General features: G+C 52.9%; 1 protein-coding gene across 3 annotated transcripts; it reads left to right on the forward strand.

The window, feature by feature from the left end:
* The first annotated feature begins 43,792 nt into the window (after positions 1 to 43,792).
* Positions 43,793 to 85,924, forward strand: SLC35B2 (solute carrier family 35 member B2). 3 transcript variants are annotated; one of them, XM_075598822.1, is made up of 4 exons: positions 43,793 to 43,891; positions 77,923 to 78,167; positions 84,019 to 84,176; positions 84,522 to 85,924. In XM_075598822.1, exons 1-4 carry the CDS (start codon positions 43,860 to 43,862, stop codon positions 85,455 to 85,457), a joined length of 1,371 nt encoding a protein of 456 aa, XP_075454937.1. In that variant the 5' UTR covers positions 43,793 to 43,859; the 3' UTR covers positions 85,458 to 85,924. The 3 variants fall into 3 exon arrangements, with proteins under 3 accessions (XP_075454937.1, XP_075454938.1, XP_075454939.1); XM_075598823.1 differs by having other exon boundaries at positions 77,923 to 78,125; XM_075598824.1 differs by lacking the exon at positions 43,793 to 43,891 and having other exon boundaries at positions 77,923 to 78,163.
* Positions 85,925 to 140,000: the final 54,076 nt, after the last annotated feature.

Consider the following 140,000-nt stretch of genomic DNA (forward strand, 5'->3'; position numbering starts at 1 on the left):
GCTCCGCGGAGCAGCATCGTGCGTTGGATGGTCGGCAGCGTGAGTTTTGTGTTGGGGTGAGGGGGGGGGGGGGGGGGTTGAGGTGGAGCAGCGTTGTATGTTCAGCAGCGTGCGTTTGCTGTTCGTGTGAGGGGGGGGGGTGATGGAGCATCGTGCGTTGTATGTTTGGGTGAGGGGGGTTGGTGATGGGCTGCAGTAGCGGGAGAGCTGTGGCGTGCATTCGTAGTGTGCATGAGGTGGGGGGGTGGTGGTGGAGGGGGGTGCATGAGGTTGAGGGGGGTGGTGGTGGAGGGGGGTGCATGAGGTTGGGGGGGTGGTGGTGGAGGGGGGTGTTTGTAAGAGGCAGTGTTGCGCTGCTGGAGGTGAATGTTGATATAGAGATTCTGTAGCTGATCTGTGGTAGCAGGCGGTGAGGGTTTTGTGGGTTGAGAGGTCGCCCCAGAGCAGTGAGGTCAGTGAGGGGTGGGACAGTAGGGTGAGGGGTGGGACAGTGTGGCAGTGGTGTTGGCCGTGAGAGTCAGTGAGGGGTGGGACAGTGTGGTGAGGGGTGGGACAGTGTTGAGGTGGAGTGACAGGCCAAAGGTGCAATGCGATTGGCCCTAGGGACACAGGGCATGCAGACAAACATACAGACATTTCAGAAATATATAGTAGATCAGGGACACAAATCACTTCCATTTCATCCATTATTGTATTGGCTCTGACCACTGCCCTGGGGGGGGACTGCACCGTTATCAGATTGATTTGTCATCGGGAGACGTTGAATCGAAAGCCGTGGCATCAAGAGACGTGGCATTGGAATCTGTGACATCGGGAGCCGTGGCATCGGGAGACGTCGAATCGAAAGCTGTGGCATCAAGAGACGTGGCATTGGGAGACGTGGCATTGGGAGACGTCGAATCGAAAGCTGTGGCATCAAGAGACGTGGCATTGGAATCTGTGATATCGGGTGCCGTGGCATTGGGAGCCGTGGCATAGGGAGACGTCGAATCGAAAGCTGTGGCATCAAGAGACGTGGCATTGGAATCTGTGACATCAGGAGCCGTGGCATTGGAAGCCGTGGCACAGGAGATGTCGAATCGAAAGCTGTGGCATCGGGAGACGTGGCATTGGGAGACGTGGCATTGGAATCTGTGACATCAGGACAAGACGTGGTAACTTTCTTTTGAAGACCCTGCAGCAATATTTTATGTAACGCTGAGTATCTCCGGAACGGGCGCACTGAATCGTGGCTTTATTTGTTCCACGCTTTTTGCTCGCTGGCAAAACCAAAATAAGTAAAAGAGCATTAAAGAAAAATACCCCGCGTGGCGTGTTACCCCGTGCCGTGTAATACAGGCGTTACTGCGCCCCACGTAGCGCTCCCACGGGGGAAACAGAGAGATGTCTCCGCCCCCTTTATGCACGTGGCTGATTTAAACCAATAGCGGCTTCTCCTGTGCGTCTCACGGCAGCGCGGCACGGGTTGCGATAACGTGGGCTTTTCATATCGGTGAAAAATGCGGCGCGCTGGAAAAGTCGGTGAGGAGGTGCGTTATTTCTACGTTCTCAGATGGTCATTTTTTCTCAATTTCACTCCACGTTTGCACCAATTTGCACTATTTCATATTCTATTTCATAAGACAATTCTGGGGAGGGGTCTGGGGAGGGGTCTGGGGAAGGGTTTGGGGAGGGGTCTGGGGACGGGGCGGGGCGCCCTCCCAGCATTTTTTACGAAATAGAATATGAAATTGGTGCAAACGTGGAGTGAAATTTAGAAAAAATGACGTTATGGTCAGATCATTTATAAATAAGATACCTGCAGTAATACAGGGCGAGCAATACTGATGTTACTGCTCCTCTCACACTACTACCAAGTGTAGCCCTGCGTAAAATTGGTGTACAGATCTCTCTCATGCTGAGCAATAACTCCTGTTAAAAGGGCAGGGTTGCCAGTAGTCATCATGGAAGTTTGCCCTCAAGCCATAGTGATGTGTAAGATAGTAGCAAAGGAAGTGATAGCATGCTCTGTGTCCACTGTTAGTGACACAAGAGGTGGGTCTTTCTGGAAGCTGATATATTGCACAGCACTTCCTAAAGTAAGGCCCCGGCCAGGCTCCCTGCTGGCGTGCTGATGCGCGCTGAGGCTCAGGGAAAGCGGGTGCTTTCCCTGGCCTTGCGGTTGCTTACCGCATGCGCCGTCAGGGGGCGGGCACGTCACTGGCCGGGGGCGGGCCAGTGCCGTCACGGAGCTGGTTCGCCCTCATTGGGCGAACCGCTCACGTGACCGGCCTGTCGTGCCGGCAAGCGGGGGAATTTTAAATTTCCCTAAGACTTGCGCTTCCGTGCGCTTGCGGAAGCGCAGGTGAGCCCCTACTAAAGCTGCTCTAATTGCGGCTGTAGGAGCTCAGTGCTGAGCGGGAGCGCACGTCGGCGCGCTTCCGCCAGCAAGCGCTAAACATGGCCGAGGCCTTAGTCAGTTCAGTGAGAGTCATGTGAAGTGTCTGCAACAGTGTTGCAGTGTGGGAGATGAGATCCAGACAGTGCAGTGTCTGATGCAAGAGCTGTGAGGCTGTGCAGCTCAAGTGGCAGAGAGACAAGCTGCTTACACACGGTGTCCAGGGATCTGGCACAGCTGTGGTCTCCCTTAGGGGAGAGGTGGAATAACCAAGCTGATTAGACTGGAGGAGCAGAAGGAACCTTCCTCAAGATGGTCAGCCTGACAATGTGCGGCTAAGTGTCGGCCGCTGTGATGGGCAGTCTGCCAAGAGACATGTTAGGGCTAGGACATAGTAATATCAGCGTCGCTGAGGCGGGCTGAGCCGCGCTGAACAGATGCACAAAGCCCCTGCATCTGTAATCAGCGCGGCTATAGTTTCTCCCTCCGCATGCGCACTGATGCGTGCGGAGGCTGAGAAAATCTGAAGAGACAGGCAGGTTTGAAATGTTGCCGCTTGGGGGAGCGGAGGTCACGTGACCGCTCCCATCCAATGGGGCTGCAGCTGGCATTTATACTACTGTCGGTGTTCTGAGATAGCAGAGCCGCCAGACAGAGTAGAGGCAGCACAGAGGTGTGTGTGTGTGTGTATGTGTGTATATATATGTGTGTGTATATATATATATGTGTATGTGTGTGTATGTGTGTGTATATGTGTGTATATATTTATGTGTATATATATATATATATATATATATATATATATATATATATATATATATATATACACATATATACAGTGTTCGACAAACCTATACATTTGCTCGCCCCGGGCGAGTGGATTTAACCCCCGGGCGAGTAAATATTGGCCCAAGCAGCACACGTTTGGTACTAGGTGGCGAGTAGATTTTTTTTGTGTGGCGAGTAGATTTTTTGGTGATTTGTCAACCACTGTGTGTGTGTGTATATATATATATATATATATATATATATATATATATATATATATATATATATATATATATATATATATATATATATAATATGTGTGTGTGTGTGTGTGTGTGTATAATTTTTAAAATATTATATAATATACACACACACACACACACACACACACACACACGTTCCCCAGTGACACACAAACACACAGACCACTTCAAAGTGACACACACAGTTACCCAATGACACACATGTGACGATGGGGAGGATTTGGCCCGGGATTAAAGGGGTTACACCCCAATTGGCCACCCTCTAACCTCACCTGGGAAGCAAGGGGTTAACTGGACTGAGGTCCAGTAATGTGTTTTTACCTCGCTTCAATATCCAAATGCTTATTCCCCTGTAAAAAATGTATTGTTTCTGGGCCAGTGTCTGCACCACACACACTGGGGCTTAAGGGGTTAATAAGCTACAGTTTAAGAAAATACAACTGTGGGGTGTCTTTTCAGAAAATCTGGACTTCAAAAGGCTTGATTGAAGTTGGGTGTGAAAAGCAGAAGGGGTTTTTGGTGCACAGTATGTTAATACCTAATTTGCAGGCCAAGGGAATATTGCTAGAGACAGCTAGACCCAGGCTGGGACATTGGGTGTGACATTTAGCACCAGGTGACAAATGTCCACCACCCAGGGGTCCCTGCTTCAAAGGATTTTTTGATGGGGGCCAGGGGTGCGGCTACCCAAGGAGAAAATCAGAATGGGTGACCTTAGTAAATATAAGAATCTTATGAGATGTCCTCGGTGGAACATGCTAAACATTACATATGTGTATTCGTGGGGCCGAGCCCCAACTAATGATTCTAAACACTTGATATCTAACAGATACTGAGAGCCAGATATTAATATCTCTCTTAATTTTAATATTACACGGTAATATGTAGTCTCATTGGGAGCGTCATGCGTGCCGGAATGCATTAATATTTCTCGCGTGCCAGTAAGTACTATTGAACTGAAGTTATGAAGTTATTAAGATAGGAAAAGCAGTTTGTAAACGTCCTTGGGTGGGAGGAGTTTTACTCTGAGGAAAACTGTCAACCTCACCGCTGATTTATGAGAGGGGCTGGGTTTAGGTTGTGTTCAATGGGAAATAATTGTATAAGAACCAGGCTCAGCCTATGGTTATTGTCTTCATGTATGGTCTTCATGTCTGTGTCTTCATTCATGGGCTGCATGTATTGCTGTGATGCCAACTGAATTATGGAAGAAATGGCCCATCCTGTATCCTGATGGCCTTCTTGTCCTAATCTTTAAGTAAGTGTCTATATTTAGCCTGTTATTTGTATAATCTGTGTGTTCAACTTTATCAAGGAATAAATTATATTTTATCATATCTAAGTCTCGTCCCAGTTCAACCCAGTTATATATATATATTTTTTGTGTATTATTAATAGCCTATCACAAAGCTCCCGTCACAACACACACACACTGACAGCTACCAAGTGACACACACACACAGTGATACCCGCCTCCCAAGCGCGCTTGCTGTCTGTGACAGGGCGGCTTGCACTTTTGTAGAAGTTAAATGCATGTTTGCTTTCTGGCATCAAGTGCACCACTTTATCTTTCTTTCTTTCTGTTTCTGTCTTTTTTTTGCTGGGCCCAGCAATCTTTTGTTGTTTCCTTTATCTGAAACTTTACTAACCTTTAATGTGGTGTCCTGAGGTCAGCCAGTATAATACAGGTCTGGTTGGAGTTAAACACAGTTTGATGTTACACAGCCATGGGCAGTCCCTGTTAAAAAGGAAAAGGGCGTTTCCTTCCTGCATATCATCCAGGGTGGATTATACCATTGTATGGAGGGGGGGGGGGGATTAAAATAAGTGATACTGAATGTCATTTATTTTGCAGAGTAAAGACATGCATGGGATGTTTGTAAAATGTACTGTTTTTTTGGGGCTTGCTATAGAAAATTGTATGTTGTGTGAAGTGTATTATGTTTGCTAATTGTGTAAGTTTTGTGAGACAACTCCCCTGTGTGGTTTACTTTATTTGGTTTTGTCCTAATTAACCAGTAATAAAACGGAGGGGGTTTCTTTTTCCTGGGGTCTCTTTCTGCACTCCTTGTTGCTGCTATGTGATAGGAGGTTGTTCTTTTTCTGCACTCCTGGTTGCTTCTATGTGATATGAGGTTGTCCCTTCTGCACTCCTTGTTGGTGCTATGTGATATGAGGTTGTCCCCTTCTGCACTCCTTGTTGGTGCTATGTGATATGATGTTGTCCCCTTCTACACTCCTTATTGCTGCTATGTGATATGAGGTTGTCTTTTTCTGCACTCCTTGTTGCTGCTATGTGATATGAGGTTGTCCCCTTCTGCACTCCTTGTTGGTGCTATGTGATATGATGTTGTCCCCTTCTGCACTCCTTATTGCTGCTATGTGATATGAGGTTGTTTCTTTCTGCACTCCTTATTGCTGCTATGTGATATGAGGATGTCTGTGGAACTTCAGTGAAAGGATGCAAACTTTCTAATGCAGATATTGCTGGCTACTCTGTGGCTGGAGACATCACGCTGGGGGAACTGGTTGTTGTACACCTGAATGTGGAATCCCTAATAAAAAGAAGGTTCAGAGAACAGCAAAAGCCTCTTTCATTCTTCCCAGGGTCTGATGCTGCTGCTTCTTTAAATATAGCCTGGGACTCAACCTTTCACACTGTCTCCTCTGCCAGTACAGCAAAAAGCTCCTGGTAGAGCGAGCGGCAGCAAGCAAGAGCGAGCAGCAGCACCAAATTCTTTACTATGTCCTAGGCCTAAATAAAGATGCCCATGAAAAGACCCTTCTCGTCTGTGAGTGGAGTTACTCAGGGAGAAGGTGCACCCAGGAGTTCCCCGTCAGAGACTCCTCCCTGCTGCCGTAGGGATCCTGATGAGGTGGAGGCGCTGTACCAAATGTGAGTAGGACTCAGAACACTACCTCAGACATCTGTCATGGTGATATCCCCACTAACACCCAGCGGGAGACTCAGGAGTCCTGTTGCCAGCAGGTGCACCACACCACTACACTGACATGTAACTGGGATATTTTCTCACATAGGGGTCGGGATCAGAGGGGCCCAGGGAAACACCGTTACACAAGATTGTTGCAACCCTCCCACTCCCCCTCCCCCTTTCCCCCGGCAGTGAAGGAGTTAGGATTGGTGTAGGCCCGGGCACACACCTCTCCCCGGCAGTGAAGGGGTTAGGATTGGTGTAGGCCCGGGCACACACCGCTCCCCGGCAGTGAAGGGGTTAGGATTTGTGTGGGCCCGGGCACACACGGCTCCCCGGCAATGAAGGGGTTAGGATTGGTGTAGGCCTGGGCACACACGGCTCCCCGGCAGTGAAGGGGTTAGGATTGGTGTAGGCCCGGGCACACACCTCTCCCCGGCAGTGAAGGGGTTAGGATTGGTGTAGGCCCGGGCACACACCGCTCCCCAGCAGTGAAGGGGTTAGGATTGATGTAGGCCCGGGCACACACCGCTCCCCGGCAGTGAAGGGGTTAGGATTGGTGTAGGCCCGGGCACAAACCGCTCCTCGGCAGGGAAGGGGTTAGGATTGGTGTAGGCCCGGGTACACACCGCTCTCCGGCAGTGAAGGCGTATGGATTGGTGTAGGCCCGGGCACACACCCCTCTCCGGCAGTGAAGGGGTTAGGATTGGTGTAGGCCCGGGTACACACCGCTCCACCGGCAGTGAAGGGGTTAGGATTGGTGTAGGCCTGGGCACACCCCCCTCCCCCGGCAGTGAAGGGGTTAGGATTGGTGTAGGCCCGGGCACACACCGCTCCCCGGCAGTGAAGGGGTTAGGATTGGTGTAGGCCCAGGCACACACCGCTCCCCGGCAGTGAAGGGGTTAGGATTGGTGTAGGCCCGGGTACACACCTCCCCGGCAGTGAAGGGGTTAGGATTGGTGTAGGCCCGGGCACACACCCCTCCCCGGCAGTGAAGGGGTTAGGATTGATGTAGGCCCGGGCACACACCGCTCCCCGGCAGTGAAGGGGTTAGGATTGGTGTAGGCCCGGGCACACACCGCTCTCCGGCAGTGAAGGGGTTAGGATTGATGTAGGCCCGGGCACACACCTCTCCCCGGCAGTGAAGGGGTTAGGATTGGTGTAGGCCCGGGCACACACCGCTCCCCGGCAGTGAAGGGGTTAGGATTGGTGTAGGCCCAGGCACACACCGCTCCCCGGCAGTGAAGGGGATACGATTGGTGTAGGCCCAGGTACACACCGCTCCCCGGCAGTGAAGGGGTTAGGATTGGTGTAGGCCCGGGCACATACCGCTCCCCGGCAGTGAAGGGGTTAGGATTGGTGTAGGCCCGGGCACACACCTCTCCCCGGCAGTGAAGGAGTTAGGATTGGTGTAGGCCCGTGCACACACCGCTCCCCGGCAGTGAAGGGGTTAGGATTGGTGTAGGCCCGGGCACACACCGCTCCCCGGCAGTGAAGGAGTTAGGATTGGTGTAGGCCCGGGCACACACCGCTCCCCGGCAGTGAAAGGGTTAGGATTGGTGTAGCCCCGGGCACACACCGCTCCCCGGCAGTGAAGGGGTTAGGATTGGTGTAGGCCCGGGCACACACCGCTCCCCGGCAGTGAAGGGGTTAGGATTGGTGTAGGCCCGGGCACACATCTCTCCCCGGCAGTGAAGGAGTTAGGATTGGTGTAGGCCCGGGCACACACCTCTCCCCGGCAGTGAAGGAGTTAGGATTGGTGTAGGCCCGGGCACACATCGCTCCCCGGCAGTGAAGGGGTTAGGATTGGTGTAGGCCCGGGTACACACCTCTCCCCGGCAGTGAAGGGGTTAGGATTGGTGTAGGCCCGGGCACACACCGCTCCCCGGCAGTGAAGGGGTTAGGATTGGTGTAGGCCTGGGCACACACCGCTCCCGGCAGTGAAGGGGTTAGGATTTGTGTGGGCCCGGGCACACACGGCTCCCCGGCAATGAAGGGGTTAGGATTGGTGTAGGCCCGGGCACACACCTCTCCCCGGCAGTGAAGGGGTTAGGATTGGTGTAGGCCCGGGCACACACCGCTCCCCAGCAGTGAAGGGGTTAGGATTGATGTAGGCCCGGGCACACACCGCTCCCCGGCAGTGAAGGGGTTAGGATTGGTGTAGGCCCGGGCACAAACCGCTCCTCGGCAGGGAAGGGGTTAGGATTGGTGTAGGCCCGGGTACACACCGCTCCACCGGCAGTGAAGGGGTTAGGATTGGTGTAGGCCTGGGCACACCCCCCTCCCCCGGCAGTGAAGGGGTTAGGATTGGTGTAGGCCCGGGCACACACCGCTCCCCGGCAGTGAAGGGGTTAGGATTGGTGTAGGCCCAGGCACACACCGCTCCCCGGCAGTGAAGGGGTTAGGATTGGTGTAGGCCCGGGTACACACCTCCCCGGCAGTGAAGGGGTTAGGATTGGTGTAGGCCCGGGCACACACCCCTCCCCGGCAGTGAAGGGGTTAGGATTGATGTAGGCCCGGGTACACACCGCTCTCCGGCAGTGAAGGGGTTAGGATTGATGTAGGCCCGGGCACACACCTCTCCCCGGCAGTGAAGGGGTTAGGATTGGTGTAGGCCCAGGCACACACCGCTCCCCGGCAGTGAAGGGGTTAGGATTGGTGTAGGCCCGGGTACACACCTCCCCGGCAGTGAAGGGGTTAGGATTGGTGTAGGCCCGGGCACACACCCCTCCCCGGCAGTGAAGGGGTTAGGATTGATGTAGGCCCGGGTACACACCGCTCTCCGGCAGTGAAGGGGTTAGGATTGATGTAGGCCCGGGCACACACCTCTCCCCGGCAGTGAAGGGGTTAAGATTGGTGTAGGCCCGGGCACACACCGCTCCCCGGCAGTGAAGGGGTTAGGATTGGTGTAGGCCCGGGCACACACCGCTCCCCGGCAGTGAAGGGGATACGATTGGTGTAGGCCCGGGTACACACCGCTCCCCGGCAGTGAAGGGGTTAGGATTGGTGTAGGCCCGGGCACATACCGCTCCCCGGCAGTGAAGGGGTTAGGATTGGTGTAGGCCCGGGCACACACCTCTCCCCGGCAGTGAAGGAGTTAGGATTGGTGTAGGCCCGTGCACACACCGCTCCCCGGCAGTGAAGGGGTTAGGATTGGTGTAGGCCCGGGCACACACCGCTCCCCGGCAGTGAAGGAGTTAGGATTGGTGTAGGCCCAGGCACACACCGCTCCCCGGCAGTGAAAGGGTTAGGATTGGTGTAGGCCCGGGCACACACCGCTCCCCGGCAGTGAAGGGGTTAGGATTGGTGTAGGCCCGGGCACACACCGCTCCCCGGCAGTGAAGGGGTTAGGATTGGTGTAGGCCCGGGCACACATCTCTCCCCGGCAGTGAAGGAGTTAGGATTGGTGTAGGCCCGGGCACACACCTCTCCCCGGCAGTGAAGGAGTTAGGATTGGTGTAGGCCCGGGCACACATCGCTCCCCGGCAGTGAAGGGGTTAGGATTGGTGTAGGCCCGGGCACACACCGCTCCCCGGCAGTGAAGGGGTTAGGATTGGTGTAGGCCCGGGCACACACCGCTCCCCGGCAGTGAAGGAGTTAGGATTGGTGTAGGCCCGGGCACAAACCGCTCCCCGGCAGTGAAGGGGTTACGATTGGTGTAGGCCCGGGCACACATCGCTCCCCGGCAGTGAAGGGGTTAGGATTGGCGTAGGCCCGGGTACACACCGCTCCCCGGCAGTGAAGGGGTTAGGATTGGCGTAGGCCCGGGCACACACCGCTCCCCGGCAGTGAAGGGGTTAGGATTGGCGTAGGCCCGGGCACACACCGCTCCCCGGCAGTGAAGGGGTTAGGATTGGCGTAGGCCCGGGCACACACCGCTCCCCGGCAGTGAAGGGGTTAGGATTGGCGTAGGCCCGGGCACACACCGCTCCCCGGCAGTGAAGGGGTTAGGATTGGTGTAGGCCCGGGCACACACCGCTCCCCGGCAGTGAAGGGGTTAGGATTGGTGTAGGCCCGGGCACACACCGCTCCCCGGCAGTGAAGGGGTTAGGATTGGTGTAGGCCCGGGCACACACCGCTCCCCGGCAGTGAAGGGGTTAGGATTGGTGTAGGCCCGGGCACACACCGCTCCCCGGCAGTGAAGGGGTTAGGATTGGTGTAGGCCCGGGCACACACCGCTCCCCGGCAGTGAAGGGGTTAGGATTGGTGTAGGCCCGGGCACACACCGCTCCCCGGCAGTGAAGGGGTTAGGATTGGTGTAGGCCCGGGCACACACCGCTCCCCGGCAGTGAAGGGGTTAGGATTGGTGTAGGCCCGGGCACACACCGCTCCCCGGCAGTGAAGGGGTTAGGATTGGTGTAGGCCCGGGCACACACCGCTCCCCGGCAGTGAAGGGGTTAGGATTGGTGTAGGCCCGGGCACACACCGCTCCCCGGCAGTGAAGGGGTTAGGATTGGTGTAGGCCCGGGCACACACCGCTCCCCGGCAGTGAAGGGGTTAGGATTGGTGTAGGCCCGGGCACACACCGCTCCCCGGGAGCCATAATTAATGTGTCCGTAAGAGAATGAGGAGAAAGCATTGTGCTGAAGCGCCGCGTGCGGCTGAGCAAACAAACCCAGCGGGGCAGGACGGTCTGGGGTCTCCGTGTACCCCGGGGAGGTCTCATTCTCTAAACTCAAACAGGTTTAACCCCTCTGATGCTGGAAAGGGGGCTGTGCATCAAAGGCACGTTTTTCTGTTTCATTACATGGACCTGACTAGTTACGTTACCTGTTATCGCACACAGACGGCGACATTGGGAGATTCGCGCCAACGCGAAAACCGCGGATTTACTGACGTGGGAAACAGGGCGATGTAATAGCGAACGCCGAGGCAGACCCCGCGGATTTACTGACGTGAGAAACACGCGGACGCAGACTTCCCGACGCTGGGTAACTCCTACGCCCCAGGTCCGGCAGGGCAGTAATAATGGGTTATACGTAGGCAGAAGGTCAGCGAAACGCGCCGCCCTGCTCCAGGCACCGGGACGTGATGTAACGGGCCGTATCACCCAAGCTGTGCTGGAAGATGTCTTGTGGAGTCGCACAGCTTAGTAAATCGGGCCCACTGGGCTCTCTGTCTCGAGGAGCGTGGCATAAATGCTCCGTGCAGGAATGAGAGCGTGGCTCGGAATTAACGTGGTATTGGTGTTTCTGTAGGTGCGCTGCCTTTATTACAGCTCGTGGCAGGACAGGGACAGAGGTGTCGGGGGGGGAGAGAAAGGAATGGGAACCCAAATATAGCACTGCCATCATAAATACGGTGACCAGAGGTCCCGGTTTAGCCGGGACAGTCCCGGTTTTTAATGAGCTGTCCCGGTGCTCCAATAATTGTCAAAATTTCCTAGTTTTGCAAGGACAGCCCCTGTTATTAATGAGCCAGTGTCCTCCCGGTTTGAGCGGGGAGGAGAGAGGATGGTGGTAAGAGGGAGGAGAGAGGATGGGGGTAAGAGGGAGGAGAGAGGATAGGGGTAAGAGGGAGGAGCGGGTAGGAGGAGAGGTTGGAAGAGATCAGAGGAGGATGCCGCCGGCTGCTGAGCACTTATTCCCCTCCCCCCATTCCCTTATTCCCCTCCCACCATTCCCCTCCCCATATTCCCCATCCCCTTATTCCCCTCCTCCCATTACCATCCCTTTATTCCCCTCCTCCCATTACCATCCCCTTATTCCCCTCCCTCATTCCCATCCCCTTATTCCCCTCCCTCATTCCCCATCCCTTATTCCCCTCCCCTCATTCCCCATCCCCTTATTCCCCTCCTCCCATTACCATCCCCTTATTCCCCTCCTCCCATTACCATCCCCTTATTCCCCTCCTCCCATTATCATCCCCTTATTCCCCTCCTCCCATTACCATCCCCTTATTCCCCTCCTCCCATTACCATCCCCTTATTCCCCTCCTCCTATTACCATCCCCTTATTCCCCATTCCCCAACCAACCATTCCCCCTCCCCTTATTCCCCTCCCCCCCATTCCCCTCCCCTTATTCCCCTCCCCTTATTCCCCTCCCCCCCATTCCCCTCCCCCCATTCCCCTCCCCTTATTCCCCTCCCCCCCATTCCCCTCCCCTTATTCCCCTCCCCCCCATTCCCCTCCCCTTATTCCCCATTCCCCAACCCCCCATTCCCCATCCCCTTATTCCCTTATTCCCCCTCCCCCCATTCCCCATTCCCCCATTCCCCATCCCCTTATTCCCCTCCTCCCATTACCATCCCCTTATTCCCCTCCTCCCATTACCATCCCCTTATTCCCCTCCTCCCATTACCATCCCCTCATTCCCCCTCCCCTCATTCCGCTCCCCCCCATTCCCCATCCCCTTATTCCCCTCCTCCCATTACCATCCCCTTATTCCCCTCCCCTCGTTCCGCTCCCCCCCATTCCCCATCCCCTTATTCCCCTCCCATTACCATCCCCTTATTCCCCTCCTCCCATTACCATCCCCTTATTCCCCTCCTCCCATTACCATCCCCTTATTCCCCTCTCCTCATTCCCCATTCCCTTATTCCCCATTCCCCAACCAACCATTCCCCATCCCCTTATTCCCCATTCCCCAACCCCCCATTCCCCTCCCCTTATTTCCTCCCCCCATTCCCCTCCCCCTTATTCCCCTCCCCCCCATTCCCCTCCCCTTATTCCCCTCCCCTTATTCCCCTCCCCTTATTCCCCTCCCCTTATTCCCCTCCCCTTATTCCCCTCCCCTTATTCCCCTCCCCTTATTCCCCTCCCCTTATTCCCCTCCCCCTCCCCTTATTCCCCTCCCCTTATTCCCCATTCCCCAACCCCCCATTCCCCATTCCCCAACCCCCCATTCCCCATTCCCCAACCCCCCATTCCCCATTCCCCAACCCCCCATTCCCCATTCCCCAACCCCCCATTCCCCATTCCCCAACCCCCCATTCCCCATCCCCTTATTCCCCTCCCCCCCATTCCCATCCCCTTATTCCCCTCCCCCGCTCTAACTTCCTGGCACCCTGGCACAGATTGTCCTGGGAGAAGCCTCCTTGCACCTTGCTGCACCCTCACAGTGCAAACATTGCTACATTGTTACACTAAAGGGAACACGGAAATCCCCCGCCCTGAATTCTGTGTCATTCTTCTGCCGGGCCCCCGCTCTCCTCAGTAATGTTCTCCCTGCTCTCTCTGGCAGGGAAGAGGTTAAATTCCTCAGAACATCCTCAATACCTGTGTGTTATTAAAACTTTCATCAGGGTGTCGAGGGTATGGAATACAAGTACTTTTTTATTTTCACACCCGAGTACCAGTACTGTACTTCTATTTTTTTACACTCAGGAGTGACAGTATATATTTCCATCTTGGAGGACACACACACACACACACACACACACACACACACACACACACACACACACACACACACACACACACACACACACACACACACACACACACACACACACACACACACACACACACACATACACATACACATACACATACACATACACATACACATACACATATATACACACACACACACACATATACATACACACACACACACACACACATACACACACACACACACACACATACACACACACACACACACATACACACACACATATACACACACACACACACATACACACACACACACACACATACACACACACACACACACATACACACACATACACACACACACACACTGTATATGTAGCAGAGTCCCCCTCCTGACCTCATGCGCAGAGTAGGGAGTGTGGTGGCCATCTTAGTCTAGCTCCACACAGACCATCTCGGGACTACATGTTCCAGAATCCCAAGACGGAGGAACTGCCCACGTGGGGTGTGACAACCAATGGGATGTGCGCTGGAGGGAGAGACCGGATATCCTTCGCATGCAAGGAGCGCGCGAGACAGTCTTGACAGACGCAGCAAGGGAAGAGGTTGTGTCCAGGGAGCCAGTAGCCAATGGACTAGGCCAGACCTCCCCGCAGGCCCGTTAGCTTCCCCTTCACAGAGGGGAGGGATGTAGCGTGGGCCCTAGTTCAGCGTTACCCAAGTAGTGTTAGACGCCAGACAGCGTGGTGTTTCTCCGGAGACTCCACCACTTGTACCAGTCAAGCAGGAGCAACAGAGGATGGATGCGTCCAGGGTGCCATTAGCCCCTGGACTAGGCCAGAACTCTGCCCCTAGGCCCCAGTTAGGCCCTGAGCCACATCAGAGACAGTGCTGTAGGGAAGGCCCCAGATAGGGACGCTCTCCTTAGTAGTATAGTAGTACTGTTGTTCCAGTGACCGGATGGCCACGCTGTGCCTGGGACCAGGCCACCAGACCTAGAGACATTGAGGTGAGACACTACAACTGGAGTTCACCCCACGAGGCGGATCCGGAATCCCTTAGGAGAAAGGGGATTTGTGTTGGAGGCCCCGCCATGTGGGACCCGCTCCAACCCATCGTGACATTGAGTACCCAGGCAGGTACCCAACGTGCCCCTACATCCACAGGGTGTAGCGCTACCTCACATTTGGGTGGGACTTGCTGGGAAGGACACCAGGGATATTGGTGCCACCACACCCTCAGTACTTTGGGGGAACCACCAAGTTGTTGGGTGAATGAGATTATACTGTGGGTACAGTTGTGTTAATATTATATGTTAGTATATGTATGTTCAGTAAACATCTGTTATATACCTGGTGTGGTGTATTACTCATTACGGTGTATTGGTTCCTGTGAGGGATTATCCCGCTAATGCTGGGATCCTTCATAGGTGGAGGCGCTGCACGTAAGGAGAAAGAGCTCACGCCAGGCTCCCAGCGGCAGAGGCTTAGGCCTCCTGTGAGCAAACAGGTATAGCATCCAAAACATCCCGCCTCATCCTATACGGTTTGACGTCGGTCAAGCTCTCGGTCAGATATACCCGGTTACTCAAATAGAATCCCTGACTCATGTAAACGCGGCCACTGTGCGTGAAGCCCCTACCGGATTGCAGTTGGACTTCGGGGAATCGTCCTTGCCAGCGGAGTGGAAGAAACGGCTAAGCGACAAGCTGGCAGAACGCCAGGAGGTGCTCTCCACCAGTGAGATGGATGTGGGCTGCAGCAAGAGTGCTCAACGCACGATCCGATGGAATGACACCACTCCATTTCGGGAGTATTCCAGACGTATAGCTCTCAGAGACGTGGAGGATGTGAGGGACTTCCTAAAGGAGATGAAAACGGCGGCTTTCGTAACAGAGTCCTGTATCCCATATGCCTCTCCTATTGTGGTAGTGTGACAGGGAAGGAAGGGGTTAAACTTATTTGCTATGCATTACTGTGTTTGCCCTGTCCCAGCCATTTTTATTCCCCATTTGCAGGCCATTCCCTGCCTGCGAGGGTAAAAGACGAGATGCATTGCTTGCCATACCCTCTAACGGACACATGATGGCAGTATAGAAGCCGGCATTTCAATGAGAAATACTAATTCTAGAATGAAAGCACCCAGAAACCTGATTTTTTGAGGTGAAAATACTGTGAACAACTACATGAGACGACTGACATCCAGAGCCAGAGAGGAGGCGGTGAGATCGGCGGAGTACCCCCTAGAATCACTGTGATTGTGATAAATGCGTTTTTTAATTTTGGCACATTGTAAGTGCAAATTTTATATGCTTATACATTTTTTATAAAGTTTATTAGAAGACAGATCGCGCTATGTAGCTTTGTTTCTTCCCTTATGTATATCGTGGTCACTCTGAGGAAATAAGCCTGGAGGGAATCCCACAGCACACAGCCACAACCTGGGGTGGCAGCCCTATCTGCCAACTGCTTACTTACCACTTAAATCTTGTGAGTAGAAAGACCGGCAGAGCCAAGATATTGACATTTTAATTCATCATAGTCTCAACGTCTGCACTTAAATCTGCACTGTTTTTTTGTTTCTTATTTCCCTATAAATTGTTCCTCCTGGACTGTTTGAAAAACAACTACATGCACATAAATATCATTTTTACAGTTATAACACAAACGTAACATGTTGTTTAATAAAGTGTGTAAAAACTCCAGATCTTAAATGTAAGGCAGGAGGTATTTTTTGTAAGTCCAAGCAGGAATTCCGTGGACATACAGCTGTGAGATGGGTGAATGAGCTTCGGTATTTTTATGATGGAGCCTCAAAGGGATCTAGTTGATTAGCATCTCCCTGTCTAAAAGAGTGTCAGTTCTGAAAAGACCTAGCAGACCCATAATGTATACAAAACTGACATACTGATGCACAGCAGATGTCAGGCTAGTGACCCCTCCGGGTCAAAAATCAGACTTAGTGGTGCCAAGATATGGGTGTAGCCCAGGTATGCTAAGTGGCATGGGCATCAACCTGACCCATGCTCCCTGCCCACCGGACAGCCCTTTTGACCGGTCTTATGAACTATGGGTAACTTGGCTATTCATGGGTTTTTTGGTTCCCACGAGGGGGATTGGATCCACATGTTAAAGATAGCTTTGGGCAGTCTATAACTGTGGCTCCCCAGGTATCCCCAGTATGATTCCTGAATTTTAATCCATGATGTAAAGATGCAAGACTTTGTTCCAGCACAGCAGCACTTGGTCCAGGAGTGATGGGGTTAATAACATTAACCACGGGCCTTTTAAAACTAAGGTTGTATTTCTGGCGCTTGCAAGCAAAGGAAAATTTATTTCGTTCCAAGGACAATTTATTTCGTTCCCTTATCCCAGTAAGTGTTGTTTTAAGTGTATTCTGCAGATGTCGTGTGTTTGTCTATTAAGGAAATAAATCACAATTTATTTTGCAACTTGTTCTGTTGAAGCAAGTACCCAGAAATATAAATGTGTTGATAAAGTTGGTGTCATCGTGACAGGTAGTGCGGAAGAAGAACGGATCCGTGCGCCTATGCGTGGACGGTCCCGGACCAATAGACCTTGCCGCGGATCGAAGAGATCCTCAGCACCTTACCCGGCAGTCAGTGGTTCAGCGTGCTGGACCTGAGGTCTGGATACTACCAGGTAACCATGAGCCCCAAAACCAGGAGAGGACAGAGTTTGTCTGCCCCCTCAGGTTTTACCAGTTCACCCGGATGCCCCAAGGCATTTGCAGTGCACCTGCAACATTCCAGAGGTTAATGGAAAAGATATGAATCCCTGGGAATGTCTGGTCTATCTGGACGATATCATCGTGTTCGGAAGAATGTTAGAAGAGCATGAAGAACGCCTTCCAAAGGATCTAGATCGACTGGGAAAAGGCCTGAAGTTGTCCCTGTAAAAATGTTGCTTCTGCCGCAATTCGGTCACCTATGTGGACCATAGAGTATCCACAGAAGGAGTGGCTACCGACAACGCTAGGGTCGAAGCCATAGTGAAATGGCCCATACCAGATAATGTGATGGAGCTGCGATCCTTTCTGGGGTTTTGCGGATACTACCAAAGATTTGTAGATGGGTACTCAAGTAAGGCCAAAGTCCTCAACAATCTGTTGAAGATCTACCCAGAAGAGCCTCGGCAAAAAGTTGCAACCCCGCAAACACCGTTCGGGGACAAATGGACTTCCGCCTGCGAGAAGGCCTTCACAGGGCTGAAGAAGAGTCTCACTGAAGCTACTTTTTGGCCTATGCAGACCCGGAGCAACCATACATCCTGCATGTGGATGCCAGCTTCAATGGGCTGGGAGCGGTATTACCAAAAATACCCTGCTGGCCTCCGGCCGGTAGCATATATGAGTCGCAGCATAACGGCAAGTGAGCAGAACTACCCCGTCCATAAACTGGAATTCCTAGCGCTTAAGTGGACTATTGTAGATAAGCTTCACAATTATCTTTACAGGTTCTCCTTTGTAGTTGGAACCGACAATAATCTTTTGACATATATCCTGACATCCGCCAAGTTAGATGTCACTAGCGACAGGTGGTTGGCTGCCCTGTCTAAATATCAGTTCACGCAGAAGTACAAACCAGGGCCCTTGAACATCGGAGCCGATGCTCTGTTCAGAAGGCCTGGACTGAGTGCAACGCCAGACGATGGCCAGTGGGAAGAAATTCCTGGCCCTGGGATTCGGGCAATGTGCTCCACAGCAGCTATCAGGGAGGACAAAGCAGCCTTTCCGAACTCAGAGTGGTGGACTCATTGGGATGTCAGTCAAAGGCTCTTCCTGCAGCATACTGCCATCCAGAAGGCATGTCCATCACGCAAGATACCATAATGAGGTGGAAGGAATTAGTGATACACCAGATGCAAGACCCGGTGGCCAAAGCCATACGTCTGGTCACCGTACGTCTGGGAGAGTACCGCTCCTGCTCTAACATCAGAGGCGTCTACTTTGAGGGTGAAGGGCAGTGCTGGGTTCAGATGTACCAGTATAGGTACGGAGATGAAGGCTTTCTTTAGTTTCTCAAAGGCTTTGATGGCTCCGATAGACCAGTGAGCCGGAACGGCTCCCTTTTGGGTTAGAGCGGTGATGGGAGCGACTACCACGGAGAAACACTGGATGAACTTCCGGTAGTAGTTTGAAAAACCAAGAAATCTATGAACTGCTTTGAGAGACAGTTGTCGTGGCCATTCTATGATCGCCTTGACCTTGTCCGGATCCATAGTCGGTCCAGTACTGGATATGATGTATCCCAGGAACGTGGTAGAGGACTGATGGAACTGGCATTTCTCCAGTTTGGCGAAGAGGTGATTTGTGCGTAATCTTTGGAGGACCTGTCTCACGTGTTCGGAGTGCTCAGCAGTGTTCTTTGAGAAAATCAGGATGTTGTCCAAGTATACGACTATGTACTGGTCGAGTAGATCCCTGAAGATCTCGTTCACAAATTCTTGGAACACTGCGGGTGCTTTGGAAAGACCGATGGGCATAAACAAATATTCATAGTGTCCGTCGCGAGTGTTAAGCGCCGTCTTCCACTCGTCCCCGTGACGGATCCTCACCAGGTTGAATGCCCCTCTCAAGTCCAGTTTAGTGAAGATTGTGGCTCCTTGGAGTCTGTTGAATAATTCTGAAATCAAGGGGAGAGGGTAACGGTTCTTGACCATTATCCTGTTGAGCCCACGATAGTCTATACAGGGTCTGAGTGACCCATCCTTCTATTTGACAAAAAGGAACCCCGCACCGGCGTGTGAGGAGGATCTCTGGATGAAGCCCCTGAGAAGGTTTTCTTGTATATATTGCCTCATGGCTTGAGTCTCCGGTGCAGACAAAGGGTAAGAGCAACCACGGGGGATAGTGGTACCAGGCAAAAGGTCTATGGGACAATCGAAGGGGCGGTGGGGTGGTAGCTTTTTGGCTTGACCTTTGTCGAAGACATCCCAGAAGTCGTAGTACATCTCTGGTAGAGAATTTCCTGACTCCAGTAGTATTAGTCCGGCGAGAGTTTTGGAGATGACCAGACACCTCTCTTGACACTGGGTGCTCCAGTGGATAGGCAAAGTACCAGTCCAATCGACTTGTGTGTTATGTCGCTGGAGCCACGGCAGTCCTAGAACGCTATCTACCGAAGGTGTGTGGATAACATCGAGTTGTATAGTCTCGAAGTGACCACCGGGGGACTGTAGAGAAAAAGGAATGGTTTGGAAAATGGTAAAAGCGGGTTGGAGTGGGCGGCTGTCGACAACCTTGAGGCCAACTGGAGAGGTAAGTACAAAAAATAATAACATTTTATTAATAACTCTTCTGTATGAACAAATATCTATATATAAACACACTATAATAAAATGTTTAAAAAAATGGAGTATGCCTGTTATTTGCACAATACACCCAAACTGTGTATTAACGTGTTACCGACATGTAGTTAGATGCCATGTGTGCTATAGCCAAATGTAACACTGATATCAAATATATAGTCTTCTACATGTAATTGAGGTAAATATATGTATATACAGAGATGGAGAGCAAGAAACAAAACCCAATATATGGTCTGTAGGTAAATAGCCTTTGCACAAAAGGTAATCAAGTTGTCTCTTAATTATATACACTGTTTCCTAAACAGTAGGGTATACATATACCAAAATAGTATCTCATGTGTAACAGTTCAGGGTGTGTGTCAACCCAAAGTGTATCTATGAGTTGCATATCATGCAAAGTATTTCTAAACAGTAGCAGAATTGTAGCTGTTTAAACGCACATAGAGCATCACACTGATCATGTATCATAGATGTCACTAGTTGCACTAACATAGTGCTTGTCTTTACCTAGCAAATATTTAGAGTAGTCATACAAGGGGTTAATACCCTCCTCGTATACACGGAACTTTGCCATATACATACAAATAGTATGTTTTGTTTGCTGGGTATACGTGAGGCTAGCTATTACGTATAGTGGGATAAGTATAGACCAATACAATGGTATATCCGCATCTTATTCGTCTGTGCAGGGTCTACAACGTGCTCGGCATACTGTGTACCGCATGCTGCTCCAAACTGGCTGACATCATCGGAAAGTGCGGCGCCAGACTGCCCGACAGCCGTTCCGCGCCATAAACCGTCGCTTCTTCAAGGGGGAGGGGAGTGTACCTGCACTCTCCTTGCTGGAGCTTATATACCTCCCCTGGGGGCGGGTTTAGGGGCGTGTGTAATACATGTTAGTGTCCCCATTAATTTAGTCCCGATCTGATTGTTATCCGGTTACATATGGTTAGCGTTCAGCTCAGTGATATATGCTGTTTGTTTCTGAATAATACATGCCATTGATAGGCGTGAATCCTCTCTATGATGGGTCCTTAAAGTGTCCGAAATAGGGGAGACTCATAGGAAAACGTTTCATACCAAAATACCAGCAGAATAAAGGGATAACGTATACAAATGACAAGGTGATATTATATACAGGTGACAAAATGAACTTGGGTTATAAAATCATTGACTTGGTGGTACATAGCTAAGACGTGTGGATCTGTAGGAATGAGAACTAAATGTTCGGACCGCCCCTAAGGTCAATACGGCCCTTCTAGATGTTAATAAATTTTAATCTAACTATGAACCAGAGATGTGTTGTACTCATATATTGGACCTAGGGCTAAATAAATGGTGAAAAAATGAATCCTTCATTCAGACCCAATGGGCTCTGTGTTTTTAATTTGAAAATCCATTGACACTCTTTTTGCCGTAGTTGTTTGTTCCAGTCGCCTTTGCGCGGCCCTAGCGGGATTTGTTCGATACCTGCAAATTGTAATACTTTGCCGTTCCAGTGGTGAATGCCATTGACATGCCTAGAGACAGGTGTGTCGTGATTGTTTCGTATAGATCCCAGGTGTTCTAGGATCCGCGCCTTCAGTTCTCCATAGGTTTTCCCCACATACATTTTGTCACAAGAACATCTAATCAAATAGATGGTCCCTCTGCTGGTACAATTGATGAAATCGCGGACCTTATACGTATTTTGTTTATGGGTATCTGTAAATGTTTTCGTTGGGGACATGAACACACAAACTTTACAACGGCCACAGGGGAATGAGCCCTGTGGTTTATGATTCAGCCAAGTCCTTGTAGGGACAGATTGATAGTGGCTTTGAACAACTCGATCCTTGATATTCCTTGGTCTCCTACTGGTGAATGTAGGGGACATGTTTAGTACCTCAACCAAGTCTTCGTCTTCTGTCAGGAGATGCCAGTGTTTAGTAAAAATACGTCTAAGGTCGTTCCACTGTGTATTGTAGGTGCTTACGAAGCGAATCCCTTCCTTAGTGATTCCCTTTCTTCTATTTTGAGTTAACAGTGTATCTCTCTGTGTGTGGAGTGCTCGTCGATAAGCTTTTTTGACCATTCCTTTACCATAACCCCTTTCGTGAAATCGTTTGCTCATTTCCTCAGCTTTCAGTACAAAATCCGACATAGTTGAACAATTGCGTCGAAGTCGGAGGAATTGGCCAGTTGGTACAGTATGTTCCTTATGAGGTGGTCAGGATGGTGGCTATCGGCTTTTAATAAACTATTTGTGGCCGTTGGTTTTCTAAATATTGTCGTTTCTAGATATCCATTAATTCCTCTTCTAATCATGACATCTAGAAAGTCAATGCTGTTTTTGTCCACCTGCATAGTTAATTTTAAATTGCATGTATTGTCATTGAGTTTGTCCACAAATTCACGTAAGAGTTCAGGTGTCCCTCTCCATAGTAACAGGATATCATCGATGTAGCGGACCCATAATATAATGTGGTCCGCATACACTTCCAGGGCATCGCTGAAGACCACGGCTTCCTCCCACCAGCCGAGATATAAGTTGGCATAGGTGGGAGCACACGTGGTCCCCATTGCCGTGCCCTGGATTTGGTGATGGTACTTTCCATTAAATATGAAAAAGTTACTGCTTAGTGTGAAATCTAGCAGTTTAATGATGAAATCGTTGTGTAATTTCGCTTCCATATTTCTAGATCTTAGAAAGAATTGTGTAGCTGCAAGACCAGTTACGTGTCGTATGCTAGTGTAGAGATTAACTGCATCCAAGCCTACCAAGTAGGTCTCGTCATCGATTTGGACATCATCCATTTTTAATAAGATATCCTTAGTGTCTTTCAGGTGTGAGGGGAGGGAACTGACGAACGATCTTAGAAACTTATCAAGATAAACACTGGCATTAGAAGTGACATTATCGATCCCCGATACTATCGGTCTACCTGGTGGTGGGGACAATCCCTTGTGTACTTTTGGGAGGTGGTAGAAGGTCGCTATCCTTGGATGGGGTACAAAAATTAAATCGTGTTCTGTTTTTGTGATTACTTTATGTTCAAGTCCCTCTTTCAAAATGTTTTTTTAAGGTTTCTTGAAATCTCTCTGTTGGGTCAGTAGCCAAAATTTTGTGGCACTTTTTGTCACTTAGTAGTTTAGCACACTCCTGGAGGTAATCATCTTTGTTCATATTGACCGTATTGCCCCCTTTATCAGAGGGTTGATTATGATGTTTGTATCCAACTCCAGATCTTTTAATGCTTCTATTTCCATAGGTGATATATTGTTATTGGCCCTTGTGTGTTTCTGTAGATGTTCTATCTCATTCGTAACCAGTCTTGTGAAAACATCCACATTTGTGCATGTTTCCATTGCTGGTATGAATTTGGATTTTTTTCTAACATCTGTGAAGGGTCCTTCACCTGGTGGTTTCTCACTTTCTTTAAGTAAGTCTCCTAAAAGATGAATAGTCATATGGTCAATATGATCATAACCCTCCATTGGTATATTGAGATTAAGTCTTCTTTCACGTCTGCTATGGAATTTGTGTAGAAGTAATTTCCTTGAGAAAAGGTTCAAATCTTTAATACACTCGAATTTATCGAGTGTATTCGTAGGGCAGTAGGACAAACCCCTGGCTAGAACATCAATATGTGCTGGGGTAAGTATTTATTTTTTTTTTTGTAACTTAATTTTATTGGTTTATAATAGTATACAGTACAATACATTACACGATACATTATGTCATGGTGATTCTCCTTGTATCCGGAAATATAACTCTACTAATATCAGTGGAATAGAACTTCAACTTGTGGTCAGACTGGTGAGCTTAAAGGGGTATCAAGACATGGCTTGCAGTCAGAGTCCATATTACGGTGTCATACCCCCCTTCTAATCGGGGGGGATCAGGTGTACATTCTCTGTCCCCTAGTCAATAACTTCCCAATCGGCTAACCGTCTGACACCCTACTCATCCAGACGACGTATACATAGACAGATAGACAACTACATGGGTAGACAAACAAACGTGGAGACCGACAAACAATCAACCAGACGGACGGACAAACCGGTAGACAAACATTGAACCAAGAGGAAGAAAAAAAAAAAAAAAAGGGGGGGGGGGAAGAGGGGGTTGGAAGTATGGGGGTAGGGGTGGGTGTTAGTGATCGTGAGTGTGTCTTAGAGTTGTTATGCGGCCTCTCTAGGTGTGTTGCCTGGCTGGAATGTGGTCATCCGATGCAGAGCATGGGTGTAGTACACCTCTCCCAAGGAGAACGGACCTGAAAACTATCATAGCCAGATTGATGTCCTTTCTATCCCCGGGATATCTGTCTGTGCCAACCAAGGCGTCCAGACTTTTAGATAATTGTCGCCAGTGTCGTTAACCAGACTCGTTAACTTTTCCATCTGGCAGATAAACCAAATACGATTCCGAATTTTTGGGATGGTTGGTATGTCTGAGCTTTTCCATAGTGCTGCGATCTCACACCGCGTTGCAATTGCAAAGTGAGCAATAAGTTTATTGTGAGCTTTAGAGAGACCCGCTAGTGGTCTGTTCAAGAGAAACAGCCACGGGTCTGGGGGAATAGTGAGATCAAACAGTCTCTGTATCCAAAGTCTAATTGTCTCCCAAAATGAGGAGATCCGCGGGCAAGACCACAGCATATGTAGCAGGTCTGCTGATCCTCCACATTGGCGTGGGCACATCGGGGAGGATCCCGGCACGAACCTTGATAATTTTAGTGGGGTAAGGTACCATCGCATCAGGACCTTATATGCGTTCTCCTTGAGGGTGGTACATATGGAACACTTTGCTGTGGCTAGAAAAATAGCACTCCAGTCCTCGTCTTCCAGACATTCCCCGATGTCTGCTTCCCATCGTGATCTAAATGAGGGTATCTCATGGGCTTGTTCACTAGAACTGATCACCTCGCTGTATAGCCGCGAGGTAAGTCCCTTTGTGTCGGTCTCTGCCAGACAGAGCTTTTCGAAGGATGTCAATGGTGGGTACGGGGCAAATTTGTTGTAGAACGCCCTGATCTGGAGGTATCTAAAGAATTCTGAGTGGGGGATCTCTTTTTCTAATCTGACATGATCAAACGTCTTAATTTTTCTGTCATGGCCTTCCAGATCTTTAATCCGATTATAACCTTTCTTTTTCCAAATTGATATATTGCCTACCGATAGGCCTGGCACGAACTCGGAATTGTTCCACAGGGGTGACATCATAGAGCGTGTCGTTGTGAGGGAATGTTTAAATTTTGCGGCCTCCCAGATTGACAATGAGTTGGTCATTGAGGATAGCGGTGTATTAGCGCCTTTTCGCACTGTTTTGGGGAGCCAGATTAGATTACTTAATTCTATAGGTTCACATGCTGCGCTCTCTAATTCGACCCATCTGTTGGATCTCGGGTCCGACTGCCATTGTATAATTTGGCTCAACTGTGCCGCTTTGTAATATGATAACAGGCAGGGTACCGCTAGGCCCCCAGCCAAGACCGGCCTTTTCATATTGATTTTGTTGACTCTTGGTTTTTTACCTCCCCATATAAACTTGGAGATGTCGGATTGAAGTGAGTGCAGGCTACCCCTCTCGGCCCTTCCAAATTAAGAGTGGTACGAGACAGGGTTGCCCATTATCACCCCTCCTATTCGCCCTCTGTATCGAACCACTGGCGGCGCAAATCAGAGGAAACCCTGACATCTCAGGGTTAAACGCATACTCCCAAACCCATAAAGCGGCCCTGTACGCAGATGACATCCTCTTGATGATCACTAAACCCCTCACCTCACTACCGAACCTATTTGACCTGCTGAACCGGTTTTCTAAAATTTCCGGCTTCAAAATCAATCAGTCCAAATCTGAGGCTCTCAATGTCAATCTCCCCAGACACATAGAAAAATTATTAAAACTAAACTTTAAATTTCACTGGCAACACAAATCTATAAAATATCTGGGTGTCCACATCACCAGAAACGTCAAAGAAATATACGACGCAAATTACCCCAACCTAATCCGGACCCTAAAATCAGACCTACAAAAGTGGACATCTAAAAGGATCTCCTGGATAGGAAGAATCCATAGTGTTAAAATGAACTTACTCCCCCGTATCTTATATCTCTTCCAAACTCTCTCAGTGCCACTCAGATTGAAGGACCTGCACTCACTTCAATCCGACATCTCCAAGTTTATATGGGGAGGTAAAAAACCTGGGGTAAGTATTTTATGTGATAAATTAATTATCTGCGTTGTCTCCTTGTCCTTCTTGCTCCCCTCCCCCTGCCCTGTGATCTGTAACCCCAACGTTCCCGATCTCTTAATTGATTTTGATGAGCCCCCTCTCCTAGTTCTCTTCCTCCTCGACTTGTGTTTTGGGGGCCAGTTAAATCTAAAAAATCATGGGGTGTTGGGTTAGATCGATGGTCAGTATAGGTATTTGGGGCGTGATTAGCTTCAATTTCTATGTCGCTATTCTCCCATTCAGTAGAGGAATCCCCAGTTTTAGAATATCCTCTAGATGAAGGGGGAAAGGGGCGTACCTTTTTTCCTAAATATTTTTCCCTCTTCAAAATCTTTGACATCACGTAGATATTTACGTTGTTTTCTGTCAATGATATCCGCCTTCAGTTTACCAATATTACTTTTCAGTGTTTTATCCAAATTCTCAAATTCCGTATGTTCCTTCCAGGGGTGTGCTATGGTAAGTGATTCTTTTATCGTCATATTGATTTTTTCCAACTTTTTGGTTTCAAAATCGACCAAAAATTTCATCAGCCTTTCAGAACAGTCCAAAAGTATTTTTGACCATCCCTTATGAAAATCTTCATCAGTAATAAGATGTGAAGGTGTTATTGACACTCGCAGCCCTCTTGGTATGAGTTTCTCAGATAAATATTTCTCTAAGCTAGTTATTTCCCACCAGGTTTTAGTCTGTGTGGTGAAGAGCGCATCTAGTTCAGAGAAATACTTTTTTTTATATCTGGTTGGTCTGTAGATTCGTTCACTATCTTATTGTTAGAAAAAACATTTTGTGCCTCTGTAACCCATACCTCAAAATCTGGTTGGTGTGACAATATACCTGACACTACTTCAGAGAGTGTTAAAATTTCTACTGATCAAAAAACACTTGTATAGAGAATTACCCGCCTATTGCTTTAGCATGTATTAGGGAGCAATGTGATTAACAGAACAGGATCAAAGAGATCCAGACGATTATATCAATAGGAAAAAGGTCACCACAGCTCAACCTTAATATTCATTAATATTTGAAGGGTATGGCGGTGCATGGGGAATAATAGATACGTTTATCAAATGATCAAGAGGTGATCACAAAAAAAGGGATTCCCACTCATCTGCACACAGCCTAATAATATGGTAGTTGGACACAATAGAATGTGACTGTCAGGAATCGGCGTTCTCCTCGCTCCCCACACAGAGCACCCCCTCCCCGCAGGGAGCCCCTGGACACACAAAACAATCCTGCCTTACCGGCCTCCACGGCTCCTCGCCGCCGTCGCGGGATCACTCCCCTCGGCGATTCCTCTGCTCAGCGCCGCGCGCGCCCACGCCCTCCTGCACGCACACCTGCACCATCCACTGGCTCGGTTCACACGCGTACACGCGTTACGGAGCGCGCTCATTCTGCACACTCTTCTTCCCATCCCCCGGACCTCAGGCTCCGCCCCCGCACACTGCACGGGCATACTCAGGTTACCAACAAGACTCACCTGGCCTGTTATGCCTGCACCAATCTGCAGTGTCTCATTGTAGCTCTTCCTGTCCCGCCTCCGTTCCTAATTGGACCTTCCTGCTTTATCTAGCTCCTCTCTGCTCTCAGTCTTTGCTCGACATAGTCTCTGTATGGAAGTACTTCTGGATTCTCTCAGTGTTTTCACAGGTTCTGACGCGGCTCGTACGATTACCCCCTCTGGCTCTCGATCTCGGCACTCCTTGGACAACGCTCACTCTGGTAACCCCTTGAACTACGACCTATCTCCACTCTCCACTCCCTGACTTCGGCAAGGCATCATTCACTCTATCTCTACAACCGGTACCGGCAAGTATTGTCTACCTTACTACACCTGGCCTGGCAACGCTTCATACCACACTCTGGACACGCTCCCTTTGCTGCGGGTGCGTGTATTGCCACTTCCCCCTTCAGCTCAGGGGACGGGTCTGGTCTGCGGGCAGCACCGGCGTAACATTATGTCGAGCCCACAAGACGCAGACCAGACCGAACTTCAACAGTTTCTCTCCAATCTGCTTCAGCAAAACCAGGCCATGGCGGATCAAATTGTGGCACTTACACGCCAGGTCGCAGTACTCTCAGACAGGGTACCGACCGGGACCCCGCCAGATGTAAGCCCCCACTCCGCAAGCGCAGTTAGCAGCTCAGATGTAAGGATTCCTCCCCCCAAGCCTTATGCAGGCGAACCGCAATATTGTAGGGGTTTCCTAAACCAGTGTGAGGTGCAGTTTGAAATGGCCCCCCATCTCTACAATACTGATCGCAAGAAGGTAGCCTACATTTATATCCTCTTCACTGGCAGCGCCCTGGCTTGGGCTTCCCCGGTTTGGGAGCGACGTTCTGACCTTACCCAAGATTACCCGGCATTTAAAGCCGAGTTTCAACGTGTATTCGATTCTCCCGCTCGTCGGGAGATGGCATCTGTTTCTCTCCTCCAGATCACTCAGGGACGGCGGATGGTGACACAGTATGCTGTGGAATTCCGGACTCTAGCAGCTGAGACTAACTGGGGACAAGAGGCTCTCGTCTCCGTATTCTGGCAAGGCCTGGCAGATCCCATCAAGGACGAACTCTCTCGCCAATCCAGGCCGGATCAACTGGAGGTCCTTATTGATTTGGCTGTCCGAGTGGATCAACGTATCCAGGTACGCCGCTCAGAGCGTCAGCGCACTCGCGTCCATAACTTTCAAGTTCCGTTCTCCAGTACTCCCAGCAACACTCCTGCTCCCCCAAGTGCTACCATACCTCTTCGTCCTGCACTGGAGTTGCCAGAGCCAATGCAATTGGGGGTACAACGCATCCGCACACCGATACGGCAGTTCCGCCACGCCGGGGAATTGTGTTTCTTCTGCGGATCCATGGAACATCGGGTTCGGGAGTGTCCATTGTGTCCAGGAAACGGGAACACCCAGTGAGTACAGAGGGGCTCTCTCTGGGTGTAATGTCTCCACGTCCCCTTTCTAAAGGTGAACTCCCTAAGAAACTTACATTTCCAGTCTCCCTTTCAGGCGATACGTTCAAGACTTCTAGCGCCGCTTTCATTGACTCAGGAGCTGGAGGAAACTTCGTGGATCTTGAATTCGCCAGGTTAAACCGCATACCACTCGTGAGAAAGAAGGTTTCCATCGCACTCGTCGGTATCGATGGACGTCCTCTTACCCCGGCCCACATCTCCTTAGAGACGGCTTCCTTGCTTTTGTCCTCACATCTGCACAAGGAGATCTTAGTTCTCGATGCCATTCACGCTCCTGGGATACCCATCACCCTTGGTCTTCCTTGGCTACAGTTTAACAATCCTCTCATTGACTGGACTTCCTCTGCTCCCATTTCCTGGAGGCCGAGGTCAGGCGAGACTCATCAACTGCTGGCCAATACCTCTGTTCCAGAAGTTATTCTACCTTCCGTTTACCATCAACTCCGGGACGTTTTCAATAAGGTACAGTCAGACCTCTTGCCGCCACACAGGACTTACGATTGTCCGATCGATCTAGTTCCAGGTTACTCCCTACCCAAGTCCAAGACCTACCCCATGTCGTTACCAGAATCTCACGCTATGGATGAATATATCCAGGAGAATCTCAAGAAAGGCTTTATTCGTCACTCCAATTCCCCAGCAGGGGCCGGGTTTTTCTTCGTCAAGAAAAAGGACGGGTCGTTGAGGCCTTGCATCGACTACAGGGGTTTAAACCACATCACTATTAAAAATCGTTACCCCCTTCCCCTTATTACCGAACTGTTCGATAAATTACAGGGGGCCAAGATTTTTTCCAAGTTGGATCTACGTGGTACCTATAACCTGGTGCGCATCAGGAAGGGGGATGAATGGAAGACGGCCTTCAACACGCGTAGTGGACACTACAAATATCTGGTAATGCCTTTCGGCTTATGTAATGCTCCCGCTGTCTTCCAGGATTTCATCAACAACGTCTTTCGTAAGGTACTTAATATTTTTGTTATAGTATACTTGGATGATATCCTGATTTTTTCCAAAGATCTCCAGGACCATATACGCCACACCTCCTACGTCCTTTCCCGTCTCCGTGAACACCATTTGTACGCCAAACTGGAGAAGTGCACCTTTCATCAGACCTCTACTCCGTTCCTGGGGTATATCATTTCCGATGAGGGGTTTATGATGGACTCCGGTAAACTTCAAGCAGTCACTGAATGGCCAAGACCCAACTCTCTCAAGGCCATACAACGTTTTTTAGGGTTCGCTAATTACTATCGTAAGTTTATACAGAGTTTTTCCACCATTGTGGCACCCCTCACTGCGCTCACCAAAAAAGGAGCTGATCCTTCTGCTTGGTCATCCGAGGCCATATCCGCCTTCGAGACACTCAAGGAAGTCTTTATATCCGCACCTATTCTCCGTCATCCCAACATCAAACTTCCCTTCGTCCTGGAGGACGACGCTTCTGATTGCGGTGCTGGTGCCGTTCTTTCCCAGAGACCCACGACCCAAGATAAGTTACATCCCTGTGCATATTTTTCCAAGAAATTCTCGTCTGCCGAGAGGAATTATGACGTGGGTAACAGGGAACTTCTGGCAGTGAAGATGGCTCTTCAAGAGTGGAGACACCTGCTAGAGGGGTCGAAAGAGCCGTATACTATTCTCACGGACCACAAGAACCTTCTTTACATAGAGAACGCTCGACGCCTTGGTCCACGACAGGCTCGTTGGGCTCTTTTTTTTCCTCGATTCGATTTTCACCTTTCCTATATCCTCGGGACCAAGAACGTAAAGGCAGACGCACTCTCCCGAATACATTCTTCTGAAGAGAGGCCAGAGGAATCTTTGGAGACTATCCTTCCACATGAGAGGATTCTCGCCACGTCTTCTTTCAAGAATCTTGACAAGATTTTGCACTCCCAGAGACGCATTCCCAAGGACTTGGTCGTTCCCGACAACAAACTCTTTGTACCATCCAAATTTGTTCCAGTGGTCCTGTCTTGGGGTCACTCCTCTAAATCTGCAGGTCATCCAGGTTTTAAGAAGACTACTGATCTCATTAGTCAGAATTTCTGGTGGCCAAGGATGTCTCAAGATATTCTGGAGTTTACCCGCGCATGCCCCACGTGCGCTCAAAGCAAGACTCTCCGTCAAAAGCCTCAGGGTTTTCTGTTACCCCTTCCAGTTCCCGACAGCCCCTGGTCCCACATTTCTATGGACTTCATCGTGGAGTTGCCCAGGTCCAGAGGAATGAACACTATCTTGGTGGTCGTGGACAGGTTCTCGAAGATGTCCCATTTCATTCCACTTAAAGGATTACCCAACTCCCCCGCCCTTGCTGATATCTTTACGGAGCAGATTTTTCGGATTCATGGGATCCCTTCGTCCATTGTTTCTGACAGAGGTTCTCAGTTCATATCCAAATTTTGGAGAGCTTTCACGAAGAGATTGGGCATCTCTTCTTCTTTCTCTTCCGCCTATCATCCTCAGTCCAATGGACAAACGGACAGAATCAATCAATCCCTGGAGAAGTACCTGAGAAGTTTTATATCCGATTTCCAGGATGATTGGGCTCAACTCCTCTCTTGGGCAGAGTATGCCGTCAATTCTGCAAAAAACGAGTCCACCAGGGAGTCGCCCTTCTTTATAAATTATGGGTTCCACCCTCCCTGTCTTCCCATCCCCAACATTCCTTCTGGAGTACCAGCCGTAGATGAACGCATTTCTTCCCTCCAAACCGCATGGTTCAGGATTCAGTCTACCCTTCTCAACTCCTCCCGCACATCGAAACTACAGGGCGATCGTCGTCGTCGTCGTTCGGCGCCCAGTTACAAACCAGGGGATTTGGTTTGGCTCTCCTCTAGGAATATCCACCTCAAGGTACCATCTCCTAAACTGGCACCTAAGTTCCTGGGTCCCTTCCCTATTTGTGAACAAATCAATCCTGTGGCATTCCGGCTCCAACTACCACCCAGTATGAAGATTCCCAATGACTTTCATGTGTCCCTCTTAAAACCATTTATCTCCAGTCACTTCTTTCCGGATCAGACTCGTAAACCGGATCCCATTAGTGTACAAAATAACGAGGAATACGAAGTTCACTCTCTTTGGTATTCTCGCCTATCCAGGGGTCAGCTCCAGTTCTTGGTGCAGTGGAAGGGCTTTGGCCCTGAAGAGAGATCCTGGGTACCTTCAAAGGACATTCATGCCCGGCCCTTCTTAAGTCCTTCAGGAAAAAGTTTCCAGAGAAACCGTTCTTGGACCGTCCTGAGGCCGTTCCTGAAGAGGGGGGTACTGTCAGGAATCGGCGTTCTCCTCGCTCCCCACACAGAACACTCCCTCCCCGCAGGGAGCCCCTGGACACACAAAACAATCCTGCTTTACCGGCCTCCACGGCTCCTCGCCCCTGCCGCTGTCGCGGGATCACTCCCCTCGGCGATTCCTCTGCTCAGCGCCGGGCGCGCCCATGCCCTCCTGCACGCACACCTGCACCATCCACTGGCTCGGTTCACACACGTACACGAGTTACGGAGCACGCTCAATCTTATTCCCATCCTCCGGACCTCAGGCTCCGCCCCCGCACACTGCGCGAGCATACTCAGGTTACTAACAAGACTCACCTGGCCTGTTATGCCTGCACCAATCTGCAGTGTCTCTCTGTAGCTCTTCCTGTCCCGCCTCCGTTCCTAATTGGACCTTCCTGCTTTATCTAGCTCCTCTCTGCTCTCAGTCTTTGCTCGACATAGTCTCTGCATGGAAGTACTTCTGGATTCTCTCAGTGTTTTCACAGGTTCTGACGCAGCTCGTACGACTACCCCCTCTGGCTCTCGATCTCGGCACTCCTTGGACAACACTCACTCTGGTAACCCCTTGAACACGGCTTGGACTACGACCTATCTCCACTCTCCACTCCCTGACTTCGGCAAGGCATCCTTCACTCTATCTCTACAACCGCTACCGGCAAGTATTGTCTACCTTACTACACCTGGCCTGGCAACGCTTCATACCACACTCCGGACACGCTCCCTTTGCTGCGGGTGCGTGTATTACCACTTCCCCCTTCAGCTCAGGGGACGGGTCTGGTCTGCGGGCAGAACCGGCGTAACAGTGTCAGAACTTGCATATATATAATGCAAACACCAGGAGAGGTAAGTACAAAAAATAATAACATTTTATTAATAACTCTTCTATATGAACAAATATCTATATATAAACACACTATAATAAAATGTTTAAAAAAATGGAGTATGCCTGTTATTTGCACAATACACCCAAACTGTGTATTAACGTGTTACCGACATGTAGTTAGATGCCATGTGGGCTATAGCCAAATGTAACACTGATATCAAATATATAGTCTTCTACATGTAATTGTTACGCTGTGCTCACCACGGACAAGGAGGGACCCCGAAACTGAGGTGAGATGGGTACCAAACTGCACCCACAGCTACGGGGACACGCCTGGAAAGTGGAAAATAGGCGTCTGGAACCGTCTGGGAGTATAAGATAAAGTAAGATACTCGCCAGACGAGTAGGGAGGTTCCAGAAGATAGGTGGTACCGAGAGCCTGGGGTCCAGAGCCGGGAGGTAGGTCGGAATCCGCAAACCGAGGTAAAGGGGTTGGGGTGTCCAGAAGGTCAGGATACAAGCCAAGGGTAGAAGACCAGAGCGGTTCCACAGCCAGGCCGGTTCGGTACGCAAGGGATCACTAAGGAGACAAAGAGACAGGAACTGAGCCAGACACGACCGTGGTTAACACAGGTCATACAAAGCTATGCTCATCCAAAGAATGAATGGCTGAGCAAGGTATAAGTAGGAGGAAGGACCAATAGGGAGAGGGGGAGTAACGAGGAAGCGGCCCCAGGGAAGATAGGGATTGGTAGGGAGAACTTACCACAGCTGTGCTAGATGTGCAGCTTGTGAGCGGTGCACGCGCACCAGGCGTGTGCGCCACGCGGGAGAGGCGTGCGCGGCCTCAGCTGGGGGCGGGACTTCCCCCTGAGGGAGGACGTAAAGGTCAGCGGCCGTGCGCGCGCATGAGCGAGATCAGTAGCCGCCGTGGGAAGCGGAGGAGAAGGGAGATACCGTCCGCGGCAGCGAGAAGGCAGAGCTGGAGCGGGGGTGAGTAAAGTCGCGGGGGGAATCCCTTTAGAGAGAGGTGTTCCCCCGGACCTTACAGTACCCCCCCCCCCCCTTGAGGAGCGGCCTCAGGACGACTCCAATATGGCTTTTGGGGAAATTTGGAGTGAAAGAGTCTCAGCAATCTGGGGGCATGTATTTGATGCCGTTCGGCTTTTTACGAGCGGTCTTAACCTGGGCGCAGATTGGAAAAGTTTTTGCGTACTCTGAAATGTCCTGCAACATGGTTGGCCACCAAAAGGTACGACCAATGAGGTCAGAAGTCCTGCTAATGCCTGGATGACCGGCTGACCTAGAAGAATGACCACACTCAAGAATCTTCTTAAGGAAGCGTGGAGCTGCATACAGACGGCCGACCGGCACCTTAAGGCCCCTCGGGAGATTAGACTGTGCTGCCATGACCTGATCCAGGATATCAAAAGAATTGGCCGAAACAATATATTTGGAGGGTAAGATTGTTTCGGAGATAACCTCAGAATTATCTTCAAACAGGAATTGACGTGAAAGTGCGTCTGCCTTTTGATTCTTTGAGCCAGGAATGTAAGATATGAGATAATTAAATCTCGAAAAAAAAGAGACCATCGAGCGTGACGTGCCCCAAGGCGACGTGCACTCTCAATGTAAAGTAAGTTTTATGATCAGTAAAGATCGAAATGGGGATCTCCGCTCCCTCCAGAAGATGTCTCTATTCCTGAAGGGCGAGTATAATAGCCAGGAGCTCTCTGTTTCCGACGTCATAGTTCCTTTCTGCCGAATAATTTTTTTTTGAAAAGAACCCACAGGGATGAAGTTTGGCCTGTGGGGACTGTCTCTGAGAGAGAATGGCGCCAGCACCGACGTCGGATGCGTCTACCTCTAAGGTAAAGGGAAGCCCGGGGTCAGGATGACGCAAAATAGGAGCAGAAGCAAAAGATTTTTTGAGGGAGTCGAAAGCTTGGAGAGCTGCAGGAGACCAAACTGCTGTGTTAGCTCCCTTTTTGGTGAGGGCAGTAATGGGGGCCACGGTAGAAGAAAAATTCTTGATGAATTTACGATAGTAATTCGCAAATCCCAAGAATCGCTGTATGGCTTTCAGGGAAGTGGGTTGTGGCCATTCTAAGACAGCCTTGAGTTTGACTGGGTCCATAGAGAAGCCAGTGCTAGAAATGATATATCCAAGAAAGGGAATGGAAGAAAGATGAAAAGAACATTTCTCTAGTTTAGCATAGAGATTGTTCTCCCGAAGGCGGGACAAGACTAATTTGGTGTGTTGAATGTGGTCAGAGAGGGATTTGGAAAAAATAAGGATATCGTCAAGGTATACAATAACGAAGCTGTCGAGGAGATCACGGAAGATCTCGTTGACAAACTCCTGGAAGACCACCGGGGCATTGCACAGGACAAAAGGCATGACTAGATATTCATAATGCCCATCCCGGGTGTTAAAGGCGGTCTTCCATTCGTCGCCCTGATGGATGCGGACAAGGTTATAGGCTCCGCGGAAATCAAGTTTGGAAAAAATTGTTGCCCCCTGTAGACGATCGAAGAGTTCAGAAATAAGTGGCAGGGGATAACGGTTCTTGATCGTAATTTTGTTAAGACCTCTGTAGTCAATACAGGGGCGCAGCGTACCATTCTTTTTCTTAACAAAAAAAAATCCAGCTGGAGATGAAAATTGCGGATGAAACCCTTCCTCAAATTATCCTGGATATACTCGGTCATGGCCTTGGTCTCGGATATGGATAGGGGGTAAGAACGGCTCTTGGGTAAGGTAGCACCAGGAAGGAGCTCAATAGGACAGTCAAAGTCTCTTTGGGGAGGTTACACTTCAGAACGTACCTTATCAATAACGTCCGCCAGGTCCCAGTAGACCATTGGAAGGGAAGTTTTATACTCTGCGGGTAATTCCACTCCGGCTAACATCCGTTTGGGGGGATGACAGGTCTTAAGGCACTGGAGGCTCCATCGTATGGGCTCCTTACCAACCCAATCTAATTGTGGGTTATGAAGTTGCAGCCAGGGGAGTCCCAGAATCACATCTACCGATGGAGTGTGGATCACGTCCAAGATAATCTTCTCTTGGTGACCGTCCTCCGTGGAGAGGGATAGAGAACAAGTCTCCAGGGAAATTAAAGCTGGTTGGAGTGGACGCCCGTCTATGGCCTCCAGACCAACTGGAACAGCCTTAGATCGGAAGGGAATCCCATTCCTATAGGCAACACTCTGATCAATAAAGTTTCCCTGAGACCAGAATCTATAAATGCAGAAGCGGGGATCAGGGAGTTATTCCAGGCCAGAGAAATAGGCAGCATTATACGATTGGGAAGTATTTTAGAAGAAGAAAGAGGAGAAGAGATTATACCCAACGAGACCCTCTCATACCTTATTGGGTCCTGGCGTTTCCCGGTCGCAGAGGACAGCTTACCAGCAGATGACCGGGATGACCGCAGTAATGGCACAGTCCACCATCTCGTCGGTGCTGTCTCTCAGACGCGGATAGACGATGACCTCCGAGCTGCATCGGTTCGGGCTCATCCATGGGTTGGGGGACGTAATGGACGAGACTGCGGCTGGAAGACCGGGAGGAGTTGGTACGAGGAAGAGCGCGTTCAAGTCTCCTCTCTCGTAACCGCTGGTCCACGCGGATGCAGACCGCAATGAGATCCTCCAATCTGGTGGGTCTCTCCATAATGGCCAGCTGGTCCTTGATGGCATCCGACAGACCCTGCCAAAAAGCTGCTGATAGTGAGCCATCATTCCAGGAGGTCTCTGCCGCGATGGTCCGGAAGTCCAAAGCATACTCGGCAACAGGACGAGTACCCTGGGAAATATGGAAGAGAGAAGAATCTGCCGTAATTTGACGACCAGGCGTATCAAATACTTGCCTGAATTCTCGAAGAAAGCGAGAATAGCCATGCGTCATGGCAGGCCCCCGCTCCCAGATGGGGGATGGTCTGTAGGTAAATAGCATTTGCACAAAAGGTAATCAAGTTGTCTCTTAATTATATACACTGTTTCCTAAATGGTAGGGTATACATATACCAAAATAGTATCTCGTGTAACAGTTCAGGGTGTGTATCAACCCAAAGTGTATCTATGAGTTGCATATCATGCAAAGTATTTCTAAACAGTAGCAGAATTGTTTATTATTCCCCATGCACCGCCATACCCTTCATATATTAATGAATATTAAGGTTGAGCTGTGGTGACCTTTTTCCTATCAATAAAGTTGCCCCTTGACCCGGAATCCAGGAAGGCACGTGTGGTCTTTTTAAAGTTGTCCCCGCACAAGATGACGGAAATGTAGATCCTGGTGGGAGATTTGGGAGGAAGATGTGACGTGGTTCCCAATGTAGTTCCCCCGACATTCACTGGGCGTTGGCTTTTCCCGGCTTTATAGGGCAAGTGGCGACTAGGTGCCCATTGTTGCCGCAATACATACAGAGTCCCGAACGTCGTCTTCACTGTCTCTCTTCTGTGGACAGACGGGTAAGTCTGAGTTGCATGGGTTCCTCAAGTGCTACGGCCGGGGAGTTTCCGCTAGGGATTGGTGAGGGAAGATATGTAGGTGAACTTCAAACGCGCTTACCTCTCTCCATCCTTCTCTCTTGGAAACTCTGGACCATCCGGATACAAAGGGCCACCATCGCTTCTGATCCCGACGGGCGTTCCAGTGACGCCTGTTTGTCCTTGAGGTTCTCAAACAGCCCTTGCCAGAACGCCGCTGACAATGCTTCGTCGTTCCACCCAGTCTCGGTGGCAATGGTGCGGAATTCAAGAGCGTATCGGGCCACAGTGCGATTTCCCTGGGATAAGGAGCACTGATTAAGTTAACCCATGGCATCCCAGAGGGTCGCCCCCATAGTGGTTGGGAGTTGGAAGACGTTGGGCTGAGCTTGGGATGGAGGGAGCAGGGGTTGGTTCCTGTACAGCAAGCGTAGGAATGGTTGGTTGGAGGGCAGAAACCCAGATGTCTAGGTCCCCTAGAGAATGTTGGAAACCCTCCAAGCGTTGGTTATTCTGGTTCAGGCACCCCTCCACCTGTTTAAACATTGCTTCAATCTTTTGAAATTGTCGAACCACCTCAGCAGGGTTCAGGTGTGTTGGGCTCAGCATAATGTCACGGATGCTCACCAGGCTCCAAGAGGCGGAGGCTTAGGCCTGGACTGGACCACGGTGCTGAGGTGGGGAAGATATATAACCACCGCCCTAAGCCACGGGGATGGTTCCGGATTGCAGGGCCGTGAATGTGTAGCCGGGTCAGGGTAGGAGAGTGGAGAGGGTAGCGGGTACTTGCCTATGGTCCAGGGTTGGAGAGTGTAGAATGGTCGAGGTCCATAAGCCGTGGTCATGGAGTAGAGAGCATAGAGTGGTCGAGGTCCATAAGGCGTGGTCATGGAGTAGAGAGCATAGAAGTCCGTTAAACAAGCCGTGGTTCAAGGGAACAAGAAGAGACAGGTCAGGCACAAGCAGGGTCACGACAGGAATATGGATACCGACAGAGACAGGAACTCAGGCTGCAAATGAGCACTGTGCATAGAAACGGTCTATGCTCAGCAACCACCAGAGGGCAGAGTGAACCTAAATACAAGAGAGAGCCTATGAGGGGCAAGAGAGTAGGAGTGGTCAGACATACGTGGAACGGTGATAGGCCGAAGCTGGATGTGGCTCAGGTGTAGCCCACCTGAGATTAGTGCAGGCATTGGTCCCTTTAAATGGTGCAAGCGCGACCAAGGTTGGTGCGTGATGCGCCGAAATGCGCATGCAGATGGGACCCTCCGCCAGCTCCTGGGAGGCAGGGGCAATGCGCCGATGGAGCGTGAACCAGCAGAGGAACGTGGGACGTGGGCGCCGGTGAGCAGGGAGGCGCGGAGACCGGAGGTGTGGTCCTGAAACTGAGTCCCCGTACCATGACTCAAGGTGCTGTTTATTGGTTCCACAGAGCTCCGTGCGATCGGGAGGTGGTGGAAGCCATTTTGTGGCTAGCGCATGCGCAGAGCGCCGAGGCGCGCATGCGCAGAGTAAGGAGTGCGGCGGCCATTTTAGGTTAGCTAGGTTAGCACGCAAGGAGAAAGAGCTCACACCAGGCTCCAAGAGGCGGAGGCTTAGGCCTCCTGTGAGCAGACAGGTAAAGCAGCACGCGTAGTCACCCGCGTAGGTACCTTAGACATAGGGAAAGGGGGCTACATGTGTATGTGTGTAAATATAAATTTATACAGAGCCCACAGTGTATACAGCGCTTTACAAACGGTGTGTGGGAGGGAGTGTACTGTGTACACCAAGGGCGTGGGTGGGTGTAGAAATGTAAGAGGGTGTTGCATTACTATGAATGTGTGTGGATACTATGTGCTCCCTACTGGTATATAGAGATAGAATTACATAGTACATATGTATGTGTAAGAGACGGCTGTGTGTGCATTCATATAGCGCAGTATGTATAGACAGGATTTAGCACTCATGGGAAGGGAGTTCTCTTGTGTAGGGGCTCATGAAACTGCGCCCTATATCTTATACTATATTAGTGAAAGCACTGTATGTTTGCCTGCCTGGATGTCCGGTGTCCCTAGCGGCAATCTCATTGGTCCCTTGGGCCGCCCGCCCCCGCACACCTCTCATTGGGCTCACACACTCACACCACCCCCTTGGCCCGCCCCCCACACCTCTCATTGGCCTGAGGCGGAGTGACGGGCCAAAGGTCCAAAAAAAAAAAATACACACACACACACACACACACACACACACACACACACACTGTTACATACATTAGCGGGGCTCACAGTGTTAGCAGCACATCTCCCGCTCTCTTCCCCACCGGTCCCGGAGGCTCCGCCTCTTCCTCCGTCTCTCCCTGTTTCCCGCGCTTTCACCCCCCCCCCCTCCACGTGGGAGCTGCCGGACGGGTGAGTGAGCGGCCGGACGGGTGACTGAGTGGTCTTCACGTCCCCTCACCCCCCTTCACCTCCCCCCACTCACTTCCCCTCCACCCCCCCGGCGCCGCTACAGTCAGCGGGGGAGCGGAGTGATCACCTCCCCTCACTCACTTCCCCTCCACCCCCCCCCCCGGCGCCGCTACAGTCAGCGGGGGAGCGGAGTGATCACCTCCCCTCACTCACTTCCCCTCCACCCCCCCCCCCCGGCGCTGCTACACTCAGCGGGGGAGCGGAGTGATCACCTCCCCTCACTCACTTCCCCTCCACCCCCCCCGGTGCCGCTACACTCAGCGGGGGAGCGGAGTGATCACCTCCCCTCACTCACTTCCCCTCCACCCCCCCCGACGCCGCTACAGTCAGCGGGGGAGCGGAGTGATCACCTCCCCTCACTCACTTCCCCTCCACTCCCCCCGGCGCCGCTACACTCAGCGGGGGAGCGGAGTGATCACCTCCCCTCACTCACTTCCCCTCACTCACTTCCCCTCCACCCCCCCCCGGCGCCGCTACACTCAGCGGGGGAGCGGAGTGATCACCTCCCCTCACTCACTTCCCCTCCACCCCCCCCCCCCCGGCGCCGCTACAGTCAGCGGGGGAGCGGAGTGATCACCTCCCCTCACTCACTTCCCCTCCACCCCCCCCCCCCCCGGCGCCGCTACAGTCAGCGGGGGAGCGGCCACAACATGCTGCCTCCCGCCTCAGATCCACGTGGGAGCTGCCGGACGGGTGAGTGAGCGGCCTTCCCCTCCCCTCACCCACCCCTCACTACACTTCCCCTCCCTTCCACATCCCCTCCACCTCCCCTCACCCACCCCCTCCACCTCCCCTCACCCACCCCTCACTACACTTCCCCTCCCTTCCACATCCCCTCCCCTCCACCCCCCTTCACCTCCCCTCCACCCCCCCTTCACCTCCCCTCCACCCCCCCTTCACCTCCCCTCCACCCCCCCTTAACCTCCCCTCCACCCCCCCTTAACCTCCCCACCACCCCCCCCCCTTCACCTCCCCTCCACCCCCCCTTCACCTCCCCTCCACCCCCCCCCTTCACCTCCCCTCCACCCCCCCCCCCCCTTCACCTCCCCTCCACCCCCCCCCCCCCTTCACATCCCCCCCCTTCACCTCCCCTCCCTTCACCTCCCCTCCACCCCACCTTCACCTTCCCTTCACTCCCCCTTACAACCTCCCACCACCTCCCCCCCTCCCCCCCTTCCCACCACCTCCCCCCCTCCCCCCCTTCCCACCACCTCCCCCCCCCCCTTTCCACCACCTCCCCCCCTTCCCACCTTCCCACCACCTCCCCCCCCTTCTCACCTCCCCCCTCCCCACCACCCCCCTCCTCCCCCCTTCCCACCACCCCCCTCCTCCCCCCTTCCCACCACCCCCCTCCTCCCCCCTTCCCACCACCTCCCCCCTTCCCACCACCTCCCCCTCCTTCCCACCACCTCCCCCTCCTTCCCACCACCTCCCCCCTCTTCCCCCCTTCCCACCACCTCCCACCACCTCCCCCCTTCCCCTCCTCCATCTCCCCCTTCCCCTCCTCCATCTCCCCCTTCCCCTCCTCCATCTCCCCCCTTCCCCTCCTCCATCTCCCCCTTCCCCTCCTCCATCTCCCCCTTCCCCTCCTCCATCTCCCCCCTTCCCCTCCTCCATCTCCCCCTTCCCCTCCTCCACCTCCCCCCTTCCCCTCCTCCACCTCCCCCCTTCCCCTCCTCCACCTCCCCCCTTCCCCTCCTCCACCTCCCCCCTTCCCCTCCTCCACCTCCCCCCTTCCACCTCCCCCCTTCCCCTCCTCCACCTCCCCCTCCTCCACCTCCCCCCCTTCCCCTCCTCCACCTCCACCCCTTCCCCTCCTCCACCTCCACCTCCCCCTTCCCCTCCTCACCTCCCCCCTTACCCTCCTCACCTCCCCCTTACCCTCCTCACTTCCCCTCCTCCACCTCCCCCTTTCCCCATCCCCCCTTTCCCCATCCCCATCTCCCCTCTTTCCCCCCCTCCACCCCTCTTCCCCCCTCTTTCCCCCCTTTCCCTCCTCCCCCACCTTTTCTCCTCCCCCACCTTTACCCCCTTCACCCCTCCCCCCTTCACCCTTACCTCCCCCCCTTCACCCTTTCCCCCACCTCCCCCCCTCCCCCCTTCTCCTCCCTCCTCCCCCACCTCCCTCTTCCCCCTTCCTCTCCTCCACCTCCCCCTTCCCTTCCTCCCTTCACCTCCTGTCACCCCCCCCCTTCGCCTCCTGTCACCCCCCCCCTCCCTTCACCTCCTGTCACCCCCCCCTCCCTTCACCTCCTGTCACCCCCCCCCCCTCCCTTCACCTCCTGTCACCCCCCCCCTCCCCCTCCCTTCACCTCCTGTCACCCCCCCCTCCCTTCACCTCCCGGCAACCCCCTCCACCTCCCGTCACCCCCCCTTCACCTCCCGTCACCCCCCCTTCACCTCCCCTCCGCCCCCCCTTCACCTCCCCTCACCATCCCCAACCACCCCTCCCTCACCACCCATCCTCACCTCCCCTCCGACCTCCCCTCCGCCCCCCCCTCCGCCCCCCTTCACCACCCCCCACCACCCCTCCGACCTCACCTCCCCTCCTTCAACGCCTTTCGTCCGCCCTCCCGCCTCTGCCTTTCACCCACCCGCACTTCTGCCTTTCACCCGCCCACCGCTCACATCCCCGCGCCACACAGCCGCCGCACGCACTCAACAGACACCCGCCACTCGACACACACCCGCCGCCTCTCACCCACCCCACACACTCGACACACACCCGCCGCCTCTCACCCACCCCACACACTCGACACACACCTGGCGCATCCTGCCCCTACGCAACAATATCACTGACCAGCTGTCACCCGCACTCGCCACACACCCGCCGCCTCACACCCTAGCAGGACACACGCCTCACATTTTCACATCACTTATGTCACCAAAATATTGTACTGTGGTGTGTTTGCAATAAACCATTTTTATACAACATCGTATTACATTTTCTTCCATCTTTCTTTTTAACATTATTATCCAACCTTTACAACAAATAGTCACCTATTGTTCCACCATTTATAAATAATACTACCTATTACGCATTTACATCCCGGGCAACGCCGGGTCTCTCAGCTAGTATATTATATACGTGTCTAGCAGTGGGACAGCCGTGCTGGTAGAGGGCAGTGCTGTGTATATGGGATGTTATAGGGTGTGTGCTTGTGCTGCTGGCTGTGACACTGTTGTTGGTGGCAGTGTGTGTGTGTGTGTCTGGCAGAGTTTGATTGTGTGTCACACTCAGAGGCTGGAGATGCACAGGGGGGAGCAGCACATTATAGGGGCACAGTAGGGTTAGGGGGTGGGTGATAGGGGCACAGCAGGGTTAGGGGGTGGGTGATAGGGGCACAGCAGGGTTAGGGGTGGGTGATAGGGGCACAGTAGAGTTAGGGGGTGGGTGATAGGGGCACAGTAGGGTTAGGGGGTGGGTGATAAGGGCCCAGTAGGGTTAGGGGCTGGGTGATAGGGGCACAGTAGGGTTAGGGGGTGGGTGATAGGGGCAAAGTAGGGTTAGGGGGTGGGTGATAGGGGCACAGCAGGGTTAGGGGGTGGGTGATAGGGGCACAGCAGGGTTAGGGGGTGGGCACAGCCTCCGGAGACATGGGGAGCAGAGCAGGGAGCTGCTGTTGCAGGTAAGTGTCCTATTTATACTCAGTCCTAATCATTTAACCCTTTCATTGCTGGGGGTAATACCTGAAAAGCACTGACTGATGTCACCAGTATATTACTGTGTGTGTGTGTGTGTATATGTATATTTATGTGTGTGTATGTGTATATTTGTGTGTGTGTGTGTGTATGTATGTGTATATATATATATATACACACACACACACACCTCTATACAACATGCGTGTGTTTCTATATAAGTGTGTATATGTATGTGTGTATATATTATTGTGTATATGTGTGTGTATATATATGTGTATATGTGTGTGTGTGTGTGTGTGTGTGTGTGTGTATATATATTAGTGTGGATCTCTGTACATATTAGTGTGTATATGTGTGTGTGTATATATATTAGTGTGGATCTGTACATATTAGTGTGTAACTATATAACATAGTTAAGTTATGGTGGGTAAAAAAAAGTGACAAAAACCCTCCACAGGGTTTATAACAGTATATATAACATGCATGGCTCTGCGTGTATGTACTGTATACACCAGTACATAGCACATACGTGTATGAGGTATAGACGTGTGCAGTGGTTAAGGAGCAGCGGGGTTCAGCAGCTAGCGATGGCACAGGGTATCATTAACCCCTCCCCTGCCAGATGCCAGGCACTCATTGCTCTGCCTGTTATGGTAAAGCTGTGTTTGCCTCTCTTGCTGCCGAGGGGTTAATATTTGCCCCGCGTGACTGCCCCGGGGTGTACACTGCGCAGCCTTGCGTTGGTTAACGATCCGCGTAACGTGTAATAAATGTAGTTCCCTCGGTTCCTGTGTTAGCCTCTGTGTCACGCGTCACGCGTCATGCGTGTAGCATCTTTACACGGAGGGACACAAACATGATGTATTGTGCATGTCAAGGTTTTATTTAACGCCTTCACTGCCAGGGCCCATAATACTTCCCTGCCCCTGGGCGCTCTCTCCCTGCCCCTGTGCGCTCTCTCCCTGCCCCTGGGCGCTCTCTCCCTGCCCCTGGGCGCTCTCTCCCTGCCCCTGTGCGCTCTCTCCCTGCCCCTGGGCGCTCTCTCCCTGCCCCTGTGCGCTCTCTCCCTGCCCCTGTGCGCTCTCTCTCCCTGCCCCTGTGCGCTCTCTCTCCCTGCCCCTGTGCGCTCTCTCTCCCTGCCCCTGTGCGCTCTCTCCCTGCCCCTGTGCGCTCTCTCTCCCTGCCCCTGTGCGCTCTCTCTCCCTGCCCCTGTGCGCTCTCTCTCCCTGCCCCTGTGCGCTCTCTCTCCCTGCCCCTGTGCGCTCTCTCTCCCTGCCCCTGTGCGCTCTCTCTCCCTGCCCCTGTGCGCTCTCTCTCCCTGCCCCTGTGCGCTCTCTCTCCCTGCCCCTGTGCGCTCTCTCTCCCTGCCCCTGCGCGCTCTCTCTCCCTGCCCCTGCGCGCTCTCTCTCCCTGCCCCTGCGCGCTCTCTCTCCCTGCCCCTGTGCGTTCTCTCTCCCTGCCCCTGTGCGCTCTCTCTCCCTGCCCCTGCGCGCTCTCTCTCCCTGCCCCTGCGCGCTCTCTCTCCCTGCCCCTGCGCGCTCTCTCTCCCTGCCCCTGCGCGCGCTCTCTCCCTGCCCCTGCGCGCGCTCTCTCCCTGCCCCTGCGCGCGCTCTCTCCCTGCCCCTGCGCGCGCTCTCTCCCTGCCCCTGCGCGCGCTCTCTCCCTGCCCCTGCGCGCGCTCTCTCCCTGCCCCTGCGCGCGCTCTCTCTCCGCCCCTGCACGCGCTCTCTCTCCCTGCCCCTGTGTCGTAGCCCTGCCCCTGCGCGCGCTCTCTCCCTGCCCCTGTGCCGTATCCCTGCCCATGCGCGCGCTCTCTCCCTGCCCCTGTGTCGTAGCCCTGCCCCTGCGCGCGCTCTCTCCCTGCCCGCGCTCTCTCCCTGCCCCTGTGCCGTATCCCTGCCCCTGCGCGCGTTCTTTCCCTGCCCCTGTGCCGTATCCCTGCCCCTGCGCGCGCTCTCTCCCTGCCCCTGTGTGCTCTCTCCCTGCCCCTGTGCCATATCCCTGCCCCTGCGCGCGCTCTCTCCCTGCCCCTGTGCCGTATCCCTGCCCCTGCGCGTGCTCTCTCCCTGCCCCTGTGCCGTATCCCTGCCCATGCGCGCGCTCTCTCCCTGCCCCTGCGCGCGCTCTCTCCCTGCCCCTGTGCCGTATCCCTGCCCATGCGCGCGCTCTCTCCCTGCCCCTGCGCGCGCTCTCTCCCTGCCCCTGTGCCGTATCCCTGCGGGGCTGATATATTCCTGAATGAATATTTCTGACAAGAAAGTATGGAGTGAGGATTGACAGCTTTCTGACAACTTTCTGAGGGCCTTGGACTGAGCCGGGCCCCGGGTTGAGGGGGAGGGGGGAGGTTCTGAGGAGGACGGATAACCGCCCGGTTGAGTGTGGGAGTTTGCGACCTGTTCAGCATTAGGGGCCCCATTTGTTGTGTGGAGGGAGCTGGGGCCCCGCGTGGGGCGGGAGCTGGTGCCCCGCGTGGGGCGGGAGCTGGTGCCCCGCGTGGGGATGAGTCTGGTAGAGGAAGGGAGCCAGCTGGCTGAGTGGAAATTGGGCCCCGCTTAATACATTGGCCAATCGGGATCTCCCCTACCATCGGGCCTGGGGTGGCTGTCCTGACTCTTTCCCCCTCCCCTTCCCCCACCCTCCACCCCCCACCCTGAAGAGGGCACGAACACGGAGAACTGCAGTCACAGCTGTAAGAGCATAACGTTTCCATCTCGCATATGTAAGACACTGGTTGTATTTCAGAATGTTTTTTTGCCTCATTTGCACATTTCCACCGTTTCTAAGCAGTGAACGTTCCCTTCTGATTTGTCCAGTTATGGGAAGTTGACAGGCCCACTGGTTCCTCCAGTTATGGGAAGTTGACAGGCCCACTGGTTCCTCCAGTTATGGGAAGTTGACAGGCCCACTGGTTCCTCCAGTTATGGGAAGTTGACAAGCCCACTGGTTCCTCCAGTTATAGGAAGTTGACATGTCCACTGGTTCCTCCAGTTATGGGAAGTTGACAGGCCCACTGGTTCCTCCAGTTATGGGAAGTTGACAGGCCCACTGGTTCCTCCAGTTATGGGAAGTTGACAGGCCCACTGGTTCCTCCAGTTATGGGAAGTTGACAGGCCCACTGGTTCCTCCAGTTATGGAAAGTTGACAGGCCCACTGGTTCCTCCAGTTATGGGAAGTTGACAGGCCCACTGGTTCCTCCAGTTATGGGAAGTTGACAGGCTCACTGGTTCCTCCAGTTTTGGGAAGTTGACAGGCTCACTGGTTCCTCCAGTTATGGAAAGTTGACAGGCCCACTGGTTCCTCCAGTTATGGGAAGTTGACAGGCCCACTGGTTCCTGCAGTTATGGGAAGTTGACAGGCCCACTGGTTCCTCCAGTTATGGGAAGTTGACAGGCCCACTGGTTCCTCCAGTTATGGGAAGTTGACAGGCCCACTGGTTTCTCCAGTTATGGGAAGTTGACAGGCCCACTGGTTCCTCCAGTTATGGGAAGTTGACAGGCCCACTGGTTCCTCCAGTTATGGGAAGTTGACAGGCCCACTGGTTCCTCCAGTTATGGGAAGTTGACAGGCCCACTGGTTCCTCCAGTTATGGGAAGTTGACAGGTCCACTGGTTCCTCCAGTTATGGAAAGTTGACAGGCCCACTGGTTCCTCCAGTTATGGAAAGTTGACAGGCCCACTGGTTCCTCCAGTTATGGGAAGTTGACAGGCCCACTGGTTCCTCCAATTATGGGAAGTTGACAGGCCCACTGGTTCCTCCAGTTATGGGAAGTTGACAGGCCCACTGGTTCCTCCAGTTATGGGAAGTTGACAGGCCCACTGGTTCCTCCAGTTATGGGAAGTTGACAGGCCCACTGGTTCCTCCAGTTATGGGAAGTTGACAGGCCCACTGGTTCCTCCAGTTATGGGAAGTTGACAGGCCCACTGGTTCCTCCAGTTATGGGAAGTTGACAGGCCCACTGGTTCCTCCAGTTATGGGAAGTTGACAGGCCCACTGGTTCCTCCAGTTATGGGAAGTTGACAGGCCCACTGGTTCCTCCAGTTATGGGAAGTTGACAGGCCCACTGGTTCCTCATGCTGGCTGACCTGCAGAGATTTCACCAGGAAATATACATTGCGTTGCCTCTTGTTTGGAACTATTTTGTCAAGTGATGTCTTTTCTTGAAGACTGGTACGCATGGTTGTTAATAACCCCAGTAAGACGCGAAGAACGGGGTGTAATACAACCCGTTACATCAGGGAACTGGGTCTTCCGGGAGGAAGCCGGCTAAGATGGCCGCTCTGCAGGTTGTCTCCTAAATGGGCTTCTTGAATGTTGGCTTAATGTACAGAATCGATAGCTATCCACCTCAGCGTTGCAGCCTACGCAGGAATTAAACGCGGACTCTTTCAGATCAGATCTGCATTGTGAGCGTTTCCGCAGCTCTTTCCCCCGAAAGAAGCCCTTTGAAATGTTGTGGCCTACTGCAGGGGTGGCCAACTCCCAGTCCTCAAGGGCCACCAACAGGTCAGGTTTTCAGGATATCCCTGCATCCCTGAGCCACCTGTGCTGAAGCAGGGGTATTCTCAAAATCTGCAAGCAAGCTGAACCGAGCCAATCTATATTATACAAAGCCTCCGGGAAGTGGCAGAGCTGTAAGGCTGCGGACTACCAGTTTCGTGTACCAAGCTTTTCGACATCGGCCTGGAGGAGCGCGATCTGGGACGGTCTTTTTTTGTGTTTTTCGTGCGACGCAAACACTTTAACAGCCAGCCGCTCCTTTTCCAGAACGTCGCCCCTTTTCGATCTTTTCAATAAAGTGCGACCTTGGACCTTGCTCGGCCGGGAGATGATTCCAAATCCACTCACCTCGTGGGTTGGTTCCTCTTTGCAGGAGATACACAATGGCGCCTGCCTTTGGTCAGAGGGAACCTTCCCACTGCCCGGTTGGTTCCTCTTCACAGGAGATACACAATGGCGCCTGTCTTTGGTCAGAGGGAACCTCCCCACTGCCCGGTTGGTTCCTCTTCGCAGGAGATACACAATGGCGTCTGTCTTTGGTCAGAGGGAACCTCCCCACTGCCCGGTTGGTTCCTCTTCGCAGGAGATACACAATGGCGTCTGTCTTTATCAGAGGGAACCTCCCCACTGCCCGGTTGGTTCCCCTTCGCAGATGATATACAGTGGCACCTGTCTTTGGTCAGAGGGAACCTCCCCACTGCCGGTTGGTTCCCCTTCGCAGGAGATACACAATGGCGTCTGTCTTTGGTCAGAGGGAACCTCCCCACTGCCCGGTTGGTTCCTCTTCGCAGGAGATACACCATGGCGTCTGTCTTTGGTCAGAGGGAACCTCCCCACTGCCCGGTTGGTTCCTCTTCGCAGGAGATACACAATGGCGTCTGTCTTTATCAGAGGGAACCTCCCCACTGCCCGGTTGGTTCCCCTTCGCAGATGATATACAATGGCACCTGTCTTTGGTCAGAGGGAACCTCCCCACTGCCCGGTTGGTTCCTCTTCGCAGGAGATACACAATGGCGTCTGTCTTTGGTCAGAGGGAACCTCCCCACTGCCCGGTTGGTTCCTCTTCGCAGGAGATACACAATGGCGTCTGTCTTTGGTCAGAGGGAACCTCCCCACTGCCCGGTTGGTTCCTCTTCGCAGGAGATACACAATGGCGTCTGTCTTTGGTCAGAGGGAACCTCCCCACTGCCCGGTTGGTTCCTCTTCGCAGGAGATACACAATGGCGTCTGTCTTTATCAGAGGGAACCTCCCCACTGCCCGGTTGGTTCCCCTTCGCAGATGATATACAGTGGCGCCTGTCTTTGGTCAGAGGGAACCTCCCCACTGCCCGGTTGTGTATGATGGGCCGATTCTCTCTTAATTGGAATAATGGCTTTCCCCACTTAGCTACCAAACTCGTTTTGGCGGTGGCTTCATGTTTTGGGTACGCCTAGTTGGAATTGCGATGCCCGGGGGGCGTATAATACTTGTTCACCTTCGTGTTATAGGTTATTTAAGGACACTCTTTTCTGAAGGTACAATCTGTGTCTATATGCGAGTAATTACAAGTTACTTCCTTCCCCCTTTTCTCAACATGTAAACATTAGCGGCGCCCTAATAGCACACGCATTGCCTCTCCTGTGCATACACTGTGCACCTCGTGTCTGGTTACCGCCTCGGGCGCACATGCAAATATCCGTCCGGCAGAACAGGAACACCCTTTCCTCCCCGCCGGCTTCCATCGCTGGCCTGGCTTTGGGCGTAGATCTGACTCCATTCTGTTTATCACCAGTTATTATCTTCCCCCTCTATACGTTGGAACGTGGCTTTGTCGTGCGTGGCTTCCTAACCCTCCTCCGTGACCTTTGCACCACGCACCAGCTGCTTTGTGTTGTAAATAACTATTTATAACCTCTCGCCGGATTCTTTTACCTTTTTTACGCCTCTGTTCTGCGTGCGCTGGCGGGCCGGGGCAGGGTGGAAACGAGTAAATATTGCAGCGAGGAGGAGAATATATAATGTAGCCTCCGCTTTCCCCCGCACCCCCCGATATCGCCTGGGTCAAGGAACGATACCCAGACCCCGATACCCAGACCCGTAGTCTCTCGTAACCGTGCCTCCGCTTTCCCCCGCACCCCCCAATATCGCCTGGGTCAAGGAACGATACCCAGACCCGTAGTCTCTCGTAACCGTGCCTCCGCTTTCCCCCGCACCCCCCGATATCGCCTGGGTCAAGGAACGATACCCAGACCCCGATACCCAGACCCGTAGTCTCTCGTAACCGTGCCTCTGCTTTCCCCCGCACCCCCCGATATCGCCTGGGTCAAGGAACGATACCCAGACCCCGATACCCAGACCCGTGGTCTCTCGTAACCGTGCCTCTGCTTTCCCCCGCACCCCCCGATATCGCCTGGGTCAAGGAACGATACCCAGACCCCGATACCCAGACCCGTAGTCTCTCGTAACCGTGCCTCTGCTTTCCCCCGCACCCCCCGATATCTCCTGGGTCAAGGAACGATACCCAGACCCCGATACCCAGACCCGTAGTCTCTCGTAACCGTGCCTCTGCTTTCCCCCGCACCCCCCGATATCTCCTGGGTTACGGAACGATAGACAGGCCCCGATACCCAGACCCGTGGTCTCTCGTAGCCGTGCCTCTGCTTTCCCCCGCACCCCCCGATATCTCCTGGGTCAAGGAACGATAGACAGGCCCCGATACCCAGACCCGTGGTCTCTCGTAGCCGTGCCTCTGCTTTCCCCCGCACCCCCCGATATCTCCTGGGTCAAGGAACGATAGACAGGCCCCGATACCCAGACCCGTAGTCTCTCGTAACCGTGCCTCTGCTTTCCCCCGCACCCCCGATATCTCCTGGGTCAAGGAACGATACCCAGACCCCGATACCCAGACCCGTAGTCTCTCGTAACCGTGCCTCTGCTTTCCCCCGCACCCCCCGATATCGCCTGGGTCAAGGAACGATACCCAGACCCCGATACCCAGACCCGTGGTCTCTCGTAACCGTGCCTCTGCTTTCCCCCGCACCCCCGATATCTCCTGGGTCAAGGAACGATACCCAGACCCCGATACCCAGACCCGTGGTCTCTCGTAACCGTGCCTCTGCTTTCCCCCGCACCCCCGATATCTCCTGGGTCAAGGAACGATACCCAGACCCCGATACCCAGACCCGTAGTCTCTCGTAACCGTGCCTCTGCTTTCCCCCGCACCCCCCGATATCGCCTGGGTCAAGGAACGATACCCAGACCCCGATACCCAGACCCGTAGTCTCTCGTAACCGTGCCTCTGCTTTCCCCCGCACCCCCCGATATCGCCTGGGTCAAGGAACGATACCCAGACCCCGATACCCAGACCCGTGGTCTCTCGTAACCGTGCCTCTGCTTTCCCCCGCACCCCCCGATATCTCCTGGGTTACGGAACGATAGACAGGCCCCGATACCCAGACCCGTGTAACCCTCTGACGGGTAGTAAGAGACCCCGGGGCCTGTTACCGGGGACCCGTATCGCAGGGTTTTCTCCCTCCCAGTATACATCGGGATATATGCTGTTGTAGGGTCATAAAGAGGAGCTATTTGAAGTCTGCGCTTATAGCGCCGGCGACAGTGACGCAACGGTGACGTCACGCTTTGGTCGCTGGAAAGATCTAATTGACTTGACTTCCAGCGATCGCGACCAAGACGTCGCTTCGCTTCTACTATAAGCGCACGCGACGGGGACAATACATTTGTTTTGCCGCGACGTCGCCGGCACTATTAGCGCGGCCTAAGGAACGATATACTATTGTTTCAGCTTATTTTATCAGGACAAAATTATCTGCCCTGCAGAGCAGAGCGCGGGGGATAGCGGGGAGCAGAGCGCGGGGGATAGCGGGGAGCAGAGCGCGGGGGATAGCGGGGAGCAGAGCGTGGGGGATAGCGGGGAGCAGAGCGTGGGGGATAGCGGGGAGCAGAGCGCGGGGGATAGCGGGGAGCAGAGCGCGTGGGATAGGGAGGGAGCAGAGCGCGGGGGATAGCGGGGAGCAGAGCGCGGGGGATAGCGGGGAGCAGAGCGCGGGGGATAGCGGGGAGCAGAGCGTGGGGGATAGCGGGGAGCAGAGCGTGGGGGATAGCGGGGAGCAGAGCGCGTGGGATGGCGGGGAGCAGAGCGCGGGTGATAGCGGGGAGCAGAGCGTGGGGGATGGCGGGGAGCAGAGCGCGGGGGATAGCGGGGAGCAGAGCGTGGGGGATAGCGGGGAGCAGAGCGCGGGGGATAGCGGGGAGCAGAGCGCGTGGGATAGGGAGGGAGCAGAGCGCGGGGGATAGCGGGGAGCAGAGCGCGGGGGATAGCGGGGAGCAGAGCGCGGGGGATAGCGGGGAGCAGAGCGCGGGGGATAGCGGGGAGCAGAGCGCGTGGGATGGCGGGGAGCAGAGCGCGTGGGATGGCGGGGAGCAGAGCGCGTGGGATGGCGGGGAGCAAAGCGCGTGGGATGGCGGGGAGCAGAGCGCGTGGGATGGCGGGGAGCAGGGGGCGTGGGATAGGGAGGGAGCAGAGCGCGGGAGATAGCGGGGAGCAGAGCGCGTGGGATGGCGGGGAGCAGGGCGCGTGGGATAGGGAGGGAGCAGGGCGCGTGGGATAGGGAGGGAGCAGGGCGCGTGGGATAGGGAGGGAGCAGGGCGCGTGGGATAGGGAGGGAGCAGGGCGCGTGGGATAGGGAGGGAGCAGGGCGCGTGGGATAGCGGGGAGCAGAGCGTGGGGGATAGCGGGGAGCAGAGTGCGTGGGATGGCGGGGAGCAGAGCGCGTGGGATAGGGAGGGAGCAGAGCGTGGGGGATAGCGGGGAGCAGAGCGCGGGGGATAGCGGGGAGCAGAGCGCGTGGGATAGGGAGGGAGCAGAGCGCGGGAGATAGCGGGGAGCAGAGCGCGTGGGATGGCGGGGAGCAGAGCGCGTGGGATGGCGGGGAGCAGAGCGCGTGGGATGGCGGGGAGCAGAGCGCGTGGGATGGCGGGGAGCAGAGCGCGTGGGATGGCGGGGAGCAGGGCGCGTGGGATAGGGAGGGAGCAGAGCGCGGGAGATAGCGGGGAGCAGAGCGCGTGGGATGGCGGGGAGCAGAGCGCGTGGGATGGCGGGGAGCAGGGCGCGTGGGATAGGGAGGGAGCAGAGCGTGGGGGATAGCGGGGAGCAGAGCGCGTGGGATAGGGAGGGAGCAGAGCGCGTGGGATGGCGGGGAGCAGAGCGCGTGGGATAGGGAGGGAGCAGAGCGCGGGAGATAGCAGGGATGAGAGCGCGGGATGGTGGGGAGCAGAGTTCCCGGGATAGGGGGGGAGCAGAGCTCGCGGGATAGGGGGGGGAGCAGAGCGCCCGGGATAGGGGGGGAGCAGAGCTCGCGGGATAGGGGGGGGAGCAGAGCTGTATAATTAGCATATTGATTTTATGAAATTATGATTTAGAATTAATTAATGTAAATGGGAAATTTAAAATGCAATGTTCTGGCCCTCTCTCTCTCTCTCTCTCTCTCTCCCGCTCTGCGCGCTCTCTCTCCCGCTCTGCGCGCTCTCTCTCCCGCTCTGCGCGCTCTCTCTCCCGCTCTGCGCGCTCTCTCTCCCGCTCTGCGCGCTCTCTCTCTCTCCCGCTCTGCGCTCTCTCTCTCTCTCTCTCTCTCTCCCGCTCTGCGCGCTCTCTCTCCCGCTCTGCGCGCTCTCTCTCCCGCTCTGCGCGCTCTCTCTCCCGCTCTGCGCGCTCTCTCTCCCGCTCTGCGCTCTCTCTCTCTCTCCCGCTCTGCGCTCTCTCTCTCTCTCCCGCTCTGCGCTCTCTCTCTCCCGCTCTGCGCTCTCTCTCTCCCGCTCTGCGCTCTCTCTCTCCCGCTCTGCGCTCTCTCTCTCCCGCTCTGCGCTCTCTCTCTCCCGCTCTGCGCTCTCTCTCTCTCCCGCTCTGCGCTCTCTCTCTCTCCCGCTCTGCGCTCTCTCTCTCTCCCGCTCTGCGCTCTCTCTCTCTCTCCCGCTCTGCGCTCTCTCTCTCTCTCCCGCTCTGCGCTCTCTCTCTCTCCCGCTCTGCGCTCTCTCTCGCTCTGCGCTCTCTCTCTCTCTCCCGCTCTGCGCTCTCTCTCTCTCCCGCTCTGCGCTCTCTCTCTCCCGCTCTGCGCTCTCTCTCCCGCTCTGCGCTCTCTCTCCCGCTCTGCGCTCTCTCTCCCGCTCTGCGCTCTCTCTCTCTCCCGCTCTGCGCTCTCTCTCTCTCCCGCTCTGCGCTCTCTCTCTCTCCCGCTCTGCGCTCTCTCTCTCCCGCTCTGCGCTCTCTCTCTCCCGCTCTGCGCTCTCTCTCTCTCCCGCTCTGCGCTCTCTCTCTCTCCCGCTCTGCGCTCTCTCTCTCTCTCCCGCTCTGCGCTCTCTCTCTCTCTCCCGCTCTGCGCTCTCTCTCTCCCTCCCGCTCTGCGCTCTCTCTCTCTCCCTCCCGCTCTGCTCTCTCTCTCTCTCTCCCGCTCTCTCTCTCCCTCCCGCTCTGCGCTCTCTCTCTCCCCCGCTCTGCGCTCTCTCTCTCCCCTGCTCTGCGCTCTCTCTCTCCCCCGCTCTGCGCTCTCTCTCTCCCCCGCTCTGCGCTCTCTCTCTCCCCCGCTCTGCGCTCTCTCTCTCCCCCGCTCTGCGCTCTCTCTCTCTCCCGCTCTGCGCTCTCTCTCTCCCCCGCTCTGCGCTCTCTCTCTCCCCCGCTCTGCGCTCTCTCTCTCCCGCTCTGCGCTCTCTCTCTCTCTCTCTCCCGCTCTGCGCGCTCTCTCTCTCTCTCCCGCTCTGCGCGCTCTCTCTCTCTCTCCCGCTCTGCGCTCTCTCTCTCTCTCTCTCCCGCTCTGCGCTCTCTCTCTCTCTCCCGCTCTGCGCTCTCTCTCTCTCCCGCTCTGCGCTCTCTCTCTCTCCCGCTCTGCGCTCTCTCTCTCTCCCGCTCTGCGCTCGCTCTCGCTCTCCCGCTCTGCGCTCGCTCTCCCGCTCTGCGCTCGCTCTCCCGCTCTGCGCTCGCTCTCCCGCTCTGCGCTCGCTCTCCCGCTCTGCGCTCGCTCTCCCGCTCTGCGCTCTCTCTCCTGCTCTGCGCTCGCTCGCTCTCCTGCTCTGCGCTCGCTCTCCCGCTCTGCGCTCGCTCTCCCGCTCTGCGCTCGCTCTCCCGCTCTGCGCTCGCTCTGCTTTCGCTCTCCCGCTCTGCGCTCGCTCTCCCGCTCTGCGCTCGCTCTCCCGCTCTGCGCTCGCTCTCCCGCTCTGCGCTCGCTCTCCCGCACTGCGCTCGCTCTCCCGCACTGCGCTCGCTCTCCCGCACTGCGCTCGCTCTCCCGCTCTGCGCTCGCTCTCCCGCTCTGCGCTCGCTCTCCCGCTCTGCGCTCGCTCTCCCGCTCTGCGCTCGCTCTCCCGCTCTGCGCTCGCTCTCCCGCTCTGCGCTCTCTCTCTCCCCCGCTCTGCGCTCTCTCTCCCGCTCTGCGCTCTCTCTCTCCCCCGCTCTGCGCTCTCTCTCTCCCGCTCTGCGCTCTCTCTCTCCCGCTCTGCGCTCTCTCTCTCTCTCCCGCTCTGCGCTCTCTCTCTCTCCCGCTCTGCGCTCTCTCTCTCCCGCTCTGCGCTCGCTCTCGCTCTCCCGCTCTGCGCTCGCTCTCCCGCTCTGCGCTCGCTCTCCCGCTCTGCGCTCTCTCTCCTGCTCTGCGCTCGCTCGCTCTCCCGCTCTGCGCTCGCTCTCCCGCTCTGCGCTCGCTCTCCCGCTCTGCGCTCGCTCTGCGCTCTCTCTCCCGCTCTGCGCTCTCTCTCCCGCTCTGCGCTCTCTCTCCCGCTCTGCGCTCGCTCTCCCGCTCTGCGCTCGCTCTCCCGCTCTGCGCTCGCTCTCCCGCTCTGCGCTCGCTCTCCCGCTCTGCGCTCGCTCTCCCGCTCTGCGCTCGCTCTCCCGCACTGCGCTCGCTCTCCCGCACTGCGCTCGCTCTCCCGCACTGCGCTCGCTCTCCCGCACTGCGCTCGCTCTCCCGCACTGCGCTCGCTCTCCCGCTCTGCGCTCGCTCTCCCGCTCTGCGCTCGCTCTCCCGCTCTGCGCTCGCTCTCCCGCTCTGCGCTCGCTCTCCCGCTCTGCGCTCGCTCTCCCGCTCTGCGCTCGCTCTCCCGCTCTGCGCTCGCTCTCCCGCTTTGAGCTCGCTCTCCCGCTCTGCGCTCGCTCTCCCGCTCTGCGCTCGCTCTCCCGCTCTGCGCTCGCTCTCCCGCTCTGCGCTCGCTCTCCCGCTCTGCGCTCGCTCTCCCGCCCGCTCTGCGCTCTCTCTCTCCCTCCCGCTCTGCGCTCTCTCTCTCCCTCCCGCTCTGCGCTCTCTCTCTCCCTCCCGCTCTGCGCTCTCTCTCTCCCTCCCGCTCTGCGCTCTCTCTCTCCCTCCCGCTCTGCGCTCTCTCTCTCTCTCCCTCCCGCTCTGCGCGCTCTCTCTCTCTCCCTCCCGCTCTGCGCGCTCTCTCTCTCCCTCCCGCTCTGCGCGCTCTCTCCCTCCCGCTCTGCTCTCTCTCTCCCTCCCGCTCTGCGCTCTCTCTCTCCCTCCCGCTCTGCGCTCTCTCTCTCCCCCGCTCTGCGCTCTCTGTCTCCTGCTCTGCGCTCTCTCTCTCTCTCTCTCTCTCCCGCTCTGCGCTCTCTCTCTCTCTCTCTCTCTCCCGCTCTGCGCTCTCTCTCTCTCCCGCTCTGCGCGCTCTCTCTCTCCCGCTCTGCGCTTGCTCCCGCTCTCCCGCTCTGCGCTCGCTCTCCCGCTCTGCGCTCGCTCCCGCTCTCCCGCTCTGCGCTCGCTCTCCCGCTCTGCGCTCGCTCTCCCGCTCTCCGCTCGCTCTCCTGCACTGCGCTCGCTCTCCCGCACTGCGCTCGCTCTCCCGATCGGCGCTCGCTCTCTCCGCTCTGCGCTCTCCCGCTCTGCGCTCTCCCGCTCTGCGCTCTCCCCGCTCTGCGCTCTCCCGCTCTGCGCTCGCTCTCCCGCTCTGCGCTCGCTCTCCCGCTCTGCGCTCGCTCTCCCGCTCTGCGCTCGCTCTCCCGCTCTGCGCTCGCTCTCCCGCTCTGCGCTCGCTCTCCCGCTCTGCGCTCGCTCTCCGCTCTGCGCTCGCTCTCCCGCTCTGCGCTCGCTCTCCCGCTCTGCGCTCGCTCTCCCGCTCTGCGCTCTCTCTCTCCGCTCTCTCTCTCTCCGCTCTCTCTCTCTCCGCTCTCTCTCTCTCCGCTCTCTCTCTCTCTCCGCTCTCTTTCTCTCTCTCTCCGCTCTCTCTCTCTCTCTCTCCGCTCTCTCTCTCCGCTCTCTCTCTTCGCTCTCTCTCCGCTCTCTCTCCGCTCTCTCTCCGCTCTCTCTCCGCTCTCTCTCTCCGCTCTCTCTTTCTCCCGCTCTGCGCTCTCTCTCTCCCGCTTTGCGCTCTCTGTCTCTCCCGCTCTGCGCTCTCTCTCTCTCCCGCCTCCCGCTCTGTGCTCTCTCTCTCCCGCTCTGCGCTCTCTCTCTCTCCGCTCTGCGCTCTCTCTCTCTCCCGCTCTGCGCTCTCTCTCTCCCGCTCTGCGCTCTCTCTCTCTCCCGCTCTGCGCTCTCTCTCTCTCCGCTCTGCGCTCTCTCTCTCTCCCGCTCTGCGCTCTCTCTCTCTCCCGCTCTGCGCTCTCTCTCTCTCCCGCTCTGCGCTCTCTCTCCCGCTCTGCGCTCTTTCTCTCCCGCTCTGCGCTCTCTCTCCCTCTCTCTCTCTCCCCGCTCTGCGCTCTCTCTCTCTCCCCGCTCTGCGCTCTCTCTTTCCCGCTCTGCGCTCTCTCTTTCTCCCGCTCTGCGCTCTCTCTCACCCGCTCTGCGCTCTCTCTCTCTCCCGCTCTGCGCTCTCTCTCTCTCCCGCTCTGCGCTCTCTCTCTCTCCCGCTCTGCGCTCTCTCTCCCCCGCACTGCGCTCTCTCTCCCGCTCTGCGTTCTCTCTCTCTCCCGCTCTGCGTTCTCTCTCTCTCCCGCTCTGCGCTCTCTCTCTCGCTCTGCGCTCTCTCTCTCGCTCTGCGCTCTCTCTCTCCCGCTCTGCGCTCTCTCTCTCCCGCTCTGCGCTCTCTCTCTCCCGCTCTGCGCTCTCTCTCTCCCGCTCTGCGCTCTCTCTCACCCGTTCTGCGCTCTCTCTCTCTCCCGCTCTGCGCTCTCTCTCTCCCGCTCTGCGCTTTCTCTCTCTCCCGCTCTGCGCTCTCTCCCGCTCTGCGCTCTCTCTCCCGCTCTGCGCTCTCTCTCCCGCTCTGCGCTCTCTCTCCCGCTCTGCGCTCTCTCTCCCGCTCTGCGCTCTCTCTCCCGCTCTGCGCTCTCTCTCTCCCGCTCTGCGCTCTCTCTCTCTCCCGCTCTGCGCTCTCTCTCTCTCCCGCTCTGCGCTCTCTCTCTCTCCCGCTCTGCGCTCTCTCTCTCTCCCGCTCTGCGCTCTCTCTCTCTCCCGCTCTGCGCTCTCTCTCCCGCTCTGCGCTCTCTCTCCCGCTCTGCGCTCTCTCTCCCGCTCTGCGCTCTCTCTCCCGCTCTGCGCTCTCTCTCCCGCTCTGCGCTCTCTCTCCCGCTCTGCGCTCTCTCTCCCGCTCTGCGCTCTCTCTCTCCCGCTCTGCGCTCTCTCTCTCCTGCTCTGCGCTCTCTCTCTCTCCGCTCTGCGCTCTCTCTCTCCTCCGCTCTGCGCTCTCTCCCCCGCTCTGCGCTCTCTCTCTCTCCCACTCTGCGCTCTCTCCCCCGCTCTGCGCTCTCTCTCTCTCCCGCTCTGCGCTCTCTCCCGCTCTGCGCTCTCTCCCGCTCTGCGCTCTCTCCCGCTCTGCGCTCCTCCCGCTCTGCGCTCATCTCCCGCTCTGCGCTCTCTCCCGCTCTGCGCTCTCTCGCTCTGCGCTCGCTCTCCCGCTCTGCGCTCTCTCTCTCCGCTCTGCGCTCTCTCCCGCTCTGCGCTCTCTCTCTCCGCTCTGCGCTCTCTCTCTCCCGCTCTGCGCTCTCTCTCTCTCCCGCTCTGCTCTCCTCTCTCTCCCGCTCTGCGCTCTCTCTCTCTCCCGCTCTGCGCTCTCTCTCTCTCCCGCTCTGCGCTCTCTCTCTCTCCCGCTCTGCGCTGTCTCTCTCTCCCGCTCTGCGCTCTCTCTCTCTCCCCCGCTCTGCGCTCTCTCTCTCTCCCGCTCTGCGCTCTCTCTCTCTCCCGCTCTGCGCTCTCTCTCTCTCTCTCTCTCTCTCCCGCTCTGCCCTCTCTCTCCCCCGCACTGCGCTCTCTCTCTCTCTCCCGCTCTGCGTTCTCTCTCTCGCTCTGCGCTCTCGCTCTGCGCTCTCTCTCTCCCGCTCTGCGCTCTCTCCCCGCTCTGCGCTCTCTCCCGCTCTGCGCTCTCTCCCGCTCTGCGCTCTCCCGCTCTGCGCTCTCTCCCGCTCTGCGCTCTCTCGCTCTGCGCGCTCGCTCTCCCGCTCTGCGCTCTCTCTCTCCCGCTCTGCGCTCTCTCCCGCTCTGCGCTCTCTCTCTCCCGCTCTGCGCTCTCTCTCTCCCGCTCTGCGCTCTCTCTCTCCCGCTCTGCTCTCTCTCTCTCCCGCTCTGCGCTCTCTCTCTCTCTCTCCCCCGCTCTGCGCTCTCTCTCTCTCCCCCGCTCTGCGCTCTCTCTCTCCCGCTCTGCGCTCTCTCTCTCTCCCGCTCTGCGCTCTCTCTCTCTCTCCCGCTCTGCGCTCTCTCTCCCCCGCACTGCGCTCTCTCTCTCTCCCGCTCTGCGTTCTCTCTCTCGCTCTGCGCTCTCTCTCTCGCTCTGCGCTCTCTCTCTCGCTCTGCGCTCTCTCTCTCCCGCTCTGCGCTCTCTCTCTCCCGCTCTGCGCTCTCTCTCTCTCTCTCCGCTCTGCGCTCTCTCTCTCTCTCCCGCTCTGCGCTCTCTCTCTCCTCCCGCTCTGCGCTCTCTCCCGCTCTGCGCTCTCTCCCGCTCTGCGCTCTCTCCCGCTCTGCGCTCTCTCCCGCTCTGCGCTCTCTCCCGCTCTGCGCTCTCTCCCGCTCTGCGCTCTCTCCCGCTCTGCGCTCTCTCCCGCTCTGCGCTCTGTGCTCTATCCCGCTCTGCTCTCTCTCTCTCTCCCGCTCTGCGCGCTCTCTCTCTCCCGCTCTGCGCGCTCTCTCTCTCCCGCTCTGCGCGCTCTCTCTCTCCCGCTCTGCGCGCTCTCTCTCTCCCGCTCTGCGCTCTCTCTCCCGCTCTGCGCTCTCTCTCTCCCGCTCTGCGCTCTCTCTCTCTCTCTCCCGCTCTGCGCTCTCTCTCTCTCTCCCGCTCTACGCTCTCTCTCTCTCTCCCGCTCTGCGCTCTCTCTCTCTCCCGCTCTGCGCTCTTTCTCTCACCGCTCTGCGCTCTCTCTCTCTCTCTCTCCCGCTCTGCGCTCTCTCTCTCTCCCGCTCTGCGCTCTCTCTCTCCCGCCTCTGCGCTCTCTCTCTCTCTCCCGCTCTGCGCTCTCTCTCTCCCGCTCTTCTCTCTCTCTCTCTCTCCTACTTTGCGCTCTCTCTCTCTCCTGCTTTGCGCTCTCTCTCTCTCCCGCTCTGCGCTCTCTCTCCCGCTCTGCACTCTCTCTCTCTCCCGCTCTGCGCTCTCTCTCTCTCCCGCTCTGCGCTCTCTCCCGCTCTGCGCTCTCTCTCCCCCCGCTCTGCGCGCTCTCTCTCTCCCGCTCTGCGCGCTCTCTCTCCCGCTCTGCGCTCTCTCTCTCCCGCTCTGCGCCCCCTCTCCTCCCCCTCTCCTCCCCCTCTCTGCGCCCCCTCTCCTCCCCCTCTTTGCGCCACCCCTCCTCCCCCTCTCTGCGCCACCCCTCCTCCCCTCTCTGCGCCCCCCCTCCTCCCCCACTCTGCGCCCCCCCTCCTCCCCCTCTCTGCGCCCCCCCTCCTCCCCCCCTCTCTGCGCCCCCCCTCCTCCCCCTCTCTGCGCCCCCCCTCCTCCCCCTCTCTGCGCCCCCCCTCCTCCCCCCTCCCTCCTCCCCCTCTCTGCGCCCCCCCTCCTCCCCCTCTCTGCGCCCCCCCTCCTCCCCCTCTCTGCGCCCCCCCTCCTCCCCCTCTCTGCGCCCCCCCTCCTCCCCCTCTCTGCGTCTCCCCCTCCACCCCCTCTCTGCGCCTCCCCTCCTCCCCCTCTCTGCGCCCCCCCTCCTCCCCCTCTCTGCGCCCCCCTCCTCTCTGCGCCCCCCTCCTCCCCCTCTCTGCGCCCCCCCCTCCTCCCCCTCTCTGCGCCCCCCCCTCCTCCCCCTCTCTGTGCCCCCCCTCCTCTGCGCCCCCCTCCTCCCCCTCTCTGCGCCCCCCTCCTCCCCCTCTCTGCGCCCCCCTCCTCCCCCTCTCTGCGCCCCCCTCCTCCCCCTCTCTGCGCCCCCCTCCTCCCCTCTTTGCGCCCCCCTCCTCCCCCTCTCTGCGCCCCCCCTCCTCCCCTCTCTGCGCCCCACCTCCTCCCCCTCTCTGCGCCCCCCCTCCTCCCCCTCTCTGTGCCCCCCCCCTCCTCCCCCTCTCTGCGCCCCCCTCCTCCCCCTCTTTGCGCCCCCCTCCTCCCCCTCTTTGCGCCCCACCTCCTCCCCCTCTCTGTGCCCCCCCTCCTCCCCCTCTCTGCGCCCCCCTCCTCCCCCTCTCTGCGCCCCACCTCCTCCCCCTCCCTGTGCCCCCCACCTCCCCCCCCTCCCTGTGCCCCCCCTCCTCCCCCTCTCTGCGCCCCCCCTCCCCCACTCTCTGCGCCCCCCTCCCCCCTCCTCCGCCCCCTCTGCGCCCCCCCCTCCTCCGCCCCCTCTGCGCCCCCCTCCTCCGCTCCCTGTACCCTCCCCCTCTCGCCCCCCTGGCTCTGCGGTCTCTTTCCGGCTGGGAGCGCTGAGCACAGACTCCGTATTGTGACGTTTCCACACTTCGCTTAACCCCGTCTCTGCCAGGCAGGACTCGCGCCGTCAGGTAAAGTGCAGAACTGCGGATCCTTCCGGAGTCCCAACAATCCCTCTACTACTGTGTGGCATCCGCGCACCGCCGCTCTGCGCCCCCCGCACCGCCGTTCTGCGCCCCCCGCACCGCCGTTCTGCGCCCCCCGCACCGCCGTTCTGCGCCCCCCGCACCGCCGTTCTGCACCCCCCGCACCACGCTCTGCGCCCCCCGCACCGCACCCCCGCACCACGCTCTGCGCCCCCCGCACCGCACCCCCGCACCACCGCTCTGTGCCCCCCGCACCACCGCTCTGCCGTGTGCGTACAGAGACAGTAGGAGGGCGTTCTGGTATCCGTGTGTGCACAGAGACAGTAGGAGGGCGTTCTGGTAACCGTGTGTGTACAGAGACAGTAGGAGGGCGTTCTGGTAACCGTGTGTGTACAGAGACAGTAGGAGGGCGTTCTGGTAACCGTGTGTGTACAGAGACAGTAGGAGGGCGTTCTGGTAACCGTGTGTACAGAGACAGTAGGAGGGCGTTCTGGTAACCGTGTGTGTACAGAGACAGTAGGAGGGCGTTCTGGTAACCGTGTGTGTACAGAGACAGTAGGAGGGCGTTCTGGTAACCGTGTGTGTACAGAGACAGTAGGAGGGCGTTCTGATAACCGTGTGTGTACAGAGACAGTAGGAGGGCGTTCTGGTAACCGTGTGTGTACAGAGACAGTAGGAGGGCGTTCTGGTAACCGTGTGTGTACAGAGACAGTAGGAGGGCGTTCTGGTAACCGTGTGTGTACAGAGACAGTAGGAGGGCGTTCTGGTAACCGTGTGTGTACAGAGACAGTAGGAGGGTGTTCTGGTAACCGTGTGTGTACAGAGACAGTAGGAGGGCGTTCTGATAACCGTGTGTGTACAGAGACAGTACGAGGGCGTTCTGGTAACCGTGTGTGTACAGAGACAGTAGGAGGGCGTTCTGGTAACCGTGTGTGTACAGAGACAGTACGAGGGCGTTCTGGTAACCGTGTGTGTACAGAGACAGTAGGAGGGCGTTCTGGTAACCGTGTGTGTACAGAGACAGTAGGAGGGCGTTCTGGTAACCGTGTGTGTACAGAGACAGTAGGAGGGCGTTCTGGTAACTGTGTGTGTACAGAGACAGTAGGAGGGCGTTCTGGTATCCGTGTGTGTACAGAGACAGTAGGAGGGCGTTCTGGTAACCGTGTGTACAGAGACAGTAGGAGGGCGTTCTGGTAACCGTGTGTGTACAGAGACAGTAGGAGGGCGTTCTGGTAACCGTGTGTGTACAGAGACAGTAGGAGGGCGTTCTGGTAACCGTTTGTGTACAGAGACAGTAGGAGGGCGTTCTGGTAACCGTGTGTACAGAGACAGTAGGAGGGCGTTCTGGTAACCGTGTGTGTACAGAGACAGTAGGAGGGCGTTCTGGTAACCGTGTGTGTACAGAGACAGTAGGAGGGCGTTCTGGTAACCGTGTGTGCACAGAGACAGTAGGAGGGCGTTCTGGTAACCGTGTGTGTACAGAGACAGTAGGAGGGCGTTCTGGTAACCGTGTGTGCACAGAGACAGTAGGAGGGCGTTCTGGTAACCGTGTGTGTACAGAGACAGTAGGAGGGCGTTCTGGTAACCGTGTGTGTACAGAGACAGTAGGAGGGCGTTCTGGTAACCGTGTGTGTACAGAGACAGTAGGAGGGCGTTCTGGTTACCGTTTGTGTACAGAGACAGTAGGAGGGCGTTCTGGTAACCGTGTGTACAGAGACAGTAGGAGGGCGTTCTGGTAACCGTGTGTGTACAGAGACAGTAGGAGGGCGTTCTGGTAACCGTGTGTGTACAGAGACAGTAGGAGGGCGTTCTGGTAACCGTGTGTGTACAGAGACAGTAGGAGGGCGTTCTGATAACCGTGTGTGTACAGAGACAGTAGGAGGGCGTTCTGGTAACCGTGTGTGTACAGAGACAGTAGGAGGGCGTTCTGGTAACCGTGTGTGTACAGAGACAGTAGGAGGGCGTTCTGGTAACCGTGTGTGTACAGAGACAGTAGGAGGGCGTTCTGGTAACCGTTTGTGTACAGAGACAGTAGGAGGGCGTTCTGGTAACCGTGTGTGTACAGAGACAGTAGGAGGGCGTTCTGGTAACCGTGTGTGTACAGAGACAGTAGGAGGGCGTTCTGGTAACCGTGTGTGCACAGAGACAGTAGGAGGGCGTTCTGGTAACCGTGTGTGTACAGAGACAGTAGGAGGGCGTTCTGGTAACCGTGTGTGTACAGAGACAGTAGGAGGGCGTTCTGGTAACCGTGTGTGTACAGAGACAGTAGGAGGGCGTTCTGGTAACCGTGTGTGCACAGAGACAGTAGGAGGGCGTTCTGGTAACCGTGTGTGTACAGAGACAGTAGGAGGGCGTTCTGGTAACCGTGTGTGCACAGAGACAGTAGGAGGGCGTTCTGGTAACTGTGTGTGTACAGAGACAGTAGGAGGGCGCCATTAGTACACTTTGCCCATAGGAGGGACTGACCCCTTAAACCTGTCACTGCCATTAGTACACTTTGCCCCTAGGAGGGACTGACCCCTTAACCCTGTCACTGCCATTAGTACACTTTGCCCCTAGGAGGGACTGACCCCTTAACCCTGTCATTGCCATTAGTACACTTTGCCCCTAGGAGAGACTGACCCCTTAACCATGTCACTGCCATTAGTACACTTTGCCCATAGGAGGGACTGACCCCTTAACCATGTCACTGCCATTAGTACACTTTGCCCATAGGAGGGACTGACCCCTTAACCATGTCTCTGCCATTAGTACACTTTGCCCCTAGGAGGGACTGACCCCTTAACACTGTCACTGCCATTAGTACACTTTGCCCCTAGGAGGGACTGACCCCTTAACCCTGTCATTGCCATTAGTACACTTTGCCCCTAGGAGAGACTGACCCCTTAACCATGTCACTGCCATTAGTACACTTTGCCCATAGGAGGGACTGACCCCTTAACCATGTCACTGCCATTAGTACACTTTGCCCATAGGAGGGACTGACCCCTTAACCATGTCACTGCCATTAGTACACTTTGCCCCTAGGAGAGACTGACCCCTTAACCATGTCTCTGCCATTAGTACACTTTGCCCCTAGGAGGGACTGATCCCTTAACCCTGTCACTGCCATTAGTACACTTTGCCCCTAGGAGAGACTGACCCCTTAACCATGTCTCTGCCATTAGTACACTTTGCCCCTAGGAGGGACTGATCCCTTAACCATGTCACTGCCATTAGTACACTTTGTCCCTAGGAGGGACTGACCCCTTAACCATGTCACTGCCATTAGTACACTTTGCCCATAGGAGGGACTGACCCCTTAACCATGTCACTGCCATTAGTACACTTTGCCCCTAGGAGAGACTGACCCCTTAACCATGTCTCTGCCATTAGTACACTTTGCCCCTAGGAGGGACTGATCCCTTAACCCTGTCACTGCCATTAGTACACTTTGCCCCTAGGAGGGACTGACCCCTTAACCATGTCTCTGCCATTAGTACACTTTGCCCCTAGGAGGGACTGACCCCTTAACCATGTCACTGCCATTAGTACACTTTGCCCCTAGGAGAGACTGACCCCTTAACCATGTCTCTGCCATTAGTACACTTTGCCCCTAGGAGAGACTGATCCCTTAACCCTGTCACTGATATTAGTACACTTTGCCCATAGGAGGGACTGACCCCTTAACCATGTCACTGCCATTAGTACACTTTGCCCATAGGAGAGACTGACCCCTTAACCCTGTCACTGCCATTAGTACACTTTGCCCATAGGAGAGACTGACCCCTTAACCATGTCACTGCCATTAGTACACTGTGTTCCTAGGAGGGACTGACCCCCTTAACCATGTCACTGCCATTAGTACACTGTGTTCCTAGGAGGGACTGACCCCCTTAACCATGTCACTGCCATTAGTACACTTTGCCCTAGGAGGGACTGACCCCTTAACCCTGTCACTGCCATAAGTACACTTTTCCCCTAGGAGGGACTGACCCCTTAACCATGTCACTGCCATTAGTACACTTTGCCCCTAGGAGGGACTGACCCCTTAACCCTGTCACTGCCATTAGTACACTTTGCCCCTAGGAGAGACTGATCCCTTAACCCTGTCACTGCCATTAGTACACTTTGTCCCTAGGAGGGACTGACCCCTTAACCATGTCACTGCCATTAGTTCACTTTGCCCCTAGGAGGGACTGACCCCTTAACCCTGTCACTGCCATTAGTACACTTTGCCCCTAGGAGGGACTGACCCCTTAACCCTGTCACTGCCATTAGTACACTTTGCCCCAAGAGGGACTGACCCCTTAACCCTGTCACTGCCATTAGTACACTGTCCCTAGGAGAGACTGACCCCTTAACCCTGTCACTGCCATTAGTACACTTTGCCCCTAGGAGGGACTGACCCCTTAACACTGTCACTGCCATTAGTACACTTTGCCCCTAGGAGGGACTGACCCCTTAACCCTGTCATTGCCATTAGTATACTTTGCCCCTAGGAGAGACTGACCCCTTAACCATGTCACTGCCATTAGTACACTTTGCCCATAGGAGGGACTGACCCCTTAACCATGTCACTGCCATTAGTACACTTTGCCCATAGGAGGGACTGACCCCTTAACCATGTCACTGCCATTAGTACACTTTGCCCCTAGGAGAGACTGACCCCTTAACCATGTCTCTGCCATTAGTACACTTTGCCCCTAGGAGGGACTGATCCCTTAACCCTGTCACTGCCATTAGTACACTTTGCCCCTAGGAGAGACTGACCCCTTAACCATGTCTCTGCCATTAGTACACTTTGCCCCTAGGAGGGACTGATCCCTTAACCATGTCACTGCCATTAGTACACTTTGTCCCTAGGAGGGACTGACCCCTTAACCATGTCACTGCCATTAGTACACTTTGCCCATAGGAGGGACTGACCCCTTAACCATGTCACTGCCATTAGTACACTTTGCCCCTAGGAGAGACTGACCCCTTAACCATGTCTCTGCCATTAGTACACTTTGCCCCTAGGAGGGACTGATCCCTTAACCCTGTCACTGCCATTAGTACACTTTGCCCCTAGGAGGGACTGACCCCTTAACCATGTCTCTGCCATTAGTACACTTTGCCCCTAGGAGGGACTGACCCCTTAACCATGTCACTGCCATTAGTACACTTTGCCCCTAGGAGAGACTGACCCCTTAACCATGTCTCTGCCATTAGTACACTTTGCCCCTAGGAGAGACTGATCCCTTAACCCTGTCACTGATATTAGTACACTTTGCCCATAGGAGGGACTGACCCCTTAACCATGTCACTGCCATTAGTACACTTTGCCCATAGGAGAGACTGACCCCTTAACCCTGTCACTGCCATTAGTACACTTTGCCCATAGGAGAGACTGACCCCTTAACCATGTCACTGCCATTAGTACACTGTGTTCCTAGGAGGGACTGACCCCCTTAACCATGTCACTGCCATTAGTACACTGTGTTCCTATGAGGGACTGACCCCCTTAACCATGTCACTGCCATTAGTACACTTTGCCCTAGGAGGGACTGACCCCTTAACCCTGTCACTGCCATAAGTACACTTTTCCCCTAGGAGGGACTGACCCCTTAACCATGTCACTGCCATTAGTACACTTTGCCCCTAGGAGGGACTGACCCCTTAACCCTGTCACTGCCATTAGTACACTTTGCCCCTAGGAGAGACTGATCCCTTAACCCTGTCACTGCCATTAGTACACTTTGTCCCTAGGAGGGACTGACCCCTTAACCATGTCACTGCCATTAGTTCACTTTGCCCCTAGGAGGGACTGACCCCTTAACCCTGTCACTGCCATTAGTACACTTTGCCCCTAGGAGGGACTGACCCCTTAACCCTGTCACTGCCATTAGTACACTTTGCCCCAAGAGGGACTGACCCCTTAACCCTGTCACTGCCATTAGTACACTGTCCCTAGGAGAGACTGACCCCTTAACCCTGTCACTGCCATTAGTACACTTTGCCCCTAGGAGGGACTGATCCCTTAACCCTGTCACTGCCATTAGTACACTTTGCCCCTAGGAGGGACTGATCCCTTAACCCTGTCACTGCCATTAGTACACTTTGCCCCTAGGAGAGACTGACCCCTTAACCCTGTCACTGCCATTAGTACACTTTGCCCCTAGGAAGGACTGATCCCTTAACCCTGTCACTGCCATTAGTACACTTTGCCCCTAGGAGGGACTGATCCCTTAACCCTGTCACTGCCATTAGTACACTTTGCCCCTAGGAGAGACTGACCCCTTAACCCTGTCACTGCCATTAGTACACTTTGCCCCTAGGAGGGACTGATCCCTTAACCCTGTCACTGCCATTAGTACACTTTGCCCTAGGAGGGACTGACCCCTTAACCCTGTCACTGCCATTAGTACACTTTGCCCCTAGGAGGGACTGACCCCTTAACCCTGTCATTGCCATTAGTACACTTTGCAACTAGGAGAGACTGACCCCTTAACCATGTCTCTGCCATTAGTACACTTTGCCCATAGGAGGGACTGACCCCTTAACCATGTCACTGCCATTAGTACACTTTGCCCCTAGGAGAGACTGACCCCTTAACCATGTCTCTGCCATTAGTACACTTTGCCCCTAGGAGGGACTGATCCCTTAACCCTGTCACTGCCATTAGTACACTTTGCCCCTAGGAGAGACTGACCCCTTAACCCTGTCACTGCCATTACTACACTTTGCCCATAGGAGAGACTGACCCCTTAACCATGTCACTGCCATTACTACACTTTGCCCCTAGGAGAGACTGACCCCTTAACCATGTCACTGCCATTAGTACACTGTGTTCCTAGGAGGGACTGACCCCCTTAACCATGTCACTGCCATTAGTACACTTTGCCCTAGGAGGGACTGACCCCTTAACCCTGTCACTGCCATAAGTACACTTTTCCCCTAGGAGGGACTGACCCCTTAACCATGTCACTGCCATTAGTACACTTTGCCTCTAGGAGGGACTGACCCCTTAACCCTGTCACTGCCATTAGTACACTTTGCCCCTAGGAGAGACTGATCCCTTAACCCTGTCACTGCCATTAGTACACTTTGTCCCTAGGAGGGACTGACCCCTTAACCATGTCACTGCCATTAGTTCACTTTGCCCCTAGGAGGGACAGACCCCTTAACCCTGTCACTGCCATTAGTACACTTTGCCCCAAGAGGGACTGATCCCTTAACACTGTCACTGCCATTAGTACACTTTGCCCCTAGGAGGGACTGATCCCTTAACCCTGTCACTGCCATTAGTACACTTTGCCCCTAGGAGAGACTGACCCCTTAACCCTGTCACTGCCATTAGTACACTTTGCCCCTAGGAAGGACTGATCCCTTAACCCTGTCACTGCCATTAGTACACTTTGCCCCTAGGAGGGACTGATCCCTTAACCCTGTCACTGCCATTAGTACACTTTGCCCCTAGGAGAGACTGACCCCTTAACCCTGTAACTGCCATTAGTACACTATGCCCCTAGGAGGCACTGATCCCTTAACCGTGTCACTGCCATTAGTACACTTTGCCCCTAGGAGGGACTGATCCCTTAACCCTGTCACTGCCATTAGTACACTTTGCCCCTAGGAAGGACTGATCCCTTAACCCTGTCACTGCCATTAGTACACTTTGCCCCTAGGAGGGACTGATCCCTTAACCCTGTCACTGCCATTAGTACACTTTGCCCCTAGGAGAGACTGACCCCTTAACCCTGTCACTGCCATTAGTACACTTTGCCCCTAGGAGGGACTGATCCCTTAACCCTGTCACTGCCATTAGTACACTTTGCCCTAGGAGGGACTGACCCCTTAACCCTGTCACTGCCATTAGTACACTTTGCCCCTAGGAGGGACTGACCCCTTAACCCTGTCATTGCCATTAGTACACTTTGCCCCTAGGAGAGACTGATCCCTTAACCATGTCACTGCCATTAGTACACTTTGCCCCTAGGAGAGACTGATCCCTTAACCCTGTCACTGCCATTAGTACACTTTGTCCCTAGGAGGGACTGACCCCTTAACCATGTCACTGCCATTAGTTCACTTTGCCCCTAGGAGGGACTGATCCCTTAACCCTGTCACTGCCATTAGTACACTTTGCCCCTAGGAGGGACTGACCCCTTAACCCTGTCACTGCCATTAGTACACTTTGCCCCAAGAGGGAGAGATCCCTTAACACTGTCACTGCCATTAGTACACTTTGCCCCTAGGAGGGACTGATCCCTTAACCCTGTCACTGCCATTAGTACACTTTGCCCCTAGGAGAGACTGACCCCTTAACCCTGTCACTGCCATTAGTACACTTTGCCCCTAGGAAGGACTGATCCCTTAACCCTGTCACTGCCATTAGTACACTTTGCCCCTAGGAAGGACTGATCCCTTAACCCTGTCACTGCCATTAGTACACTTTGCCCCTAGGAGAGACTGACCCCTTAACCCTGTCACTGCCATTAGTACACTTTGCCCCTAGGAGGGACTGATCCCTTAACCCTGTCACTGCCATTAGTACACTTTGCCCCTAGGAGGGACTGATCCCTTAACCCTGTCACTGCCATTAGTACACTTTGCCCCTAGGAGAGACTGACCCCTTAACCCTGTCACTGCCATTAGTACACTTTGCCCCTAGGAGGGACTGATCCCTTAACCCTGTCACTGCCATTAGTACACTTTGCCCCTAGGAGGGACTGATCCCTTAACCCTGTCACTGCCATTAGTACACTTTGCCCCTAGGAGAGACTGACCCCTTAACCCTGTCACTGCCATTAGTACACTTTGCCCCTAGGAGGGACTGATCCCTTAACCCTGTCACTGCCATTAGTACACTTTGCCCCTAGGAGGGACTGATCCCTTAACCCTGTCACTGCCATTAGTACACTTTGCCCCTAGGAGAGACTGACCCCTTAACCCTGTCACTGCCATTAGTACACTTTGCCCCTAGGAGGGACTGATCCTTCTTGAACACTTTCAGAACAAATGAGAATGAAAATATTCTCTTATCTACAGAAGAAGGAAGCCTTTCCGATCCCAACGGACTGCAGATAATGTCCGATCACAAATCTCTGTAACGATTTCCTGCTGTCTGTCTTTTATGGTTTACAGAAAGGGACAAAGTTTAATAAAAACTTTTAACCATAAAAAGTGGAGCCTGGACCCCTGAATTCATTATGGGTGGTCCCGGACACTCCGACATATCTGTGATTTTTTTAACCCCCAGACACAGGCACAGAAGGCTCATTATAAGACGTGCGCGTGTGCGTGTGTGTGTGTATGTATATATATATTTATGTATATATATCTATATGGTAGAAGATCACTGGCACTCCTGTACAGGTATAATGGGGGCGCATGTCCCGTAGAAATAATAAAAGCATACGTTACCACAGTACAGAGATATATATAAGCATACGTTACCACAGTACAGAAATATATATAAGCATACGTTACCACAGAAGGGTATCGAGTATTTGTTTTTGATTATTAAGCTCGGCTAACACAGTACAGAGATATATATATATATAAGCATACGTTACCACAGTACAGAGATATATATATATAAGCATACGTTACCACAGTACAGAGATATATATATAAGCATACGTTACCACAGAAGCGGCAAAGAGGCGACAGCCCTCAGGTATTGGATAACAAAAATTATGTATTAAACATAGCACATAACTTCCAACGTTTCGATCCCTCTGGGGGATCTTCCTCAGGGGGGTCCAGAGAACAAGTGACCATTAGTGACTTAAATACCCATCACCTCAGTGACATAAACCACACCCACTCATTAAATACCCATCACCTCAGTGACATAAACCACACCCACTCATTAAATACCCATCACCTCAGTGACAAACCACACCCACTCATTAAATAGCTATCACCTCAGTGACATAAACCACACCCACTCATTAAATACCCATCATCTCAGTGACATAAACCACACCCACTCATTAAACACCCATCATCTCAGTGACATAAACCACACCCACTCATTAAATACCCATCACCTCAGTGACATAAACCACACCCACTCATTAAATACCCATCACCTCAGTGACATAAACCACACCCACTCATTAAATAGCCATCACCTCAGTGACATAAACCACACCCACTCATCAAATACCCATCATCTCAGTGACATAAACCACACCCACTCATTAAATACCATCACCTCAGTGACATAAACCACACCCACTCATTAAATACCCATCACCTCAGTGACATTAACCACACCCACTCATTAAATACCATCACCTCAGTGACATAAACCACACCCACTCATTAAATACCCATCACCTCAGTGACATAAACCACACCCACTCATTAAATACCCATCACCTCAGTGACATAAACCACACCCACTCATTAAATACCCATCACCTCAGTGACAAACCACACCCACTCATTAAATACCCATCACCTCAGTGACAAACCACACCCACTCATTAAATACCCATCACCTCAGTGACATAAACCACACTCACTCATTAAATACCCATCACCTCAGTGACATAAACAACACCCACTCATTAAATTCCCATCACCTCAGTGACAAACCACACCCACTCATTAAATACCCATCACCTCAGTGACAAACCACACCCACTCATTAAATACCCATCACCTCAGTGACAAACCACACCCACTCATTAAATACCCATCACCTCAGTGACATAAACCACACCCACTCATTAAATACCCATCACCTCAGTGACATAAACCACACTCACTCATTAAATACCCATCACCTCAGTGACATAAACCACACCCACTCATTAAATACCCATCACCTCAGTGACATAAACCACACCCACTCATTAAATACCCATCACCTCAGTGACATAAACCCCACCCACTCATTAAATACCCATCACCTCAGTGACATAAACCACACCCACTCATTAAATACCCATCACATCCGCGCTGCAATGTTTCCATAGGTCTATACCAGTCACATGACTTGGCTCCGTGTGGCGTCTCCGTCGCTTCCCCACGCTTCCCGCACAGCTTCCCCTGTTGATAAGGCGCCTGCACCTGCGTAGTAGCCAAAATCGCCGCTCCAGGGCTTCCCAAAGCGTCAGTGGTGCGGGAAGCGTGGGGAAGCGACGGAGACGCACACAGAGCCAAGTCATGTGACTGGTATAGACCTATGGAAACATTGCAGCGCGGATGTGATGGGTATTTAATGAGTGGGTGTGGTTTATGTCACTGAGGTGATGGGTATTTAATGAGTGGGTGGGGTTTATGTCGCTGAGGTGATGGGTATTTAATGAGTGGGTGGGGTTTATGTCACTGAGGTGATGGGTCTTTAATGAGTGGGTGTGGTTTATGTCACTGAGGTGATGGGTATTTAATGAGTGGGTGTGGTTTATGTCACTGAGGTGATGGGTATTTAATGAGTGGGTGTGGTTTGTCACTGAGGTGATGGGTATTTAATGAGTGGGTGTGGTTTATGTCACTGAGGTGATGGGTATTTAATGAGTGGGTGTGGTTTATGTCACTGAGGTGATGGGTATTTAATGAGTGGGTGTGGTTTATGTCACTGAGGTGATGGGTATTTAATGAGTGGGTGTGGTTTATGTCACTGAGGTGATGGGTATTTAATGAGTGGGTGTGGTTTGTCACTAAGGTGATGGGTATTTAATGAGTGGGTGGGGTTTGTCACTGAGGTGATGGGTATTTAATAAGTGGGTGTGGTTTATGTCACTGAAGTGATGTGTATTTAATGAGTGGGTGTGGTTTATGTCACTGAAGTGATGGGTATTTAATGAGTGGGTGTGGTTTATGTCACTGAGGTGATGGGTATTTAATGAGTGGGTGTGGTTTGTCACTGAGGTGATGGGTATTTAATGAGTGGGTGTGGTTTATGTCACTGAGGTAATGGGTATTTAATGAGTGGGTGTGGTTTATGTCACTGAGGTGATGGGTATTTAAGTCACTAATGGTCACTTGTTCTCTGCACCCCCCTGAGGAAGATCCCCCAGAGGGATCGAAACGTTGGAAGTTATGTGCTATGTTTAATACATAATTTTTGTTATCCAATACCTGAGGGCTGTCGCCTCTTTGCCGCTTCCGTGGTAACGTATGCTTATATATATATCTCTGTACTGTGGTAACGTATGCTTATATATATATCTCTGTACTGTGTTAGCCGAGCTTAATAATCTAAAACAAATACTCGATACCCTTCTGTGGCTAACGAAATGCTTTTATTTGTGCGAGCTTTTGTTAGCCACCAAACGGTATTGAGTATTTGTTTTTGATTTTATATATATATATATATATATATATATATATATATATATATATATATATATATATATATATATATATATATGCAAATGTAAATACAACTGTATGCTCATCTGCATGTCTTAGGCAGGTCTGCAACCCCGCCTTTCCCCATTATCACCCAGCACATAGAACTTCCACTGCAGCAAGGGATTCTGGGAAATGACATGCAAATGAGCACACAGTGCCACTTTTTGCTTCAAAAACCATTTTTAACATGGTTCCCTTAAAGGTCGAAACAGCTGTCTGTGGGTGGGTTTTCTGGGTATGCACCTTAACCCTGGCTGTGCTCAAAGCTGTGACCATGCAGCAAGCTTAAGCCTATAGGGAACCATGTTAAAAATGGTTTTTGATGCAACAAGTGGCACTGTGTGCTCATTTGCATGTCATTTCCCAGAATCCCTTGCTGCAGTGGAAGTGCTGTGTTCTGGGTGATAATGGGGAAAGGCGGGGTTGCAGACCTGCCTAAGACATGCAGATGAGCATACAGTTGTATTTACATTTGCATATTTGCTTTGCTGTGGAGGGTTTTTGTCACTTTTTTTACTCACCATAACTTAACTCAGTGTGTATATATATATATATATATATATTTTATATACATATATACATACATATATACATACATATATATATACATATATATATACATATATACATACATATATATATACATACATTTACATACATACATTTACATATATACATACATTTACATATATACATACATTTACATATATACATACATATATATATATATATATATATATATATATATATATATATATATATATATATATATATATATACGCATACATACATATATACATACATACATATATATATATATAACAAATGGAAAAAGCCGTGTTAGTCCAGTTGCGATAGTGCAGAATAAATGAGTTCTTCAGTATTAGGTGATACCTCTTTTATTTGGACTAACAATTTATGCCATAGGACCAGCTTTCCAGAGGACTCTTGCCGACCTGAGGAATAGAGGAGGACTCTGGAAAGCTGGTCCTATGGCATAAATTGTTAGTCCAAATAAAAGAGGTATCACCTAATACTGAAGAACTCATTTATTCTGCAATATATATATATATATATATATATATATATATATAATCTCAATTTCTCCTTTCCCCGCTTCTCAGTTCACATGAACTCCTCTCTTACCTGCGCCCTCTGACACCCCACAGATATATCCCCTGCACTAAAACACACCCCTACAAATCCTCCTCACATATCCTCTTACTATCCATGCTTCTCCTCCTTTGCTTCTGGGGACATCTCTCCCAATCCTGGTCCCTGCCTTATTCCTGTATGCTCCCGTCCTTGCCTCCCACATGCAACTTCTACTCCTTGTGGTGTAAACCCTGCAACCTGATACCATCTATATAACCTCATATACCCCGGTCTGCCTGCATCCCCTCACCCAGGAATGCTCGCTCCCTCTCTAACAAGTGCCTCTCTGTGCAGGACTTCTTCCTCTCTCACTCCCTGCTTCTCTTTGCTATAACTGAGGCCTGGCTCGCTCAGTCTGACTCTGCTCTGGAAGCTGCCCTCTCCTACGGTGGCCTTTCCTTCTCCCACACTCCGCGCCCTGGTGGCAGGGGTGGAGGTGTGGGGCTCCTGCTCTCCTCTCTCTGCCATTACCACACTCCGCGCCCTGGTGGCAGGGGTGGAGGCGTGGGGCTCCTGCTCTCCTCTCTCTGCCGTTACCGAACCCTTCCTATTCCTCCATCTCTTGCTTTTCCCTCCTTTGAGGCTCACACTGTCCAGATCTTCCCTCCCCCGGGCACAGGAACACTCCTCCTTCACACCCCTCCCCCGGGGATAGGAACACCCCCTCCCCCGGGGATAGGAACACCCCCCCGGGGATAGGAGCCCCCCCCCCGCCCCCCCCCCGGGGATAGGAACCCCTCCCCCCCCCGGGGATAGGAACTCCCCCCCCCCCAGCGATAGGAACACCCCCTCCCCCGGGGATAGGAACACCCCCCCCCCCCCCGGGGATAGGAACACCCCTCCCCCGGGGATAGGAACACCCCCTCCCCGGGGATAGGAACACCCCTCCCCCGGGGATAGGAACACCCCCTCCCCCGGGGATAGGAACACCCCCTCTCCCGGGGATAGGAACACCCCACCCCCGGGGATAGGAACACCCCCTCTCCCGGGGATAGGAACACCCCCTCCCCCGGGGATAGGAATACCCCCCTCCCCCGGGGATAGGAAACACCCTCCCCCGGGGATAGGAATACCCCCCCCCCCGGGGATAGGAACACCCCCCCCTGGGGATAGGAACACCCCCTCTCTCACCCTCCCCCGGGGATAGGAACACCCCCTCCCCCGGGGATAGGAACACCTCCTCCCCCCCCCCCCCCCGGGATAGGAACACCCCCTCCCCCGGGGATAGTAACACCCCCTCCCCCGGGGATAGGAACTCCCCCCCCCCCCCCCGGGGATAGGAACACCCCCTCCCCCGGGGATAGTAACAACCCCTCCCCCGGGGATAGGAACACCCCTCCCCCGGGCACAGGAACACACCTTCTTCACACCCCTCCCCCGGGGATAGGAACACCCCCTCCCCCGGGAATTGGAACACCCCCTCCCCCGGGGATAGGAACACCCCCTCCCCCGGGGATAGGAACACCCCCTCCCCGGGGATAGGAACACCCCTCCCCCGGGGATAGGAACACCCCCCCACCCCACTGGGGATAGGAACACCCCCGCCCCCGGGGATAGGAACTCCCCCCCACCCCCCGGGGATAGGAACTCACCCCCCCCCACCCGGGGATAGGAACACCCCCCGCCCCCCCCCCCTCCGGGGATAGGAACACCCCCTCCCCCGGGGATAGGAACACCCCTCCCCCGGGCACAGGAACACGCCTTCTTCACACCCCTCCCCCGGGGATAGGAACACCCCCCCGCTCCCCCCCCCGGGGATAGGAACACCCCCTCCCCCGGGAATTGGAACACCCCCTCCCCCGGGAATTGGAACACCCCCTCCCCCGGGGATAGGAACACCCCTCCCCCGGGGATAGTAACACCCCTCCCCCGGGGATAGGAACACCCCCTCCCCCGGAGATAGGAACACCCCCTCCCCCGGGCGGCGCTGTGTGTCTCTGACTCTCTCTCCCTCTCCGTAGCGCTCTGCTGCTGGCGCTGTGTGTCTCTGACTCTCGCCCTCTCCGTAGCGCTCTGCTGCTGGCGCTGTGTGTCTCTGACTCTCGCCCTCTCCGTAGCGCTCTGATGCTGGCGCTGTGTGTCTGACTCTCTCGCCCTCTCCGTAGCGCTCTGCTGCTGGCGCTGTGTGTCTCTGACTCTCTCTCCCTCTCCGTAGCGCTCTGCTGCTGGCGCTGTGTGTCTGACTCTCTCGCCCTCTCCGTAGCGCTCTGCTGCTGCTGCTGCTGGCGTTGGGGTGTCTCTCGGGGGTCCGTGCAGAGGATCTGCCCCCTGCAGCCCCCCCGCAGGATCAGTGGGGGGATTTCTGGCTGCTGCGTTTTGGAGTAAATGTGGCTGCTTATGGAACCATCCTGGTCCCCGGTTACCTGCTCATCCAGTACTTCAAACGCAGGAACTACCTGGAGACAGGTGCGGAATCGCTGTGCGTGCAACCCCAGGAATCCCGTGTGGGTGAGACCCCTGGAGTGTGAGTGTGACAGTGAGTGTGTGAGTGTGTGTGACAGTGAGTGTGTGTGCAACCCCAGGAATCCCGCGTGGGTGAGAACCCTGGAGTGTGAGTGTGTGACAGAGAGTGTGTGAGTGTGTGAGTGTGTGACAGTGTCTGTGTGTGTGTGTGTGTGTGTGTGTGTGTGTGTGTGTGTGTGTGTGTGTGTGTGTGTGTGTGTGTGTGTGTGACACTATAAAGAATTGTAGATGCTGCACACGAAATAAAGAATAAATGTGGCATAATTACCAGTGCGCCTGCGCCTGGATAGATCCTGCACCATATCCCACAGTGCAAGAAGAGGGGATACGCAAGGCCTGAGGCAGATCCCACAGTGCAAGAAGAGGGGATACGCAAGGCCTGAGGCAGATCCCACAGTGCAAGAAGAGGGGATACGCAAGGCCTGAGGCAGATCCCACAGTGCAAGAAGAGGGGATACGCAAGGCCTGAGGCAGATCCCACAGTGCAAGAAGAGGGGATACGCAAGGCCTGAGGCAGATCCCACAGTGCAAGAAGAGAGGATACGCAAGGCCTGAGGCAGATCCCACAGTGCAAGAAGAGGGGATACGCAAGGCCTGAGGCAGATCCTATAGTGCAAGAAGAGAGGATACGCAAGGCCTGAGGCAGATCCCACAGTGCAAGAAGAGAGGATACGCAAGGCCTGAGGCAGATCCCACAGTGCAAGAAGAGAGGATACGCAAGGCCTGAGGCAGATCCCACAGTGCAAGAAGAGAGGATACGCAAGGCCTGAGGCAGATCCCACAGTGCAAGAAGAGGGGATACGCAAGGCCTGAGGCAGATCCCACAGTGCCAGAAGAGAGGATACGCAAGGCCTGAGGCAGATCCCACAGTGCAAGAAGAGGGGATACGCAAGGCCTGAGGCAGATCCCACAGTGCCAGAAGAGAGGATACGCAAGGCCTGAGGCAGATCCCACAGTGCAAGAAGAGAGGATGCGCAAGGCCTGAGGCAGATCCCACAGTGCAAGAAGAGAGGATACGCAAGGTCTGAGGCAGATCCCACAGTGCAAGAAGAGGGGATACGCAAGGCCTGAGGCAGATCCCACAGTGCAAGAAGAGGGGATACGCAAGGCCTGAGGCAGATCCCATAGTGCAAGAAGAGGGGATACGCAAGGCCTGAGGCAGATCCCACAGTGCAAGAAGAGGGAATACGCAAGGCCTGAGGCAGATCCCATAGTGCAAGAAGAGGGGATACGCAAGGCCTGAGGCAGATCCCACAGTGCAAGAAGAGAGGATACGCAAGGCCTGAGGCAGATCCCACAGTGCAAAAAGAGAGGATACGCAAGGCCTGAGGCAGATCCCACAGTGCAAGAAGAGAGAATACGCAAGGCCTGAGGCAGATCCCATAGTGCAAGAAGAGGGGATACGCAAGGCCTGAGGCAGATCCCACAGTGCAAGAAGAGAGGATACGCAAGGCCTGAGGCAGATCCCATAGTGCAAGAAGAGAGGATACGCAAGGCCTGAGGCAGATCCCACAGTGCAAGAAGAGAGGATACGCAAGGCCTGAGACAGATCCCACAGTGCAAGAAGAGAGGATACGCAAGGCCTGAGGCAGATCCCACAGTGCAAGAAGAAAGGATACGCAAGGCCTGAGGCCGATCCCATAGTGCAATAAGAGAGGATACGCAAGGCCTGAGGCAGATCCCATAGTGCAATAAGAGAGGATACGCAAGGCCTGAGACAGATCCCATAGTGCAAGAAGAGGGGATACGCAAGGCCTGAGGCAGATCCCACAGTGCAAGAAGAGAGGATACGCAAGGCCTGAGGCCGATCCCATAGTGCAATAAGAGAGGATACGCAAGGCCTGAGGCAGATCCCATAGTGCAATAAGAGAGGATACGCAAGGCCTGAGACAGATCCCATAGTGCAAGAAGAGAGGATACGCAAGGCCTGAGGCAGATCCCATAGTGCAAGAAGAGAGGATACGCAAGGCCTGAGGCAGATCCCACAGTGCAAGAAGAGAGGATACGCAAGGCCTGAGGCAGATCCCATAGTGCAATAAGAGAGGATACGCAAGGCCTGAGACAGATCCCATAGTGCAAGAATGGAGGATACGCAAGGCCTGAGGCCGATCCCATAGTGCAAGAAGAGAGGATACGCAATGCCTGAGGCCGATCCCATAGTGCAAGAAGAGAGGATACGCAAGGCACAGCGGATTTCCAAATCTAATTTATTGAGCCAAACGGAAACACAACGTTTCAACCTAATGGTCTTTTTCAAGTGAGGTACAGGCATACCCCGGTTTAAGTACACTCACTTTAAGTACACTCGCGAGTAAGGACATATCACCCAATAGGCAAACGGCAGCTCACACATGCGCCTGTCAGCACGTCCTGAACAGCAACACCGGCTCCCTACCTGTACCGAAGCTGTGCGCAAGCGGGGAGACTGTAGAGCCTGTTACACATGCGTTATTTACATCAGTTATGCACGTTTATGACGATTGCAGTACAGTACATGCATCTATAAGTGGGGAAAAGGTAGTGCTTCACTTTAAGTACATTTTCGCTTTACATACATGCTCCGGTCCCATTGGGTACGTTAATGCGGGGTATGCCTGTATAATGGCATAGTGAAAAAAGTAAATATTGATTCCTTAATTACCCTGGACCAACCCACAATACCCTGCGTTCATTATCCTTGATGGGAAACAGCTGTGATGGGGCGTTCCTCCTGTTGCTGCGTTGTGTGCCCTCCAATCCTGCCGTCCTCACGTAATGTCCATAGTCAAGTGCAAAGTACAGATGGGGCGGGGGCGCCTGGGAGGAGGTGTGTCCTGGTGGTCCAATCCGATCTTCTGTTTACCACGAGTCACATAGCGGTGGTGCATAGTCCTTGCTGCCTTGTCATCCAATGTGAGAAGGTCTTTACGAACTGATCCTGTTGTCTTTTCCACGTTTCTTGCATGAGTCATAGCAGACTCGTACTGTGTAGTGGCGAGGCTGTGTCCTCGCTCCGTCGTCAACATCCGGGTACCAGTCAGTGTAGACCATCAGGGGAATCATCCCGTCACATCTGTGGCTCCTCACACATCTCCGTCACGGACTGGTGTGTCTCTGAGGCTCCTCCCACATCTCCATCACGGACTGGTGTGTCTCTGAGGCTCCTCCCACATCTCCGTCACGGACGGGTGTGTCTCTGAGGCTCCTCCCACATCTCCATCACGGACTGGTGTCTCTGAGGCTCCTCCCACATCTCCGTCACGGACTGACGGACATACCATAACAAAATGCTATTCTACTGCAGGTATATAGACGACCTGTTGTTTCTATGGGAAGGGACACGAGATGAGCTTATCCAATGTTTTGACTTCTTAGAAGGTCTGGATACACCGGTGCGTTTTACCAAAAATTGGAGCAGGACACAGATTTCCTTTTTGGATTTTCTATTGACCGACAATGACGGCACATTACACACTGACCTCACAGGAAGCCCACAGACCGCAATGCCACGGTACAGGCTTCAAGCGTCCATCCTGAGACCCTCAGAAACATGTTACCCTTCTCACAAAGGACCAGAGCCTCACGCATTGTCTGCAGACCAGTACAGTTAGAGCAAACCATTAAAGACATCGGGACACGGTTTACTGAAAGGGGACATATAAAATCTGTTGTTCATACAGCCCTTAACGTGCCAGATAAAATCCCCTGTACAACAGTCAGGTGAGAGGATAACGTTTTTTCGCAAATACACAGCGGCCAGTGCATTTGTCAAAACAGTCATAAAAAAAACACTGGAAAATACTCCAGACAGATGAAATTTTGAATGAGGTATGTAAAGAGTATCCTAGATTCGCCCATAAAAAAGGTGAAAATCTGCAGGATATTTTTATTAAGGCAGATAACCCAAATCACTGTTACCCCACATTTCCTCAGTAACCCCAAACCAGGTTGCTATAAATGTTACAATTGCAGTGTTTGTAACAGTCTTAATTAACACAGGGGAATCATTTTACCATCCCAGAAGTGGAAAGCCTTTCAAAATTAAGGAACGCATTATTTGCACCACTACTAATATCATCTATATGATAAAGTGTCCATGTGGACTTCGCTATGTAGGGAAATCCAATAGACTGCTCAAAACCAGATTCATAGAGCATAAAAGCAAGATCAGCCACAGCAATGAAGAGACAGTACTTATTAAACATTGTTCCGAATTTAATCATGCAGTGTCATCCTTAACACTAATGGGCACTGAGCATCTACACCCTTCAAAACCAGGAATAGATAAATATTTTACTTCTCCAAAGAGAGTGCTATTGGATCCATACCCTGGACACTGCGCATCCTAACGGATGAAATGATTTTTTATCGTTGAACTGTTTTCTAGAAGAACGTTAGCTTTTTGCATCTTGTAGTTTCTCGAGGTTGCTGCCACTGTCTACAATTTTCGATTTCTAAGGTTGGTTTTTAGCTCAGCTTACCTCACTACATGTGGCATTTCATGTCATTAGTATGCTCAGGCCTCGCTCTGTTAGTTACATAGTAGATGAGGTTGAAAAAAGACATACGTCCATCAAGTTCAACCTATGCTAAATTTAGACAGTTTCCATTGTTTATTTTAAGTTTATTTCACATTTAACACAGTTTAGTTGTATGATCACGATTGAGACCATCATTATCCTATATGCTGATCTGCCCCCCCCCCTTCTTTGTTGCCCCCATGCATCTGGGGAGTCACTGAATTGAGGATGTCAGAGACACACCAGTCTGTGACAGAGATGTGGGAGGAGCTTCAGATACACACCAGTCCGTGACGGAGATGTGGGAGGAGCCCCAGGTACACACCAGTCCGTGATGGAGATGTGGGAGGAGCTTCAGAGACACACCTGTCCGTGACGGAGATGTGGGAGGAGCTTCAGAGACACACCAGTCCGTGACGGAGATGTGGGAGGAGCTTTAGAGACTCACCAGTCCGTGACGGAGATGTGGGAGGAGCCTCAGAGACACACCAGTCCGTGACGGAGATGTGGGAGGAGCCTCAGAGACACACCAGTCCGTGACGGAGATGTGGGAGGAGCCACAGATGTGACGGGATGATTCCCCTGATGGTCTACACTGACTGGTACCCGGATGTTGACGACGGAGCGAGGACACAGCCTCGCCACTACACAGTACGGGTCTGCTATGACTCATGCAAGAAACGTGGAAAAGACAACAGGATCAGTTCGTAAAGACCTTCTCACATTGGATGACAAGGCAGCAAGGACTATGCACCACCGCTATGTGACTCGTGGTAAACAGAAGATCGGATTGGACCACCAGGACACACCTCCTCCCAGGCGCCCCCGCCCCATCTGTACTTTGCACTTGACTATGGACATTACGTGAGGACGGCGGGATTGGATTGGAGGGCACACATCATGACGCAGCAACAGGAGGAACGCCCCATCACAGCTGTTTCCCATCAAGGATAATGAACGCAGGGTATTGTGGGTTGGTGCAGGGTACTTAAGGTATCACTATTGACTTTTTTCACTATGCCATTATACCCATTAGGTCGAAATGTTGTGTTTCTTCTTGACTCAATAAATGAGTTATTCTCAAAATCCGTTGTGCCTTGCGTATCCTCTCTTCTTGTGTGTGAGACACCCCAGGACATCAGTGTGTGCGTGTGTGTGTGTGTGTGTGTGACCCTAGAACCCCGGTGTGTGTGACACCACAGGACCCCAGTGTGTGCTGCTGTGTGTGTGTTAGACCCAGGGACCTGTGTTAGTTTGTGTGACCCCGGGACCCGTGTGCACTGGTGTGTGTGTGTGACCTCTGTTCCCATCGCCTTGACACTCCCTTTCTCCTGCAGGCCGTGGTCTCTGTTTCCCGGTGGTGAAGTCCTGTGTTTTCGGGCATGAGCAGAAGTCTGTGGCGCCCGATGACCCCTCATGCATCCCCCGGAGTGAGGGAGACCCCTCCACGGCTCAGCAGGCCTGTAGGCTGCTCTTCTGTGCAGCGGGACTGCAGGTGAGGGACCTCGTGCTTTCACCTCCCTCAGGTCTCTCTTCATATCTCCTGTCCCCCACTCTATTTCCCTTCATGTCTCATCATATCTTATTCCACCTCTCCATCTACCAGTCTCTATCTCACTTTCACTTTCTCTTCCTATACACATCTCCCTCAAATCTCTCTTCATAGCTCTTTATTATCTCCCCTTCACACCCACCTGATCTTCCCCCAAATCCCATCATCTCCCCTTTCCCTCCAGGTCTTTCAAATCCTTTTCTCTCCCCCTCACCTCCACCAGTGTCTCATCAGATCTCCTCCCGCAGACCTCTCATCTCACCAGCTCTACCTCTTATCCTCCTCCAGGTCGCCTATCTCACTTGGGGAGTCCTCCAGGAGCGAGTCATGACCCGCAACTATGGCTCGGATGCAGGGAGCCCTGGCGAGCGCTTTCGTGACTCCCAATTCCTAGTCTTCATGAACCGCATCCTGGCACTGACGGTGTCTGGAGTCTACTGCGGCCTTACCAAGCAGCCCCGACACGGCGCCCCCATGTACAAATACTCATTTGCCTCCCTCTCCAACATCCTCAGCAGCTGGTGCCAGTACGAGGCCCTAAAGTTCATCAGTTTCCCCACCCAGGTCTTAGCCAAAGCCTCCAAGGTTATCCCAGTCATGCTGATGGGCAAACTGATCTCTCACAAGAGCTATGAGTACTGGGAGTACCTGACTGCCGTCTTCATCTCTGTTGGGGTCAGCATGTTCCTGCTTTCCAATGGGGGAGGTGACCGTCCATCCGGAGTCACCACCTTCTCTGGCGTGGTCATCCTGTCGGGCTACATCGTCTTCGACAGCTTCACGTCAAACTGGCAGGACTCCCTCTTCAAGTACAAGATGTCACCCGTGCAGATGATGTTTGGAGTCAACCTTTTCTCCTGCCTCTTCACGGTGGGTTCACTGCTGGAGCAGGGGGCCCTGCTGGAGGCCGTCCGCTTCATGACACGTCACCCGGACTTCGCCTTCCACGCGGCTCTGCTTTCCGTCTGCTCCGCCTTTGGGCAGCTCTTCATTTTCTACACCATCAACAAGTTCGGGGCCGCCGTCTTCACCATCATCATGACGATGCGCCAGGCCTTGGCCATCCTACTCTCCTGCCTGCTCTACGGTCACCCCGTCACACCCGTGGGAGGGATGGGGGTGGCAGTGGTCTTCCTTGCCTTGTTCCTCCGCGTCTACGCTCGTGGGAGGATGAGGAGGAAGGGGAGGAAGACCGGGGATACCCCAGCAGTGCAAAAGGTTTGAGGGTGAGATAAAGGTTTAACCTTTTTGCACGTCCTCTGTGGCTGCAAAGTAGTTGGCCTGTTTCTCGCTACCTGTAACCATGCAACCCGCTCAGCGAGGACCCTACAGCAGTTACGGTTGGCATAAAACTGAAAGCACTCGCCCCTGCAACCTCTTTCTGCACAGTCTTTTTATTCTTTTCAATAAGCACCTGTTAATGGATTTAGCAGCTTTTTTTTTTCCAGTCCTAGGTCTCCGGGGGGTAGGGGGAGCAAGCATAGAAAAGGGAAAGCGCACTGCACTGCCGCAGCACAGACTGAGTGGTTATAGGAACTGCACACCGGCGGCCATCTTTAATGCAGCCCATGATGGCTTGACGTGGTACAGAAAGTGTGTGTTGAGGAAGAAGAAAACCCAGTGAAAATGTTTGTCTATTTTATTTTATTACGGACCAGGATGTACTGCAGTATTAAATGGTACAATTCCTCCGCGCGAGTCCCGTTCTTACACGCGTTCCCTCCTCTGAATCGCCTTTCCCTGTTCTACACGTTTACCGAGTGACGTCAACAGGTGTGTTAGAGAGAGGAATCTTATGGTCCAAGACCAGAGTCCTGCAACGTATTGAAGAAGAACTGTAGGACTTCAACATATGCAGCATATGCGGGAGGGGGGAGATTGAAATAATATGAATGGGAGGGAAAGAGAGACGATGGGGGAGGGGGTGAGGAGAAAGTTGGAAGCGGAGGAAATGCGAGACAATGGGAGAGAGATGGAAGGGGAGGGTATGTGAGACGATGGGGAAGGGGGAGAGGAGAAAGGGGAGGAAGATGAGAGAACGGTGGAAGGGGAGGGATTGCGAGACGGAGGAGGGGGAGATGAGAGGTGGAAGGGGAGAATGCGAGAAAATGGAGGGAAGGAGATGTGAGAAAGGTACAAGTGGAGGGAATGCGGGACAATGGAGGGGAGGGAGATGTGGAAGGAGAGGGAATGCAAGACGGAGGAGAGGGAGAGATGGTGGGGAGGGAATACGAGACGATGGAGGAGGGGGATATGAGGTGGAAGGTGAGGGAATGCGAGACGAGGGAGATGAGGTGGAAGGGGAGGGAATGCGAGACGATGGAGGAGAGGGAGATGAGGTGGAAGGAGAGGGAATGTGAGACGATGGAGGAGAGGGAGATGAGGTGGAAGGGGAGGGAATGCGAGACAATGGAGGAGGGAGATGAGGTGAAATGGGAGGGAATTCGAGACGATGGAGTAGAGGGGGATGGAATACGAGACGATAGAGGAGGGGGAGAGGGAGATGAGAGGGTGAAGGAATACAAGACGATATGAGAGGGGGAGGGAATGCGAGACGATGGAGGATAGGGAGATGAGGTGGAATCGGAGGGAATGCGAGATGATGGGAGAGGGAGATGAGAGGGGGGAGGGAATGTGAGACGATGGAGTAGAGGGGGGAGGGAATACGAGACGATAGAAGAGGGGGAGAGGGAGATGTGGAAGGAGAGCCACTGCGAGACGATGGGGGAGAAGATGAGGTGGAATCGGAGGGAATGCGAGATGATGGAGGAGGGAGATAAGAGGTGGAAGGGGAGGGAATGTGAGATGATGGAGGAGAGAGAGATGGGAGGGAATGCGAGACGATGGAGGAGGGAGATAAGAGAGATGGAAGGGGAGGGAATGTGAGACGATGGAGGAGAGAGATGGGAGGGATTGCGAGACGATGGGAGATGAGAGGTGGAAGGGGAGGGAATACGAGGCGATGGAGGAGAGGGAATGTGAGACGATGGAGGAGAGGGAGATGTGGAAGGAGAGGGAATGTGAGACAATGGAGGAGAGAGATGTGGAAGAAGAGGGAATGCGAGACGATGGAGGAGAGGGAGATGTGGAAGGAGAGGGAATGCGAGACGATGGAGGAGAGGGATATGTGTGTCGTGGGAGACCAGGACTTTTAACACATTTTAACCGGGATCCGTCACTCGGCAAAACCAGGTACTGGAATAAAATGGAGCTTATTCGGGTAAACTCCGCGTACACACAATGAATATACAAAATACAGACGAAATACACACTTACTGAGGTTGAAAACTAACCTCACATAGGTGCGGGGCGCCTGCTTCGGAAGGCTTACCCTGACCGGGAAATCCCTCCCGGCTTCCCGGTCCTCTTGTGGCTTAAAAGCTTAGCCGCGACCGCTACGTTCTATTCTCAGAACTTGGACCTCGCGTCTGACTTAGTCTCTGCTGGGAGGGCGGGCTTTCCTAGCCTCAGAAACGAAGCCGCTTGCTCTGCGATTTGTGACAGAGCAACTTTGAAAAGCCGCCCGCGCTTCATCGACTCAAGTCACAAGATGGCTGGTTCTCTGACTGGGGCATACCCTCCGCTGTTCTATGTTCAGCATGGAAGTGGGAGGAGCACCAATCAGAGCGTGGGAATTCCTCCCCGCCAGCCAATAGAAATGGGGCCTCGTCACTTGGCTGACGTCAGAGGAAGAGAAATACGTGGTGAGGGGAAGAGACATGTATGTATGTGTGTAAGTATGTATGTATGTCTGTGTATGTATGTGTGTATGTATGTATGTCTTTATTTATATAGCGCCATTACTGTACATAGCGCTTCACAGAAGTAATACATATGACAATCATATTAATAACACATAATACAAATAATACATAATGGGAATAAGTGCTTCAGACATAAAAGTAACATTAAGGAAGAAGAGTCCCTGCTCCGAAGAGCTTACAGTCTAATTGGTAAGTAGGGAGAACGTACAGAGACAGTAGGAGTGCGTTCTGGTAAGTGCGTCTGCAGGGGGCCAAGGTTTATGTATGAGGTGTATAGTATCAGCCACGGAGCTACTCATGCTTCCTTAAGCAGGTGGGTCTTAAAGGTGGATAGAGAGGGTGCTAGTCGGGTATTGAGGGGAAGGGCATTCCAGAGGTGTGGCTCAGTCAGTGAGAAAGGTTTTAGGCGGGAGAGGGCTTTAGATACAAAGGGGCAGAGAGAAGACATCCTTGAACAGAATGCAGGAGTCAGGATGTTAGAGGAGGAGCAGAGGAGGGTATAGTGAGATATTAGGGTGAGGTATAAGGAGGGTATAGTGAGAAATTAGGGCTGAGATGTAAGGAGGAGCAGAGGAGGGTATAGTGAGATATTAGGGTGAGATGTAAGGAGAGGCAGAGGGGGGTATAGTGTGATATTAGGGCTGAGATGTAAGGAGGGGCAGAGGGGGGTATAGTGTGATATTAGGGCTGAGATGTAAGGAGGGGCATAGGGGGGTATAGTGTGATATTAGGGCTGAGATGTAAGGAGGGGCAGAGGAGGGTATAGTGAGATATTAGGGTGAGATGTAAGGAGGGCCAGAGGGGGTATAGTGAGATATTAGGGTGAGATGTAAGGAGGAGCAGAGGCGTGTATAATGAGATATTAGGGTGAGATGTAAGGAGGGGCAGAGGAGGGTATAGTGAGATATTGGGGTGATATGTAAGGAGGGGCAGAAGAGTGTATAGTGAGATATTAGGGTGAGATGTAAGGAGGGACAGAGGTTGGTATAGTGAGACATTAGGGTGAGATGTAAGGAGGGGCAAGGGGGGTATAGTGAGATATTGGGGTGAGATGTAAGGAGGGGCAGATGGGGGTTGTGACGGTAACTTTGTGACAGGCTATTAATAATACACACCAAAAATATAACTGGGTTGAACTGAACAAGGCTTAGATATAATAAAGTACATTTATTCCTTAAAAAAGGTGAACACAACAAGATAGTACAAATAACACCAAAATATAACATTTACTTCAGATGGAATGATGAAACAGTCATAATTCTGGACTGGCAATTCATACAGCAATCTTCAAAAATCACCAAGACACGAAAGACAATTTAGTAAGCGCTGATCCTGGTTTAAATACAATTTCAGCTCTTTACTCTCAACCCTAGGCGCCGAGCTGGCTAGGAAAAATCTCTTTGAAGTAGATTGTAAGTGTAAAGGATGACACTCCCAAACCACTTAACTTCCTTTGTTCCGGCCCTAGTATAAACAATCAGGGTAGTTAACTTTTGATCACTTTTGATCCCAGGGCTATGCTAATTCTTCAGGATGTCCTTCCTGCCCTATTTAACATAGCAGATGGAGTCTGCATTTTCAGAGCAGATCCAAAATCCCATATACACTTTAATATTTTCACATATTAATAAGTTCCGTTCTGATGGGTCCAGTGGGTTGAAATCTGCCAGTTTTTAAAGCCTACAGTGACCCTACATATTGGCCAAATTTCAACTCTCTGCGACCTCCAGAACCAAAGATACATAAATGCACTTTAACACATTTTTAAAATACAGGATTCTTCCCTTTAAAAAATGAATCTCTGCTTTTCACTCATTCCCCATTGAAAACAACCGCCATGGGCTTCAATGGAGCAACTCCGCCGTTGCAGTCAATAGGGTTCCCCGCCATAGGCTTTCAATGGAGAAACCTCCGCCATTGAAGTCTATGGGAAAAACCACAAATTTTTACATTAGTCCACACTCCATCTGGTTGGTCGGAGGGGGCTGGGAAGGGTCAGGCATTAAAGCCGGTACCTTGGCTACATGCCACCCAAATCCCATCCCTCTGGTCATTCCAGAACCGGAGATATAGACTTACATTTTTCAGCATTTTACACTTAGTCGTTTTTACGCCACGCGGCTTTTCCCCATTGGAATCAATGGCCGGCGCCCCCATTGACAATGCATGGCGCACGCCGCCGTTAGATTCAATGGGACCTCCGCTCCGCCATTGAAGTCAATGGGGGGACCCTCCTTCTCCGCTCGACCCCTTACGGGGGTCCCTCATTCCCGGACCCGGTGTGGATCGTGTGTGGGGGTTCCTAGGGGTTAGGGGCAAAAAGAACTTTATTCCCAGGGGCCCTAGAACCTAAGATTCCCACGCCAATTGTCTTTGAACTTGACCGAAGTGATTAAACTCTTTTCAAAGACATTGTATCCGCTTCTGCGGTCTGCGGTTTGGATGGCTACCAACCTGTTCCTCGAGGCCGGCGTTGAGGAATCTCCATTGAAGTCAATGAGCCCATTGACTTACAATGGGAAACCGCCGCTCCTCCTCTCGGACGCCACCTGCTGGTCGTTGCTGGAAAACAGGTCCAAAACCGCTACTTCTGCCATTAGAATGCATCGAGTCTCAATGGCGACCTATGGAAGGCTGCAAAATGGAGCCTGAAAAGGCGGGAAAAGGGAACAAAGGGCTATAATCACTAAATTAACATTAACCCCTTCCCTCCCGCATCAACCCTAGTGTATGTGTGAGTGCAAGCACCAGGAGGAGACATTACATTTACACAGGGGAATAAACAGTTGGATACTGAAGCAAGGTAAAAAAAAACACATTACTGGACCTCAGTCCTGTTAACCCCTTGCTTCCCAAGTGAGAGTAGGGGGTGGCCAAATGGGGTGTAACCCCTTTAATCCCGGGCCAAACCCCCTCTATCATGACAAGGGTATAGTGAGATATTAGGGTGAGATGTAAGGAGGGCCAGAGGGGGTATAGTGAGATATTAGGGTGAGATGTAAGGAGGGGCAGAGGAGGATATAGTGAGATATTAGGGTGAGATGTAAGGAGGGGCAGAGGAGGGTATAGTGTGATATTAGCGTGAGATGTAAGGAGGGGCAGAGGAGGGTATAGTGAGATATTAGGATGAGATGTAAGGAGGGGCAGAGGAGGGTATAGTGAGATATTAGGATGAGATGTAAGGAGGTGCAGAGGAGGGTATAGTGAGATATTAGGATGAGATGTAAGGAGGGGCAGAAGAGTGTATAGTGAGATATTAGGGTGAGATGTAAGGAGGGGCAGAGGAGGGTATAGTGAGATATTTGGGTGAGATGTAAGGAGGGTATAGTGAGATATTAGGGGGAGATGTAAGGAGGGTATAGTGAGATATTAGGGGGAGATGTAAGGAGGGTATAGTGAGATATTAGGGGGAGATGTAAGGAGGGTATAGTGAGATATTAGGGGGAGATGTAAGGAGGGGCAGAGGAGGGTATAGTGAGATATTAGGGTGAAATGTAAGGAGGGTATAGTGAGATATTAGGGGGAGATGTAAGGAGGGGCAGAGGATGGTATAGTGAGATATTAGGGTGAGATGTAAGGAGGGTATAGTGAGATATTAAGGGGAGATGTAAGGAGGGGCAGAGGAGGGTATAGTGAGATATTAGGGTGAGATGTAAGGAGGGTATAGTGAGATATTAGGGGGAGATATAAGGAGGGGCAGAGGAGGGTATAGTGAGATATTTGGGTGAGATGTAAGGAGGGTATAGTGAGATATTAGGGGGAGATGTAAGGAGGGTATAGTGAGATATTAGGGGGAGATGTAAGGAGGGGCAGAGGAGGGTATAGTGAGATATTAGGGTGAGATGTAAGGAGGGTATAGTGAGATATTAGGGTGAGATGTAAGGAGGGGCAGAGGAGGGTATAGTGAGATATTAGGGTGAGATGTAAGGAGGGGCAGAGGAGGGTATAGTGAGATATTAGGGTGAGATGTAAGGAGGGGCAGAGGAGGGTATAGTGAGATATTAGGGTGAGATGTAAGGAGGGGCAGAGGAGGGTATAGTGAGATATTAGGATGAGATGTAAGGAGGGGCAGAGGAGTGTAAAGCTTTAAAAGTGAGGAGGAGAATTGAGTGCGAGATGCGGGATTTGATCGGAAGCCAGGAGAGGGATTTCATGAGGGGAGACGCAGAGACAGATATAGGAAAGAGTAGAGCGATCCTGGCAGCAGCGTTTAGGATAGATTGTAGGGGAGACAGGTGAGAGGCAGGAAGGCCGGACAGCAGGAGGTTACAGTAATCGAGACGGGAGAGAATGAGGGCCTGAGTCAGAGTTTTAGCAGTCGAGCAACAGAGTAAAGGGTGTAGAGGGAGAGAGACATGTTGCAGGGAATGCAGAGAGACATGCTGGGGGGATAGAGGCATGCTGGGGAGGAGGGAGAGAGGGAGATTCTGTGTGGGGAGGAGCTAGAAAGACATTCTGGGGGGGGGAGGAAAGAGACATGCAGGGGGAAAAGGAGAGATATGCTGGGGGGAGAGGAGAAAGACCTGCTGGGGGGGAGAGGAGAGAGACCTGCTGGGGGGGAGAGGAGAAAGACCTGCTGGGGGGGAGAGGAGAGAGACCTGCTGGGGGGGAGAGGAGAGAGACCTGCTGGGGGGGAGAGGAGAGAAATACATGAGAGACGAGAAACAGAAGGGGAAAAGATGGAATTACATAAAGGGTGTGAGAGAGAGACTAGGGGGAGGGGGGAACAAAGAGACAACCGAATGTGATTATGTCGTAAGATTTGCAGGGCCCCATTCTTCATTTTTGTCCTGGGCCCCCTAAATTCTTTTAGCGGCCCTAGCGGCGGCCCCCGTCGTTAAACAGAGGATAAGCCGGCAGAGGAATCAGCAGCTGTTACAGAGGCAGAGCGGGACGGCCGGGCAGGAGCGCGCTCAAGCGGTCTGACCCGAGGACGGTCAGGGAGGAGCACGCCCCAGCGGTCTGACCCGAGGACGGTCAGGGAGGAGCACGCCCCAGCGGTCTGACCCGAGGACGGTCAGGGAGGAGCACGCCCCAGCGGTCTGACCCGAGGACGGCCGGGGAGGAGCGCGCCCCAGCGGTCTGACCCGAGGACGGCCGGGGAGGAGCGCGCCCCAGCGGTCTGACCCGAGGACGGTCAGGGAGGAGCGCGCCCCAGCAGTCTGACCCGAGGACGGTCGGGGAGGAGCGCGCCCCAGCGGTCTGACCCGAGGACGGCCGGGGAGGAGCGCACCCCAGCGGTCTGACCCGAGGACGGCCGGGGAGGAGCGCACCCCAGCGGTCTGACCCGAGGACGGCCGGGGAGGAGCGCACCCCAGCAGTCTGACCCGAGGACGGCCGGGGAGGAGCGCACCCCAGCGGTCTGACCCGAGGACGGTCGGGGAGGAGCGCGCCCCAGCGATCTGACCCGAGGACGGTCGGGGAGGAGCGCGCCCCAGCGGTCTGACCCGAGGACGGCCGGGGAGGAGCACGCCCCAGCGGTCTGACCCGAGGACGGCCGGGGAGGAGCGCGCCCCAGCGGTCTGACCCGAGGACGGCCGGGGAGGAGCGCGCCCCAGCGGTCTGACCCGAGGACGGCCGGGGAGGAGCGCGCCCCAGCGGTCTGACCCGAGGACGGCCGGGGAGGAGCGCACCCCAGCGGTCTGACCCGAGGACGTCGGGGAGGAGCGCGCCCCAGCGGTCTGACCCGAGGACGGCCGGGGAGGAGCGCGCCCCAGCGGTCTGACCCGAGGACGGTCGGGGAGGAGCGCGCCCCAGCGGTCTGACCCGAGGACGGTGGGGGAGGAGAGCGCCCCAGCGGTCTGACCCGAGGACGGCCGGGGAGGAGCGCGCCCCAGCGGTCTGACCCGAGGACGGCCGGGGAGGAGCGCGCCCCAGCAGTCTGACCCGAGGACGGCCGGGGAGGAGCGCGCCCCAGCGGTCTGACCCGAGGACGGCCGGGGAGGAGCGCGCCCCAGCGGTCTGACCCGAGGTCGGCCGGGGAGGAGCGCACCCCAGCAGTCTGACCCGAGGACGGTCGGGGAGGAGCGCGCCCCAGCGGTCTGACCCGAGGACGGCCGGGGAGGAGCGCGCCCCAGCGGTCTGACCCGAGGACGGCCGGGGAGGAGCGCACCCCAGCGGTCTGACCCGAGGACGGCCGGGGAGGAGCGCGCCCCAGCGGTCTGACCCGAGGACGGTCGGGGAGGAGCGCGCCCCAGCGGTCTGACCCGAGGACGGCCGGGGAGGAGCGCGCCCCAGCGGTCTGACCCGAGGACGGTCGGGGAGGAGCGCGCCCCAGCGGTCTGACCCGAGGACGGTCGGGGAGGAGCGCGCCCCAGCGGTCTGACCCGAGGACGGTGGGGGAGGAGCGCGCCCCAGCGGTCTGACCCGAGGACGGTGGGGGAGGAGCGCGCCCCAGCGGTCTGACCCGAGGACGGTGGGGGAGGAGCACGCCCCAGCGGTCTGACCCGAGGACGGCCGGGGAGGAGCGCGCCCCAGCGGTCTGACCCGAGGACGGTCAGGGAGGAGCACGCCCCAGCGGTCTGACCCGAGGACGGTCAGGGAGGAGCACGCCCCAGCGGTCTGACCCGAGGACGGTCAGGGAGGAGCACGCCCCAGCGGTCTGACCCGAGGACGGCCGGGGAGGAGCGCGCCCCAGCGGTCTGACCCGAGGACGGCCGGGGAGGAGCGCGCCCCAGCAGTCTGACCCGAGGACGGCCGGGGAGGAGCGCGCCCCAGCGGTCTGACCCGAGGACGGCCGGGGAGGAGCGCGCCCCAGCAGTCTGACCCGAGGACGGTCGGGGAGGAGCGCGCCCCAGCGGTCTGACCCGAGGACGGCCGGGGAGGAGCGCGCCCCAGCGGTCTGACCCGAGGACGGTCAGGGAGGAGCGCGCCCCAGCAGTCTGACCCGAGGACGGTGGGGGAGGAGCGCGCCCCAGCGGTCTGACCCGAGGACGGTCGGGGAGGAGCGCACCCCAGCGGTCTGACCCGAGGACGGCCGGAGAGGAGCGCGCCCCAGCAGTCTGACCCGAGGACGGCCGGGGAGGAGCGCGCCCCAGCGGTCTGACCCGAGGACGGCCGGGGAGGAGCGCACCCCAGCGGTCTGACCCGAGGACGGCCGGGGAGGAGCGCGCCCCAGCGGTCTGACCCGAGGACGGCCGGGGAGGAGCGCACCCCAGCAGTCTGACCCGAGGACGGTGGGGGAGGATCACGCCCCAGCGGTCTGACCCGAGGACGGTCGGGGAGGAGCGCGCCCCAGCAGTCTGACCCGAGGACGGTCGGGGAGGAGCGCGCCCCAGCGGTCTGACCCGAGGACGGCCGGGGAGGAGCGCGCCCCAGCGGTCTGACCCGAGGACGGCCGGGGAGGAGCGCGCCCCAGCGGTCTGACCCGAGGACGGTCGGGGAGGAGCGCGCCCCAGCGGTCTGACCCGAGGACGGCCGGGGAGGAGCGCGCCCCAGCAGTCTGACCCGAGGACGGTGGGGGAGGAGCGCGCCCCAGCGGTCTGACCCGAGGACGGTCGGGGAGGAGCGCGCCCCAGCGGTCTGACCCGAGGACGGCCGGGGAGGAGCGCGCCCCAGCGGTCTGACCCAAGGACGGTCGGGGAGGAGCGCGCCCCAGCGGTCTGACCCGAGGACGGCCGGGGAGGAGCGCGCCCCAGCGGTCTGACCCGAGGACGGTGGGGGAGGAGCGCGCCCCAGCAGTCTGACCCGAGGACGGCCGGGGAGGAGCGCGCCCCAGCGGTCTGACCCGAGGACGGCCGGGGAGGAGCGCGCCCCAGCGGTCTGACCCGAGGACGGTCGGGGAGGAGCGCGCCCCAGCGGTCTGACCCGAGGACGGCCGGAGAGGAGCGCGCCCCAGCAGTCTGACCCGAGGACGGTCGGGGAGGACCACGCCCCAGCAGTCTGACCCGAGGACGGTCGGGGAGGAGCGCGCCCCAGCGGTCTGACCCGAGGACGGCCGGGGAGGAGCGCGCCCCAGCGGTCTGACCCGAGGACGGTCGGGGAGGAGCACGCCCCAGCGGTCTGACCCGAGGACGGTCGGGGAGGAGCGCGCCCCAGCAGTCTGACCCGAGGACGGCCGGAGAGGATCACGCCCCAGCGGTCTGACCCGAGGACGGCCGGGGAGGAGCGCGCCCCAGCAGTCTGACCCGAGGACGGCCGGGGAGGAGCGCGCCCCAGCGGTCTGACCCGAGGACGGCCGGGGAGGAGCGCGCCCCAGCGGTCTGACCCGAGGATGGTCGGGGAGGAGCGCGCCCCAGCGGTCTGACCCGAGGACGGCCGGGGAGGAGCGCGCCCCAGCGGTCTGACCCGAGGACGGTGGGGGAGGAGCGCGCCCCAGCGGTCTGACCCGAGGACGGTCGGGGAGGACCACGCCCCAGCGGTCTGACCCGAGGACGGCCGGGGAGGAGCGCGCCCCAGCGGTCTGACCCGAGGACGGTGGGGGAGGAGCGCGCCCCAGCAGTCTGACCCGAGGACGGTCGGGGAGGAGCGCGCCCCAGCGGTCTGACCCGAGGACGGTCGGGGAGGAGCGCGCCCCAGCGGTCTGACCCGAGGACGGCCGGGGAGGAGCGCGCCCCAGCAGTCTGACCCGAGGACGGCCGGGGAGGAGCGCGCCCCAGCGGTCTGACCCGAGGACGGCCGGGGAGGAGCGCGCCCCAGCAGTCTGACCCGAGGACGGCCGGGGAGGAGCGCGCCCCAGCGGTCTGACCCGAGGACGGCCGGGGAGGAGCGCGCCCCAGCGGTCTGACCCGAGGACGGCCGGGGAGGAGCGCGCCCCAGCGGTCTGACCCGAGGACGGCCGGGGAGGAGCGCGCCCCAGCGGTCTGACCCGAGGACGGCCGGGGAGGAGCGCGCCCCAGCGGTCTGACCCGAGGACGGTCGGGGAGGACCGCGCCCCAGCGGTCTGACCCGAGGACGGCCGGGGAGGAGCGCGCCCCAGCGGTCTGACCCGAGGACGGCCGGGGAGGAGCGCGCCCCAGCGGTCTGACCCGAGGACGGCCGGGGAGGAGCGCGCCCCAGCGGTCTGACCCGAGGACGGCCGGGGAGGAGCGCGCCCCAGCGGTCTGACCCGAGGACGGCCGGGGAGGAGCGCGCCCCAGCGGTCTGACCCGAGGACGGCCGGGGAGGAGCGCGCCCCAGCGGTCTGACCCGAGGACGGCCGGGGAGGAGCGCGCCCCAGCGGTCTGACCCGAGGACGGTCGGGGAGGAGCGCGCCCCAGCGGTCTGACCCGAGGACGGCCGGGGAGGAGCGCGCCCCAGCGGTCTGACCCGAGGACGGCCGGGGAGGAGCGCGCCCCAGCGGTCTGACCCGAGGACGGCCAGGGAGGAGCGCGCCCCAGCGGTCTGACCCGAGGACGGCCGGGGAGGAGCGCGCCCCAGCGGTCTGACCCGAGGACGGCCGGGGAGGAGCGCGCCCCAGCGGTCTGACCCGAGGACGGCCGGGGAGGAGCGCGCCCCAGCAGTCTGACCCGAGGACGGCCGGGGAGGAGCGCGCCCCAGCGGTCTGACCCGAGGACGGCCGGGGAGGAGCGCGCCCCAGCGGTCTGACCCGAGGACGGTCGGGGAGGAGCGCACCCCAGCAGTCTGACCCGAGGACGGTCGGGGAGGACCACGCCCCAGCGGTCTGACCCGAGGACGGCCGGGGAGGAGCACGCCCCAGCGGTCTGACCCGAGGACGGCCGGGGAGGAGCGCACCCCAGCAGTCTGACCCGAGGACGGCCGGGGAGGAGCGCGCCCCAGCGGTCTGACCCGAGGACGGTCGGGGAGGAGCGCGCCCCAGCAGTCTGACCCAAGGACGGTCGGGGAGGACCACGCCCCAGCGGTCTGACCCGAGGACGGCCGGGGAGGAGCACGCCCCAGCGGTCTGACCCGAGGACGGTCGGGGAGGAGCGCGCCCCAGCGGTCTGACCCGAGGACGGTCGGGGAGGATCACGCCCCAGCGGTCTGACCCGAGGACGGCCGGGGAGGAGCGCGCCCCAGCGGTCTGACCCGAGGACGGCCGGGGAGGAGCACACCCCAGCGGTCTGACCCGAGGACGGTCGGGGAGGAGCGCGCCCCAGCGGTCTGACCCGAGGACGGCCGGGGAGGAGCGCGCCCCAGCGGTCTGACCCGAGGACGGTCGGGGAGGAGCGCGCCCCAGCGGTCTGACCCGAGGACGGTTGGGGAGGAGCGCGCCCCAGCGGTCTGACCCGAGGACGGCCGGGGAGGAGCGCGCCCCAGCGGTCTGACCCGAGGACGGTCGGGGAGGATCACGCCCCAGCGGTCTGACCCGAGGACGGCCGGAGAGGAGCGCGCCCCAGCAGTCTGACCCGAGGACGGGTGGGGAGGAGCGCGCCCCAGCAGTCTGACCCGAGGACGGCCGGGGAGGAGCGCGCCCCAGCGGTCTGACCCGAGGACGGCCGGGGAGGAGCGCGCCCCAGCGGTCTGACCCGAGGACGGCCGGAGAGGAGCGCGCCCCAGCGGTCTGACCCGAGGACGGCCGGAGAGGAGCGCGCCCCAGCGGTCTGACCCGAGGACGGCCGGGGAGGAGCGCGCCCCAGCGGTCTGACCCGAGGACGGCCGGAGAGGAGCGCGCCCCAGCGGTCTGACCCGAGGACGGTCGGGAGGAGCGCGCCCCAGCGGTCTGACCCGAGGACGGTCGGGGAGGAGCGCGCCCCAGCGATCTGACCCGAGGACGGCCGGGGAGGAGCGCGCCCCAGCGGTCTGACCCGAGGACGGCCGGGGAGGAGCGCGCCCCAGCGGTCTGACCCGAGGACGGTCGGGGAGGATCACGCCCCAGCGGTCTGACCCGAGGACGGCCGGGGAGGAGCGCGCCCCAGCGGTCTGACCCGAGGACGGCCGGGGAGGAGCGCGCCCCAGCGGTCTGACCCGAGGACGGTCGGGGAGGATCACGCCCCAGCGGTCTGACCCGAGGACGGTCGGGGAGGAGCGCGCCCCAGCAGTCTGACCCGAGGACGGCCGGGGAGGAGCGCGCCCCAGCGGTCTGACCCGAGGACGGTCGGGGAGGATCACGCCCCAGCGGTCTGACCCGAGGACGGCCGGGGAGGAGCGCGCCCCAGCGGTCTGACCCGAGGACGGTCGGGGAGGAGCGCGCCCCAGCGGTCTGACCCGAGGACGGTCGGGGAGGAGCACACCCCAGCGGTCTGACCCGAGGACGGTCGGGGAGGAGCGCGCCCCAGCAGTCTGACCCGAGGACGGTCGGGAGGAGCGCGCCCCAGCAGTCTGACCCGAGGACGGTCGGGGAGGACCACGCCCCAGCAGTCTGACCCGAGGACGGTCGGGGAGGAGCGCGCCCCAGCAGTCTGACCCGAGGACGGTCGGGGAGGAGCGCACCCCAGCAGTCTGACCCGAGGACGGTCGGGAGGAGCGCACCCCAGCAGTCTGACCCGAGGACGGTCGGGGAGGACCACGCCCCAGCAGTCTGACCCGAGGACGGTCGGGAGGAGCACGCCCCAGCAGTCTGACCCGAGGACGGTCGGGGAGGAGCGCGCCCCAGCGGTCTGACCCGAGGACGGTCGGGGAGGAGCGCACCCCAGCAGTCTGACCCGAGGACGGTCGGGAGGAGCGCACCCCAGCAGTCTGACCCGAGGACGGTCGGGGAGGACCACGCCCCAGCAGTCTGACCCGAGGACGGTCGGGAGGAGCACGCCCCAGCAGTCTGACCCGAGGACGGTCGGGGAGGAGCGCGCCCCAGCGGTCTGACCCGAGGACGGTCGGGGAGGAGCGCGCCCCAGCGGTCTGACCCGAGGACGGCCGGGGAGGAGCGCGCCCCAGCAGTCTGACCCGAGGACGGTCGGGGAGGAGCGCACCCCAGCAGTCTGACCCGAGGACGGTCGGGGAGGAGCGCACCCCAGCAGTCTGACCCGAGGACGGTCGGGGAGGACCACGCCCCAGCAGTCTGACCCGAGGACGGTCGGGGAGGACCACGCCCCAGCAGTCTGACCCGAGGACGGCCGGGGAGGAGCGCACCCCATCGGTCTGACCCGAGGACGGTCGGGAGGAGCGCACCCCAGCAGTCTGACCCAAGGACGGTCGGGGAGGAGCACACCCTAGTGGTCTGACCCGAGGACGGCCGGGGAGGAGCACAGCCCAGCGGTCTGACCCGAGGACGGTCGGGAGGAGCGCGCCCCAGCAGTCTGACCCGAGGACGGTCGGGGAGGAGCGCACCCCAGCGGTCTGACCCGAGGACGGTCGGGGAGGAGCACAGCCCAGCGGTCTGACCCGAGGACGGTCGGGAGGAGCGCGCCCCAGCAGTCTGACCCGAGGACGGTCGGGGAGGAGCGCACCCCAGCGGTCTGACCCGAGGACGGTCGGGGAGGAGCGCACCCCAGCGGTCTGACCCGAGGACGGTCGGGGAGGAGCACAGCCCAGCAGTCTGACCCGAGGACGGTCGGGGAGGACCACGCCCCAGCGGTCTGACCCGGAAGTCTCGCTTACTTCCGGTGTCTATGCTGCCACAGCGCGCTCCTCCCCGTCCCGCTCTGCCTCTGTAACAGCTGCTGATTCCTCTGCCGGCTTATCCTCTGTTTAACGCCGGGGGCCACCTCCGCATACCATAACACCCCCCGCCTGTCGCTATTACCACCCACAGGTAGGAATGGAGGAGGAGGGAGATGATGATGAGGGGGAGAGATGATGATGAGGGGGAGAGCTGATGGTGATGATGATTGGGAGAGCTGCTGAGGGTGAGGATGATGTGGAGAGAGCTGATGATGATGATGATGATGATGATGATGCGTGGGGGGAGCTGATGGTGATGATTGGGAGAGCTGCTGATGGTGATGATTATGTGGAGAGAGCTGATGATGGGGAGAGCTGATGATGGTGAGGGGGAAAGCTGATGGTGGTTATGATGATGATGATGAGGGGGAGAGCTGCTGATGGGGAGAGGTGATGATGAGGGGGAGAGCTGATGATGAGGGAGAGAGCTGATGATGATGATGAGAGGAGAGCTGATGATGATGATGAGGGAGAGAGCTGATGGTGATGATGATGAGGGAGAGAGCTGATGGTGATGATGATGAGGGAGAGAGCTGATGGTGATGATGATGAGGGAGAGAGCTGATGATGAGGGGAGAGCTGATGATGAGGGAGAGAGCTGATGATGAGGGGGAGAGCTGATGATGAGGGGGAGAGCTGATGATGATGATGAGGGAGAGCTGATGATGATGATGAGGGGGAGAGCTGATGATGAGGGAGAGAGCTGATGATGATGATGAGGGAGAGAGCTGATGGTGATGATGAGGGAGAGAGCTGATGATGATGATGATGAGGGAGAGAGCTGATGGTGATGATGAGGGAGAGAACTGATGATGATGATGATGAGGGAGAGAGCTGATGGTGATGATGATGAGGGGGAGAGCTGATGGTGATGATGAGGGAGAGAGCTGATGATGATGATGATGAGGGAGAGAGCTGATGGTGATGATGATGAGGGAGAGAGCTGAGGTGATGATGATGAGGGAGAGAGCTGATGGTGATGATGAGGGAGAGAGCTGATGGTGATGATGATGAGGGAGAGAGCTGATGGTGATGATGATGATGGAGAGAGCTGATGGTGATGATGATGAGGGAGAGAGCTGATGGTGATGATGAGGGAGAGAGCTGATGGTGATGATGATGAGGGGGAGAGCTGATGATGATGATGAGGGAGAGAGCTGATGATGATGATGAGGGGGAGAGCTGATGGTGATGATGATGAGGGGGAGAGCTGATGATGATGATGAGGGGGAGAGCTGATGATGATGATGAGGGGGAGAGCTGATGGTGATGATGATGAGGGAGATAGCTGATGGTGATGATGATAAGGGAGAGAGCTGATGGTGATGATGAGGGGGAGAGCTGATGATGATGATGAGAGGAGAGCTGATGATGAGGGAGAGAGAGCTGATGATGAGGGAGAGAGCTGATGATGAGGGGGAGAGCTGATGATGATGATGAGGGGGAGAGCTGCTGATGGGGAGAGGTGATGATGAGGGGGAGAGCTGATGGTGATGATGAGGGAGAGAGCTGATGATGAGGGAGAGAGCTGATGATGATGATGATGATGATGAGGGGGAGAGCTGATGATGATGATGATGATGATGAGGGGGAGAGCTGATGATGAGGGAGAGGTGATGATGAGGGGAGAGCTGATGATGGTGAGGGGGAAAGCTGATGGTGGTTATGATGATGATGATGAGGGGGAGAGCTGCTGATGGGGAGAGGTGATGATGAGGGGGAGAGCTGATGATGATGATGAGAGGAGAGCTGATGATGATGATGAGGGGGAGAGCTGATGATGATGATGAGAGGAGAGCTGATGATGATGATGAGGGGAGAGCTGATGGTGATGATGATGATGAGGGAGAGAGCTGATGATGATAATGAGGGAGAGAGAGCTGATGATGAGGGGAAGAGCTGATGATGATGATGAGGGAGAGAGCTGATGATGAGGGGGAGAGCTGATGATGATGATGATGAGGGGGAGAGCTGCTGCTGGGGAGAGGTGATGATGAGGGGGAGAGCTGATGATGATGATGAGAGGAGAGCTGATGATGATGATGAGGGGGAGCGCTGATGATGAGGGGAGAGCTGATGGTGATGATGATGATGATGAGGGGGAGAGCTGATGATGATGATGATGAGAGGAGAGCTGATGATGATGATGAGGGAGAGAGAGCTGATGATGAGGGGGAGAGCTGATGATAAGGGGGAGAGCTGCTGATGGGGAGAGGTGATGATGATGATGATGATGAGAGGAGAGCTGATGATGATGATGATGATGATGATGATGATGATGATGATGATGATGATGATGATGATGATGATGATGATGATGATGATGAGGGGGAGAGCTGATGGTGATGATGATGATGAGGGGGAGAGCTGATGATGATGATGAGAGGAGAGCTGATGATGATGGTGAGGGAGAGAGAGCTGATGATGAGGGGGAGAGCTGATGATGAGGGGGAGAGCTGCTGATGAGGGGAGAGCTGATGGGGATGATGATGATGATGATGATGAGAGGAGAGCTGATGATGATGATGAGGGGGAGAGCTGATGATGAGGGGAGAGCTGATGGTGATGATGATGATGAGGGGGAGAGCTGATGATGATGATGAGGGGAGAGCTGATGATGATGATGAGGGAGAGAGAGCTGATGATGAGGGGGAGAGCTGATGATGATGATGAGGGAGAGAGCTGATGATGAGGGGGAGAGCTGATGATGAGGGGGACAGCTGCTGATGGGGAGAGGTGATGATGAGGGGGAGAGCTGATGATGATGATGAGAGGAGAGCTGATGATGATGATGATGAGGGGGAGAGCTGATGATGAGGGGGAGAGCTGATGATGATGATGAGGGAGAGAGCTGATGATGAGGGGGAGAGCTGATGATGAGGGGGAGAGCTGATGATGATGGTGAGGAGAGAGCTGATGATGAGGGAGAGCTGATGGTGATGATGATGATGAGGGGGAGAGCTGATGATGAGGGGGAGAGCTGATGATGATGATGATGATGAGGGGGAAAGCTGATGATGAGGGGGAGAGCTGATGATGATGATGAGGGAGAGAGAGCTGATGATGAGGGGGAGAGCTGATGGTGATGATGATGAGGGAGAGAGCTGATGATGATACTGATGAGGGAGAGAGCTGATGATGATGAGGGAGAGAGCTGATGATGATGAGGGAGAGAGCTGATGATGATGATGATGAGGGAGAGAGCTGATGATGATGAGGGAGAGAGCTGATGATGAGGGGGGAGAGAGCTGATGATGATGATGAGGGAGAGAGCTGATGATGATGATGATGAGGGAGAGAGCTGATGATGATGATGATGAGGGAGAGAGCTGATGATGATGATGAGGGAGAGAGCTGATGGTGATGATGATGAGGGAGAGAGCTGATGGTGATGATGATGAGGGGAGAGCTGATGATGATGATGATGAGAGGAGAGCTGATGATGATGATGAGGGAGAGAGAGCTGATGATGAGGGGGAGAGCTGATGATGATGAGGGAGAGAGCTGATGATGATGATGATGATGAGGGAGAGAGCTGATGATGATGATGATGAGGGGGAGAGCTGATGGTGATGATGATGAGGGAGAGAGCTGATGGTGATGATGAAGGAGAGAGCTGATGATGATGATGAGGGAGAGAGCTGATGGTGATGATGATGAGGGAGAGAGCTGATGGTGATGATGAGGGAGAGAGCTGATGATGATGATGATGATGAGGGAGAGAGCTGATGATGATGATGATGAGGGGGAGAGCTGATGGTGATGATGATGAGGGAGAGAGCTGATGGTGATGATGAAGGAGAGAGCTGATGATGATGATGAGGGAGAGAGCTGATGGTGATGATGATGAGGGAGAGAGCTGATGGTGATGATGAGGGAGAGAGCTGATGGTGATGATGATGAGGGAGAGAGCTGATGGTGATGATGAGGGAGAGAGCTGATGGTGATGATGAGGGAGAGAGCTGATGATGAGGGGGGAGAGAGCTGCTGATGATGAGGGAGAGAGCTGATGATGATGATGAGGGAGAGAGCTGATGATGATGATGATGATGAGGGAGAGAGCTGATGATGATGATGATGATGAGGGAGAGAGCTGATGATGATGATGAGGGAGAGAGCTGATGGTGATGATGATAAGGGAGAGAGCTGATGATGATGATGATGAGGGAGAGAGCTGATGATGATGATGATGAGGGAGAGAGCTGATGGTGATGATGATGAGGGAGAGAGGTGATGATGATGAGGGAGAGAGCTGATGATGATGATGATGAGGGAGAGAGCTGATGATGATGATGAGGGAGGGAGCTGATGATGATGATGAGGGAGAGAGCTGATGATGATGAGGGAGAGAGCTGATGAGGATGATGATGAGGGAGAGAGCTGATGGTGATGATGATGAGGGAGAGAGCTGATGATGATGATGATGATGATGAGAGGAGAGCTGATGATGATGAGGGGGAGAGCTGATGATGATGATGAGAGGAGAGCTGATGATGATGAGGGGGAGACCTGATGATGATGATGAGAGGAGAGCTGATGATGATGAGGGGGAGAGCTGATGATGATGATGAGAGGAGAGCTGATGATGATGAGGGGGAGAGCTGATGATGATGATGAGAGGAGAGCTGATGATGATGATGAGGGGGAGAGCTGATGATGATGATGAGGGAGAGAGCTGATGGTGATGATGATGAGGGAGAGAGCTGATGATGATGATGATGAGGGGGAGAGCTGATGATGATGATGAGGGAGAGAGCTGATGGTGATGAGGAGGGGGAGAGCTGATGGTGATGATGATGAGGGAGAGAGCTGATGATGATGATGAGGGAGAGAGCTGATGGTGATGATGATGAGGGAGAGAGCTGATGATGATGATGATGATGATGAGGGGGAGAGCTGATGATGATGAGGAGGGGGAGAGCTGATGGTGATGATGATGAGGGGAATAGCTGATGGTGATGATGGTGAGGGAGAGAGCTGATGATGATGATGAGGGAGAGAGCTGATGATGATGAGGGAAAGAGCTGATGGTGATGATGATGAGGGAGAGAGCTGATGGTGATGATGATGAGGGAGAGAGCTGATGATGATGAGGGGGAGAGCTGATGATGATGATGATGATGATGAGGGAGAGAGCTGATGGTGATGATGAGGGAGAGAGCTGATGATGATGAGGGAGAGAGCTGATGATGATGATGAGGGAGAGAGCTGATGGTGATGATGATGAGGGAGAGAGCTGATGGTGATGATGAGGGAGAAACCTGATGATGAGGGAGAGAGCTGATGATGATGATGAGGGAGAGAGCTAATGATGATGAGGGAGAGAGCTGATGATGATGATGAGGGAGAGAGATGATGGTGATGATGAGGGAGAGAGCTGATGGTGATGATGAGGGAGAGAGCTGATGGTGATGATGAGGGAGAGAGCTGATGATGATGATGAGGGAGAGAGCTGATGGTGATGATGATGAGGGAGAGAGCTGATGGTGATGATGAGGGAGAGAGCTGATGGTGACGATGAGGGAGAGAGCTGATGAGGAGGGGGAGAGCTGATGGTGATGATGAGGGAGAGAGCTGATGGTGATGATGAGGGAGAGAGCTGATGATGATGAGGGAGAGAGCTGATGGTGATGATGATGAGGGAGAGAGCTGATGGTGATGATGAGGGAGAGAGCTGATGGTGACGATGAGGGAAAGAGCTGATGAGGAGGGGGAGAGCTGATGGTGATGATGAGGGAGAGAGCTGATGGTGATGATGAGGGAGAGAGCTGATGATGATGATGAGGAAGAGAGCTGATGGTGATGATCATGAGGGGGAGAGCTGATGGTGATGATGAGGGAGAGAGCTGATGATGATGAGGGAGAGAGCTGATGATGATGATGATGAGGGAGAGAGCTGATGGTGATGATGAGGGAGAGAGCTGATGATGATGAGGGAGAGAGCTGATGATGATGATGAGGGAGAGAGCTGATGATGATGAGGGAGAGAGCTGATGATGATGATGAGGGAGAGAGATGATGGTGATGATGAGGGAGAGAGCTGATGGTGATGATGAGGGAGGGAGCTGATGATGATGATGATGAGGGAGAGAGCTGATGATGATGATGAGGGAGAGAGCTGATGATGGTGATGATGAGGGAGAGAGCTTATGGTGATTATGAGGGAGAGAGCTGATGGTGACAATGAGGGAGAGAGCTGATGAGGAGGGGGAGAGCTGATGGTGATGATGAGGGAGAGAGCTGATGGTGATGATGAGGGAGAGAGCTGATGATGATGAGGGAGAGAGCTGATGATGAGTGGGGAGAGAGCTGATGATGATGATGAGGGGGAGAGCTGATGATGATGAGGGGGAGAGAGCTGATGATGATGATGAGGGAGAGAGCTGATGATGATGATGAGGGAGAGAGCTGATGGTGATGATGATGAGGGAGAGAGCTGATGATGATGATGAGGGAGAGAGCTGATGATGATGAGGGAGAGAGCTGATGATGATGATGATGATGAGGGAGAGAGCTGATGATGATGATGATGATGATGATGAGGGAGAGAGCTGATGATGATGATGAGGGAGAGAGCTGATGATGATGATGATGGAGAGAGCTGATGATGATGATGAGGGAGAGAGCTGATGGTGATGATGATGAGGGGGAGAGCTGATGGTGATGATGATGAGGGAAAGAGCTGATGATGATGATGAGGGAGAGAGCTGATGCTGATGATGATGAGGGAGAGAGCTGATGATGAGGGAGAGAGCTGATGATGAGGGGGGAGAGAACTGATGATGATGAGGGAGAGAGCTGATGATGATGAGGGAGAGAGCTGATGATGATGATGAGGGGGAGAGCTGATGGTGATGAAGATGAGGGGGAGAGCTGATGGTGATGATGATGAGGGGGATATCTGATGGTGATGATGATGAGGGGGAGAGCTGATGGTGATGATGATGAGGGAGAGAGCTGATGATGAGGGAGAGAGCTGATGGTGATGATGATGATGAGGGGAGAGCTGATGGTGATGATGAGGGAGAGAGCTGATGGTGATGATGAGGGAGAGAGCTGATGATGATGATGAGGGGGAGAGCTGATGGTGATGATGATGAGGGAGAGAGCTGATGATGATTATGATGATGATGAGGGGGAGAGCTGATGATGATGATGAGAGGAGAGCTGATGATGATGATGATGAGGGAGAGAGCTGATGATGATGATGAGGGAGAGAGCTGATGATGATGATGAGAGGAGAGCTGATGATGATGATGAGGGAGAGAGCTGATGGTGATGATGAGGGAGAGAGCTGATGGTGATGATGATGAGGGGGAGAGCTGATGGTGATGATGATGAGGGGGAGAGCTGATGGTGATGATGATGAGGGGGAGAGCTGATGATGAGGGAGAGAGCTGATGATGATGAGGAGGAGAGCTGATGGTGATGATGATGAGGGGGGAGCTGATGGTGATGATGAGGGAGAGAGCTGATGATGATGATGATGAGGGAGAGAGCTGATGGTGATGATGATGAGGGGGAGAGCTGATGATGAGGGAGAGAGCTGATGGTGATGAGGGGGAGAGCTGATGATGATGAGGGAGAGAGCTGATGATGATTATGAGGGGGAGAGCTGATGGTGATGATGATGAGGGGGAGAGCTGATGATGAGGGAGAGAGCTGATGGTGATGAGGGGGAGAGCTGATGATGATGAGGGAGAGAGCTGATGATGATGAGGGAGAGAGCTGATGATGATGATGAGGGAGAGAGCAGATGATGATGATGATGAGGGGGAGAGCTGATGGTGATGATGATGATGAGGGGGAGAGCTGATGATGATGATGATGATGATGATGATGATGATGATGAGGGGGAGAGCTGATGATGATGATGAGGGGGAGAGCTGATGATGAGGGAAAGAGCTGATGGTGATGATGATGAGGGAGAGAGAGGATGATGATGATGATGATGATGATGAGGGGGAGAGCTGATGATGATGATGAGGGGGAGAGCTGATGATGAGGGAGAGAGCTGATGGTGATGATGATGAGGGAGAGAGGATGATGATGATGATGATGATGAGGGAGAGAGCTGATGATGATGATGATGATGAGGGAGAGAGCTGATGATGATGATGATGGAGAGAGCTGATGATGATGATGAGGGAGAGAGCTGATGGTGATGATGATGAGGGGGAGAGCTGATGGTGATGATGATGAGGGAGAGAGCTGATGATGATGATGAGGGAGAGAGCTGATGCTGATGATGATGAGGGAGAGAGCTGATGATGAGGGAGAGAGCTGATGATGAGGGGGGAGAGAGCTGATGATGATGAGGGAGAGAGCTGATGATGATGAGGGAGAGAGCTGATGATGATGATGAGGGAGAGAGCAGATGGTGATGATGATGAGGGGGAGAGCTGATGGTGATGAAGATGAGGGGGAGAGCTGATTGAGATGATGATGAGGGGGATAGCTGATGGTGATGATGATGAGGGGGAGAGCTGATGGTGATGATGATGAGGGAGAGAGCTGATGATGAGGGAGAGAGCTGATGGTGATGATGATGAGGGGAGAGCTGATGGTGATGATGAGGGAGAGAGCTGATGGTGATGATGAGGGAGAGAGCTGATGATGATGATGAGGGGGAGAGCTGATGGTGATGATGATGAGGGAGAGAGCTGATGATGATTATGATGATGATGAGGGGGAGAGCTGATGATGATGATGAGAGGAGAGCTGATGATGATGATGAGGGAGAGAGCTGATGATGATGATGAGGGAGAGAGCTGATGATGATGATGAGAGGAGAGCTGATGATGATGATGAGGGAGAGAGCTGATGGTGATGATGAGGGAGAGAGCTGATGGTGATGATGATGAGGGGGAGAGCTGATGGTGATGATGATGAGGGGGAGAGCTGATGGTGATGATGATGAGGGGGAGAGCTGATGGTGATGATGATGAGGGGGAGAGCTGATGATGAGGGAGAGAGCTGATGATGATGAGGAGGAGAGCTGATGGTGATGATGATGATGAGGGGGAGAGCTGATGGTGATGATGAGGGAGAGAGCTGATGATGATGATGATGAGGGAGAGAGCTGATGGTGATGATGATGAGGGGGAGAGCTGATGATGAGGGAGAGAGCTGATGGTGATGAGGGGGAGAGCTGATGATGATGAGGGAGAGAGCTGATGATGATGATGAGGGGGAGAGCTGATGGTGATGATGATGAGGGGGAGAGCTGATGGTGATGATGATGATGAGGGGGAGAGCTGATGGTGATGATGAGGGAGAGAGCTGATGATGATGATGAGGGAGAGAGCTGATGATGATGAGGGGGAGAGCTGGTGGTGATGATGAGGGGGAGAGCTGATGGTGATGATGATGAGGGAGAGAGCTGATGGTGATGATGATGAGGGGGAGAGCTGATGATGAGGGAGAGAGCTGATGATGAGGGGGAGAGCTGATGATGACGATGAGGGAGAGCTGATGGTGATGATGAGGGGGAGAGCTGATGATGAGGGAGAGAGCTGATGATGATGATGATGATGAGTGGGGCAGAGCTGATGATGAGGGAGAGAGCTGATGGTGATGAGGGGGAGAGCTGATGATGATGAGGAGGAGGGAGAGAGCTGATGGTGATGATGAGGGGGAGAGCTGATGGTGATGAGGGGGAGAGCTGATGATGATGAGGAAGAGGGAGAGAGCTGATGGTGATGATGAGGGGGAGAGCTGATGATGATGAGGAGGAGAGCTGATGGTGATGATGATGAGGGGGAGAGCTGATGGTGATGATGAGGGAGAGAGCTGATGATGATGATGATGAGGGAGAGAGCTGATGGTGATGATGATGAGGGGGAGAGCTGATGATGAGGGAGAGAGCTGATGGTGATGAGGGGGAGAGCTGATGATGATGAGGGAGAGAGCTGATGATGATTATGAGGGGGAGAGCTGATGGTGATGATGATGAGGGGGAGAGCTGATGATGAGGGAGAGAGCTGATGGTGATGAGGGGGAGAGCTGATGATGATGAGGGAGAGAGCTGATGATGATGAGGGAGAGAGCTGATGATGATGATGAGGGAGAGAGCAGATGATGATGATGATGAGGGGGAGAGCTGATGGTGATGATGATGATGAGGGGGAGAGCTGATGATGATGATGATGATGATGATGATGATGATGATGAGGGGGAGAGCTGATGATGATGATGAGGGGGAGAGCTGATGATGAGGGAAAGAGCTGATGGTGATGATGATGAGGGAGAGAGAGGATGATGATGATGATGATGATGATGAGGGGGAGAGCTGATGATGATGATGAGGGGGAGAGCTGATGATGAGGGAGAGAGCTGATGGTGATGATGATGAGGGAGAGAGGATGATGATGATGATGATGATGATGAGGGAGAGAGCTGATGATGATGATGATGATGATGATGAGGGAGAGAGCTGATGATGATGATGATGGAGAGAGCTGATGATGATGATGAGGGAGAGAGCTGATGGTGATGATGATGAGGGGGAGAGCTGATGGTGATGATGATGAGGGAGAGAGCTGATGATGATGATGAGGGAGAGAGCTGATGCTGATGATGATGAGGGAGAGAGCTGATGATGAGGGAGAGAGCTGATGATGAGGGGGGAGAGAGCTGATGATGATGAGGGAGAGAGCTGATGATGATGAGGGAGAGAGCTGATGATGATGATGAGGGAGAGAGCAGATGGTGATGATGATGAGGGGGAGAGCTGATGGTGATGAAGATGAGGGGGAGAGCTGATTGAGATGATGATGAGGGGGATAGCTGATGGTGATGATGATGAGGGGGAGAGCTGATGGTGATGATGATGAGGGAGAGAGCTGATGATGAGGGAGAGAGCTGATGGTGATGATGATGAGGGGAGAGCTGATGGTGATGATGAGGGAGAGAGCTGATGGTGATGATGAGGGAGAGAGCTGATGATGATGATGAGGGGGAGAGCTGATGGTGATGATGATGAGGGAGAGAGCTGATGATGATTATGATGATGATGAGGGGGAGAGCTGATGATGATGATGAGAGGAGAGCTGATGATGATGATGAGGGAGAGAGCTGATGATGATGATGAGGGAGAGAGCTGATGATGATGATGAGAGGAGAGCTGATGATGATGATGAGGGAGAGAGCTGATGGTGATGATGAGGGAGAGAGCTGATGGTGATGATGATGAGGGGGAGAGCTGATGGTGATGATGATGAGGGGGAGAGCTGATGGTGATGATGATGAGGGGGAGAGCTGATGGTGATGATGATGAGGGGGAGAGCTGATGATGAGGGAGAGAGCTGATGATGATGAGGAGGAGAGCTGATGGTGATGATGATGATGAGGGGGAGAGCTGATGGTGATGATGAGGGAGAGAGCTGATGATGATGATGATGAGGGAGAGAGCTGATGGTGATGATGATGAGGGGGAGAGCTGATGATGAGGGAGAGAGCTGATGGTGATGAGGGGGAGAGCTGATGATGATGAGGGAGAGAGCTGATGATGATGATGAGGGGGAGAGCTGATGGTGATGATGATGAGGGGGAGAGCTGATGGTGATGATGATGATGAGGGGGAGAGCTGATGGTGATGATGAGGGAGAGAGCTGATGATGATGATGAGGGAGAGAGCTGATGATGATGAGGGGGAGAGCTGGTGGTGATGATGAGGGGGAGAGCTGATGGTGATGATGATGAGGGAGAGAGCTGATGGTGATGATGATGAGGGGGAGAGCTGATGATGAGGGAGAGAGCTGATGATGAGGGGGAGAGCTGATGATGACGATGAGGGAGAGCTGATGGTGATGATGAGGGGGAGAGCTGATGATGAGGGAGAGAGCTGATGATGATGATGATGATGAGTGGGGCAGAGCTGATGATGAGGGAGAGAGCTGATGGTGATGAGGGGGAGAGCTGATGATGATGAGGAGGAGGGAGAGAGCTGATGGTGATGATGAGGGGGAGAGCTGATGGTGATGAGGGGGAGAGCTGATGATGATGAGGAAGAGGGAGAGAGCTGATGGTGATGATGAGGGGGAGAGCTGATGATGATGAGGGAGAGCTGATGATGAGGGAGAGAGCTGATGATGATGATGAGGGGGAGAGCTGATGATGAGGGAGAGAGCTGATGATGATGATGAGGGGGAGAGCTGATGATGAGGGAGAGAGCTGATGATGAGGAGGGAGAGCTGATGATGAGGGAGAGAGCTGATGATGATGATGATGAGGGGGAGAGCTGATGATGAGGGAGAGAGCTGATGATGATGATGAGGGGGAGAGCTGATGATGAGGGAGAGAGCTGATGGTGATGAGGGGGAGAGCTGATGATGATGATGAGGGAGAGAGCTGATTATGATGATGAGGGGGAGAGCTGATGATGAGGGAGAGAGCTGATGATGAGGGGGAGAGCTGATGATGATGATGAGGGGGGGAGAGCTGATGATGAGGGAGAGAGCTGATGATGATGAGGGGGAGAGCTGATGATGAGGGAGAGAGCTGATGATGATGATGATGAGGGGAGAGCTGATGATGAGGGAGAGAGCTGATGGTGATGATGATGAGGGGGGGAGAGCTGATGATGAGGGAGAGAGCTGATGGTGATGATGATGAGAGGGAGAACTGATGATAATGATGATGATGAGGGGGAGAGCTGATGATGTGGTGGAGAGCTGATGATGATGAGGGGGAGAGCTGATGATGAGGGGGAGAGCTGATGATGATGAGGGGGAGAGCTGATGATGAGGGAGAGAGCTGATGATGATTATGAAGGGGAGAGCTGATGATGAGGGAGAGAGCTGATGGTGATGATGATGAGGGAGAGAGAGGATGATGATGATGATGATGATGATGATGATGATGATGATGATGATGATGATGATGATGATGATGATGATGATGATGATGATGATGATGATGATGAGGGAGAGCTGATGATGATGATGAGGGGGAGAGCTGATGATGAGGGAGAGAGCTGATGGTGATGATGATGAGGGAGAGAGAGGATGATGATGATGATGATGATGATGATGATGATGATGATGATGATGAGGGGGAGAGCTGATGATGATGATGAGGGGGAGAGCTGATGATGAGGGAGAGAGCTGATGGTGATGATGATGAGGGAGAGAGGATGATGATGATGATGATGATGATGAGGGAGAGCTGATGATGATGATGATGAGGGAGGGAGCTTATGATGAGGGGTAGAGCTGATGATGAGGGAGAGAGCTGATGGTGAAGATGATGAGGGAGAGAGAGGATGATGATGATGATGATGATGATGAGGGGGAGAGCTGATGACGAGGGAGAGTGCTGATGTTGATGATGATGATGATGATGATGATGATGATGATGATGATGATGATGATGATGATGATGAGGGGGTGAGCTGATGATGATGATGAGAGGAGAGCTGATGATGAGGGAGAGAGCTGATGGTGATGATGATGAGGGAGAGAGAGGATGATGATGAGGGGGAGAGCTGATGACGAGGGAGAGAGCTGATGATGATGATGATGATGAGGGGGAGAGCTGATGATGATGATGATCGGAGAGCTGATGATGATGATGAGGGGGAGAGCTGATGATGAGGATGAGGGGGAGAGGTGATGATGATGAGGTGGGATGATGAGACAGAGGATGGGGGAGGGAGAAAAACATTCGGTATCATCTTATCTTACTTCGCTGATTTATGGTGAATTTTACACAACTTTGGGGAAAAAGCCCAATAGTATTTGAGAAATAAAAGCGATTGAATGTCGCTGTGGACGGCGCAGAGAGGTTCCCACCCTCTACTTTACCCGGCGGCGGATTTACCATTAGGCCCGGGCCTAGGGCGGCAAAAATGTCCGCCCCCATATACATGTGCCGCACACTCGGGCCTCATGGATCACATCAGATACGTGTTTACAGAGCGAACAGTGCGGAAACGGAACTTCTGACTTAAACATAAACGGTGAGTACAGGAGTAATCTATACGTTATATGTAATCTATACGTTATATGTAATCTATACGTTATATGTAATCTATACGTTATATGTAATCTATATTTATATGTAATCTATACGTTATATGTAATCTATACGTTATATGTAATCTATACGTTATATGTAATCTATACATTATATGTAATCTATATTTATATGTAATCTATACGTTATATGTAATCTATACGTTATATGTAATCTATACGTTATATGTAATCTATACGTTATATGTAATCTATACGTTATATGTAATCTATATTTATATGTAATCTATACGTTATATGTAATCTATACGTTATATGTAATCTATACGTTATATGTAATCTATATTTATATGTAATCTATACGTTATATGTAATCTATACGTTATATGTAATCTATACGTTATATGTAATCTATACGTTATATGTAATCTATATTTATATGTAATCTATACATTATGTAACGGGTATTCCCTATGAATACAACCGCTACTACCTGCTGTGCAACCTGTGTGGCTCTCAGGAGCCTAAGCCTCCGCTCGGGGGCCTGGGGTACATGCATGTTAAACATCTCTGGGTGCAACGCCTCCACCTGGGAGGGATCCCAACGGAGTGGGAGGAGACCCTCACAGGAAACAACCACACAAAGCGAGCAAATATAAAACAGGACTGGCTTTACTGCATAGCAAAACATATATCATCACATATCAACACAACCTCCATGTGCCACGGCGGACGCTAACCACACTGCGCCACGGCGGACGCTAACCACACTGCGCCACGGCGGACGCTAACCACTCTGGGCGTCACGGCGGACGCTAACCACTCTAGGCGTCACAGCGGACGCTAACCTCCCACAGAGTGATCCCACCCCGTGTCCAGTAGCCCCCACCCAAATGTCTCGCACCCCCAAAGTCAAATACCACTGTGCATGTGTATGTGTGACTGCGCAGCCACTATGTCTGGTGATAGGCCTGGTTGGTGCACGTGAGTTGCAGGTTACCTGCCCGGGCTCCAGCCACGGGTACCGCGATATCACTGGAGATCCGCCCGATCCGACGTTGTCCTCCACACCGCGTTGGGTGAATTCCAGCGCGGATAATATCACCTTAGTCCCAGGGTCTTTGGTGGTGTTCTGAGCCCAGAACCCACCTCGCAGGGCCGCACGGATTCAGCACTGTGTCCCTGACTAAGCAACCAATTAATGGGGCAGTGTCCCTATCTAGGGCCTGTCCCTAAGCTCCACAAGCTACTAGGTGGCTCAGGACCTAACTGGGACCTTGGGGGCTGCTGGCCTAATGCAGAGGGTCACTGACCCCTGCATCCACCTCTTACCCCTAGCTGGTCCGGATCCTGACTGCCTGCGTGGCTGCAAAACCCCGCGAAATGTATCTTTTCCTTTGCCAGGCAATCCTTCAGCCCTATTGGCTCCCTGGGGTCATGTGTCTCTGCCCCTATGCACCCTGGGGGCTGGCAGTCTCGTCTCGCGCATGCGCGAGCTATCTGGGGCCTCTCGCGCTGTCTGTAGTCACTGCGCATGCGCAACAGCCCTAGACATGGCGGCGCCCAGCTTCCCGAGCCGCCGGGCTGGTGGCAACGCGATCGCGGCCTTAGCAACGGCCCGATCGCGTCCCCGGCAACCGGCCCGCTCGCGTCCCTAGCTACCAGGGATTCCTCTGCTCGCGCGCCGGCCCCCCCTCACTCCCTTGCACACAGCGTCTGGCCAAAAGGGAGGAGGGGGTCAGCCACAACAAGGGGGACCTGGCTACATCCTCCCCCTGGTGAAAACTCCAACGTCCTCGCTTGGACCACATAACTTCCCAACAATGTACAAAAATTATATAATAAAAAATGCAGTAACTATATAACTTAGCACAGGTAACTCTAAACGAGATTGCATAATTCGTTGAGCATCACAATCACAGACTGTATCTTACTACGAGAACACTGCTGAGCCTCATAATGGGGTGCCCCCATTTGATCGTAGGTAACCCGAGTTGGCGGGTACCTGACTCGTTGACTCCGTCGGAGTTGTTCTTCGGCAACTCCCTCATGGGAGTAATACGCATAGTCCTGAGGCCTAGCCTCTTCCCTTGAGGGGAGAAATGTCTCTGAGGGTACAAAACACGGGCTCTGTGGATCCAAAGGCTGGCCTGTTGGTGCCACCTTAGTAGGCATTGGCCTACGGGGCCCTTTACCCGTAGCTCCTTCGGGAGATGCCCCTTCTGCGGGATGGTCCCTTTGAGAGGGTCCCTCCATAGGGTCTTCAGGAGTTTCAGAGTGAGTCTCGTTAGTTACAGTCTCTTGACCCACGTCTGATAGATCGAACTCACCGTTGAGCGGTGTGGCCTGGAGTTCCACTTCTTCGTCTCCCACTTGGGGGATGGGGAGAAGGTGATTACGATGCCAAACCTTTACCCGGCCATCGGTGTCTCTGATGCGATAAACCGGGAGGCCAGGCATCTGTGACTCCACCTCATATACGCCATCTCTCCACCGGTCCGCCAGTTTATGTTTTCCGGGGATTCCCAAATTACGAAGTAACACTGCATCCCCTTCAGGGTTCCAAGCATGTCCAACAGGGTCCTGTTGAATCGTTCAGGTAAAGCATCTCCTTCAGGGTGGTACGGAGTCGTCCGGGATTTGGCGATGTTCAGCATTTTAAGTAATTCTCGGATCAGAGTACTCTCAAAATCTCGCCCTTGGTCAGAGTGAAGTCGGTTTGGAAGACCGTAATGAACGAAGAACTTTTCCCATAGAACTTTCGCGACCGTGATAGCCTTCTGGTCTTTTGTGGGGAAGGCCTGTGCATAGCGGGTGTAATGGTCCGTGATGACCAGCACATTACCGATTCCTCGACTATCAGGTTCGATACACAGGAAGTCCATACACACCAGGTCCATTGGACCAGAACTCTTAAGATGGGCCATGGGAGCTGCTCGGGTAGGCAACGTCTTGCGTTGAACGCACCGGGAACAACGGCGGCAGTGTTGTTCCACCGCTTCCTGCATCTTGGGCCAGAAAAAACGGTCTCGGACTAGCCCAAAAGTCTTCTCTACACCGAGATGCCCGTGTTCATCGTGTAGAGACTTCAACACCATATATCTCAAGTTTTGGGGTAGAACTAGTTGTCGCCTATCAGGGTGGTTATGATATTGGACTACCCTATAGAGCAAACAATTATCTATCTCGAACTTGTCCACCTCACGCATGAGTAACGCGACCAGATCTCGGGGAGCACTCTTCAATAGAGCGGGGTTCTTTCGCTGAACGGCTTGTCGGATGATGCTGATTACTGGATCTCTTAATTGATAGTCCACTAGGTCTTTCCATCTTATGACTTTGTCCTGGGTTATGTTCATCCCTGCGGGGTCGCAGTAGGCAGCAGGGATCGCCTGCGACTGGCACCCTAACGAATCGGCAACTCTTAGTTCAGAGAATGCGACTTGATCATTGATGACGGCCGCTATACTACACATTGCTTTCATCCCAGGTCCAGGGATCTCTTCCCATTCATCATCATCAGGGGTAGCACTCAATCCTGGTCGTCGTGATAGAGCATCGGCCCCAATGTTCAGAGGCCCTGGCTTGTACTTCAGGGAGAATCGGTAGTTACATAGTGTCGCCAGCCATCGATGTCCGGCTGCATCCAATTTGGCGGAAGTATTGATGTACGTGAGGGGATTGTTATCGGTCCTTACCTCAAACGTAACACCATAGAGGTAATCATGAAGTTTCTCCGTGATCGCCCATTTAAGAGCCAGGAACTCTAACTTGTGTACCGAATATTTCTGCTCACTGGGTGTCAGACTGCGGCTGATGTAGGCTACAGGCCGAAGACCCTCGGGGTGCTTCTGATGCAGGACAGCGCCCAGTCCATTGAGACTGGCATCCACATGCAGGACATATGGTTGTTCTGGGTCAGCATATGCAAGCACTGGTGCTTCAGTCAGGCTTTTCTTCAAGTTCAGGAAGGCCCGTTCACACTCAGGCGTCCACTTATCGCCAAACGGTTGACGGGCCGACGTGGCCTTTCTCCCAGTATCTTCAGGGTATATCTTCAGCAAATTGTTCAGGGGTTTAGCTTGACTAGAGTACCCTTCCACGAACCGACGGTAATACCCACAGAAACCGAGGAAGGACCGCATTTCCGTGACATTATCGGGACGCGACCAGTTCACCACTGCTTCTACCTTGGCTGGATCAGTAGCAAACCCCTGGGCAGACACGATGTGTCCCACGTAGGTCACCGAGGTGTGACAAAACCTACACTTGTCGAGTGATAGATCGTCTTGGCCAAGAAGGATTGAAGCTATCACCTTCAGTAGCCTCTCCTCGTGTTCGTCTAAGGTCTTCCCGAAGACAATGATGTCGTCCAGGTAAACCAGACACTCCCGAGGGTTCATGTCCCCTATTGTCTTTTCCATCAGCCGCTGGAAGGTAGCAGGGGCTCCACATATACCTTGGGGCATACGCGTAAACTGGTAGAAGCCCAGGGGACAGACGAAGGCAGTCTTTTCCTTATCCTCTTCACTCATGGGTACCTGGTAGTACCCAGATCGCAAATCGAGCACACTAAACCATTGGCTCCCGTTCAGAGCGTTCAGGATCTCTTCAATACGAGGGAGATTGTATTGGTCAGGTACCGTACGATTATTCAGCGTTCGATAATCGACGCACAATCTTACAGATCCATTCTTCTTCCTTACTACCACTATGGGTGATGCATAAGGACTCCGCGACTCCGTCAGTATTCCAGCGGTCTTCATCTCCTCCAGGACATCCCTTACGTCGTCCACATCCCTGGGGGCGATACGACGAGAACGTTCACGGAACGGAGTGGCGTCACTCAGCCTAATAGTGTGTTGGGCGCTGCGGCTGCGGCCCACATCCATCTCGCTGGTAGAAAATACTGTTCTTCTTTCCCTCAGCTTGGCTGTCAGTCGACCCTTCCACTCAGTTGGCAGAGTCGAGTCTCCGAAGTTGAAGTCCAGGTCGACTAACTGCTCACCCACTGCAGCGGCGTTCACCTGGGGCGCTGTTTCTACCGGGCTGACGGGATATATACTGCCCAGACTTTGTCCTACATCGATGTCCATTGGAAATGGAGAGATGTTTTGAATATACACATGGGTTCGGAGAGGAATTCGGGTCGTCCACTCTCTTACTTCAGGTATTACCCTATATCCTCTCTGGATCTCTTCCTCTGGGTCACTTTCCAGAGAGAACAGATGATTGGTTTCCTCCCGATCCGGATAACAGCACCAGACGGCCAGGCGTTTCACTCCCCCTGGTGAAATGGTCGTCAGTCCGCGTTGACGATTGTAGAGGTCCCCGTGACGCTCTAGGGCATATACTCGCTTGCACTCCTCTCTCAGTACAGGATCCAGACGTGTATTGGCCATTGGCAATTCATTAGTCTCCTTCAAGTAGGCTCTGATTACAGCTCGTACTATATCCGTATTTGTCCCCAGGATGACCGGGTACTGACACTGTCCTTGAGCCTTTGGGCATACCATTGCCTCCACATGCATGGGATGTTTCTTGCCGGTATTCAATTGAAGTATCTCCAGTTGAACGCTCACAATTCCATCGATAGGGTAATCCTCGTTGCTCAACCCCCTCACCTTCATATGTTCCGCCGACCGCAGGGGACAATGCTTCAGGTGCTGGTCGTAGAAGTGCCGGTATATTATGGTCACTTGAGACCCGGTGTCCAATAGAGCAGCAGCATAGACTCCCTCTACTACCACACGTACGATGGCCGAAGGGCCCACCTGACAGTAACCATCTCCCCCTGGAGTTCCTTCGCCTGGGCTCAGGTCAGGAGGGGCTTCGGAAGGCGTGGGGGTGGCCTCGGGGGTTTTGGCTTCTGAGGTCTGCCTCTGACAGATCATAGCCCTGGCCGAGCTTCCTTTACGGGGCGTTTCCTTTTCTTGGGTGACTCCATTAGGGCACTCTCTAGAGAAATGGCCTTTCTGTCCACAGTTATAGCAGACGACGTCTTTGAGGTCCAGTCGTCTTGGGTAAGTGGGGGAGGATCTCCCCGAAGCCCGCCCTTTTGTTGAGAGCGACTTGGGTGGCGCATCTTCCTCTTTGACAGGTGTCTTGGTCCGGCGAGCGGAGGCTCCCGGGGTGTCACTGGGCGGAGGATCTCTGACCTTGGTGCCTGCATGCAGCTTGGTATAGGCCTCATGCCCTTTTACGATCCCCAGAATGTCCATGAAGGTAGGGGGAGGTCCCTCCTTTAGTGAGCACCTGATCATGATCACGATGTGATGCGTGGGGATGGCCCCTCGGAGGAACTGCTTGCGCCGATATTCGTCCATCTCTGAAGCTAGGATGAGGCCGCAAGTTCGCAATTTCCACAGGACCAGCTGGATGCGTTGCAGGAAGTCGGACAGGTCTTCCTTCTCCTTCTGTCGGAGAGCGTAATATTAGAACCACAGCTCGCTCTCCTCTTCCTCTTTGCCATAGATCTGGACTAACAAGTCTACCATCTGATGAGCAGAGAGATCAGGGTCTTGGTCACGCTGTGCACTGACCATGGTGGCCGCTGGGGGTCGTAGGCTTTCCAGGATTCTCTGCCGTCTGACCGTTTCAGAGCAGGGCCATTCGTCGATCACCTTGAGGGTGTGCTCCTTCCAAGAATCGATACTTTCTTCGCCTGTGGGGACAGGAACCGTTCCTGAGAACGCCTTCAATTTCCTATAATTTTGGGCTTGGGCGGACGTAGTTATCGCTTCCACAAGCTGCGGGAATGTCACTCCTAGCAGGGAGCCGTCATTGTCGGAGCCACTGGCTATCGCTGCACGCTGCCTGTTAGGGGTTGGGGTAGAACTGTTCACGGACCGGTTAGTAACTGGTGATGTTGGCGGACTACCGGCCCAGCTGGTGGCCCCTTGCCTAGCATCTGAAGAGAAGGTCACTCTGGGTAGGGATATATCTGATCGGATGGGTGTACTGGCGGCCATATCTCTGTCGTCCCAACCCTCATGTCTGGGGAGGGAAGTGACGTGACTGGAAACAGTTCCCGTGTAAATTAGAGGGCACCCTTGCGGCAAAGTCTCTGGTAGATACACTACTCGTGGGCCTCTATCAGGAAGTATAGCTTGTTCAGTGGCTAGCAATAGGGTGTTCTCTTGCCGGTCAATGTTATAGTGCTTGCTGATGAGGCGGGCGCTGCCAGACCAGGTAATGTCCTTACTGCGCTGCAGACAGTAAACATGGAGACATCAGCAGGCACCCCGTCTACGGCGACCACGTGTCGCAGAAGCTCTCCTAGCTTTTCGGCCCAGTCGGCCACTTGTTTGGGCGTGAGCGCAGACATGCTGACTGACCGGGTAACGGTAACTACAAAGTGGGGCACCCCAGGACTCTCTCAGCGCCTCCAAATGTAACGGGTATTCCCTATGAATACAACCGCTACTACCTGCTGTGCAACCTGTGTGGCTCTCAGGAGCCTAAGCCTCCGCTTGGGGAACCTGGGGTACATGCATGTTATACATCTCTGGGTGCAACGCCTCCACCTGGGAGGGATCCCAACGGAGTGGGAGGAGACCCTCACAGGAAACAACCACACAAAGCGAGCAAATATAAAACAGGACTGGCTTTACTGCATAGCAAAACATATATCATCACATATCAACACAACCTCCATGTGCCACGGCGGACGCTAACCACAATGCGCCACGGCGGACGCTAACCACACTGCGCCACGGCGGACGCTAACCACTCTGGGCGTCACAGCGGACGCTAACCACTCTAGGCGTCACGGCGGACGCTAACCTCCCACAGAGTGATCCCACCCCGTGTCCAGTAGCCCCCACCCAAATGTCTCGCACCCCCAAAGTCAAATACCACTGTGAATGTGTATGTGTGACTGCGCAGCCACTATGTCTGGTGATAGGCCTGGTTGGTGCACGTGAGTTGCAGGTTACCTGCCCGGGCTCCAGCCACGGGTACCGCGATATCACTGGAGATCCGCCCGATCCGACGTTGTCCTCCACACCGCGTTGGGTGAATTCCAGCGCGGATAATATCACCTTAGTCCCAGGGTCTTTGATGGTGTTCTGAGCCCAGAACCCACCTCGCAGGGCCGCACGGCTTCAGCACTGTGTCCCTGACTAAGCTACCAATTAATGGGGCAGTGTCCCTATCTAGGGCCTGTCCCTAAGCTCCACAAGCTACTAGGTGGCTCAGGACCTAACTGGGACCTTGGGGGCTGCTGGCCTAATGCAGAGGGTCACTGACCCCTGCATCCACCTCTTACCCCTAGCTGGTCCGGATCCTGACTGCCTGCGTGGCTGCAAAACCCCGCGAAATGTATCTTTTCCTTTGCCAGGCAATCCTTCAGCCCTATTGGCTCCCTGGGGTCATGTGTCTCTGCCCCTATGCACCCTGGGGGCTGGCAGTCTCGTCTCGCGCATGCGCGAGCTATCTGGGGCCTCTCGCGCTGTCTGTAGTCACTGCGCATGCGCAACAGCCCTAGACATGGCGGCGCCCTGCTTCCCGAGCCGCCGGGCCGGTGGCAACGCGATCGCGGCCTTAGCAACGGCCTGATCGCGTCCCCGGCAACCAGCCCGCTCGCGTCCCTAGCTACCAGGGATTCCTCTGCTCGCGCGCCGGCCCCCCCTCACTCCCTTGCACACAGCGTCTGGCCAAAAGGGAGGAGGGGGTCAGCCACAACAAGGGGGACCTGGCTACAATTATATGTAAGCTATACATTATATGTAATCTATACGTTATATGTAATCTATACGTTATATGTAATCTATACGTTATATGTAATCTATATTTATATGTAATCTATACGTTATATGTAATCTATATTTATATGTAATCTATACGTTATATGTAATCTTTACATTATATGTAATCTATATTTATATGTAATCTATACGTTATATGTAATCTATATTTATATGTAATCTATATTTATATGTAATCTATACATTATATGTAATCTATATTTATATGTAATCTATACGTTATATGTAATCTATATTTATATGTAATCTATATTTATATGTAATCTATATTTATATGTAATCTATACGTTATATGTAATCTATATTTATATGTAATCTATATTTATATGTAATCTATACATTATATGTAATCTATATTTATATGTAATCTATACGTTATATGTAATCTATACATTATATGTAATCTATATTTATATGTAATCTATATGTTATATGTAATCTATATTTATATGTAATCTATACGTTATATGTAATCTATACGTTATATGTAATCTATGCGTTATATGTAATCTATACATTATATGTAATCTATACGTTATATGTAATCTATACGTTATATGTAATCTATACGTTATATGTAATCTATACGTTATATGTAATCTATACATTATATGTAATCTATATTTATATGTAATCTATACGTTATATGTAATCTATATTTATATGTAATCTATATTTATATGTAATCTATACATTATATGTAATCTATATTTATATGTAATCTATACGTTATATGTAATCTATACATTATATGTAATCTATATTTATATGTAATCTATATGTTATATGTAATCTATATTTATATGTAATCTATACGTTATATGTAATCTATACGTTATATGTAATCTATGCGTTATATGTAATCTATACATTATATGTAATCTATATTTATATGTAATCTATACGTTATATGTAATCTATACGTTATATGTAATCTATACATTATATGTAATCTATATTTATATGTAATCTATACGTTATATGTAATCTATATTTATATGTAATCTATACGTTATATGTAATCTATATTTATATGTAATCTATACGTTATATGTAATCTATACATTATATGTAATCTATATTTATATGTAATCTATACGTTATATGTAATCTATATTTATATGTAATCTATACGTTATATGTAATCTATATTTATATGTAATCTATATTTATATGTAATCTATACGTTATATGTAATCTATATTTATATGTAATCTATACGTTATATGTAATCTATATTTATATGTAATCTATACGTTATATGTAATCTATACATTATATGTAATCTATATTTATATGTAATCTATACGTTATATGTAATCTATACGTTATATGTAATCTATACGTTATATGTAATCTATATTTATATGTAATCTATACGTTATATGTAATCTATACATTATATGTAATCTATATTTATATGTAATCTATATTTATATGTAATCTATACATTATATGTAATCTATATTTATATGTAATCTATATGTTATATGTAATCTATACATTATATGTAATCTATATTTATATGTAATCTATATGTTATATGTAATCTATATTTATATGTAATCTATACGTTATATGTAATCTATACGTTATATGTAATCTATGCGTTATATGTAATCTATACATTATATGTAATCTATATTTATATGTAATCTATACGTTATATGTAATCTATACTTTATATGTAATCTATACATTATATGTAATCTATATTTATATGTAATCTATACGTTATATGTAATCTATATTTATATGTAATCTATACGTTATATGTAATCTATATTTATATGAAATCTATACGTTATATGTAATCTATACATTATATGTAATCTATATTTATATGTAATCTATACGTTATATGTAATCTATATTTATATGTAATCTATACGTTATATGTAATCTATACGTTATATGTAATCTATATTTATATGTAATCTATATTTATATGTAATCTATACGTTATATGTAATTTATATTTATATGTAATCTATACGTTATATGTAATCTATATTTATATGTAATCTATACGTTATATGTAATCTATACATTATATGTAATCTATATTTATATGTAATCTATACGTTATATGTAATCTATACGTTATATGTAATCTATACGTTATATGTAATCTATATTTATATGTAATCTATACGTTATATGTAATTGTAACAGGTTTTCTGACCTGGCCTGACCCCCCCAATCTCATATTGGCCCCTGTGGTCTAACCAGTCCCCATTACGGTGTAGTGTCTGGTGGTGCACCTGTTGGCTACAGGACTCCTGAGTCTCCCGCATGATGGTGTGTGGGGAGTTGCCAACCCAGATAGGCAGCTGAGGTAGTGTGCTGAGTCCTACCTAGATCCAGTGCAGCGCCTCCACCTCATCAGGATCCCAGCGTGAGCTTGTGGATGGTCCTTGTGAGGAACTCCTCTGTGGTGCAGCCCCCTGTGTAATCACTCCACACTTACACACAAGGGTTTCTTTTATCAGAGTCATCTTTATTGGTACGGTGGGCCAGCTGCCCTCCACAATGGGGTGTATTTAGCCCTCCATTGTTCACCGTACTTCCCTTTGAAAGGTATTGTCCTCCTTGATTAGGGATTCCCTATCCCCGTAGGGATGTCTATTCTGTGCCAGGTCCCTGGTCACAGTCTCCTTATTCAGCTACTATAACATAACCACTTGGCAACTCTTCCGCTAACAACTAACTTTAGACACAGTGCTGTGCCTTATGTATCCTCTGGGGGCTGACACAATTCTGACATCACTAACCAGGGAGTCAGAGCCTGTGACCACTCCCATCCATACATACACTGGCGACACACTTTATTCGAGCTCGGCTAGTCCCACGAATTCGGGTATACCCGGGTGTATTGAGGTTTGTGACTGTTTTCTGCCCGAGTGCATTGAGGTATTTTCCAGGCAGGGATTGAAGCATTTTATTCCCGCTGGCTGCAATACTGCACAGTATATATATATATATATACTGCATTACAATTCATGAATTTATGCCATCTGGTAGACACGCGAAGCATTGCAGCCTATTAAATCCTAATCATTATCATTTAACAGATCAGCCGCCCGTCAGCCAGGCATGAACCCAGGCTGGGAAGGCAAACGCAACGGGGCTTGTCAGAGGTGAGGAGCGGCGCATTCCAGGTATCTGCCAGGTACATACTGGGTATTTGCTCGAATAAAGTGTGTCGGTGCAGTAGGGCACCTCACCAGGGTGTGAGGGTAAATCTCCATGATTACTGCTGGCATGCCCATAACTTACCAGGCCTTACTGTCAGCAGGAGAGATGACTGCAACCATTTTACAGCATGGTTACATTCTCCCCCTGGTGAATCCCACCGTCCCCGGCTGGGACCTAAATTTGCAGTACCTTTCGTCAGGAAGCACTGTAAAATGGAACACACATAATTATCAGAACATCATACATGAGATTCGTAATTATAACAAAACAGTTCACATCGCGCCAAGCACGCCCTGACCAGCAGCCACGAGCCCGCGTAATGCTACTCAGTACCTCCTAATAGTAGTGCCGTGGATCAGGTTTCTTTAACTCTTGACCCCCCATGTCCAGAACAGTTACATGGTAGCTACGCGGCAACCCCCTCTCAGGCCTGTATACTACCCTGTGTCTGTATACACTTCTCCCAATACTCCAAACCCTTATCAGGTGCTCGTTCCTTTCTTCTGCCTTACTACCAGTAATGGCACCCCCTTTGTTGACCATGTACTCCTCTATGGTCTCCCTTAACCACCAATCCCTATTCTCCTCAATCTCCTCCATGAGGGGTTTAGGAACATACGGGTACTCCAACCCATGGGAGTACTTGTATTTTGCGATGATCGCCCTTTCAGCCCTACTACTCCTAGTTAGGTTGGCGCTCCCTGCTCTCCCTGGTAATACCCATGATAGGGGCTCATCCGGATCTACAGGGTCGGACAATATGCCAGGGCCCATGGGTTCTATTTCATTTCGGTCTATCATGAGCCACCGATATTGCATCTCCTTTTTCCTCTCGGTGGGCGTGAACTCCCCTCTAGCCCACCAGTAATCTACAATGTCATCTTTTTGTAACAAAAAACGCGTGCGGTCCATCCAGCCCACGTACCCCTCAAATAAGGGTGCCCACCAACGGGTCTCCCTAGGCTTCTCATCCCACTCTTGAGAGTCTCCTTCTTCTGTACCTCCCCAGGAGCATACCCCGGAAGTCCCTACAGAACGGGGTCTGGACCAACTCTCATGCTTTGGGGCCTCCCCAGAAGGTATATCCGCCTCTTTAGGCACCCACCGGGACTTAGATACCTGTCCCAATTGTCCTCCTCCCCTGGAGCCCTCCCCGGAATCAAAGCTGCTCAGTCTTTCCCCAGTCCGGTTCTCACCAACCCCCAAAGATCCTTCCGACACCCCCAAACTGGATGATGATCCCCGGGAACAGGTGACTGGGACAGGGGCATTAGCTAGGGCGTGGGGTTGGGCATAGGGATAGGCAGTCGGAAGCCGCGGGGTTCCGACCCATTCGCCTTCCTTGGATTGTCCCGTACCACTGGACAGTGGTACCGCTGACTGCGTCTCACCCTTCTCCGGTCTCCGCGTACTCCGGTTCTTCTTAATCGATCGGGAGCCACCCGATCGCTGAGACGCGTGTCCTCTGCTTCCGCTGGTTCCGCCGCCTCTACCGGAAACGCCGTCATCACTGGAGTCGGAAGCGTCGCCATCTTGGGATGGACCCCCATGCGGGATCTCTTCCTCCACAATCAGGTCCGGAAGTCCCTCTGCGCCCACGTGCGCCGTTCTGGCCTGGCACGGTCTCTCCTCCTCGAGCGATGGCATCGGAGCCTGGCCAGGACAAGGGCTATCCTTACCAGTCCGCAGGTTGGGCGTGGATCGCCCGTTGCCACTGGACCCGCCAGTCCCGAGAACAACTGGGCTCCGCCTCTCCGGTTTCGGCTCTACCGGGGACACCCGACTCCGTCCACTGTCACTTCCGGTAAGTGGCCTTTTGTTCCCATTCCCTCCACCGGACACCGCCACCGGCAAGACCAGGGTACTTGTTGGTTCTTTGGGTCCCTCGTCCGAGGGATCCGCACTTAGGGTACTCGGGGTCGCTGAGCGCGGCGACCGCCTTCTTTTCTCTCTGTCGGTTGCCGGACCGACCACTTCACACTCTTCCGGGTCCGCACCCTTGGTCCATAGTGCACCTGGGGACTCGGCGGACAGCATAGCCGTATTCCCCCCTGGGTCATTGTTCTGAATGGGCACGAAAGTGGGCATTGGCCACAGATATTGTGTGCCACACTGGGGACAGCGCGCCGCCGTGCCCATGGCGCCGCCGGGCAGTCGGCATTGCAGGCAGAGGCCCACTACTGTCTCTGCGCCCCCTACACGGATCACCAATACCCCACCGGGTACTGCGTAGGGCTGAGTCGATACCATCCGGTTCACATCTGGGGAGCAGGCCATTGTCTTGGTGGGAGCCACTCTTAACACTGGTCTGTCCTGGAAGCTGGTTCCGCGTGAGTGACCAACAGGGGTTGAATGGTCAGCCACTCCTTGGGTTAGCTCCGCCCTCATCTGACACAATTGGAATCCGCCCCCAGTGGTAGCGATTATGGGCGGGTCCCACAATGGGATAGGATGTCCTTGAATTAAGGTCGCACCTCTTTCAGTCCTAGAGGGCGCGGTCACGGATCTCGCGCGTTTTTCCCCAACAGGGCGGGGTTCCTCTTTTGCCGCCAACTCCAATCGCTTCCTTTCAGCTGCTTTGCGTGCAAAGTAACCTTCTTTCTTGAACACAATTTCAGCTGCCGGAACTACTTCTGGTAATGGGGCCATCAGCGCACCAGCTCCTGGGCCCGTGGGATTCATACCCACGGGGCATAGTTGGAAACCACTCCCCCTGGTTGATATTAGGGAAGGGCCCACAGACTAAGTGGTTGACTCAGCACAGGGGCTGGGTGAGTCACTGTCCATGAAGGCGCGGCCGCAGCTTTCACGCCATACCCCCCTTGCGGGCGGGGCTCTCCTGTTGGCGCCACTTCGGGCCAATTCTTTGCAACTGGTGTATATGCAGAATAGTCCGCCATCGGCCCACGCGGTCTCCCAGGGAAGCGGGAGCCGCCATTTTGGAAGTCCTTTCCATCAGCCACAATTGCAATGTCCTCAACACAATCCTCCAGGGTGGCGCCTCGTTGTCCTAGACAGGACCAAAATGGTGCGACCACAGCTTTCGCTCCACTCCAGAGCAGGCTTGTAAAAGACAGGTCAGCAACAGCTTGCTCTTCAGTGGGGCGCACGCCACGTGTGCTTTCCCCATCAACCTCCGGTCGCCATTTTGGACTATCCGCACTGCGCGGATCCTCCATTCTTGCGGTCGACATTCTCTCGTAGCAGTTATCGTACATGGGGCTCCTCTCTGCGGGGCAGCCACCACACCGGTACAAAAAAGATTTCCCTGATGCACCACCATGTGTACCTAATGTAGGCTGGACTCATGTATGCACTACCTCAGGTTAGGCTCACTCTCTCAGTGTCTGCTGTATCTCCTTCCTCCCAGTCTGTGCTCCCTACGGTAAGAGGTCTGGAATGGGCTAGAGTACTCTGGGGCTTCCATGCAGTACTGGGACGTCTACCTGTCTTGGTTAGCCTAGCGCAGACCCTCTCCAGGATTCCTGACCACGTTAACAGGCTATACCTTCTGGCATCCTACCAACTAGCACTACCTCACGGTGACTAGGACAGCTATAGCCTGGCTCCAAACCCCCAACTCCTTTCAGGCCCCTAGGTCATCCCTGTGAACTGACATACGCCATCAGCCCCCTGGTTGCCCCTAGGTCCGTCCCAACGCAGCACAAAGTGGCAGCAGACACTTCTCCCTGTTTCCCAGTGTGCCTAGCAAAAGCCTGTCCTGTTGACAGGTCGACACATATCTCAGCAGCGCCTCCAAATGTAACGGGTTTTCTGACCTGGCCTGACCCCCCCAATCTCATATTGGCCCCTGTGGTCTACCCAGTCCCCATTACGGTGTAGTGTCTGGTGGTGCACCTGTTGGCTACAGGACTCCTGAGTCTCCTGCATGATGGTGTGTGGGGAGTTGCCAACCCAGACAGGCAGCTGAGGTAGTGTGCTGAGTCCTACCTAGATCCAGTGCAGCGCCTCCACCTCATCAGGATCCCAGCGTGAGCTTGTGGATGGTCCTGGTGAGGAACTCCTCTGTGGTGCAGCCCCCTGTGTAATCACTCCACACTTACACACGAGGGTTTCTTTTATCAGAGTCATCTTTATTGGTACGGTGGGCCAGCTGCCCTCCACAATGGGGTGTATTTAGCCCTCCATTGTTCACCGTACTTCCCTTTGAAAGGTATTGTCCTCCTTGATTAGGGATTCCCTATCCCCACAGGGATATCTATTCTGTGCCAGGTTCCTGGTCACAGTCTCCTTATTCAGCTACTATAACATAACCACTTTGCAAACTACTCCTTCTCCTCCTAATCACTTGGCAACTCCTCCGCTAACAACTAACTTTTGATCAGTGCTGTGCCTTATGTATCCTCTGAGGGCTGACACAATTCTGACATCACCAACCAGGGAGTCAGAGCCTGTGACCACTCCCATCCATACGTAGGGCACCTCACCAGGGTGTGAGGGTAAACCTCCATGATTACTGCTGGCATGCCCATAACTTACCAGGCCTTACTGTCAGCAGGAGAGATGACTGCAACCATTTTACAGCATGGTTACATAATCTATACGTTATATGTAATCTATACGTTATATGTAATCTATATTTATATGTAATCTATACGTTATATGTAATCTATACATTATATGTAATCTATATTTATATGTAATCTATACATTATATGTAATCTATACGTTATATGTAATCTATACGTTATATGTAATCTATACGTTATATGTAATCTATATTTATATGTAATCTATACGTTATATGTAATCTATACGTTATATGTAATCTATATTTATATGTGTCACGGTAACTTATGACAAGATATAATATACACCAAATAACTGGGTTGAACTGAACGAGGCTTAGATATAATAAAGTATATTTATTCCTTAGGTGAACACAACAAGATAGTACAATTAACAGACAAGAAGGTAACACTTACTTAGGGGTTGGAATGAAGAAGTATCACATAGCAATTCTCCAACAATCAGGTATCAATCAAGATGTAACAAGAAGACAAAGACTGTAGGGTTGACATCAGTTTATATATCTTTTCAACCCTATTCTTACTATTGAGTGCAGGCTATTGGAGAACAATTACCTGCACCCAATCTCTAACGTGGGAACACAGTTTAACCCATGCCCCCCAGCTAGATGGTACATGTGTACTGGGACCCTGGGGGTCTCATTTCTGTAGCCCCACACCCAAGTCAGGGGCGCCGGGCAGTCTACCAGATGGGGTATCTGGCAGGATATTCTTTGTTTGTAGGCGTGAGTTATGGCACCTACAAACCACTCCAGCTCTGCGCTTCTCCACCCTCATGTATACAGTTAGAGAGGCAGAGCCTTTGATCAGGGGTCTGTTTATTAGACATTAGGTCGCCCCCCTGACCATTTGCATTCCTCAGACAGAGGGAGACGTATTGGATCCATAAATTGGGCACTATGTCTCCCAAAGGTCTAAATGAAGCTATAGATCTGGTAGCTTTTTTTATAAATGAATATTGAAGTTAAATTATATATGACTCTATTTGCTATGTTTGATGTGTATCATTGGATAGGAATGTGTGTAGATATTCCATGTTACATATGTTAGTTCCACTTATGTCAACTCTTTGGCTGTTAAATTACGATTAGGAATTAATGGTCTCTTAGATTTCTGGAACCCCCTTTTTACCCAATTCTACTTATAAAATTTAATTTTTTTATACAATTAACATATTTTGAGATATCAATTGTAGTATTTTTTATATAGGTTAAAAAAGAATTTCTATTACATGACCAAATTTAAATTTACACCCTCAATTTTAATATAACATGGTTGGGTTTTACAATCTTTATACTTCATCTCTTATTTGTACTTTGGTGCCACCTAGTGGTCATTCAGACCAATTACATCGTTTTGTATTTAACAGTTACAGAGATAATTAGGGAATGGCATCTATTGGTTAAAACCAATTTTTGGAATCCTTGAAATAGACAGAGCAGCAGCCTGGTGGATACAGAGCCCCTGACGAAGAGATAGACTCTCGAAACGCGTAGGGCTGTATCCACTAAGGCTGCTGAACTAACGGAGCTGAGCAGGAGATCCAAGCCTGAGCTGTCAGACTGTTGGAGACAGCGTATCGGCCCCTAGCCCGGCCGCCCCGGTGTATCGACGCGAGAACACGAGTGCGGTGATGTCACGAAGCGCACGTGACGCGGAAGCAGGAGTGGAGCAGCGCCAAACCCAGGAGGAGGGTATCTGGAGCAGAGACTGTCACCAGCAAGAAGACGGATACCGAGGCTCTCCCAGCTGGCTGACACCTTGAAGTGACTGTTAGGTTCAGTCTTCCTGACCAGACCTTAGAGCAGGCAACTTCTTCTACTCGACCCGGGGAGATTCATCACGCAGCTGCTATATGCTTCTGGTCTCAGATATGATAGTCGAGCTCGGAGAAGCAAAGATTCAATGCACACAAGGCGGCTGAATTATCACTTCTGATTTTAATATGCTAACAGAGGAATATTTATACAAAAGGCAAGGACAATACATCGTGTGTCAATTTCATACATCTGTTACAAACTAAGTTCTCATGTATAGATCATACATCTAAAATGACATATACCATCTGGCCTAAATTAGTAGAAATAGGGATCAAAGGTCAATAACTACTAATGGGGTAAGAAACAAGACTAGTGGTCTTGTTTCTTATAATCTTATTTCTTATGTAATAGATATCCTGGGACAGCTGGTCCAAAGCTAGAATACTTTTACTATTTGGTCTCTGAGAGAACAAAGCTTGACACATATTTATTTTAACCTGTTCAGTCCCTGAAAAGAACAGAGCTGGCAGATACAGTTTTTAACCTTACATCCCCTCCTTTTGTTCTGGAAGAACAATTCAATCGACCAGTCCCATTTATTCTTCTACACACCACTCAGGAGAGGAAAAACTCCAAGGGAGAAACCTCTAAGAGACCATGGGGATGCAGAAACCTATCTCTTTTAGGTACCTCGTTTGATAATCAGAGATGAACATATGGGTGGTTGACGAGTACCAAGACTATTGGTATTTCTCGCTCTCATTGTGGGAAACATATACATAACTGTAGAGCTAGAAGCAGAAGCAGCTTTCTTTTGGCAAAAATAGAGCTGATTACACTTTTAGCCATCTGAATTAACATATACACACAAAGTAATAAACTTGCGATTGCCATGATTCCATAAAGAATTTTCATTCCCAACGCACCTAGCCAATTTCCAAGACCAAATGTCCAATCGAACCCTTTTGGTTCCTCTCGCATTCTAGATTGAATTTCTGGTAGAGTGTCCATGTCATGATGTATACTTTTTGATTGGTCATCAATATAAACACAACATTCTTTACCTACTAACTTACAAACCCCTCCTTGTGCTGCCAACAGATAATCTAGTGCCATACAATTTTGCAATACTATTGCTCTAATTTGTTGTCATTTGCTACTGAGTCTTAAAATAGCATCTTTAGTATCGTTAAAAAACGGCATCTATATTGACTACTAAAAAATCCCCTTTTGCATATAAATCATACATTCCTAAAAAGGTATTAGACCTCCCGCAACTCTCTTAACTGAGCTACTTTTAATAATTAATGCCTTTCAATTTCGTATCCTTTGCTTAGGTAGGGGGAACATTATTTAAATTCTATTTCTGAGCATAAGTGGGGGTTGGTGTGGGTTAATATTTCCTAGGAGCGACTGCCCAACACATACATCTTACATACTACATTTACTCAGAATATCGGAACAGACAAAATGGCTGCCATGGTCAAAATGGATGACTTGTGATCCTTTCCTTGTGGTTGACACACACCCTTCCCACCTTCCTCATATCCAATCTTCTCAGCCCCCTCGTATCCTTTAGAGACAGTCTTTTTAAAGAACGGTTAACCATATCATAGTCCTGCTGGACCAAAAAAATAGTCCCATAGTGCATAACTTGATTCCTATCTGGCCATTGTATCGGCCCAGTTGATTTCTTTTTTGGTCTCTTCTTCTGGGGGACTGCTGACATTTTCATCACCAAAAAGAGACATAGCATCGGTGGGGGGGTTGCAACACACTTCTGGACCAAAGTTTTGCTGTTCATAACGCATATATAGAGAGTAATGAGTAGGACAAACACACATACAAAAACATCCACTAGCTTCGCTCCCAGCGAAATAATCTAACCACCAAGTCCCAACAAATCCCAACCCTCATCTCTACCTTTAAACACTAAAATCACTTTCCCAAATAACATAACCTGGTTTAGTTGCAGGATAATACTTTATCTATCCTTCTATCACAGAGTCAATAACTTCCCTAGGGCAAAGTCGTATTTCTACTCCCTTCGTAACCAGTTTCTTTTATATATATATAGTTCTACAAATATCTTATAGCATCTTGTCTTTTTCCAAGGGGTTAAATATAACTCTCGTGTTCCTGGGGTGCAACTTATTGGGTATGGATAGTACATTGGGTTACATTGCACATAAGATGTGGGCTTTGTTTACCAGGATTCCATTATATAACAAGAAGGTGTGCATATATGCTATACACAGGACAATAAAACAAAAGACATATTATTAAACAAAATATTCCTGTTACTACCCTATCATCTTAATGTGAACACCACTTATATAAACCTAAGAGCATAAACATTGTAATTAAAATAATAAAACCTATAAAAAAGGTTATTAAAAAGTTCAAAGTTCATATATTGAGGTCCGGATTTCTGGTACGAACTTTTCTCCTTCTTTGGTTAGTGCCGGGTTTTATTGTGACCCAAAACACCAACTGAAAATAACTGTGTCTTTAGGCCTTCCCTTCTGTATTGAGGTTTAATTTTGAAGCGACTGTGGTTGCACTTGTGTAACATGGATCCAGGAAAATACTCTGACGGGGTAGCATCTGGAATGGGCCTCTCCACTTTAGATGAAAAGCGCTTTTGCGTCACCTTTATCTTCATCTAATTAGTAGGACTGCACCTGGACATGAGACACTCAAACAATTGCATTAGTTTCACACAATAGACGCTGATTAAAATCGTCTGTTTAGAGCATAATCATACAACATTAAATCTAAAATGTACCTGGGGTGACCATTGGTTTTCCCATGAGAAAAATTATTTCTGATTGTCACGGTAGGCCAGGCCAAATACACCTTTATATTTAAGGGATCGGTCACAAAGCAAAACAGGCAGAAAAATACATTGCGGTTTATTCGGATAGGACCTCAGAAACACACAGAAACACAAGAAACAGAGAATATACTTTGGGGGACCTTATACTTATTAGGGAAATAACTTGGGGGGATTTGGGCTCAAAATCCAGAAGTCTGGGGGACACAGGGAAGCCCTAGTGTAATTCACCCTGCGCACTGTCAAATCATGCCTGCTTGCTGGGGAAAATTAAGTGACTACCAGCACTTTGGACCCCTAACTCCTGCAACCAAAATAATTATATTTCCACCCAAATATCCCCCTAAAACTGACACACAAGAAATTTCACAGTTCAAGGGCTAATGGAACATGACATAGGAAATAACAGGGTCAGTTCACTTTCAAGCACTCCATATCTGAGCTGGGGCATTGGAATGCTTATTCACATGCTAATTCACCAACCTGGGTTTAAATCACAGGACAAACACAATGCATTGCAGGTTTAAAACACATACAACCAACATGTAGGCACAAGAGCTTGCACTCCATCATTTGCACCTATCATGTGGGGTTCTAAAACCTTCTCTTCTCTAAGACACCAGCTAAGAATACCTTGCTGACAGGCCAAAATATCCCCTCCGTTTTCTATCATGTGCCAGGAGACTGCTCTGCAGCTATTTCTCATAAGGGGCCACCCATACAAGGCAATCCACTTATAAAATCGCACAGACAGCTACAGTCCCATGAGGCAAAGGGAATACACAGAGAATGCATTAACTAGCCCACTGGTCTTACACAGTTAATCCCACATACACAGTTCCTAGCTTATACCCCTAAGGGGGACAGTATCAAAGGGAAAAATTATAGGCAACACAGTAAGGTAAAATATTATACCCAAGAGCTGACAATCTCAGCCCTTGCCATTCGGTTTCAGGGGCAGCCATCAATAATAACAGCAATAACACCCTCCTTTAGTTCACTTTTATTACATGTGAACAATATTACACAAAGGATAACAGCATTTAAAGCATAACCTTAATGGAATTGCTTGACGTATAGCAAAACTAACCTGAAACCTTTGGGTATAAAATTTACATTAAAAATCTCAAAAAAAACCCCTACTGAATATAAATATAATCTGCTATAGTCTTCTGACAGAAACTTTTAGAACACCAAATAACATCTGGTTTGCTGAAAGAACAACCTGTAGCATATAAAACTCATAGACACAGATTTAAAGGTGGGACACATTTGAGAGAAAAAGATGGTTAAAAAATGATAAAATATTAAATATTTGATCAACTTTGCAGAAAAATAATTCCACATAGAACCCTCTAGTATACTGGCAGACCTGGCTAGGGTCCCTTTTCCATGTCTTTTTTTTTTTTTACTGCTATTTCAGGGTCTGCACACCTATAAGAACCTCAGCACTAGAGTTTTTTTTTTGTGCTGATTACATTGGACTAGTGGTTACTTTATCCACTTCACTGTTCGCACTGCAAGACACTAGTTTAGTGATTCTATGCAGTTAATCAGTGATCCAGAACATTACATTGTGCTCATACTATAGGATCTGAGCATTTAATATCTGTTTTAATTCCCATCATTTTACACGGATATTAAAGATTTAAGTTTTAACCACTTCATTACCCACCCACCAGGTGTTTAGAGTGCTCATTCTAGGTTACTGTCCTCTGTTTATTTGAACTCTATATTAATCAATGTACAACTGTTTCCATTTCAAGCCATATAACAAGCTCAAATAACTTCTGGGCTTCCTGCCAAAACCTTGTAACAAAAAAAAAGGTTAATTACTGGTTACTGCAATACAATTTAGGACAGCTTGAAATATGCAGCTCGTCACAGAACCCGATAATGTTACTGGTATTCAAAAATTAAAACTGGATCTTTGTTTAACAGAAAATTATAGGCTTAATATATACTTTAGACAGTTTTAGTTACTGGTTATACACAAAAAGAGCACAGAGTGCAGACACAAAAAAAAACCGAATTTTACGCTTCTTTCACACATGCAACCAGTTTTTACAAAAATAACAGACACATATTTTCTCACCTATTCTAATAAATAGGAAAACAAAACAATTTGATCCTGCAGACTAAATTTATAAAGATATCCTTTTTTTTCATATCATAATTAACTTTTTTAAACTAATTTTAAAATGCTGAGCTTCTAGTTAGCTTTGTGTCTAGAATATATTTCGCCTGTTATTTCTATATAACATATTCACCTGATTTTATCTGTGGAGATTTAGAGGAAAAGAATTGTAATTCTGTTTAAGGAAATAAATCGCCTGGCCAGTACGATAAACATCCTTATTATTCCAGTGACAGAACTGTTTACAAAAATAATTAATCCTTTCTTTATTCTTTTTCTCCACAGATACCCAAAACTTCCCCATGTCCAGTGTAAATTAGTTTATATTATAGTGGGGGTGTACACCTTTTAAAAATTAAATTTCAACATGAGCAATTAATTATATTCTTATTTTAGAAGCACTTGCCCTGAATAGTAATTTTGTATACATACAATAAACCGTTTTTCTTATTATTCAATGCAAATAACACTTTCATATGGATAGAATTCACTCAGATTCTTACAAGCACACACACAGGGATTACATACAATCAACCTTTTTATCATATTCATGCCTGAAAATGTAATAAAAACATTCTAATGGAAAAAGAAACCTATACCTGTTATAATCTTGTTTTTCCACTCAATTTTGTAATACATAAGACTCCCTGAACTTTTCAATTCAGACGGGAAAATATTATTAATTCAACTTAATATACACTCATACTTGGGTAATGTGGCACAAATAATTTGGGTTTGCATGTCTTAAAATTAAATTGGAAAAATTATATTTTTCTATCTTTCTCTCTCCTAAGAGCTCTGCTGACTGGCTAACAACATTTCAACAAAAAGAAAACCATCTCTGTAACTCGTCCTATAAAACAAAATTCTTATTATTTCAACTTTCTAATTCTTGTCTCTCTCTTTTTTTCTTTTTCTATCTGTCTACACATTCCTGTGCCTTTCCTGTGTAACAAATCATTGGGGGGAAAAAGGTGGGGGCTAGAGCAGCTTATACATGCAGGCAACTTGAGAGGGAGACAGACAAAAAAAAAATATTTTATCTTCCCAGCTTGTTGCTGTGCTTGAGAGTTAATTGAGACACCTATGCCACACTGCATTCATCCATAAGGGTTATTTTAACTCATCCTACAGTACATTTCTTCATACAGTATACCTATAATCCCATAAACAACTTATAAAGGAATTTTAGCTTAACAAGCATACAATAAGGTTAGTCTTATCATTCTTAATATCATCTTAACCTAAACAATTATTAGCTTATCCTAAATTACCATCATATCTGAGACACCATATCAGTACAGCCCGTTTCAATTAAACAAATGGGACTCCAACCCTTTGTTATATAAATCGGGGACTCAAACCCTCGATTCTTCTGCCCTATAAAATTTAGGTTCTTTAGATTTGCAGAGAAACGGCGAGAAACAATAAAATAAGTTTTTCTCACCTTTTTTCTGTGCAAATCCCACTTTTTCTGACACCATCTGTTAGGTTCAGTCTTCCTGACCAGACCTTAGAGCAGGCAACTTCTTCTACTCGACCCGGGGAGATTCATCACGCAGCTGCTATATGCTTCTGGTCTCAGATATGATAGTCGAGCTCGGAGAAGCAAAGATTCAATGCACACAAGGCGGCTGAATTATCACTTCTGATTTTAATATGCTAACAGAGGAATATTTATACAAAAGGCAAGGACAATACATCGTGTGTCAATTTCATACATCTGTTACAAACTAAGTTCTCATGTATAGATCATACATCTAAAATGACATATACCATCTGGCCTAAATTAGTAGAAATAGGGATCAAAGGTCAATAACTACTAATGGGGTAAGAAACAAGACTAGTGGTCTTGTTTCTTATAATCTTATTTCTTATGTAATAGATATCCTGGGACAGCTGGTCCAAAGCTAGAATACTTTTACTATTTGGTCTCTGAGAGAACAAAGCTTGACACATATTTATTTTAACCTGTTCAGTCCCTGAAAAGAACAGAGCTGACAGATACAGTTTTTAACCTTACAGTGACCTTTTTAGATGTGCCTGTAACCTGCTTACATCTTGTTTTGCTCCCTTTTTTTTCTTCTTTTTCATCCTTTTAGTATCTTGGACCCGATGGTTGGATCCAACAAGAAGGAGCTGCATACCCTAATTTTTGAATGGACTGGACTTTGAACCATATTGTATGGTATATATATATTTTTTGTTATTTTATATATGTACAATCCATGTATTTTTATTATTGGAGTCAGTAATTTTTACTGATGTCAAGGGCTTGAGCGCTGGTTGATCCGAAGTATT

The sequence above is a fragment of the Ascaphus truei genome, chromosome 4, assembly GCF_040206685.1.
Source record: "Ascaphus truei isolate aAscTru1 chromosome 4, aAscTru1.hap1, whole genome shotgun sequence".
NCBI lineage: Eukaryota > Metazoa > Chordata > Amphibia > Anura > Ascaphidae > Ascaphus > Ascaphus truei.

Bases quoted from the DNA above. Each gene is read 5' to 3' on its own strand.
- SLC35B2 (XM_075598822.1), top strand. From the start codon at position 43,860: ATGGGGAGCAGAGCAGGGAGCTGCTGTTGCAG. The intron at 43,892-77,922 runs GTAAGTGTCCTA...CCCTCTCCGTAG, and splicing joins GCAGGGAGCTGCTGTTGCAG to CGCTCTGCTGCTGCTGCTGC. The intron at 78,168-84,018 runs GTGAGACCCCTG...TTTCTCCTGCAG, and splicing joins ACCCCAGGAATCCCGTGTGG to GCCGTGGTCTCTGTTTCCCG.